The sequence below is a fragment of the Phascolarctos cinereus genome, unplaced genomic scaffold, assembly GCF_003287225.1.
Source record: "Phascolarctos cinereus isolate Bilbo 61053 unplaced genomic scaffold, phaCin_HiC Scaffold_1;HRSCAF=81, whole genome shotgun sequence".
Classification (NCBI taxonomy): domain Eukaryota; kingdom Metazoa; phylum Chordata; class Mammalia; order Diprotodontia; family Phascolarctidae; genus Phascolarctos; species Phascolarctos cinereus.
Genome location: NW_027555514.1, coordinates 124693235 through 124837413, shown reverse-complemented (window position 1 = coordinate 124837413; position 144179 = coordinate 124693235). Strand labels below are relative to the sequence as shown.

The window sequence follows — 144179 nt, the reverse complement described above, 5'->3', positions numbered from 1 at the left end:
TTTAACAAATTTCCCTACTTTATACCTCATTTTTATCCTTGTAATCAATCAGAAGGCCTCAAATATTCATACAAGTCTGATTTCATTAATGTGGCTGTTCTGGCTAATACTGCAGACTGCAATCATCCATGCTTCCTCTCATATCCTCCCATAAATTAACAACAGGGGTTCCACCTGAAGCATTGGGGCTTTCCTCACTTTCTCTTGACATTATACTGATATCACTGGAGTACAAAGGCTTTTCTCACCCCTAATATGTAACAAGCTCATCTTATTTTTCTATCTCACATTTTTTATGACATCTTTATTTGTGTTGTATCGGGTAGGCATGGTTCTTTATGGTTCCTTCTTTATGTGTTGTACAACCTTCAAATGCTATTTCATTAGCCTCTGATGCTAATTTTTAATTTTTTGGAGATTGTAGTGTTACATGACATGAACCCATAAACTATTAATATTAGTAAAATACTGCTGCTAAAAAGATGGCCTTTATTTCTGGGAGAAGTTTGGAGTCATTAAAGATTTGTAATTTGCCAAAATCAGTCCAGCCTGTTCTCTTCCTCCTGGTCCATTCTGGCCTCAAATCACTGTTCATTCTCATAGTTTGTCATGGATACATGGATACTGATGAATAAGCTCTACAGATTGTTCAACTATTTCATAATCCTGACAGCGGACATTTGTCATCCACTTGAGTGTTCATGGTTATAATTCTCTTTTTCTAGAAGGTTCTATAATGTTCCAAGTGTAAGAATAAGGGTCAACTTTGCCCCAAACACAGGATGCCAGGATTTCTTCATTCAATCAATCAGCCTCACCTTAACTAAACCAACATTACCAGATGAGTATGCCTCTTTAATCAATCATATGTATAAACCATTCCTAGTTTGTTAATCAAAGGCATAAAATTCTAAATCATGAAATGTTTCGAAGTTGGTTGAAAGAACTGGACACACCGTTGGGCCTAAGTATATAAGAGAAGATCCCAGCAGAAGAGTCCAGCTATACAGCTTTGAGAATTGTTTCAAAACAGTTTAAGGAGGCACACCCTTGCTCCTGTAACCAGAGTGCAGTAGAGGATGGAATCCTCCACCCAACCATTGACCATATAGTTGGAGAAACTAGACTAATAATAAATAACATATCCAGCTGGGAACTGAGAGAAGACAAACTAGACTAGAGGAAAGGGAACTTCACGAGGACTCAAAAAAGGACTTTTTGTCCAATCAGAAACTGTTAGCTCCTTGCACATGTGCTCTCTAAGCTTGAGCCCGCTTTGTCCTGGACTCTGTAAATACTTGTGGGATACTGTGTACCAAACTCTGGGTGGGAAATGTTGTCCTTAAAAAGTCTTTGCTGTTCCTTCTCAGAAAATATTGTTGTTTGGTCATTGTTCCACTTTTTGTAACTCCATCTGGGGTTTTCTTAATAGATACTGGAGTGGTTTACCTTTTCCTTCTTCAGCTCATTCCAGACGAGGAAACTGAGGCAAACAGAGTTAAGTGAAGTGCCCAGGGTCACATAGCCAGTAAATGCCTGGCCATGTTTGAACTCATGATGATGAGTCTTCCTTATTCCAAGTCTGGCGCTCTATCCACTGTGCCACCTAGCTGTCCTAAAAGAAACTGGAGTGGTTTTTGCCATTTCTACCTCCTGCTCATTTTATAGATGAGGAACTGAAACAAGCAGGGTTAAGTGGCTTACCCAGGTCACATAGCTAGTGTCTGAAGTCAGATTTGAATTCATGAAGATGATTCTTCCTGATTCCAAGCCCAGTATTATTCACTGTGTGACCTAGCTGCCCAGCTCAGTAAACTGTCCTTTTGTAAAAACTAAATTATGTTAATTGGTTAATTGATATTGGGAAGATATCAACTAGTTAAGTGAAGTTAGAAGTCACAACTGGTAGCAACCCATGAGCATTAGAAGTACACCCAACCCCTCATCATGACCACTAGAATCCTGTGGCACGAAGTAGTGGCAATCCGCTAGGTATCTAGTCATTGCTAGCGGTAGTTGGGATAAGGAGTCCAGAAACTATGCTTCATGAGTTTGATGCAACCACCATAGGGCCACCTGCAAACAGAAGCTTTGGGAAGAATTCACCATCTCTAAGGAATCCCTATTCAACTTGGAGTCTGTTCTGAATCTCTTCAATGATGGTGGCAAACATACAATGCCTTGTTTTATGCCCCACCTGATGCTATGATCAGAACTCTGGTGACCAAACCAGTGTATCTCTGCATGATTTTAGTGCACTAATGGGGGGAGGAAATCTTATTGAAAGAGAATCTCTACAGTGGGGTTTGCTTTACTGAATCAAGTACTTAAAAAAAATAGCAAAATATAAGTACAGTGGAATCTTGTATTTTTTTTACATCTTTTAATCAAGTATATGATATCTACCATGGAAAATAACATGAAATCCTGCCTTTTCCGGATACTCTTCTCTCCTCACCCCATGATGTCCTCCATGTGTGAACTTGCTAGATATGGCAAACGTTAAATAACATCACAAAGTGAACTTGACTATATTTTAACCTGTGGGAAACATAGGATAACACAGAAATTTGCTTATCAGGGAGAAGACAGGTGAGATCAATGAAAAGACTGAGAGACAGAGTTTTGAGGTAATTAATCAATTTTTTAATTAGGCTAGCTGATAATAAATTGATGGTCACTAGTTTCTCTTGGTAACCAAAGGAAAAACCATGAGATCACTGAGTGCTTAAATACCTTTGGAAAAGGGGTACCCCACAGGTGAAAATCAACCCTGACTGGTGAACAATTAATGAGGAGATAGACCTTCAAATAACGATGTGGGCTGAACGCCCTCAGGCCCTTCTGCTGAGAGAGCAGCTTGATCTCCAGACTAGGCTACTTCCAGCAATCTGGACAAAGGAATCCATCTCGACTCAGATTACTCTGATTGGTTTTCTCCTTCATGAGTAGGTTACCCTGAACTCCAGTTGAGGGGTCCAAGGGCATGAGCTTAATGCTTTAGGGCTGGAATTCACCTAGATTCGATTCTGTTTACACTCTAAACAAAGGTAAATTCTTCTAGTTGGGTGGGACCCAATCTTGTCTATCAGCAATGTCCTTCAGACATTGACTGACTTGCAGGGGCTGAAGCCTGAATGAGGAAATAGAAAAAGTCTTAATCTTAATTTAATAATCAGTTATTAATATACTAAAAAAATTTTCTCTCCCACATAAAAAAAAATGGGGGAGGAGGAGCTGGAGATATAACCCCACCTAATCCAGAATTGAGCAGATAGGGAAGAGTTATTTTGTAGGGCTCCCAACAAGCATGAGGGGTTATGAGAGAGCAGGGTAAGAGCAGTGAAGTGAAAATATAGGATCAGTGGGGGAGAAAACGGAATAAAACTCTTGCCTGAAATGGGGGAAGGAAGGGTTGCCAATAAAGAATATCCCCATGGAGTTTGGGAGGCATTTGTCAGTGGTGACACAAGAAATCCATGAACTCTCTTCTTGGTCTACGTGGGCAGTCATAGGTAGATTGCCTTGTGCTTCTCCTGCAGTTACCGTTTTCTGCTTCTAGACGGAGGTTGAGTAGAGATGAGAAATCTCTTCTCTCCGCCCCCCACCAATGTCCTCTAGACTAGAAGTCCAAGGGGGGAAAAATGTTTTATATGTTTTTAGAGACCAGGGCTAACTCTTCCAGGAATAATCTCTCCTCTGACTTTTAGTTACCAGTTATCATGAGGTATCTGTAGTTTCTGAGGACCAACCCAAGCATTTCCCTGTACCCTCTCAGCAAGATACTAAAGTGCCCATCTACCTCCATGGGATGTACCCTTCAAGTAAATGTCTTATGGTCTCAAGTTGATTGAGGAACTCATCAGATCAACTAGGAGATCCCCAGTCTCCCATATTATAAAAACAAAATCTTTTAAATATGCTGAGGTCTATTTTTACCTGAATTACTGGGGTAATTTTCTTCAGACTTTACCTCAGTTGGGATGCTTAAAATTAAAATATTTATTGAGAGGGCCATTTAGTTGACCTTCTCTGCAAAATTTGGCACAGTTATCCCCCTCCCCCCCAAAAAAAAATTCTAAACAATAATAGCATTTGTTATATTGCTATTCCATGAAGTTTGTGCTGGGGCTTCAACCTTGAACATATCTTAGAGTTCATCCAGTGTGACAGCCTCATTTGACATGCTAATGTGTGGCTAATTCTCCCATCTGTACCTGGGAATTAGCATTTATCAGAGAATTTTTTTTTTTGCCACAGTGGAAAAAAGAGAAACATAAAATGACACCTCTGGGAGTCCTGTGAGGTTATCAATAGCTGGGGGGGACATTCGCAAATATATGCATCAGAAACATTTAGATGAACCTCAGCAGAATTTTGAGGCAAGCAAAGTGGATTTCTTTCCTTCCCACCTGCTTTTCTATAACCCCCTCCCACCTCATACTATCCAGTCTTCCATATGCTAAAGATCTAGCCCTCATACAGTTTGACACAAATTCCTCACACTGGCATTTAATACCCTTCACAATCTGGGTCCCGTTTACCTTTAAAGACATTGTTTCAAAATACTCCGCCGAACACAAACTTACATTTCAGCCAAACCGGTCTATTCAATGTTTCTCACACAGACGCTGTATTTTCTCAACTTTTGGACTTTGTTCTCTAGGGTGGGTGAGGAGACACCTCCTCTCCTGTGCCTGGAATGCATTCTCTCCTCATCCCTGCCTCTTAGATTCTCTATAGTCCAGGGGTGGGGAACCTGCAGCCTGGAGGGGACATGTTGCCCTCTGGGTCCTTGGGCACAGCTTTTTGACTGAATCCAAACTTCACAGAACAAATTTTCTTAATAAAAGGATTTGTCCTGTAAAACTTGAACTTGGGCAAAAGGCCACACCCAAGGACCTAGAGGGCCATATGTGGCCCTTGAAGCCTCAGCTTCCCCACCCCTGCTATAGTCCCTTCAAAGATCACAATGCCACCATCTAAAAAAAAAAGTCTTTTATCATCACAGCTGTGAAGATTCTCACCTTTCTAAATTTAGCTTGTATTTTCTTCTCTGTGTACATGTTGTATCCCCACGGAGAAATATGAACTCCTTAAGGACGGAAACTATTTTAATTTTCTCTCTGGATTCTGAGCACCTTACATTACGCTTAATGGATATCTGTTGAATTATTTACTGCTCAAAGTCTCTTACTTGAGCATTCAAAATGGGATGCCTATCTACCTAAGTGCCCCATCTTCTAAAATTACCTGCTTTTTAGTTAATTTCTCTTTTGTCCTCTATAATTCCCAATTGTCCAAGGTCTCAAATAGTATTCCCCGAACAACTGAGCACAAATTCTTGGGAAGATCAAAATTCAAAGAAATAGAACCTAAGAATTAGAAGAGACTTTAAACTACCTTCTCTTACATAAAAGAAACCTGAGGCTCAATGCAGATATCAGAAATATTAGGAAGATCATTAGATTTAAATTGGAAGAGGTTTTCCTTAGGTCTTTCCTCACTCTAATCTAGCCTCCAGTAAACCACTGAGATGATTTTTCTAAAATGTCATATCACCTCCTTCCCAATGATCTTCAGTGGCTTCCAGTTATGTCCAGGATCACATATGAAGGCCTCTAACATCTAAATCTTTTTGTCTTCATTTTTGTCTTTTTTCCTATCCCCGAAGCTTAGTACAATGCCTGGCACTGTGCTAAACACTTCGCAAATACTATCTCATTTGATCCTCACAACAACCCAGGGAGGTAAATGCTATTATTATCATCCCCATTTTGCAGTTGAAGAAACTGAGGCAAATGGAGATTAAGTGACTTGCCCCAGATTATGCAGCATATTTAGTGAGAGGTGGGACCAGAGCTAGAACTCAAATATTCACTTCTATTGTCTTTTTTCAGTGTTTTGTTTATTTTGCTTTGTGTTTAAAAGTACAAAGTAAGGTATCCAATAAAGGAATTATCTGTATACATCTGATTGAAGCTATTCTCCCTGAAATATGCTGGTCAATGAAGCTGAGGTGCATGATTTCAATAACAGTATCTGTAGAATCAGCCTAGTATAGTGGGGACCTGGGTTCAAATTCTACCTCTGGCATTTAGGAGTTGTGTGACCCTGAGGGAGTCATTTAAGGTCTGTGTATCTCAGGCAGCTCCCTAGGATTTATTTACTTAGTCACTGATGGGTTATCTAACTTAACGCTTGATAATATATTTCAACCTAGGTCTGAGTTGAATTAAGTAGTGTTTTGACTATTATTTAAAATAAACTTTCCTTCCATGTGGAGTGAAAGACTGTATTCTTGCCTAAGTAATAAAATTAAAGCAGGACCTGCTAGTAAATACTACTAATAGTTATTATGCTTAGTTGTCTCCCTAAATGCTTTTATTAATAAAATCTTAGTAAGCCCCTACTGCGTGCAGTGCACTATGCAGGGTGCAGACCTAGTGAGAGAACCAAGATTTGGATGTTTTCTACCTTACAGCTCGTCTAGTAGGCTTTCACAGTCACCTGCTTACGTAGCACTGGAGCCTAGACTCCAATCCAAGGCTCCTAAATCCAATCCAGGGCTCTTTCCACTACTTTATTCTGTCTCTGACCCACATAGCATATTAACACCTCATAAAAAAAAATCCACAAAGCTCATTTTAAACCTGCCACTATCTTCTCAAAGAGTAAGGTGAAACCCAAGCCAGCTCACAAACCACCTTTGTCTGCATGCCCTTCAGCTGGTAGGTTGGGAAGGGCAGGTGGAAAAGAGGAGTCAACCAGAATCCAGACTGGGAGTGGAAGAAGTTTGTCATTTTCTGTCCTTTCTCCAAACTGTTCACACACAGTTCCCTCCCCCAGCCAGCTCACAGTGGGCACCCAGATCCTATTCCTCAGGATAAACACTTTTTTTTGCCATGTGCTCCCCACCATGTGATTCAGTTTTGCTTATATTTCATTTACTGCTTTATTACTGAGGGACTGGTGTTTCTCTGCTTTCTGTTCTTTCTCTGTGAGTTATTTTAAAACCTGAATTGGAAGCATGTAAATCCTTCAGGGCATAAAAGATATAGTTTGTTGTTCCATAAGTTTTTTTTTCCAGTGTGATCCCCTTGAATGAGGGCTATGGCTTTAAGAAATTCAATGGATTATGAATGATTGTAGCACAATACTACAGAAAAAATTCTGGATTTGTAGTACAAGGGGCTGAGTTCAAATACTTAAAAACTATGTCATTCATCTATTTGACTTTGAGCAAGGCACCTCAAACCTGGACTTTCATTTCCTTGCGTGAAAGTGATTGAATTAGATTGTGTGAGGTGATTGAATCTAAATGAATTTTGGGGTTCCTGTCAGATTTAAATCTGTGATCCTCTATAAACAAAGCTTGTGTCCTTTTTCTTAGAAGTCAAGGGTTGTAGAGGCAACTCATATTGAGGAGTAGATGTATAGTTGTTTTTGGATACCTCTTTGTTGGCTTGAAAATATTCTTTTAGAGGAAAGGAAGGAGGAAGGGAAGGAATAAGCATTTATTAAGTACCCACTGTGTGCTAGGCACTATGCTAAGTACTTTATAAGTATTACCTCATTTGAAAGTCATTATTAGAGTGTCACCCCAAGGTAATGATGGGTTTTGTGGAAGAATGTTTTCTTTCTCAGAGGTGGCTAGTTTGATGTGGAGGGGAGAGGGATAGCGTATGAGGAGAAGGGGCAAGAAGTCTAGGGGGCCTGGGACCTGATGTTTGACCCTGAGTCTTAAGACCTGGTCTCTTGGCCCCCCAATCTTTAACCCCTCCAATTTAATTCCACTTAATTTTCATTTTTGTACATCATCATTTTGTACATTTAAATTAGAAATTCCCACTAGGAACCATGTCTTTGTATATTGCATGCACTAGCTGCAGGATGGATTGAATTTGTTTTAAGCTTAGCACAAGATAGCAAGAGAAGACTATTTCAAACAGCCATGAAAGATGAAATGAGAATTAGATGACCGATATTAGGGTGTCAAGAATGACTGAACTTAAGTTCAGAATTGGACAATAGTATATTGTACTTTCCTCATAACTATTTCTTTAAGTGTTGCCAGAAAAATAACTGCCTAGAGGGAAATAGATCTCTGTGATAAGTATGTGTGTGTAAATCCTGACAGTACAAGAATAGTTCTGATAATGCTAGTTCAGTGAATATAAAATATCCCAAGACTTAATTTGATTTCAGGAAAATTCATCTATATTTTAAGCTACTATAAAGGCTGTAAGTCCTATGCACCTGGATAAATATATAAGCAAAAGCATAAAAAATAGGGTATTCTCCTTCGCCAGATAGTAACAGTTGTTTTAATGCTTTCCATTGGTTCCTGCTGACTCAAAGAAAGATCGCTGCTACTGATGGAGTCTGAATGAAGATTGAAGAATACCTTTTCTTTATTTTTCTTGGTTTTTTCTCTGTTTTCCTTCCCAACATGACTAACATATGTTAGAAATATGTTTTGTGTGACAGCACATATATAATCTATATCTGATTGCTTGTCTTCTCAATAAGGGGATGGGGAAAGGAGAGAATTTGGAACTCAAAAATTTTAGAAAACAAATGTTAAAAACTGTTTTTACATGCTATTGGGGGAAAAAATAAAATTTTAAATTAAAAAAAAGAAAAATCATTACTACTTTGCTCTAACCTTTTCCTAAGTACAAGAAGAAAATACAGTCCAAGAACACCACACCAAAGCTACTGGCTTTACACAGAGGAGTATATGTAAGGGATGTTAACACCTTATTTACTGATATCCAAGAAGGTTCTTCTTGGCAAGTACATGGCATGCCATAACAGGCAGTAGCATCTTTATTTCTTCTATTCCTGTCATTAGGTTTATGTGAAAGAGGAATGGGCTTAGATTAAATCAGAAAAGAAAAGTTAAACATAAGAAACAATACTAACAGTAAGAATTATCACTGAAGAACATTATTGAATCAGGGGCATAAGCAAGACTCAAATTGTCGTAAATGGCAGCATAGGCCAGATGGAGGAAAGTTACATCTGGGAATCAGTCATAACTAGGATATTATTGGGGGATTTGCCCCCAAGGAACTGAAGCTCAGAAAGTGCAAAAAATTTAAATAATGGTTTTAAAATACCAGATGGCTTACCTCCTCCTGCCACCCAAGACCACACACGAAATATAACCTTCTCCCCAGACTGGCCCTATGCCTCCTCCAGAAGCAGCAGCCTTCAAGCACTTCTCTGCTTGCAGTGTGCCAGAATCTGTCTCCCTCCTCATGTGTCTCAGTCCTAGAGTTTCCCCCAGAGAATGATCTCTCTAGACTACCACCCAATTGACTTGAGATTACATTGCTCCAGGCCCCAAAAAGACCAAATGGAGCTCTACTGGTAATTCAGGTAGAACTAAAGGGTAAGTGAAAGGTCTTAGTATGAAACCATGACTAAGGTTCTATTATCCTACAGATAGGATATGAGGCCAGAACGTAGATACACTAGAAAGAGATCACTGCAAGGTGGGAAAGGAATAGGAAGACACACAAACTGTTAGCCAAGCTCTAGGTGAAAATATAAGATCCAAGTCCTTAATCCAATTCAGGAATGGGAAGACAATTGTAACAGGGCCAAGAAGGGTAGTGGACAGACTGTTGAAAGGAAGACCATAGCTTGAATCCTTCTTTAGGAACTAGCTGTATGACTTAAGGAATACACTTACACTCTTAGAATCTCAGCAACATGAGGGGGTTGGACTTGGTGACCTCCAAGTTTCCTTCCAGCTCTAAACCAACGATCTTAAGTAGAAGGCAACCAATAAAAGGGAACTCCTAAAGTCAGCATCAGGAAAGTCTGGTACCAACTATTGGGAATCTAGCTTAAAGTTTACAGGGAGTTACTAAGAGACTGGTAAAGAACACAGCTGGGCAACTAGGTGATACAATGGAATCTGGAGTCAGGAAGACTCATGTCCCTCTGCTCAACTTTGCCCTCAGACACTTACTAGGTGTGTGATAGCCAATGCTTGCCTCAGTTTCCTCTTCCATCAAATGGGCTGGAGATGAAACAGCAAACCACTTCAGTGTCTCTGCTAAGAAAGTCTGAAATGGGGTCATGAATAGTCAGATACAACTGTAAAATGGCTTAACAACAATAATAATAAATACATCCAACTATAGCCCAGCCACAAGACCTGATGGATGCTGAACCTGTAAATAGTTGCCTTGTAGGTTTTTGTTTATTTTTTTAAATTTTCTCTCCCATAAACTGGAATTAATTCTAAAACCTAGAGTAGAGCTAAATCTATAAGTGGGGCTAGGTAGGTTTAGAAGCTCTGGTTATGGTGTTAGAGACTGGGTACATCTTGGCAACTTACTTGTAGAAACTCATTTCCTAGAAATTTTAAAGAACAAGTATTTTCTGTGTGGAATGACTTGTACACCATGAGGGATGGCTAGTGAAGGAAAAGATAGTTGCTACTATGCAGGTGATTTTCATCCCCTTCTTTTGTTGCATTCTCTGACTGTGGATGAGGCAGGATAACCAGTAAAGGATATATATTTCTGACTATACCAAGAGATATGGTAGGCTGGTTGATGGTGCTATAATATGAATTTCAAAGTTTTGCTGGGATGGAACTGATTTCTCCCATTGTTATCCCAGAGCTTGTGAGCTTCAGCCATAAAAAGGAGAATGCCAGAAAGAGGTGAAAGGTCTAGAAGGACATTTTAGTGTATACAAAGATAAAAGAAGATGAAAACGAAACAAAGGAGAAGATGGAAGGCTGTTGATACTTTCATCCCTTCTCCTCTTCCCTGTTCTCAGGTCAAATCCCAAATCTTACCAACAGGATCTGAGTAAAAGAAACAAATATGAAATGAACTCAGTCAAGTGAGTGAGTATAATGAAAAGTCCAAATGCGATTTAGGTTTGGTTTTATTTTCAAGTTTTGCCTGTTTAATTTTTCATTCTTTTAATAGGTAAATGACTAGTTTTTCACCATTGGGACTGATATGTTCTTATAGAAGAGGAATTCACCTGAACTAATCTAGAGTTGAAAGAGACTTTAGAGGTCATTTCCAGCAATCCCCTCATGTCACAGAGGAGGAAATGGAGATGCACCCAGGGCGTTGTGGTCCTTCCTACTCGAGGACCAAAATGACATCACAATGTGGAGGTCAATATGCAATGTGTCCAACTATGGCTGATTAAACTAATATGAGCTCAGAAGGCTCTAACGTAGGTCGGGCACAAATAGTCCATGTGAACATTTGGAGTGGAGATGCCTCTAAAGTTGGGCATCTTATTTCTTTTGATCTACTGCAATTCTGCTTTGCCCATAAAACACAGCACCTTCTTAATGTGGGCACATCATGCTGGGTGGTCTTGTACCAGCGTCTCAACCATTTCTCACAATCAATTCCAAAGTACTTCCGAGAGAATGGGAGAATGTCCGTGTATTGCTTCTTCTGAGTTCCCTGTGAGTGCCTGCCTTGTGTGAGTTCTCTTATTACACATGGGTAGCAAGGGGCAAAGGAAGGATTGGAATCTCAATCCTCTGCCTCCAAAACTAGCACTCTTTCCACCTCCCAAAAGCAGCTAACATTTACTCAGGCTTTAATGTTTGCAAAGGGCTTTACATGTAGTTTCATTTGCTTTATTCACAACAAAACAATGAGGTAAACACAAGTATTAAAATCCCTATTTTAAAATTTTTAGATTTGTTTTATTTTCAACTCACAAATGAGAGAACTGAGTCCTTAGAGAGCTTATGGCTTTCCAATAGTTTCATGACCAGGACGTTTTGGAATCAAAAGATTTGTCTTCATATCCTACCTCAAAGTCCAGTACTGCTTCCATTCGCTACACACACTGTCTAAGTTTGTTGCTAGGGAAGGAAAAAAAATGAAAGAAATCAGTTTTTACATACCTTATCCCAAAACTGACAACAGAAGTAGGGAGAAAAAAGCAATATAGATGTTAATGAGAATCTAAATAGAAAGAATCAAATGCAAAGAGAGGTCATAAAGTCCTTAAATTCATTTATTCATTCAGCACACACAGTTTAAATGTTTACCATGTGCAGAGCTTTGTCTTAGGGGCTAGATTTAGCTAGCACATAGTCCCTGCCTACAAAGCCCTTATAATTTTGTAGGGGATACAGTAAAGATATAGTACAACATACAATTTACCACATGATAAATAAATTAGAGTTGCAAAGCAAAGTCCTATGTGAGATGGCATGGGGCAGGTCAGGTACTGACTGAAGATAATGGGCTTTGTTTAAGAGGTAGCATTTGAGTTGAGCTTTAAAAGATAAGTAGGTGGGGGCAGCTAGGTGGCTAGGATAGAGCACCGGCCCTGAAGTCAGGAGGACCTGAGTTCCAATCCGGTCTCAGACCAAACACTTTACACTTACTAGCTGTGTTACCCTAGGCAAGTCACTTAACCCAATTGCCTAAAAAAAATAAGATAAAAGACAAAATAAAAGACAAGTAGGACACCAGCAGGTAGGTGATGCAGTGGATAGAGTGCTGGGTCTGGAGTCTTATCTTCATGAGTTCAGATCTGGCTTCTCAGACACAAGTTGTGTGATCCTGGGCAAGTCACTTAACACCATTTGCTTCAGTTTCCTCAGATGAGCTGGAGAAAGAAATGGCAAACCCCTCCAGTATCTTCACCAAGAAAACCCCAAATGGGATCCCGAAGAGCTGGACATGACTGAAAAATGACTGAGCAACACAAGGAGTTCAACAGGCAAAGAGGAGGAGGAGAAAAGAGGTCTTCACAGGAATAGGATAGAGATGAGTGCTCAGGATGCATTCAGAAGGCAGAATTTGACAGGATCATAGAGTATGGGGAGCACGGGAATATGAGACAAAGCTAAAAAGATAGAGTGGTACAAGATCAGAAGTAGGTGGCAGCAATCTGTTTATTAAATAATTGAGAATGGTCAGGGCAAAGTATCAGGCCAAAACCACTTACTTAGACAAAAGAGAGAGACAGAAGAGGGACAAGACTTGGAATTTGTGCATACAGGAAAGGCCCCTACCAATGCAGATCAGCTTCTTCTCAACAACTAGAGCCTTAGAGAATTGCCTAAAGCAATTTTCAAAGTGTGGCCTGCTTTCAGAGGGTCTGAACGATCAAGACTATGTTCATGATAATACTAAGATGTTTATTTTCCTATTAAAATACTTCTCCTTTTTCCAACTGCATTTCTGTGAGTGGCTGGATTTTCTGGATATTTCAACCAAAACATATCACAACTGACAGAATGAATGAGCAAATATGAGAGTTCAACAGTCTTCTATTAAGCCAGACATTAAAGAGATTAGCAAAAATATGTAAAGCAATACCATTCTTCTCACTAATTTTTCTTTTGTCTTGGAAATAGCTATTTTTTCATTAAAATGTTATAATAGGTGTGTTATTTTAAATGAATTAATCAATACATATTTTAAATGAATCATTTTTAATTTCTAATGTGGTTAATATTGATCAATATAATCAACATAAACAAATCTTTGGAGTCCTCAATTTTTAAGAGTGTTAAAGAGATTCTGAAACAAAAACATTTGAGAACTGCCAGCCTAGACCACTGAAAGGCTAAATGACTGTCCCAGGGTCACACAGCCAATATGTGTTTAAGAGTGGGACTTTGAACCCAGATCTTCCTGGCTCTGAGACCAGTTCTCTATTCATGAAAATTTAGAAAAAAAGAGTTGAGGAGAGGGAGAGAAGGACAATATAGATAACACTGAGAGAGGCCTTGAATAAGCCATAAATGTGACTTGTGAAGGGAGCTGTGTGTGAGTTATTTGAGGCTTTTATTTATGAATAGAAAATGAGTTCATTATTTTGAATGGTGCAGAAACATTTTGAATTTTGTATAGACATTATGGTGTAACAACTAGGGAAGCACCTCTCACAATACACAGATGTTATTTGCTGGGAGGACCAGCTTTGCTTGGCATGTTGTCTTTGTGATGTTCATACTATCTCTGCTTGGCATCTTATTTCCATTGGGCATTATGTTGTCTCTACTTGCCTTGTGTTTATCAAATTTCTTGCTGCTACAAGTTTCTGGTACTAATTTTTCTGGATCATGTGTTTACCATCTCAGGTGTCATCTGCTAAGGTACAGTGACTAGAAAGCTTTTTTCATAAAGACAGGCAGATAATTTTTTAATATATATGGTTAGAGTCCCTTGTAAGTCCTATTTAACCCCTCCCCCAGGGGGGAAAAAAGATATTTCAAGGAATCCTGGCAATGAAAATCCCATAAGAGCTTGTCTTGGCTGGAGCTACAAAGCCAACTTTGCTCCCAAGAGTCTCTCCAGATTGGCACACAAATGAATCCATGCAAAAAGAAAAAAAAGGATAAGAAAAAAAGATAAGCTCATTTTCCTTCATCCTGGTCTGGAGTCAAGAAGACACGAGTTTGAATCTTGCCTCATATGTATAATGTGTAACCTTGGGCAAATCCATTAACCTCTCTGTGTCTCCATTTCCTCTTCTGTGAATTGGGGATGAAGTAGACGGCAGAATGGATTAAAACCAGAATCCACCAATATGATGTTTACAACCTATGTCTTGAAACAGAAAGATGTGCACAGAGTTAAAGTAAGGAGATGGAACAGAATCTATTATGCTTCAGCTGAAGTAAAAAAGACAGGGGTAGCTATTATGATCTCAGACAAGCAAAAAATAGATCTAATTTAAAGAGACAAGCAGGGAAACTACATTTTGACAAAAGATGCCATAGACAATGAAGTAATATAAAAAAATTGTATAATGTTTCTCTAATAAAGGCCTCTTTTCTCAAATATATAGGGAACTGAGTCAAATTTATAAAAATAAGAGTTATTTCCTCAATTGATAAATTGTCAAGGGATATAATAAACAGGCAGTTTTCAGGAAAAGCTGTCTATAGTCATATGAAATGAATTAGATAAATACAAGTTAAACAACTCTCAGATACCACCTCACACCTATCAGAAATGATAAACACTGGAAAGGATGAGGGAAAATAATGAATTGTTGGGGAGTTGTGAACTGGTCCGATCATTCTGGAGAACAATTCAGAACTATGCCCAAAGGTATATAAAGCTGTGTGTACTCTTTGACCTAGTAATGCCTGTACTAGTTCTGTATCCCAAAGAGGTCCAAGAAAAAGGAAAAGGTCCTATATATGCAAAAATATTTGTAGCAGTTCTTTTTGTGGTGGCAAAGAACTGGAAATTGAAAGGATGCCCATCAACTGGAGAATGGCTGAACGAGTTATGGCATATGACTGTGATGGAATATTATTGTGATATAAGAAATGATGAGAGGGATGGTTTCAGAGAAACATGGGGAGGACTTTTATGACCTGATACAGTGTGAATGAACAGAACCAGGAGATCATTGTGCACAGTGGTAGTAGTGTTGTTATGTTGATCAACTGTGAAGACTTAGCTACTCTGAGCCATACAGTAATCAAAGGCAATTCTGAAGGACTCAATAGAAAAAAAATGCTATCCACTTCTAGAAAGAGAACTTATGAACTCTGAGAGCAAATTAAAGTACAATTTTCTCATTTTCTCTATTTTTCTTATTTTTTTATGATATGGCTAATGTGGAAATATGTCTTACACTATTGCGCATGTATAATTGTTATACTGCTTGCCTTGTCAGTGGATGGGGGAGGAATGGGAGAGAGAAAGAAAATTTGGAACTCAAAAAAAGATTTTAAATAGAATGTTAAAAATAAATAATATATATTTTAAAAAATAAAAAGGGGATAATAATGGCACCTATGTCAGAGTTATGAATATCAAATGAGTTAACATATTAACTGCTTTGCAAACCTTAAAGTGCTATATAAATGCTATTATTATTGTTATCCTTTCCCCACACATACATTCTATCCTTCATTGTGGATAGCTTACATGAGCACAGCAAAACAAAAGCTAGCTTCTGCTCCTACTTCTGACCATGACAAAGACCTCACTTTTTTCCCTACAATCCTGCCATCTCCTGGTTCTCGTCCTACCCACCTAGCTGTACCCTCCCAGTACCCATTGCTGATTTATCATCCTTGGTTTTCAACAAGACAGCGACCTGGGACTTTTTCTCTCCTCCTTCCTCTCCCTACCCTCTCTTCTTTGGTGATTTCATGCCCACCCACATGTTTAGTTATTACCCCCATAAATGATTCCAAAGTCTAAATTATCTAACCCTAACATTTTCCCAGATCTCTCTTCCTGCTCTTCCAACTACCCTCTGGACATCTCCACATGGGTATCACCACCTCAAATCCTATACTTTTAAAATAGAACTTGCTGTCTTCCTAAATCAGGGATTCTTAGGGAACTTGATTTTTAAATATTTTGATAAATGTATTTCAGCATGATTGGTATCCTTTATAATCCTTTGTACGTTATGTTATACATTTAAAAATATTATCCTTAAAAGAGATCCATAGAATTCACTTGATTTTCAAAGAGGTCCATGACACACAGACAAAAAAAGGTTAAAATCTCTTGCCCTAAATCTAGACTTCCCTCAAACTTTCCTATTTTTATTTGTTACAGCATCCTCCCAGTCTCCCAGGTTCTAAATCTCAGAGTCACATTCTACTCTTCACTCTCTCTCATCCCCTATCCTTCAATCCTCACATCTACCCCCTCCTCATCACAGACATGGGCACAAACCCTGGTTCAGTCCTTCATCACCTCTTGCCTAACTATCAAAAAAGCTTCTTAACTACTAGAACATTCTAGACATGTGGAACAGACAGTAGAAATGCTTAGAAGCAACAAAGGAAGTTTCTTGTTCAAGGAATATCAAACAGGCCAATGTCCCTGGATTGAAAAGTATGTGTATATGTGTGTGGGGAAATAGGGGTGGTAAAGTGTAAGAAGACTGGAAAGGTAGGAGGGAGCTAGGTTATAAAGGGCTTTGAGCACCAAACAGAGGATTTTATATCTGATCTTGAAGATGATAGGGAGCCACTGAAGATTACTGAGCAGGTAAAGTGACATGGTCACACCAGTGCTTTAGAAAGATCACTTTGACAGTTGAGTGGAAGATGGACTACAGTGGCTATTGCAGTAGTCTAGGCATGAGATGATGAAGGTCTGCACCAGGGTGGAAGTATCAGAGGACAGAAATAAATGTATACAATAGATGCTACATAGGGACAGCTAGGTGGTGTAGTGGATAGAGCACTGGCCTTGAAATCAGGAGGACCTGAGTTCAAATCTGTTCTTAGACACTTACTAGCTATGTGACCCTGGACAAGTCATTTAACCCTATTGTCTTTAAAAAAATGAATACTATAAAGTTAAAATCAACAGATTTTGACAAATGACTAGCTATAGAGCATGAGAGAGAACGAAGAGTAAAGGATGCCACTAAGTTGTAAGCCTGGATGAATAGGAAGATGGTGGTGCCCTTAGCAGTAATAGGGATGTTAAGAAGAGGGAAGATTTGGTTAGGAAGATAAGAAGTTCAGTTTTAGATATGTTGAGTTTAAGATGTCTGCAAGACATCTGGTTCAAGATGTCCAATAGGCAGTTGAAGATGTGAAACTGGAGGTCAAGAAGAGAAGTTAGGGATGGATAAATAGATTTGAGAATCATCAACAAAGAGGTGATAACTGAATCCTTGGGAGCCGATGAGATCACATGATGAAGTAGCATAGAAGCAGAAGAAAAGAGGATCTAGGACAGAGCCCTGAGGGACATCCATGGTTAGCTGGCCTGAACTGGATAAAGATTCAGTAAAAGAGACCGAGAAGTAGTTAGGTAGGAGGAGAACCAGGAAACAAGAATGTCACAAAAGAAGAGAGTATCAAGGAAGAAAAGATGATTGACAGTGTCAAAAGCCACAGAGGACTAGATGAATGAGTACTGAGACCATTAGATTTGGCGATTAAGATGTTGCTAATAACTGGAAAGAGCAGTTTTGGTTGAATGATGAAGTCAAAAGCCAGGTTGTAGAAAGCTGGGATGAGAGTGAGAGGAAAGGAAGTGGAGGTGCCTGACATAGACATCTTTCTCAAGGAATGCGGCCACAAAAGGGAGGAGAGCTATGAGACAATAGTTAGCAGGAATGGTGGGGTCAAGGGAGGGTTTTTGAAGACAGGAGATACATGGGCATGTTTATAAGCTGTAGGGAAGACAATGGTAGAAAGAGATTGAGGATAATTAAGAGGGAAAATATAAGAAGGGGAAATCCACTGGTGAAGATGAGATGGAATGGGACCACATGCAGGTAGAGGGGTTTGACTTGGCAAAGGAAAAAGGCCACCTCATGAGAAACAGGGGTGAAGGAAGAGATAATGGCAGAAGGCATCTGAGTGATATGAGATGAGAGGGGGAAGAGGGTGTTCTTAATGAATGGTATCAATTTTTTCAGTAAAAGATGAGACATATCTCGGCTAAGAGAGTGGGAGAAGGAGAACCAAGAAGAATGAGAGGTTTGGAAGAGTTGCTGTGGTAAGGTAATGAGCTAATTAGAGGGTGTAAAAGGATTGCTTTGCAATCACTTCACTATGGTGAAAGCCCAGTGGAGGTTATGTAACATCAATTTGAAATGAACCAAATCAGCACCGTTTCATGATTTTTTCCACCTCCATTCAACAGCACATGTGTAAGAATGATGGTAGCATATGGTGGGAGCAATCTACATCTGATGTTTGGCAGGACAAGACCAGCAATACAATATAGAGGCAAGAGACCCAAAAGAAGCCCATAGTGTAAAGCTAAATTGGGTCGCAAAGGGGGTCAAGATGGTGAAGGGAGGAGAATATGGATAGTACAGGGGTGATGGCCTGAGAGGGATTGAGGGATTGGAGATCAGTGGCAAGGAAATACTGGGTTTGAAGCCGTAAGGCAGAGGGAGAGGTAGAATGCCAGTAGTTTCTTATGAGATAAAGATTTCTGAGTGGATGAACATGGAAGTGGTGCATTTGTGGGTGATGGTAAGATCAAAAGTGTGATCATATTTGTGTGTGGCTGAAGTGAGGTGGAGAAGTAAGTCATGGGAAATGAGCAAGTTGAAGAACTGAAAGGATAGAGTGTTTTAGGGGGAGTATCAACATATATGTTGAAGTCCTCTAGTATGAGGGCAGGAGCTGGGAAGGAGAGAAAAAACTAGTCAAGCACTGAACACACAGCTGCCAAGATAATTGTCCTAAAAGGTCATCCCCTTCCTGAAAAATATTCAGTAACTGTTGGTTTCTTTTCTTTTCAGTTGTTTATTTGTTTCTGAGGCAAAGTTAAGTGGCTTGCCCAGGATCACATAGCTAGTAAATGTCTGAGGTCACATTTGAACTCAGGTCCTCCTGATTGCAAGGTCAGTGCTCTTAGCTGCTCCAGCTAGCTGCCTAGCTATTTTGAGCTATTTAAAAAGCTTATATGTTGGCTCTAATCTACAATCCATCCTTATTTCATATGGTTACATACTGCCCACCCTTCACCCCTTGCCATGGCCTCTGCCTTTCAACTACTAGTGTTCTCTGACCTCAACATGCCATCTTCTAGCTCTGATCATTTAGACAGGCCGTACTCCATGCCTGCTATTCACTGCCTTCTTTCAGTACCCTTAAAGAAAAATTTTCAAGATTCACTTCAGGTACCACTTCTTCCAGGAAGCTTTCCCTAATTCCCAACTGAAAGTATTTGACCACCTCCTCCCATTGACTTCTTAGGCAGGGTGGGATGCAACCCATCTTCTCATCCTCCTTTTGGCTGATCCACATTTCTTATAGTCATGCCACAGCTCCCCATAGTACTGTGACTCCTACTTTGGTGATCATTGGACTAGAAGATCAATTACAAACTCATTTACATATCATCCAAGATCTTCCACAAATGAATTCCAATATTTCCAGACTTTATTCCTATTCATGCACTGTATATTCAGTCAAATTGAGCTACTAGCCATCTCCCAGTCTTATCCTGCTTCAATGAATATGCTGAAGGTGTCACTATACTTCTCATATACACCCTTGGTATGCATGCCTTTTTAAATCCCTATTCCTCATGACACTAATCAAGTGCCACCTCTTCAACGGAACCTTTCTCCATTCCCCATTTGAAAGCATTCTTCCTCTCACATTTTTTAAAATGTCTAGATCTTTCTTTTTCCTTTGTTATAGTCCATCTTTTATTATAACTATTTGTGTGTATGTCTGATTCCCTGTCCCTACTCCATTAGCTCCTCGAAGGAAAGAGACTTGGTTTTTTTTTATCTTTGTATCCCCTGCACTAATAGCATATCTTATATGTTGTAGGAACATAGTAAATGTTTGTTGACTTGAATTATCTTTTTCATCATTTCTTACAGTACAAGAACAGTCCATCACAGTCATATATCACAACTTGTTCAGCTATTCTCCAGTTGATGGGGATCCCCTTGATTTTCAATTCTTTGCCACCTCAAAAAAGCTGTCATGAATATTTTTGTACAAACAGGTCCTTCTCCTTTTTCTTAGTTCTCTTTGCAATACAGACCTAGTAGAGTATTGCTGAGCCAAAGGGTATGCATAGTTTTGTAGCCCTCTGGGCATACTTCTAAATTGTTCTCCAGAAGGCTTAGAGCAGTTCACAACTCAGACAGCTGCAAATTAATTTTAGAGATTTACCTAAAGCATTGAGAAGCTAAATGATTTGCCTAGAGTCACAATGCCAGTATGTCAGAGGCAAGAGCTGAATTCAGGTTTTTCAGAGTAGAAGGCTTGTCCAATATCCAATGTTCCACATTGCCTCCCTTAATTTTTGTGAAGGAAGACAAACTCACATAATCTCAGGTTTGGAAGGGATTTTAGAGGCCAACCAATCCAGCCCAAACCTGAACACAACCTTTCTATAACATACCCAGTAAGTGGTTGTAGGACTATTTTTTTTAATAAGCCCTCCAGTAAGGTGGAACCATTGACATCTAGGGTAGCCCATCTCACTCCTGGATAGCTCTTCTGAGAAGGAAGTTTCTCCTAATAATAAGTATATTTTCTGTTGTGAAAATTCCACTCAATTCTTCTAGTATTGCCCTCTGGAGCCAAAAGGAATAAGCCTAATTCTGCTTGCATGTGACAGTTCATCAGATGTGTCCTCCTCTGTCAACCCCTGCCAAATCTTCTCTTCTCCAAGCAAAATAGCCCCATTTCTTTAAACTAGTCCTTATATGGCATGAACTCTAGGGCTTTTCTAGTAGGTACTTAATAAATGTTTTTTGAGCAGCCAAGAAAGACCTTGTGCTAAGTCTTGCAGAAGACAGGTAGATTCAGAGATATAAGAGGAAATGACAGAGCTAATTAAGTGAATAGGGAATAGAATTGAACTGGAAAAACATACACTGTTTTGAGGTCCCCGAAAAAATTAGACAGCATGCGGGGGCAGCTAAGTGGCACAGTGGATAGAGCACTGGCACTGGATTCAGGAGGACCTGAGTTCAAATCCGGCCTCAGACACATAACACTCACTAGCTGTGTGACCCTGGGCAAGTCACTTAACCCCAATTGCCTCACCAAAAAGCAAAAAAAAAAAAAGAAATTAGACAGCATGATTAGAAAACTGACCTCAAAGCAAGGATGACCTATATTCAATTCCCACTTCCTAGATGTACTGGCCATGTGGCCCTGAACAAGACCCTTACCCTCACGCTGCTTTTGGCCAATGATGGCAAATTCAAACACTAAACCACCCAGAAGGATCACCGTAGGCACATATTGACTTGGAAAAGCACATTTTGACATTATTTACATTTTATTGTATTTTTATTTATTTTGTACAATATTTCCCAATTACATTTTTATCTGATTGTACTCATACTCAGTGTTATAAACCCCAGGCTGGTTGCTGGGCCTGACTAGTTTGCTTCAACTGTAAGTTGAAGAGAAGGTGCCTACTTGCCTTATTTAACAGAGTTCTGTCACATGGAAATTCCTTATAATGATGAAATCACAAGTCCAGCCCTTATATTTAAAGAAATAAGTAACCTAAGAAAAAGAAAATATATCTAGGAAAGAGAAGAAAAAAGAAGAAAAGTCATACCAAAGAATCTTAAAGATGTAAAAAAAAAACAACTCTAAAAGTGTTTGAGCTATCAGGAAGAAGGAAAAAAAAAACCATGATAATCCAAGGTAGTAGTTGTGTTCTTTGGCCTCAAGTGCAATTTGGAATTTCACTCAGACATTTGTAATGTTTGGCTGAGTGCTCAAGCCATGCTGCAGAGCCAACTGGTATCCCCTTGATAGATTTAAGAATTTCTCAGTGATCTCAGGCCTTTGTCCCAGTGGCATTTGATTCCATTAATTGCTTTATTCATTCACTCAATATTTATCAAGCACCTGCTATGTTAATATCACCATGCTGTGCTTATGGAGAATAAATAAAATAATTTAACTTGCACTACACAAAATACTAGCATGCTATATAAAATGGTATGTTAACGATCTCTTTTCTATTTCCAACTTCCATGGAAAGTTGTGAGAGTAAAGAGCAGGTCTAGAATTGAATAAGAGGAAGCAAATCAGGTGACTTGTACCAGTCTGGACTAGTGGAATAGATTAGAGTTTGGATTTAAGGAAAAATATAACAAAATTTGAGAGAAGCATAGGAAAATTTGAAGGCAAAAAATCTCCAAGCCCAGATATTGATCTAAATTCTGCCTTCTAGTTGAAGGAAAAAGCAGGGTCAAAGACTTTTAAGGAGGAAATAAAGGGATAAAGGAGGATTAAGGTGTAGAATCTAAAGTAGTATTGTTGGGTGGGATAAATTGATGAAACAAATAAAAGGTTAAGTAAGGGTGTATATAGCACCTACTATGTGCCAGGTATGGTGCTAAGCAAGCTTTACAAATATAATTTCATTTGATCTTTACAACAACCCTGAGAGGGGTTATAACTGCTGTTGGTATCAAAATTTTATAGTCGAGGAAACTGAGGTAAACAGAGGTTAAGTGACCCACCCAGGATCACATAGCTAGAACACGTCTGAGGGCTTATTTGAATTCAAATCTTCCTTACCTAAGGCCCAGGACACTATCCCCACCTAGTCATCCCCCGAAGGGGAAGAGGGTATGTTCCTGGAGGGTGAGTGGTAGAGACAAAGGACAGAAATTTGAGCAGGGTGATCATATAATTAAGAGGTGATAATTAGCTACAAAAGTCTTTAGCCAAGTGTTTAGCTTAGAGTTGATGTGTTAACACCCACAAGTAGTTCAAAGAAACAATGCTGAAAATCTCAACCATTACTGAGAGTATGGGAAATAGTACAGAAACTTACTTCAAGCATATAATGTTTCTATTTCTGCCAAGTTACTAGTATCTGTGCTCCAAGTGTGGGCTGATCTCTGTCATGAAAGACATGAAAGAAATTAAAGAAGGCCTCTGTGAGTGTAAGGGAAAATGAAATATTCTCAAATTAAGTAGTGAGGCTTTAATGTGAGAGAAAGGGAGAGTTGACCCTTGTCAGGATGATAAAGAATGGAACAATGCAGCACAGAGAGAAGGAAGAGGACAGCAGCACAGTCAAGGCTTAAAAACAGATTTGAGGCTCTTCTGAAGAAGGAATTGCATGCTTTTAGGCAGGCAATAAACACTGAATAAGTGCCTACCTACTGCATGCCAGGCACCATGCTAAGCACAGGGGATACAAAGAAAGACCAAAGACAGTTCCTGCTGTAGAGGAGCTCTGGAAAGAAAGAAGTTGGATGTCCTCCAAAGAATAATACAATAAAGCCACTAAAATCATCATGCTAAGATGGAGCTCCAGAAGGAGCAAGAAAGTATTGCAAACAATAATGAAGTCTTGGGCAAGAAACTGAAAACGATAAGAATGGGAGTTACATTTTCCTCTCTGCTACCCTTTGAAGGAAATGGATGAAGAAAAGAACAACTTATTTGGGAAGTGAATAGCTGGCTAAGAAGATGGTGTCTGAGAATGAGATTTGGATTTCTGAACTATGGCTTATAATAAAGAGATGACAGATTCCTAGCCAGAGATGAAGCACAGCTAACAACAGCCACTAAATCATGTGAAGTCATAGTAATGCCAAGTGACTTAGCAAATCTACTCAAAAAAAGTTGTCAACTACAATGGTTGGAAAAGGGAGTAGACTATAGACATCCCCCCAAGTTAGCCACCCAAGAGAGTAGCCATAAAGAAGGAACAAGATTCAGCATATCAGCCAGACTAACCTCATTTCATTTTTTGAAAGAATTACTAGTTTGGTAGATGAGGAGAATGTTGTAGAGATAGTTTACCTATATTTTGGTTGTTTTCACTTGTCCTTTGTTCTCAAAGAGGACCATGACACCAGGAAGGTGACTTGCAAGTGAATTGGATTTAATAGAGGGAGGGCTGTGCAAGATCACCAACCTCACTTTCTCCTTCCGTGCCATCTGGGTCCAGTGGCAAGATACAAATCAGGATGACTGGAGGTGTTCCCAACTATATTTTAGCAAAACTTTTGATAAAGTATCTCATATTATTCTTGTGGAAAAGATGGAGGAATATGGATTCAAAGATATCTGATTGAGAACTGGTCTCACAGCAAGACTCAAAGAGTAGGTGTTAATGGTTCAGTGTCAATGTGACAGGTCTTCAGTGATTGGTCCTTCAGTATTTAACATTTTTTTCAGTGACTTGGATAAAGGCTTAAATGGTATACTGCTCAAATTTATGGGTGATGAGCTTATTGAATTTGCTCTCTGTTCTTCAGAAAAGTTTCAAGTCTGTTTTTAAGCTCTGAGTGTGCTGCTGTCCTCTTCCTTCTCTCTTTTTACACTGTTCATTTCTTTACCATGCTGACAAGGGTCAAGTCTCCCTTCCTCTATCTCAGGTTTGGAAGGAGTAGATATTGGGCTGAATTTAATAAGATAAAATTCAACAGGGATAAAGGTAAAGTCTTGTACTTGGGTGCCAAAAAAACCACAACAAAACTTCACATACATAAGATAGGGGAGGTATGGGTCATGTCCTTTGATTTGTGCATAAACTTGATTTAAGAGAAAGACAGAATTGCACAAAGTCATTGGTCTCATTCTCTTCTCCAGAGTCATCACAGTCCAGAATCAAGATGACTGGTGATGGCTTGGGATGCAGTGGACCACCTTGGCACCTTCAATGTCTAACCAAGCTTTAAGTGCTCCACAGTGCCTGCTTCAGTTGCCTTCATGGCTGTTGGAACAAATTGTTCTCATCCTCCCAATCCACCAGAGGAAGTCTTCATATGCTTGGGATAGACACCCCTCTAACTCACCAACAGGTTTGAGACCCCTTGGTTACCTTTGACCTGGTTTAGCCCATCTGCCGAAATGGTTTACTGGGGTGTGGCTACTGTGCGTGCTACAGCTTCTTGGAACCACAGGTGAGAATTGGGTGGAACAGGTGGGTCTCAAGGGTGGAAAGCAGCTCTGAAAAGGGCTCTGCAGCCTTTATACCAGAGGTAGTAGTCTTCACTGAACACATCCTACACCCCAAGGTAGGGGAGGAATAATTATATAAGTTGTTTTGAAAATACATGGCCTAGGGACTGACTGATTGATGGATTCTCCTTCCTTGGGTGTCTTCAAGTAGAGGTTAGATGACAGTTTATTGGGTGTTGTAGTGTGGATTCCTTTTACACATGAGTTAGAGTAGATGGACACTGAAGTCTCTTCCAGCTTTCAAATTCTTCAATTCTGTAGCTATCCTTAAGGAGCTTACAATTTAATAGAGGGATAAGATCAATGCAGGTAAAAAATCAAATAACAATGTAAGGTATACATAGATGTCAAATGTATTGCATAATTTTTAAAGACTATTAGATCACATGAGAAAAAAATATCACTGTGGATTGGAGTGACCAAAGATGACTTAATGGAAGAGAAAGGACTTGAAGTGGGCATTATATAGAAGGAACAGAAGGATGTATAGGAATAATGAATAGAGGAGGTTATTGAAGAAGTATCTAATAGACTGAGAAAAAGCTCAGAGCCAGGACTATACATGATAATTAAGTCAACAGAGAGTAGATAAGCCTTGCTAGAGCAGAGTATTTATGCTTAGAATTTGTTGTTTTTGTGGATTGGTGAGTGGATTTGTGATTTCATTGGAACAGAGGTACCACAAATAAGAAAATCCCCTTAACCAATGTAGATCAGCACTATGTCTGCAACTTAAAGTCTTAGATAGTTACTTGGATCACTGAGGGGTTGTGTAAATTGTCTGGGGTCAAACTCCTAGTATCAGTCAGCACTGGGATGTGAATCCAGGTTTTCCTGCTCTGCAGGCCAGCTCCTCTATATACTATGCCAGCAGATACTGAACTTTCTGTTCTCTTTACATCCTTTAAAAATTTTGAGAACAATTGTATACTCTTTTGTTTAAAATAATATTTTATTTTCCCCCAAATACATGTAACAACCACTTTTTAACATTTTTTTAAAGTTTTGATTTCCAAATTCTATCCCTTTCTCCCTCCCTCCCCTCATGCCTCTCTGAGACAGTAAGCAATCTAAGTTATATGTGTATGCAGTCGTATAAAATATTTCCATATTAGTCATTTTGTGCAAGAAGATTTGAACAAAAGAAAGTGAAAAATAGTATGCTTCAGTCTGTACTCAGACAGTTTTATACTCTTAAAAATTATTGAGAACCCTAAAGAACTTTTATTTATGGGAGTTATACCTATTTTACAATGTTCAAAATTTAGACATAAAAATGTAAAATAATTTGTTAGTTTATTTAAAAAAACAAACTCGTATATTAACAAAGCATATTTTGATGAAAATAACTATATTTTTTTAAAATGAGTGAATCATGGCTTTATCTGACAAATTTAATATCTGGATTAGTGGAAGACAGCTGGATTGTTATATTGATTTCTGTGGTTGACCTGTTGTAATTTTTTTTTTTTGGTTGAAGTATGTAAAGAAAATCTGATGTCACGTAAATATGCAGTTGGAAAATGGAGGAGTATTTTGGTAGTCAAACAACACATTGATATTATAATGAAAAGGGGCAGCTAGGTGGCACAGTGGATAGAGCACTGGGCTTGGAACTAGAAAAACTCCTCTTCTTGAGTTCAAATCTGGCCTCAGACATTCACTAGATATGTGACCATAGGCAATTCATTTAGCCCTGTTTGCCTCAGTCTCTCGTCTGGAAAATGAGCTGGAGAAGGAAGTGGCTAATGATTCTAGTATCTCTGCCTAAAAAAAATGGTGTCATGGAAAGCTGGACACGACTGAAAAGTGACTTAAATTATTATGAAAATAGTTTTGACCTTGCTGAGCCCCTGAAAGGGTATTGGGTAATTCTAGGAATCCATGGACCATATCTGAGAACTGAAGTGCCGTCTCTTATCTTTGTTGAAAGTCTTAGGAATAATGTAGGAAAGGCAGTTTTAGTAAGATTCATTTCAATTCAACAAACATGTATTAATCACCTACTATATCCCAGACACTGTGGAGGGGTTTGGATAACAGTCTAATGAGTTTGGACTTTATCTTGTTCTTACACTGCCTAGCTCTACACTGAAAGCTGACCTAACAGATTTGAGGACATAGTATTTTAGAAGATTTATCTTGAAATGGTATACAGGACATGTTGGAAAAGAGAAAATCATAAGGGGCCAGGAGTTCAGTTTGAAATCTATTACAATAACCTAGGCATGAGCTGAAAAGGGCGGAGACTACACTGTAGGTAATGGGAATGGCTTGTGCAAGAAATGTTGCAAAGAATGGATTGACAGGATTTGGTGACTTGGAAGCAGAGTTTCATTATTCAAACCTAAAGAAGTCGACTTTTTTTTTAAGTAAGGGAAGGACTATATTTCTATAATAGATTATTAAGGGGGGAAAGGAGAAGGAAAAGTTGGAGAAGAGAGACCATTTAAAAAAAGAGAAATGAAAGTCAAGAAAAGACTCTCAGATTCTTTACAGGTATACATAGAACACATAAAGGATACTTCATACTTCCTTTTTCTCTCTCCCTCTCTCCTCTTCATCCTCTTCCTTCTCCTTCTCTTCCCCCTCTTTCCCCTTCCCCCCTCAGTCCCCTCTCTTTCCTCTCTCTCTCTCTTGTTCTCCCTGTTTCTGTGTTTCTTTCTCTCTCTCTTCTTTCTCCTCCTCCCTCCCCTCTGTTCCTCTCTTCCTTCCCTCCCTTTCTCTTTTTTCTCTCCCCCTCCTTCTCAACACACACACACACACACACACACACACGTACACATATATACACATATACTTCTCTATCAACCTGTTCCCACACAACCAGGGGCCATCTCCAGTCATCATGATCTATGTCTTGCCACTGGACTCAGATGGCTCCCTAGAAGGAAGTGAGGCTGGTGACCTTGCCCAGCCCTTCCTCACTTAAATCTAATTCACTTGCAAGTCATAGCATCATCTTCCTGGTGCCATGGTCAAGGACCAACAACACCACTGCCCACGTCACCCTAGATCGGGCCCTTACAGCCTCTCTCCTAGACTACTGCAAGAGCCTCCCAATTACATTCCCTGCTTTCAGTCTTTTCATTCTCTAATTAATTGTATCCACAACTCAAACAATAATTTTCTTAAAGCAACGTCTGACCATGGCACTCCCCTATTAAAGACCTCAGTGGCTTTCTAGGATAAAATACCAACTTTTCACTTCAGCATTTAAAGTCCCTCACAGACTGACTCCAGATCACCTTTCAGGACTTTGCTCTCTGTTCTCTCCTTCACAAATTCTCCATTCCAGCCCAACTGACCTATTTGTAGTTCCTAAAACTTGGTATTTATCTCCCACCTCTGTGCCTTTATATAGGTATATAATCCCTAGAATATACTCCCTTCTCTGCATCTTAGAATCCTTAGCTTCCAATTAATGGGAGGGAGGGATCCCAGGGGCCAGGGGTACCAATGAAGTGTGAGTTGCAGGGCTGATGTGATCTTTCAGGAAGATGAAGTTCCTGGATGCATGATTAAGTCCAGAAGAGTGAAGCCAGCTAGAAAATGAATGGAAAAAAACCTATAATAATAGCATCTACCTCCCATTTCATTGTGAGGATCAAATGAACTAATAATTGTAAAGTGCTTGGCACAATGCCTGGCATATCATAAGCATTATAGAAAGATTACCTATTATTACAATGACAAAAAGTTACTATGAATTTGGTAACACAAATTTATGTTTTATTATTATGAAATTTTAAAAGGCAGCTAAGTGATAAAGTGGACAGAGCTTCTGGACCTGGAGTCAGGAAGAATTGAGTTCAAATCTGGCCTTAGACACATACAAGTATGATCTTGGGCAAATCACTTTAACTCTTGTTTGCCTCACTTTCCTCTTATGTAAAATGGGGCTAATCCTAGCATCTACCTCCCAAGGTTGTTGAGAAGATCAAATAAGATATTTGTAAAGTGCTTAGCACATAGTAGATGCTTAATAAATGTTCATTTCCTTCCTTTATTAATCACAACAGCAGGTATATTCAAAAAAAAGAGGGGTTTTTGTGTGTGTGTGTGTGTGTGTGTGTGTGTGCATGTACATGCACAAAACATTTTCAGTTCATAGAAACTATGTTTGCTTATTGTACTGAATCATTTAATGAGCTGGCTGGATCTGTCTCGTGGCTTTCAGAGATTTGAAACCTAGAGAAAGAAATGCAAATTTCTTAGATCTGGTACCACATCCAGCTTGCTTCAATGTTGAAATTTCTAAGCTACAAGCATAGAAATTCTACTTTCACCGACATATGTTGTTGGAAAAAGCCTCAGCTACCTCTCGGCTTGAGTTAGACAGCACAGGATACTTAGGACAAACGTGGCCGGAACTAAGCCAGGTACTTCTTGCATGAAGATTACTTTTAAATAACTTTAGCCCTATTAGGCATAAATGAAGCATCAATAATGGAAGTCCGTAGACACAAAATCCATTATTCACATTGCATGTACTCCTGTAGGTAAATTGATTTTAAAATGAAAATACTTGGTGTGGTTATAGATTTTTGAAACTGTTGCAACAACTCTGAAACTCCTGGCAACTGTAGCCCGTAGGTCGTGAAACAACATTCTTGGTTGGTAGTCTCCAAATTGTCAGGGGGTGGGAAGGAAAGTATGGCCTGAACCCAAGGGGGTCATCCAATGGGAAGGTGGGAAGGTGTGTTGAATCTCACCCTTTTCACAATATTTGATTTATCATAGAGCTTGACTCCAGCACAACTACACCTGTGCTTAAGTGAACCCTTACTCCTACTCAACTCTCTCATTAACTTTTTGAGGCCCTCTTCAAAATTCCTCACTGCCATCAGGACACTAGCATTCTTCCAGTCATCCAAATCTGCAACCTTGTTGTCATCTTCTATTCCTCAATCTCCCTTATCCTGCAAATCCTATCAGTTGTCAAATTTTGTTATTTCTACGTTTCCATCTCTCACATTTGTCCCTTTCTCACTGCTGGCACAGCCACCATATGTGTTCAGTACTTTATCATTTAGACTAATGCTATAGGTTCTTAATTGTTCTCCCTGCCTCGAGTTTCTCCCTTCTCTAATGAATCCTCCATATAGTTGCCAAAGTGAGTTTTCTAAAGGGAAAGTCTGACCATCCCTCTCCCTTTCTCAGTAGACTTCATTGGCTCCCTTGACTCTAGGGACAAATGTTATTTCATCTGTCTCATCCCTTTAAATATATTTATTTTAGTTTTCCTTTAATTACATGTAAAAACAATTTTTTACATTCGTTTAAAAAATTTTTTGAGTTCCAGATTCTCTCCCTCCCTCCTCGTTGAGAAGGCAAGTGATTTGATATAGATTATGCATGTACAGTCATACAAAGCATATGTCCATATTATGTTGTGAAAGAAAATACAGACTAAAAACCAAAACAAAACATGAAAAATATTCATTCAGATTCATTCATTCAGACTCCATCAGTTCTTTCTCTGGAGATGGATACCACTTTTCATCATAACTCCTTTGGGATTATCTTGGATCATTGTATTGCTGAGAATAGCTAAGTCACTCACAGTTGATCATTGCACAATATTGCTTTTACTGTATACAATGTTCTCTTTGCATCAGTTCATGTAAGTTTTTCCAGGTTTTTCTGAAAGCATCCTGCTCGTCATTTCTTATAGTACAACAGTATTCCATTATAATTATATACCACAACTTGTTCAGCCATTCCCCAGTTAATGGGCATCCCTTCAATTCCCAATTCTTTGCCACAACTAAAAGAGCTGCTATAAGTATTGGTGTACCTATAGGTCCTTTTCCTTTTTTTTTAATCTCTTTGGAATACAGATCATCTAGTAATACTATTGCTGGGTCAAAGGTTATTCATGATTTTATAGCCCTTTGGGCATAGTTACAAATTACTCTCCAGAATGGTTGAATCAGTTCACAACTCCACCAAGAATGCATTTGTTTCTAAATTTCCCACATCCCCTCCAACATTTGTCATTTTTCTTTCCTGTCATATTAGCCAGTCTGATAAGTGCAGAGTAGTACCCTAGAACTGTTTTATTTGCATTTCTCTAGTCAATAGTGAATTAGAGCAATTTTTCATATGATTATAGTTAGCTTTGATTACTTCAACTGAAAACTGTTCTGATCCTTTGATCATTTATCAACTGGGGAATGACTTGTATTCTAATAAATTTGACTCAGTTCTTTATATATTTGAGAAATGAGGCCTTTATCAGAGAAACTTGCTGTAAAATGTTTTCACAGTTATGATTGCTTCTAGTTTTCCTCCTGTTTATCCTATTTTCTCTCTCCTTTCACCATCTCCATTCTCAAGTGTTTTGCTTCTGACTACTGCCTCCTCCAAGATGCCCTCCCTTCTAAAGACCTTGCCCACTTCTCTTACCCTTTCCCCTCCTACTTTTCTGTAGGTAAGATAGACAGATTTCTATGCCCAATGAAGTGTAAGTTATTCCCTCGTTGAGCCAATTCAGATGAAAGTAATGTTCAAGCATCCCCCCCCCCCGACCAGCTCCTCTATTTTCCCTTCCACTGTAAATGTTCTTTCATTTCTCTTTTATGTGAGATAATTTACCCCATTCTACCTGTCCCTTTCCCCTTCTCCCAGTGCATTCTTCTTCATGCCCCTTAATTTTATTTTAAAAAATATCCCATCATATTTAGCTCACACCCATGCCCCCTCTGTCTATATATATACTCCTTCTAACTGCCCTAATAATGAGAAAGTTCTTAAAGTTACATGTTATCTATCATCTTTCCATGCAGGAATATAAATAGTTTAATCTTTTTGAATTCCACATGATTTCTCTTTCCCATTCACCTTTTTGTGCTTCTCTTGAGTCTTATTGTTGATAGCGAAATTCTCTATTCTGCCCCCTGGATGGACCAGGTAGATGGAGCACTGTCCTAAGCTTCAGGCCTTTTTTGCCACTGCTCTCAGAACTAGTTCTGGGTGTCTATACAGTTTTCAGTTCTTCCAAAATGTATGATCTGGGAAGATGTGTCCTTACTCCTCTCCTGGCCTGTGCTCTGATCTGTGAGTGATCACAAGCACTCTTTTCTGCCCTGGCACTATGACCAGGGTCCTTGCTCCCCTGTGGCCACAAGCTCTGGTGTGCTAGTGCTCCTCCATACCCTGGGAGTTTGACCCAGGACTTGGTGCCTGATCCACAAATGGTCAATACGACAGAGTCCTGCACCCAGTGCCAGCAAAGGGACTCCTGCAATCTCCTTCTGACCAGTTTTCTGACACCCCCTTCCCCTTACTCTCCGTGGGCTGAGAGCTCCAGAAGCTGCCTCTGCCATCACTGATTCAGTCAGCCCCAAGGCCTGCTGCAGGTTTACTGGAGCACAGGCAGTGCTGGAGTGTACCCCACTCCCATCTGGTGCAACAGACCTTGCCTGCCCACCTCCTTCCTAAGTTTTCTTCTTTTCCATACTTTTGTGAGTTTTATTCATTTTCAGGTATTATTTAAAGCTGTTGTTCAGAAAGGAATTTGAGAGGACTCAGGTGAGTCCCTGCCTTTTTTACACCATCATGGCTCTGCCCCCTCTGTCTCATCCCTTTAAAATATAATTGATTTCCTTTGAAAGCCTATATATTTTATTTTTTAAAAAAGCATGATTCTGAGAGTAGGTCTATAGGTTTCAACCAAACTGCCATAGAAATTCATGGCACAAAAAAAAGGTTAGATCCTCTAGACTAGAGGATCTTGGGGGGCAATTTAATCAACATTTTCAAAATGCTTATTATATATATAAGCACTCTGTCAGGTACTGGTGATACAAAGACAAAAAAAGACCAAGAATGAAATAGTTCTTCCCCTCAAGATTACATTCTACTGTAATGAAATGACAGGTATATGCATAAATATATTCAAGGCAGTATGAGGAGGGAATAACTACTAATAACTGAGGTGGGGGAGAAATCAGAAACATGTCATGAAGGAAGGTAGCACTTGATCTGAGACTTGAAGGATAAGTATTCTGAGAGGCATAGTACATTCAACAAGCATTTATTAGTTGGTCCTTATGAGTAAGGTATTATGCAAGGCATTGGAGATGTTACAAAAGCAGTCCCTATCCTCAGGTACATTCTCCTAGAGAGATACAGTGCAAAAACTGATGTGAAGAGATGTCTGCAGTCACTGTAAAAGGAATCCAGAAGACATTGCATTGGAGGCATAAGGGGATAACATGAATGTGGGAGATGGAGTGTCAAATATAAGCAACAGCTAGCAGCCTAGTTTGACTGGAATACAGAGGGCACAAAATCAAGTAATGAGGAATAAGGCTGGCAAAGTGTGTTGGGGTCAGACTGTGGAGGGCATTAGATGTCAGGATGAGAAATTGATTTATATTTATTTTCTATATTTTATTTTTATTTTATGTTTATTTGTATTAAGAGGCAATGGGGAGCCACTGTAAGGATTTGAGCAGTAAAATGATATGGTCAGACCTGTGCCACAGGCATTTTAAGCAGATATTTTGAGTAAGGGAGAAAGTAGAAGCAAACAAAACAAAATCAATTAGGAGGCTATCAACAATATTCCAGGAGAGAGAAGTAATGGGGGCCTGAATTAGGGCGCTGGCCCCATGGAGGTGGAGGAGTAGTTGAATCATAGGATTGTAGATTCAGAGCTGGAAGGGACCCTCTAGACTGACAAGTCTCACCTGCTCATTTTGCAGATGAGGAAACAGAAACTCAGAGGGTTTAAGCGACTTACTCAGAGCCACACAACTAGAAACTGAGGCAGGCAGGGTTTGAGTTCATCTTCCTCATTCCACTGCTCTAGCCCTAATACCTAGCAACCTTGAAGGAATTTGGGGTCAGGTCCCTTGAAACTCTGATTCTGTTATGTGTGTGATTCTGTTTGGGACACAGTTAAAGAGAAACAACGGGGGATGGCCTGTCCTGTCCAGCAACTCTTCTTTCCCAGCTGTTAGAACTCCATACTTTGAAACTCCCAGTTAGGATTGAAAGAGAAAATTCCTAGGGAACAAATGATAAGATTATAGCACCTAGAAGTTGCAGGTGCCTGCTCTTTGAGTTGGAGGTTTTAGCCCTTTTACCTCAGGTATCCTGAGTTTAGAAAGCAAGGAATAAATCTCTGCAGGCCTAATAATAAACAACTCAGAGGAAAATAAATGGTAACTGTGTTAAAAAAAAAAAAACATTTTCTTGAATTTTGATTCCTAAACTAGAAAGAAGTGATTCTAAACAGGGAAATTTAAATATATTGAATGCTGACTCACTCTTATTTATGAAACATTTCTCCCCCTTTTCCTGTGAATCTATAAAAAAATCTGTCACTTGATATTTTCATGGTTTAAGCATGTTTGTGTCTCAGCAATATTAGATTTATTTGAAACTTCAGTAATCAGCACTTCAGTTTGGAATCAATGAAAAACCACATGTAATATTTGTGTCTAGTCCTCTCTAGTTCTCCAGTAATCTCCAGAGCCATGGTTAACACTTTTAAAAAATTTTTTTGCAAAGTATCAAAACTGTGGACTTATTAAGCTTTATTGAATTGTTTGATCTCTAAAAATTCTGGCGGATCTATTACTTCAGGTTGTTACTGTTAGTGACCTTTAAAAAAATCTGCTGTAAAAGCTTTTTTTAAAATTAAATTAAGCTAATTTGTAAAACAAACAATATTTGATTCTAGGCTTTTGTTGTTGTTAAGTTGTTTCAGTAGTATCCGACTCTTCAAGAACCCATTTGGGGTTTTCTTGACAAAGATAATGGAGTGGCTTGCCATTTCCTTCTCCAGCTCATTTTCCAGATGAGGAAACTGAGACAAACAGGGTTAAGTGATTTGCCCGGGGTCACACAGTTAGTAAATGTATGAGACCAGATTTGAACTCAGGAAGATGAGTCTTCCTGACTCCTGACCTGGCATCCTATCCACTGCTCCACCCTTCTGCCCATGATTCTAAGCTACTAAGGTTGAATTCATGGGCCTTGTGAACCAGAAGGTATTTCAAGAAATCTGTAAATTATAACTAATTTAAAATGTTTACTATAGCTTTTTCTTTACCAGCCTAGGTCCAGGACTCTGCAAACCCCTTCTTACTTTGACCAACAGACAGGGTCATCAACTCTGCAGCCACACATGTAACAACACTCCTCCTCCTCAACCCCTAGCATACTTTCTGCATCTTTCAGAGACTGATAATCAAATCAGTGTTGATTTGCTACTGTGAATGGAATGACAACACTATCCCATGGCTTATATAGAATCCCGGTGATTTTGAGCTGTGGGCTGCTGAGACCAAAGTTCTCTTCCCTGACCACCCTTTTCTGCTCCCTCCTACTCACCTGTATCAGTTTCATCCCTTCCCAGTGTCCCTATCCTACCTTTCTTTATCTTTTTCCATTGTGATTTCTGGAACCTCTATCCTACTAACCAATTTCCCTTTGTTTTAGACCTGTGTTCGGCTCTTGGGAACTGCTTTCAGTACTCCATGTTTCTCCATCACCTCAATAATACACAAATTCCTTGAGGGCTGGGACTGATATCTTGTCTTTGTAGCCAAGTCTAGCACAATGTTTAGTGAATTAAATGCTTATCTGTGCTTAAATGCTTATCTGTGAATTTAAAACATTACAGACATTGATTGGTGTCTCTCTTGGCCTTGGCTTGGCACAGCTGCAAAGGATTAACAGAAGTTTGGGGCCGGTCTGCATATAAGTAAGGCATGCTGTCTCATTGTGAGGCAGAAAACATGCAATTAACTCCATGTCTGGGTTCCCATATGGCTTGTTTTCTTCATGTCTGAGCTCTCGGCTGCTATGCCCCAACTTCTTAGAAAGCTGGGTGATGATGCAGTAGGTAGAGTGCTGGGCTTGAGGTCAGGAATACTTGAGTTCAAATTCTGCCTCAGATATTCACTACCTGTGTGAGTCTGGGCAAGTTACTTAACTGGCATGTCTTCCTTTCCTCATCCGTAAAATGGAAGTAACAGCGCCTTACCTTACCTTACAGGATAGTTGTGAGGGTCAAATAATTAACATATGTAAAACATATGCAAACCTTAACTATATAACTATATAAATGTTACCTATTATCTCCTTTTTTGAAAAACGCTGTTATTGTTGTTATTCAGTCCTTTCACTCCTGTCTGACTCTTTGTGATCCCATTTGGGTTTTTCTTGGCAAAGATATTAGAGTGGTTTACCATTTCCTTCAGCTCATTTTACAGATGAAGAAACTGAGGCAAACAGGGTTAAGGAACTTGAACAGCGTCACACAGCCAGTAAGTGTCTGAGGCCACATTTGAACTCAGGTCTTCCAGATTCCAAGCTGGTGCTATTCTTGACTCGCCTACTTTTCCTCTGGGTGGTTCTTAAACTACTGAGACTGCATTCCTCTCCCAGTCCTCGGTGTGCACTTGGCTCCTCCTTTCTACTAAAGTTCATGGAGGGGTTATAATTTGCATCTATGGAGTACATACTCATTTTGAAGAAATCTTGGTGATTTCTTTTGGAATTTTGAGGAAGAAAAATAGAAATTTAAAAAATAACTGGAATATGAAAAGCATGAAAAGCTAAAATTTTAAAGGTAAGGTCAATTTAGTTTTCCTTGAGTTGTATGTCTTTTTTTAAAATGCAAGATTAATGAAAGTTATGCTTGAAAGTAGACATCTTTAAGTTCCTTTTGACCTTTTTTTAATAAAGGTGCACACTCTTAAAAGGTGCTCCTTAGGCCTTGGAAAAACTATCATTTTTCTCTCTATTGTACATTTTCTCCAAGATTTATTCCAACAAAATGCTAAGAATAGGGATATGGAAATTACCACTCTTTACAAAAGGTTTATTGAAACTTGTTTAATTTTCTTTCAAATATCCTATTAAACATAGTACACAAAATACAGTAAAATGCACTTTTCCCATTTCAAATAAATATATTCTAACTTTTGTAGAAATTTCATAATTTGTGTAACCCCAGTGTCTTAATTGAAGTAATATAGCAAAAAAAATCTCTAATCAAATAATATTTATTGAAATTATACCCCAGGCATGTCACTGGATAATAATAGTATATTCTACAGACTGTTTGAGGACAGAAATAAGTGTCTGAAAATGTGCTAGTTTCATATAGAACCACAGTTTGGAAAGGTATAGCTCTCAAGTCATATGGTATAAACTCAGTTAAGTGGAAACTGCCTTGTTAAAATTTTTCTACCGACAGGACCATAGTCTGAAAAATAATGATGCCTATTTATCACACTGGTGACTTTCCAAACCTAGTGATATTTAATAGTTATAGGGCAGAATTTTTAAAATCATCTTACAGGAAAGGCTAAAAATAAAGGTGCTGTGCAAAGGCAAAGTTGTCCTTTTCACAATTGTTTTTAACACTTACTAGATTGAAATCTACTAAAATATACAGACTTAACACACAAAAACAATCATTTACACAAATATCCCTGATCAGCTTTAAGACATTGGATTAGTTTTTTTTAAGTGGTAAAATCATTTTAGAAACTTTAAAGAAAGTCACATTTAATTGGTAACCAACGCAGAATTTTTTTCTGTAAAATCTTTCCAACACCTTCAAAATAATTCACCATCAAAGAGTATGGATCATTAGTACTGTCTATATTAGTAATTAATCAGTGCTTTTTGAACTAAATAGCCTGTGGATGTAAGTCAAATTTTACCATAGTTAACTCCCAAACACAACTACATCTACAAACAATATAAATCTTACATGATACAGTCTAAAAGGCCAATGTTAGTTCTGCCCCCCAACAAAGAGGTGTGTTTTTTTTTTCAAACTGCACGGGCAGTTGGTACTTCTAGGATGATGTGAAATCCTTTTCTCCTTGGTTTAGGAAGCAGAAAATCAAGTCTCTGAGTATTCTTTTGTGGAGATATTTCACAAACAGATGGACAAAGGATTGTATGCTCAAAAAACAAAAAAAAACACACACAAGTCCAATCTAAAAAATTTGTGGCCTCATCCTCTTGATTATCTACAGCTCCTCCATTTCAAAGTGTGTATTAAAGCTGTTTGCCATGGTTGAGTGTTCAAAGATCCTTGACAGACTTGGTTTCAGCAGCTCTACTGAATGACATGACAGGTGCTGTGAGGTGTCATTCTTCAAGGACATCATTTGATCTGTCCCAGGATCTCTTCTGTCATAATACAGAGCCCACAGCAGGGTAATAGTGAGAATCATTGCCAGAATTTGGGTAACTCCGATAGAGATACCCAAGAATCTTAGAACTTGTAGTTGTTTGGTTCCTCTCAAGAAGGTGTACATTTTTTTCCCACAACCCTGTAAAACAAATAGATGTGGTCAGTATCATTTGAGATCTGTCTCTTCTAACTCATGTCAAAGACAACATGAACTCTGCTTTAATTAACAATATCAAGTGATGTTTGCACATTCATATCTCTTAAGAAATTCATTTACTTTGCATGATGGGGAATGAGATAACCATTCTGGCCAGCTACCAATCAATTAACGAGTTATTTTTTAAGTAGGTACTATATACCAGCCAATCTGCTAGGCAATAATGATTCAACAAAAAAATAAAACACAGGCTTCAAAGAGAACACATTCATATTAACAACATGTACATAGGGGACAGCTAGGTGGTGCAGTGCATAGAGCACTGGCCCCGATTCAAGAACACCTGAATTCAAATCCAGCCTCAGACACATAATACTTATTAGCTGTGTGACCCTGGGCAGGTCACTTAACCCCATTGTCTAACCCAAAAAAAAAAAGTATACAAATAAGCATATACAAAATTTATAACTCCATTTTGTCCTATATTTTTTCACATGAAAAATCAGCTTTCTCACTTGAACTGATGGTGTGAAATGGAATAAGCATTTATTATGAGGCTGCTTAGTAGGGTAAATAGTCTTTTGCCACTATTCTCACACAGCTTTTCTTAACCTACTACTTAAGTGGCTACAAATGCATAGAGATCAAATCTGGGCTCTTGCAATTAGGCCATGTCCCTAGGAGGAGAGACTAAGGGATCTTGGAAAAAGGAACTATACTGACCATCAGCTGCTGCTTTGAGCAGTACAGACAGCTAAGAACAGAAGAATGGGACAATTCTACTCCTTAGTGTCTATTTGTACAAACCTGATCAAGAGCTACTGCTACACCATGCAATTCATGCGAATCCAAGGGTAGAATCCTTTTAAGTCTCAAAATGTCAACCAATGTGCTGCAATACGCTTTTTTTTTTAAATCAATATACATAGGCAGAATTACCTGTCTCCTCATAGGTCATTCCACACACTAACTTTTACAATAACCTTTGTTTACAGGTGACTGGAGAAACTCTTAAATAGGCACAAGGCAGGGAAAGAAGCATAAAAATATATCAAGCAATAGATCATACAAAAATCATTAATATGGCTTTAGCTTACAGTCAGTAGTATCTGCCCAGGTACACACCCAATGACTTCTTTTGTATTAAGCCTAACCTCCAGTCATATTCAGTCTTATCAGGAGCCCAGCCCAGCAACCACCTGGATTGGGAGGGAGAAGACTTAACTTACTGTCAATAATCTACTAATTAATAACCTATTTAACAGGTGTTTGCTGAAAGTATATTTATCTGTCCATACACTAAGACTTTAGGTTCTTATCTTTCTGTATCAAGGAATTAATTTTCATCTCTCCAAAGCAGTAGAGATAGGGGGCTATGAGGAGGACTGGCCTTCATCAATCCTTCTCTGCTGCCTGAAGGGGATCCTGACAGCCCAAGATGTTGTAGCAACCAGCTTGAAAATACAGAAGGTAAGGATTCAAGAGATCATCTACCTATTTCTCCAAAACAAGGGTCAGCACACATTTTGGTCCTAAATACCTTAAGTCAGAGGTACAACTTTAGACCATTTAAAAAAGGGTAATCAGATCAGCTGAAGTACAATTTGTTGTACAAAAAAAAAATATGTCTGCACTGATGTCTTTTCTTTTTTAATATCATCATAGTTTTCTCCAGTATCTCCCCCCCACCTCTCCAATAGCATACAACAAACATTTTTGAAGACAAAAAAGAAAAGTGGGAAAAATGAACACCAACTGAATTCACTGAAAAAGTTGAAAACATGTGCAATACACATGGAAAGGGAAGGGTAGGAGGTGTCCTCTCATATTACTTCATTCAAATTATGCTTGATCTTTACAATTTTGTTACATTTGTTTTGAATTTGAGTGTTGTTTTCTTGGCTACAGTGACTGCAATCTACATCAGCTTATGCTGATCTTTCCATGCTCCTCTGTGTTCATCATCCCTTATGGTGCAGTAAAATTCCATCATGTTCATTACACTATGAGGTGTTTAGCCATTTCCCAATCATTGGGTATTGACATTAACCAATTGGAAACAATGTCACAAAATTTCTTCTATAAATATTTTTATCAAGGGCTTCATTGGGAGACTCTCAGTCAAGAATACGTAACAGAATCTATTCAAGTATTTAGAATTTTAGTCACTTTGGTTGAATTAATGCCAAATTGTTTTAGAATTGTTCAAAAGTCGTGTTGTGTATTGGTGTGCCTAATTTCTTTCTCTTGTATAATCGCCTTTTGGTAGGGTTTACAGAATCATATCAAGTTACAGCTGCCAGGTAGGTGGTGCAAGGGATAGAGCATTGGGCCTGGAGTCAGGAAGATCTGATTTCAAATCTGGCCTTAGAAACTTACCGGTTATGTGACCCTGCGCAAGTGACTTAACTCTGCCTCAATTTCCCCATCTGTAAAATGATCTGGAAAAGGAAATGGCAAACTACTCCGGTATCTTTGCCAAGAAAACCCCAAATGCAGTCATGAAGGGGTCGGACATGACTGAACAACAGTCAAGTTATAGCGGGGGTAATGGGCATCCTTGCTTTATTCCTAAATTTACTGAAAGTTCTAGTGTATACCCACTGTATATGATATTTGCTTTTCGCTTTAATAGATGCTTTTTTTCAGGATATTAAAAAAGATGTCTCTATGCCTATACTTCGTAGGGTTAGAACATTAAAAATTGCTATTCCCTACCTCCCCCTAATTTGCAAGGAGTGGGGTGAAACATGAGTGATGTTTTGATTTCTTTTATTATTAGTGATTTAGAATAGCTGTACACATGTCTGTGAATACCTAGCAATTCTTCTTTTGAAGACTGTTCATATTCTTTCACCAAGTAGTTTCAAATATGTTGATTAATTGTTTTTATATCTTGGATACCAAATCCTACACAGGGATTTGTAAAAAAAAAAAAAAAAGATTTTTTCCCAATTCAACTGCTTCCCTTTCTATCATATGTGCATTAATTTTATCTGTGCATAAACTTTTAAGTTTGATAAAACCAGAGTTACCTATTTTACCTTTTATAAATGCCTCTTATTCTTGTTGGGTTATGACTACTCGTCCTACCTATAGCTTGTGATCTGCTTCTGTGCTCATATTTTTATGGTATGATTTAAATATTAAGTTCATGTATCCATATAGGATATAATAAGGCATTAGTCTAAGTCCACTTTCCCAGGGGTTCTTGTTAAATGTGGAGCTCTTTCCTAAGGAAGTTGTGTGTCTCATCTTGTCAAATATTCTGTCATTGAGCTCCATTGATCTAGCTCTCTTTTTTTTTTTAAAGCATTGCCAGATGGTTTTGATGACTGCTGCTTTATAATTTAAGGTTTTAGAAGTGCTATTCCCTTTTTATTCTTACCTCTTTTCATCATTTCTCTTGCTATTCAAGATATTTATTTTTTCCAAATGAATTTTGTTATTCTATCAAGTTCTTTGGTAGTTTTGTCATTTTTATTATATTGGCATGGCCCTGACATGAGCACTGAAAATTCTTCCAGTGATTTAAATTGTTCTGTATTTCTTTAAGGGGAACTTTGTAATTACATCTGCACAAGTCTTTAGGGTGCTTTGGTAGATCAATCCTTAAATATTTTATGTATCTAATAGTTATCTGCAATGGGATTTCCTTGCTATTATTTCTTGTGCTTTGTTGGTATTATATAGAAATGCTCTTGATTTTTGAGGATATATTTTGTAGCCTGTAATTTTGCTGAACCTATTAGCCCTCAAATGGTATTTTTGCTGATTCCTTGGGATTTTCCAAGTATATGACCATATTAACAAAGGAAGTTTTATTTCCTCTTTATATATATTTATACCTTTAATTTCTTTCTCTTATTTTATTGCTGTTGGTAACTTTTTTCTAGAATTATGTCAAGTAAAAGTAGGGAGATTCGGTATCCTTGTTTTACCCCTATTAGAAAAGGTTTTAGTGTATCCCCATTACAAATGTTTGCTTTTGGTCTTTGATAGATGCTTTTCATTTGATTAAAACAGTCCCTCTGTGCTTATACTTTGCAGGATTTTAGCATGAGTGTATGTTGCCAAAGGCTTTTTCTGCATCTATTAATCATTTTAAAAAATGAAACATCCCAAACCAAATAATTATGTTGAGTGTGGTTCCTAATGTTGAACCATCTTTGCATCTCTGCTACAAATCCCATTTGGTTATAATGAATGATTTCTAAGATAAATCATTGTAGTCTGATTGATGGGATTTTACTTTAAAATTCTGAGTCAATGTTCATTAGTTATATTGTCTTATAGTTTTCCTTCTTTGTTTTATCCTTCCCTGGTTTCTGTAAGGACTACCTTTGTCTCATAAAAGGATTCTGGTAGGGTACTTTCTCAATTTTTGAGAATAATTTTGCATGATATAGGTATTAATTACTTTTAGAATTTTGATAGAATTCTCCTATAAGTCAGTTTGCTTTGATTCACTCATTATTTAGAGTTTCATTGTTAAGTCTCCATTTGGGTTTGTCTAACTATCTTGTTGTTTTTGTTTTATGGTCTATAAAGGATTATTTACTATGTCTGCCTTTTAGTATTTAGTGGAATAACATAAAATGATCAGTTTTTCTAAAGGTTCCAGGTGGTGCTAAGAAATACATATATCTTTGATGGTCCCTCTTCAAAGACATACACAAGTCTTTCAGTTCTAGTTTAATAGCAGTTTGTTCCATTCCTTCTTTTCCCTTTTCTCTATCTTCTTGTTAGTCAAATCCAAAACTGGGGGAGGGACATTAAAATTCCTTGTCACTACTGTGTTGCTGTTTGTCTTCTTGTAGCTTTCTTAGTTTCCTTGTTTATTGCTATTTTAAAAAATTTTTACTTTTGTCAAATAGCATGACTTTTACTTTGGTGAATTCACTTAATTCATAGTAAACTTTTTTTCCATCTCCCAATTTTATTCTGTGTATGTCCTGGCAAAATATGTTTCTTGTAAGCAACAGATTGCAGGGCTGTGTTTTCTTATCTGGTCTGTCATTTTTTCCATTTTATTGAATTTTTTTAAAGTTATGATTTTTCATACAGTACTATGTCTCTTCAGTTATTTTAGCTTAATGTCTTTTTAGGGTTACTCTATTCCCACTGGCTTTCTTCCTTTCACTTCCAATTCTCCTGTTTATTAGTTAAAAAAATTTTTTTTGTGCCCTTTGCCACAGAAGGTACCTTGGAGACTTAATGATGAAACCCTAAATAACATATGTGTCAAAGAAAATGGATTCAGGAGAATTCCATCAAAATTTTTAAAGAACAATGAATACCCATACTAGGCAAATTATTCTCAAAAACTGAGAAAGAACCCTATTAGAATGCTTTTGAGACAAATGCAGAAAAGTATAAGACAATATCATTATTAATGCATTATTGACTCAAATTTTAAACAAAATCCTAAAGCAATTTATCTCACAAATCACTCATTATTATCAAGTGGGATTTATACTGAGATATAAGGATGGTTCCATATTAGGAACCACAATCAACACAATTAATCATATTAAAAGCCTAGACATCTAAAAGCAAATATCATATGCAATGGGGATACATTAGAACCTTTTTCAATTAACATGGGTTTTAAAGAAAGATGCCCACTGTTACTTGGTATTGTTCTTGGCAGCATTTCCTGAACTATAAGACAAGAGAAAGAAATTAAATACCTGGAAAATCCTAAGGAATAGGCAAAGATACTGAGACAACTGAGACCAAAGTTGCATGCTACAAAATTCATTTGGAAAAACAAAATATCTTGAATATCAAGGAAATGATGAAAAGAGATAAGCATAAAGGTAATAGCACATCTATACCTGAAACCGTATTGTCAATGTGCAGTTAAAAAATGGAAAGACAGGTCAATGGAACTCAATTAACATAGTATTTGATAAAGTAGATCATACATGTATGTGAGAGATGAACTCTCAGAGGTGAAGCCTCCTCAAAAGGTCAATAATTTTTTATTATTATTTTCAAAATCCTCCCCTGCTCAAACTCTGTTTTTAAGCACATAACAGAAAGAATAAGCCCTGCCCCACCCCCCAGTTAAGGGGGTAAGGGATTAGTGGTGGGCAGAGATTTGCTTTTATAAGGCAGCCCCTGTTATGCGGTGTGTGTCTCTCTCTCTCTCTCTTTCCACGTGTATCAAAGGAGCAGACAGCCATCTCCCCAAGATGGTAATAAAGGTAACCTTTGCTTTCCACCTTGAGAAGTCTCTGAGTTTAATTTGGGTTAGGGTCGCTGTCCCACACATACATCATCTAGGAAACAACTCCATTATTTGATAAGATAGCCTAGAAAAACTGGAAAGGAGCTTGGAAGAAAGAAGGCTTAGACCAACATCTTATATTATATGCTATGATATGTTCTAAATATATATACATGACTTAAGATTTAAGATCATACTATACAAAAAGTTAGAATAGAGGTTGATCATACACTTCTCATATCTATAGCTCAGATATGCTTAATGTATTAGTAACCCAACAAAAGGTGGAAACACTCATAAAAGTTAAAATTGATAACTTTGGCTACAATGAACTAAAAAGTTTACATACAGATAAAATTAATGCAGCCACGATAAAAAAAGGAAATAGTTGAATGGGAAAAAGAATCTTTGTATCAAATCTCTATGATTAGGGTTTGGTATCCAAGATATATAAACAATTAATAAACATATTTGAGACTATTAAGCATTCCATAATAGATGGTCAAAGGATATGAACAGTTTTCAAAAGAGAAAATTGCTAAGTATTCACAAGCATATGAAAGGATGCTTCAAATTTCTAACAATAGAAGTACAAACAAAGGTAACAAAAAATGGCAATATATCATGTTGGCAGAGGACAGGATAGCTAGCATATTGTTGGTGGAGCTGAGAATTGGTACAAGCAATTTGGAATTATGCAAATAAAGTAACAAATTTCTATTCCCTGTGACTCAGAGATTCTATTTGTTAGGTTTATATCCTAAAGAAATCACTGATATGAAAATCCCTATGGACCCCAAAACATTTCTAGCAGGACTTTTTGTAACAGCAAATAATTGGAAACAAACTAGATGCCCATTGATTGGGAATGGCTAAAAATATCATGGTATGTTATTTTAGTGAAATATGAGGGTATTGAAAGATCTAGATGAGCTGAAACAAAACCAAGAAACTGAAATACAAAATAATTAAAATGATGTAAATGGAAAGCACAACCACATAAAAAAAATTCAATGTATAAAGACCAAGCAAAACTCAAGAAAGGAGAGAATACCCCTTTATAAAGGTGTCAAGTCCATAGCTGTTCTATGTTTTTGGACTTTTTAAATGTATCAATCAGTTGTGCTGATTTTTTCCTCTTTTGTCTTTAAAAAATACTATTTGTTGTATGGGATGGATCTCTGGCAGGGGCAGAAGAAGGGATACTGGGAAAAATTATGTAAAAAACAAAGATCAATAAAAACTTACTTAAAAAATATTAAGGCCACATGTGTGTTTGTGGGTTGAAGAGGTAGGGCATAGTATGTAGTAGCGAAAAGACCTCTGAATTTGGATTCAGAGGACCTGGGTGTGAATTATGACTTTGTGCCTCTGGGTCTCCTCAGTCCTGTTATATGAAAAATTGGGGGGGAGGAGGCCTACATGATATCTAAGGTCCTTTCAATCTCTAAACCTATGATCCACAGCAGGAGAAAAGAACCTAAGCTCACAATACACATAAGCAAACTCAGTAAAAAGTCAAGGTTATGATTCCCCTTTCTTTAGGTACTAAATGACTCTTTTATTCAAGATAATGGTTTATCTTCAGCTAATTCCCTCCAGGAAAGCAGAATCTTCAAGAAAGCCTGGGGGCAAAGAACAGTGGGAGATTAATTCACTGGACTGCTTTATCCCGGAAAGAACAAAGTACTGGGAGTCAAAAGACCTAGACCAAGAGTCTTAGTTTTGTCATTAATTCACTGGGTGAAGGCAGAGCAACAGGAAGTATAGTAAGTTTCCCATTCTCCCTGACCCCCAGACCCCTCCTTCATACAGACCTAGAAAATGCACCAGACTGAATCCTGATGAGGAAACCCAAGAAAAAGTCAAAAGTGAGTCATTTTTTCCAGCCCATGTTTGTATAGGGAGACAGGTATATGGAAAATGGGAATGAGGTTATTGGACTACCTCAATGCTATGGTGGGGGGAGAGAGAGAATATCATCTCAAAAAATTTCAAAACTGCCCAGATCTTTTAGAACCAAAAGGCAAAAGGGAAATAGAAAAAATCCACCCATTACTTCCTAAAATAAAGCACAAAACAAAAACTTCTGGAAACATTATAACCAACATCCAGAGGTTTCAGGTCAAAGAAAAATTACTGAAAGCAGAAAGAAAGAATTCAAATACTGAGGAGTCACAGAATTGCACACAATTTAGCAGCTATTGCCATAAAGAAAGGAATTTGGAATATGATATTTCAGAAGGTAAAGGATAGTTGCTTATAGCCAAGAAAAACTGATAATAATTCTATAGTGGGGGGGGGAGAAGAGAGAATAGATCTTTAATGCAATAGGCTTCTAAGCATTCCTGATGAAAAGACCTGAGCTTCAGAAAAACTGAATTTTAAACACAGCAGTTAAAAGAAAAATAAAGGTAGACACAAATAATCATAAGAGATAAAACAAGGATGAGCTGCTTTTGATTAGAGATGATGTGTCCCCTCTGAACCCCATAGTCATCAGGAGTCATAGAGGGAGTCTAATTAGAGAAGGGCTGAGAGTGGTTCTGCTATCAATGATCTGAAGAGAAGAGAAAAGGGGAGAGCAATATACCAGGCGGAGGACAATGGGGAACAACAGCTAAAATGGACTTCACTTTCAGCTGATCAAAAGAAGAAAGAACATAGAGCTGGCTACAGTAATACATTTCACTCAACAAAAAAATACAGAAAGGGAAAAAGGAGGAAATGGAGAGAAGATTAAGAGAGGAAGCAGTCCTAGGCAAAACAAACTCTGAGGATGTACAGTAATATTAGAGCTCTTGTTGAATGCAAAATAATGAGAATCTGAAGGAGTGCCCATAAACTGAGGAATGTATTGCTAAACAAGTTATGGCATATGATTTTTTTTTTTGGTGAGGCAATCAGGGTTAAGTGACTTTCCCAGGGTCACACAGCTAGTAAGTGTCAAGTGTCTGAGGCTGGATTTAAAATCAAGTCCTCCTGAGTCCAAGACCTGAGTTGTATCCACTGCACCACCTAGCTGCCCCATGTGGCATATAATTGTAATGGAATACCATCATGCTATAAGAAATGGATGAAGGGGATGGTTTTTGAGAAATCTGGCAAGACTTGTATGAACTAATGCAGAGCCCATAGAAATCAGGAGAAGAATTTACAATGACAATATAGTAAAGACAAATACAACTGTGAAGGAATTAGGAACACTGATTAGTGTAATGACCTATGATACTTCTACAGGATTAAGGAAGAAACATGCTACCTACTTCCTGAGAAAGGACCCAAAATGCAGAATGAGACATGGTTTTTGGCAATGGTTAGTACAGAAGTTTGTTTTGTTTGACTGTACATGTTTGTGACAGGGGTCTTACTTTTCTTTTGTTCTCAACTGGAAGTGGGGTGGGAAGGAGAGTAGATGTTCGCTGACTGAAAAAATAAAATACAATTTTTTAAAATGTACTGTATGATCTTGAAAAAGATTCTTCAAATTCCAGAGCTTCAATGTCTTCATTGGTAAAATGAGAAGATTAATTTTGATAATTTAAATGATCCCTTCCAAAATTCTATGCTTCAATGCCTATGATTGATTCTGGCAAACACAAAGCACAAAAGAAAATTTTGAAAGAGAAAATAAGGGAGTACAAGAAAGGGAAAGACAAAGAAAGGTAGATGGAAAATAGGAAGAATATTAGCGTGCCATTGGCAATCGGCTGACATGCCCTCCACCTATGCCACAGCTGGCTTGCTATTGCAACAGTATGAGTCAGTCCTTGAAAGGGAAGTTATACACAACAATTTCATCTGTCCTCAAATTAGAAGGCCTTCTACTAGGGTGGTGCTAAATTATTCTTCTCAAGTTATAGTAGAAATCTCTAGAATGAATGATCTTAGTAAAAATAATTTAAAATACAGTTACTGTGAAGAATACTTTGTAGAACTAGGCAAAATCATAACAATTTATTTGGAGGAACAAAAAGGTCAAAAAATTCAAATAAAATATTGAGAAAATAAAGCAAGAATTTCAATCTATAGTATTCTATAACTTAGTCATATCAAACTAAATCATAAAAAGTAGTCATCAAAACTATTTGTAATGGAAAAAATCCCAAGTAAGATCACTAGAACAGGATAAATAAGCAAATAAACACAACAGCTCATGTACCACACAAAAATGTAAAATACTAGGAAAGCGTTGCTAAGAAATATGGAATACCAGTTCAATCCAATTTAGCAAACAGTTTTTGAGTATCTACCCTGTGCAAATTGCTGGGGGACAGAAAACCAAGCGAAGACCAGCCTCTGTACTCAAAGAACCTTACATTCTATCGGGGGACGGCCGGGCAAAGGAAGCTCATTTATTACACATAAAGAGTATCTGTGTCCATGATATTTTGAAGAGGAAAAGCAGAATATCATCAACAATGGGCATTAGGAAAAGCTTCTCATGTATTGTACCTGAGCTGAGCCTTGGAGGAAAGCAAAGATTCTAAGAGGTAGAGGGGGAGGACGGAATACATTCCAGGTGGGGGGGGAACACCCAGTGCAAAAGCACAAAGGCAAATGAAATGTCAGTCCATCAACAGGCATTTATTAATCCCCTACTACTATATGCTAGATATTGAGGACACAGATAGAATGAAACAATTCCTTTTTGCCAAGAGCTGAGATTCTAATTGGGAGAGACAACTATACATACGCAACATATGTATACAGTATATAAATGTAAAATGAATAAATACAAGTTAGTTTGGGAGGCAAGGCACTAGCAGTTGGCAAGACTAGGAAAGGCTTTATTCAGAAGATGGTACTTAAGCTGCATCTTAAAGCAAGAGAGGGTCTCTGAGTCTGAGGTAAGGAGGAAATAAACTGAATGAATATAAAGGGGAGGGAGAACCTGGGAGAATGGAAAGATTATACTGCCTTCAATAGAAACCAGAAACTTTGGAAGAAAGAAGTATGTAAGGGGAAATACAATGAGTTCTGTTTTGGACATTTTGATTTTAAGCTATTTCTGGGACATATAGTTCGAAATGTCCAATAAGCAAGTTCTGGGAACAACAAAGGTCCAGTTTGGTTGGAGTAGAAAATAAATTTAGGCGAGTAATGTAAAGCAAGTCCTTAAAAGATAGGTTGTATCCAGACTGTAAAGCTTTAAATGCCAAACTGAGGAGTGAATATTTTATCCTAAAAGTATCCAAGAGCCACTTAAAAGGTGTACTTAAGGAAGATTATTTAGGCTTTAGTGTGGAGGGCCAATCCAAGACAGGAGGGACTAGAAGCAAGAAGCTTAATTAGAAGACTACTGACATTGTCCAGGAGAAAAGTGCTGAGGGTCTGAGCTAAGATGATGGTGGTGTGAGCAGAGAGATGGAAGCAAATGTGAGATACAAGATGGAGGTAGAATTGATAAGACTTTGTAGCTTAAGGCACCATCATTCTCTGTGACCTAGGCCCACAGCCTGTTTTTCTTTCCTTTCCACTATCTCCACCCCTCATACCTAAACTCTTGCCAAATCCTTTTGATCCTACCTTTGTATTATCTCTTGTATATGCTCTCTTCTCTTCAATGACACTACTGAGACCCTAGTGCAGGTTTTTATTACCTCATGCCTGGACTATTGGAGTAGCCTTCTGGTGGGTCTATGCATCAAATCTCTCCCCACTCTGGTCCATCTTCCAGTTAGCTGTCAAATTGATCTTCGAGTACGAGTATGACCACGACACAGCCCTATTCAATAAACTTCAGTGGCTTCCTATTAGCTCCAGGATCAAATATAAAACCCTCTATTTGGATTTCAAAGTCCTTTATAACCTGGCCACTTGCTACCTTTCCTTCTTCCTTACTCTTTAAACTTTGTTCTACCATATAGTGTAGGATCCAGTTACATTGGTCTCCTTGCTATTCCTTATGTTAGATATCCTTGCTATTCCTTATGTTAGATATTCTATCTCCTGACCAAGCATTTTCATTTGCTGTCCCCTATGCCTGGAATGTTCTTCCTCCTAATCTCCATCTCCAGGGTCCTCTGTCTTCCTTCAAATCCAGATAAAACCCCTCCTTCTACCAGAAGCTTTTCCTGGTCCTGCTTAACACTAGTGCCTCCCCTTCTATTAATTATCCCTAATTGATCCTCTAAGCATCATGTTTACATAGTCATTTGCATTTTGAGCAGTACAGGATTGTTTTTGTTATCTTTGTAGCCCCAGCATTTGGCACAGTTCCTGATACATAGTAAGTACTTAATAAAGGCTTGCTGATTTGACTTCAATTAGCTTTAACAATGTAAACAAATTTCCATTTCCCTTTTTGTTGAATGTACCACCAATTACTGCACCAAAAAAGTCAGAATACTTGTTTAAAATGTACAGTGTACAATGCAATTCTGAGTTTTGAAGACTATACATTAAGGTTATATTAAAATGAAAATTTTGTTGTTGCTGTTGTTGTAGAAAAAAAAGCTTACCCAAGGAGATATTTCTGACTAGGAATTTAAATCCTGATTTAATCAAATGCATCCCCATTTTCTGTATAGCTTATCTTTCTTTTTACCTATTTTTATTAGACATTTCTAATCTTCACCAGATTAATTTTTTAATTAATTTAATTATTTTTTCCAGAACAGATATTACTGAAAACTAAAAAAATAGTTACCAATTATCTTTCCTAATATAAAAACAAAACAGGAATATGCCTCCCTAAATATCCTTTTGACTAGAGAACGATTTTGAATAATTACAACACCATTCTCTCCATATACATATGTGCGTATGCATACATAAACATACATACCCATATGTGTATACATAGATTATTTTTACTATATGCACACAATCACCATATCCAAGGAAGAAGTAAAAGAGAACCAACGCTGTTACAAGTCATGGTCCCATTGTGCCCCTTGGATCCCCAACTGTATGCTTGACAAATTTGGTGACATAAAAAATTTCAAATAACATCCCTATCACTCTGTAGTCCTACTCACCCATCCTTGTTGCTGCAACCATTCACCTACCAACCATTCAGATCATTCATAATTTTCTCAAGTATTTTAGCACTTGACTCTTGATCTTCCTCTCTATCTTATACCCTGCCATTATCCTTAGGAACATCAATATTTACATTCATGACCTCTCTAACAACCTGACCACAAATTCCTTGACTCCTTCAACACCAAAGACCCTTTCAATTCTACTTGGTTATGATTTAGATGTTATCTTCCCAATCTCTCATAATTGTCCCACCTCAAAGATGTGGAACTATGAAATTTTTCTCTCCAATGACAACTGCCAATCCTTTCACATCTCCTGTTAAATCACTCACCAAATCTAGTCTTTGTCCTTACTGGCCTTATCATGACTTCTATTTTAAATCACTCCCTTTTACTTCCTCCACATTCTAATGCAAATGGCTATTTTGGGGTTGCCCATACATGGCACTCCATTTCCTATGTCCATGCCTTTGTACAAGCCATCCCCAAACCTGGAACGATCCCTTCTCACTCCCAACTCACAGATTTCTTTCGTTCCTTCGAGACTCAGCTGAAGTGCCACCATCTATATGAAACCTTGTCCTGACCCCTGATCCCAACTGCTGGTACCCGTACACATCCTCTATAAAGTCTTATATTTATTTTGTATTTATTCTGTATCTTCTATATGTATGTGTTGTCTCCCCCAATAGAATGTAAATTCCATGAGAGAAGGGATGGTTTCATTTTTCTCTTTGCATCCCCCACATTGAACACAATGCCTGGCACATAATAAACACTTAATAGATGCTTTTTGATTGATTAGTAATCAAGTACCTTGACTAGTGACAATTCCATCAGTCTATCTCCCCTACCCAGCCTGACCTGGATCTACTTAACCTAGATTAGACTGAGAATTGCCTACAATTACTTGTCACTCTGACCTTCTGCTATTCCTATATTGCTAACTCCCATTCCTAGGAAAGATCCAATTTCTCTTCTCTTCCTAGTCTGTTGAATATCATTGGAGAAATCATTGAACTCATCTAAATTTACCTAAAAGCAAGTATATAAACTCAACTGGGCTCTATCACTTGGCAGCGAGGTGACACAGTGTATCCAGGCTGGGCCTGGAGTTAGGAAGTCTCATCTTCATAAGTTCAAATCTAGCCTCAGAGTCCTAAGGGCTATGTGACACTGGACAAGTCACTTACCCTGGTTTGCCTCAGTTTCCTCTGTAAAATGAGCTGGAGAAACAAATGGTAAAGCACTCCAGTATTCTTACCAAGAAAACCCCAACTGGAGTCATTTAAAGAGTCAGACACTACTGAAAACGACTGAACAACTCACAAGGACCCCCTATCTCAGGCCTGATAATCTGAGGCCAATGGGGCCACTTACAGCTTGCCAAAGGATTTCGGGAGGCCCACAAAAAACATAGAGGAAAACATCCTCTAGATTTTTCACGGGCCTCCTGAAATCTTTTGGGTGCCCAGGGGCCATAAGTGATTCACAGGTCGTGCAGGCCTGCCCTATATCCTTCATGACAACTGTTCCAAATTTTTAAAATTTTCCTTTGAACCCACCAATCATTATTCCCACTCCTCACATGTGAGACAAATGATTTAGTCTCCTAATGTCACTACATTACTACCCTCCACAATACCTCAGAGTTTTCAGCCTTACTGCCTATTCTGTCTTACTTTCCTCTGCTGACAGAAAAGAAGAAAACCTTATTCTTCCTGGATCTTAATCTTTCTCTGCTTATATCCTTGATTTAGTTCCATTTCCTCTTAGACCTTGCTCCAGCAACTATGAGTGCATTTTCTTTTTTTTAAAAAAAATTTGTTTTTATTGTGAATTTAACAAACATCAACAAACAAACTTTTCAACAAAGGTTGCTCTATTTTCAGTATCTATCTCCCACTTCTCTGTTCCTTTCTATCTCTCTACATGCTCAAATTCTCTACAATCCTAAAAAATTCCCTCCCTTTTGCTAGCCCAACCATCTACTTCTCCACTGGTGGACTTCTTGAAAAAGTTGCCAAATCTGGACACAACTATTTCAACACTCTTTCTTCAACTCCTAATCAGGATACCACCACTCTATTGAAACTGCTCTAAGGTCCCCAAGGATGTTCTAATCATCAAATGCAATGCCATTTTTTTCCCCAGTCTTCAATATTTGCTACTCTCTTCTTATAGAATACTCTTTCCTCCCTTGGCTTCAGAAAAAGTATTTTTTTTTCTGATTACCCTCCTACTTCTCTAACAGTTCCTTCTCTGTCTCCTTTGCTGACTTCTTATCCCTTCCCCAACTTCCTTCCTAGGATATTCAACAATGTCCTCTCCTCTCTATATAACTTTCCCAATGAACTTTCTCAATGATTGAGATTGCCAGTCTCAATAAATGACTGATTCAGCTACCAACTCTATGTAGAAAGTTTCAAAATCTGTACTTCTAGTCCTGACCTCTCCTCTTCTGAGCTCTTGAGCTTTATCTCTAGGCACCTAAAGAACACCTTGATCCTCATTAGCATCTCAAATCCAACATGTCTAAAATTGAACCCAATATCACTTAATCTCATCAGGTCTCAGTTTCACCTATAAAATGAAAAAGTTAAACCAGATGACCTCTCAAGTCCTGCCAACTCTAAATCAACCAACTACTCATGGAGGTCTGGTCTTGAGCACTCCTAATTTATATTCCTCCTTCTCCAGGTCTGATAAAGAAAAACAAAACAAAACCTTGGGTGGAACCATCAGGAGGCATCTTCCACCTTAATACTTTATTCTAAATTCCTGCTTTTATTTTGTGGCTGGCAACAAACTGTCCTGCCTATATATATATATATATATATATATATATATATAAAATCTCATTTATCTGATTGAACAAAGACTATGAAACTAGAATATTAAACTCTGGTAGATCATGTTAAGATGGAAAAGTTTTGAATATGGACCTAGGGATGAACTTGATGTCTATTGTCCAAGGACCAGTCCAGCTGTTTGAGAGGCCATTGACAGTTGCCAAGCCTTAGCAGTTCCATCTCCACATCGCTAGCACTCATCCCCTTTCTCTTCACTCACAAGGCCTAGGCTCCCCTTTATTGGTCTGTCTGCCCTTCTTCAATCCATACTCCACTCAGCTGCCAGAATGATTTTCCTAAAACATAGATTCAAACTATGTCATTTTCCTGCTTGATAATCTCTGCTAAATCCCTATTATTTCTAGGATCAAATACAAATTTATCTGACATTTAAAGCCATTCAAATCCTAGCTACAGATTGCCTTTATAGGTATGAAGAAGAATAATATGAAATAAAAATCTGTAATCAATAAAAAGGAATCAGTTCCTCATGGTAGAATGTTAGGCCCCTGTGGCAATTGTTTGTTAGAGAAATCTGAGTCAAAGTCCTTTTTCATGCCTCCTTACAATGTAACACAAAGGTGATTGTTTGTTCTACTTAACTGTAAGGTTGGCCTACCAGTTACTGACTACCTTTTTTTTCTCATTTATCATAGACAGTCAAAAGAATGCAAATTATGTGCAAAGTACTGATTTTTATAATAGAAATAATAACAGAATATGTAGAAATATATTCTATTACTGATAGAAAATATAATAGAAATCTGTCAGATTGGACAGAATTGAATGTTAACACTTTAAATGTAAACATAGGATTTTTCAGTTTGAGTCAATGATCAGGACCATTAGGTATAAGAGTTTATTTCTTGCTTTAATTTCTGGATAAAACTTGTTTGAAGAAGAAATGTTGGAGGAAGAAAGTAATTTTTTAGGGGCATCTAGGTGGATAGAGCCTTGACCCTGGAATCAGGAGGACCTGAGTTCAAATCTGACCTCGGACACATAACACTTACTAGCTGTGTGACCCTGGGTAAGTCACTTAACCCCACTTCCTATCCCCCCCCTGCAAAAAAAATGATTTTTACTGCTAGGTGACAGGACTTTACAACTGGAAGGGTCTTTAAGGGTCATCTAGTCCAATGTCATACTCGATGCAACAATCCTTTCTATAAGATCTGTGAAAGTTGGTCAACTGGCCTCTGCCTGAATATGTTTCATTACAAAGATAAATACTTAGTAAGGAAGCCAGTTCAATTACAAAGCTTTATTTGGAGAATTCTAACAGTCCCTTAAAAGTCCTTCTTTTATAATAAATTCAAATCTGAATTACTCTAAATTCTATCTGCAATTTCTAATTTTATCTTTGGGGGTAAAAAACAGGCAAAAGAACAGTTCTAATCCATCATTAATATGATACTCCTTCAAATTTTTAAAGATAGCTCATTCTTCCCTCTAGTCTTCACACATTTATAGGGTAAAACATACCAGGCTCTTAACTGGGCCTCATATTAGATAATTTCAGACTCCTCATCATCCTAGCTGTCCTTTGGAAGAGATGTAGACAACAAATAATAGTAGTTCACATTTATATAGCAATGTATAATTCACAAATTTCTATGTATTATCACACTCATCTTACATATGAAGAAACAAACATTCAAAATAGGGAAATGACTTCCCATGGGTCACATAACTACAAAATGTCAGAATAGGACCTTGAATGCAGGGCTTCTGACTCCAAGTCTGGTAAACACTCTTAACATGTGTTCACCAGGATTAAATCAGAATTATTTATCATACTTTAATTATTAATTTAATCTGTACTCTGAATTTTTAAAAATCTGTACATAAAATTACATATTCATATTAAATACTTATTATGTAGCAAATAAAAAAGTTGATTAATCTAATAAAAAAATTTACTTTTGTCAAATGTCTAATGGTATAATAAAACTCATATTAGATATGTATGCATATGTACATGTAATACATTATATGTGCAGATATACATACTACATTACACTATACACACACACACACACACACACACACACACACACACACACACCCTCTGCTTTAAGATTTACAAGCAGTTCTTCCATCACTACTACTGTCAGAATGAAATTACCCCCTGGACAACAGGAGCTGTCTCTGTCTCACTGGCACCTAGCACACAGAGTTCTTTATACTGGGTGGGGGGCGCCGGATGAGGGGTTATGAACCAATTTTTTTCTTTTTATCATTATTATTTTTTTAACTTTATTAATTTATTTTGATTTATCAAATATCACTTCCATAAGCTTTTGAGTTTTAAATTTTTCTTTCCCTCCCTCCCACCCTCCCTCCCCAAGGTGGCACACAGTCTGATATAGGCTATACACATACATTCCTATTAAACATTTTCACATTAATGATGTTGTAAGTAAGAATTAGGACCAATAGGAGGAACCAACAGAAAGAGGAAACAAAACACAACAGAAGAAAAAAAAACAGCAAATAGTATGTTTTGGTCTACATTCAAACTCTATAGTTCTTTCTTTGGATGTGGATAGCATTTTCCATTATGAGGCCTTTGGAGATGTATAAACCAATTTTTTCATCAGTGTGGGGGCCCCTAGTTTAGAAATTCCCTCCACTGATGAAAAACAGCAACTGGTATGTAATTTATATGCTTACAAAATTAATTGGGACACTTTAAGTAAATTGTCTTCTGTTCACAAAGTTAGTATATGTCTGACATATACTGGCCTCCCTGACTCCAAGGTTGGCCCCTATCCACAATGCCACACTGCTTCTTGCTTTGAACATAGCTGGCACTGAATAAACATTTACTTGAATAACTCAATCAGATACAGAGTACAAGCATCAGGCCAGTTTGCTGATGAGGAAACTGACATTTACAGAGCTCACAAGAGCCCAACATTAGCATAGAGATCTAAAGCAAGAAGGCACCTCAGAGACCTAGTCCAAGTCTTTGTTTTACATAGAACAGGCTAACTCACTTAGCAAATAGAAGCTCCAGGACTCAAATCCAGGTTACCCCTTGTTCTAACATACCAGCAGGTCTTAACTTTTTTTTGTTTGTTTCAGGACCTCTTTATACTCCTAAATTATTAGAGTCCCCCAAAAAGCTTTTATTTATGTGGGTTAAATCTATCAATATTTACAGTATTAGAAAGTCAAAACATCTGAGCATTATTAGGAAAATAGTTTGAATTTGTGGACCCTATGAAAGGGTCTCAGGGACTCCTAGAATTCTCCAGTTCATACTTTGAGAACAACTGTACTCTACCGTGCTGCCTCTTTATAATAGCACTTTACAGAGTTCTTTTTTTTGTTAAATTTTTTTTACATATAATATGTTATTTGATTACAACATAGATTAAATGAGGTATCGCATGAAAATATGCAATGGTGGAGTTTTTTTATCAATGCAGTTTATATTATACTTGCTGCCCCCACCCCCACCCCAACTCACCATTTTTATAATTGAAAAGGCCAGAATTCTGGACACTGTAAATCAGGCCTGTACAGCATACTGCCCACAGGCCGCTTACAGCCCGCCAAAAGATTTCAGGCAACCCACAAAAAATGTAGAGAATGTGAAAGTAAGAAAAGATGTAATAAGTGCTTTCTCCATGCTCCACTTAACCCGCCGCCTTCCACCAGTCACTACTGTGCCCATCATGTAACCTGATGGGAGAGCGCCATTGTGCACACTCTCCTGTTTGTCACATGACCTGTGGCAACCATCAGTCTGTCTCTAGTACAGGAGGAGCAAGTTGTACCTTTTCACTGTGTTTTCCATTGTTACAAAATGTAAACAGAAAGAAAACCTGAAGAATGTATTAAAACTTGTACCTCTTAGCAAAGTAATTTTTAACATTAATGTGATTTCATGATAAACAAAAATCTTAATAAGCGTAATTAATATTAATTGAAATTTCCCTTTTTAAAAATATGATTTGCTTGCAAAATAGTTTAATCATTAATTATACCTTTACTTGGAAAGTGAGTGGCTAAAAATCGATCTATGCTTCAAAGAAGTTTAGCCTCTTTTAATTTTGGCCTCTACTAACTGCCAAGTTGTGCAGGTCTGCTATAAACAGATATCACCGACTTGTCAACAGTAATCAGAAAACTGCTTTAAAAAATGGACCACACCTGTGATTTCATTGGTATAGGCAGCTCCCAAAGAAGAAAAATATGGCAGGTCAGGACATGCTCCTCAATTTACAATTTCAGGCAGCCGTGATAGGCATTGAGAGTTTACATCACTTGCTCAGGGTCAAAGAGCCAGAATGTGTCAAAAGCAGAGTAGTGGATCCCATGTCCTCCTAACTCTGAGGCCAAGTCTCTATCTCATATGCCACACTTAATGAATACTTTTAAAATTATAATGATTAATGCAAATGTCAGTGATATCAAGCAAACATAATCTGATAAAAATAAATCTTGAGACAGCCTTCAAAACAAGAAACGGAATTTCTGAAATGAAACTTAACAGCAAATTTGATTAAAACTATTTTAAAATAAAATAGGATAGGAAGGTGGTGCAGTAGATAGAGTGTCAGGAAGAACTGAGTTCAAAGCTAGCCTGAGATATTTACTAGCTGTCTGATCCTGGGCAAGCCACCAGACTCTATTTGCCTCAGTTTACTCATCTGTAAAATGAGCTGGAACAGGAAATGGCAAACTACTCCATCCAGTATCTTTGTCAAGAAAACCCCAAAAGAGATCAGGAAGAGTCAGATATAACTAAAAAAAAAAGGCTAAATAACAACAAAACTAAAATAAAGTGCTGACATAGTTGACCAAAATCTGTACATGACAAGAGTCTGTTAATTTTTGCCATTTTCATGATCAGTACTAATGGCCCCCAGTCAGATCAGTCAGTACTAATGCTAGAAGATGGTAGAAATAAATGGTTGTGTAAGCTATTCAGTCACTTTTCACACTGAGCTGCTATATTTTAAGAGCTAATACTACAAGAACTCCCAGTAAAGAAAAGCTTATTCACTGGGTTCTAATTATGCCTTTAATATCTACCTCAACTATCTCTTGGCTTACCTTAACTACTCAGTATAAAGTATTGAATTTCTACAAGTTTTGTTTGACTTTTACCTGCCTTGTCTTCTGCAGAAGCCAAGACTCAATTTTTTGTATTACATATGGATATATAATACATTTGATATATAAAACATATAATGTGTTGTTATAATATAACAATATTATATATTTGTATTATATATATGGACTATAAATTTGTTCAGTTGTTTCACTTGTGACCAACTCTTTGTGACCCCATTTGAGGTTTTCTTGGCAAAGACACTAGAGTACTTTACCATTTTCTTCTCCAGCTCATTTTACAGATGAGGAAACTAAGTCAGACAGGTTAAGTGACTTGTCTACACTCACACAGCTAGTAATTATCAGAGGCCATATTTGAAGACAGATCTTCCTGGCACTCTATCCATTGCTGCCCAGATTATAAATAATAGTTTCTTATTTAAAATATACATACATATCCTTCAGCATGGAAAGGATTCAACTGCTGAATATTCTAATGATCTTCCTTGCTGTATACAGAAAGTAGCCAATGAATATCCTTTTACACAGAATGCAAAATCCCTAAGCTCCTACATACTAAGGTCACAAACTTAAAAAATATGACCAAAAAGACCTAATTGCTAGTCTACCATGCTTTGTAAATCAAGTCAATTAATATTTATTAAGAAGTTACTATATGCCAAGACCAGTTTTAAGCATCTACAAAAGGCAACAAATAATAGTCCCTGTCCTCAAAGAGCCTACAGTCTAAGAGGAGTGAGAAGGAAGACAATATGTAATCAATTATGTACAAACAAGATACATGCAGGACAAACTGGATATAATTTTGTAAAGGAAGGCCCTAACATTAAGGGGAACTGAGAAAATCTACTTGCAGATGATAAGATTTTAGCTTTACATACCTTAATGATAGATAACAAGTAGCAGAGTACAGGGGGAAAAAAAGAGAGAACAAATAAGCTTTAAAGCATTTCCCTCTAAATAGTGCTTCACAGTATACTCATTTCTATTTGATTCAATAAACATTTATTAATTACCTAATAAGGACCAGATAGGAACTGTGCTAGGCAATGACAATAAGACAACAAAAATTCCACTAAATATAAAATCAAGATCAAGAATTAATAGTATTTCAATAAAATTCTAAAAAATTACAGAATGTTGAATCAGGAAGCAGACACTGTAGCTGGGTTCATTTTATAGATGAGGAAAATGAAGCCCAAAGAAGATCAATGATACAACCCAGGAGCAAACAGGAAGTTAGCAGAAGAGCTAAGACTAAGAGCCAGGTCAGCTGACTCTAAGAACTATTAATTTTCTAGTATACCATGCATAGACATAACTACAAAGTAATGTCCCTTGTTTGGGGGTGACCATAAAGCAATTCATAATCGAAATGAACATTGTTTCCTGCAAAATTGAGAAGCTATACACTTATTCTGGTGATTCTACCATTGCTTAAAATATTTAGGAATGCATTTTTTTTAGAATAGCTTTCACAGTCTGTGGCATATTGCTTTCAATGGTGGAAAATTTTTATCCTTTGAGGGTAGATTTGATTTCTGAAAACAGCCCAAAATCATTTAAAGCCACGTGTGAATAAGGTGAATAATGAAACCAGGCAATACAGCTGTTGTTAAAAAAAAATGTGGTATGACTATATAGTAATGACATGGAATTTCCTCTGTGTCTGGTAAACTGTCTCTGAAGACAATTCCAAAACATTATGAGTAATGGCAGTATTACTGGCCTAATGCATATCCTACTAATGTGGCTACTTCAAAGGACAGCACTTACTTTGAATTGTTAGGTTCTAACATGCATTTTTAAAAAATCATTTCTTAATATTCACATCTCATATTATATGAATTCTTGCATGAAAACTGTTCTTAACTTTAAACAAAAGGTTGGAACACTTCTGCTAATAAAAAAACCTGGAAGAATTAAGAAACACTGCATCTGAAAAACATATAATACAGACTGAGGATCTTAGTAAATTACATCCTAGAATATAGGGGTAAGGAATTAGAGCTGAAAGGGAATGTCAAGAGCATCTAGTTCAACCCCTTCATTTGGAGGAGGAAACTGATAGCCTTTATCATTGAATGTTTCTTGTCAATATATTCCCAGTCTAACTTCAAAAAATCCCCAGTTTTCTGGAGTTTGAATATTCTCATTTGTTGTGTGAAATAGATTCTAGGTGCTTCTTGCTCAACTCGTACCCCACTACTAAGCATCTAGTACTGTGTCTTCAACATGGCAGTCACTTACCAACACCTTACTGTCCTACCCCCCCCAAAAGATTTCTTAACTAAAAGAATAACTATATAAGGTTAATATCTTTAATCATTAGCCAGCAGGGGGAACTGAAGAGCAAATTTGACAGCTATTGTTTTTGTTTTTTGGTTTGTTTTTTTAAAAAGGATCAGAGGTTTCCAAACTTTCTATGCTTCTGTATGACTCCTTTGCTACGTGCTATTCTCAAATAACCCAACCCAATACAATATTAGTAGAGGCCAAACACAAGTTTATCATGTAAGTGTTTTTAAGAAAACTTTTTAAAATGCCACAAATACTCTGTGGTTCCAGAGGACAGAATCTGAAATCCATTTAATAAAACATTTACTTCTAGACAGGATCAACATTTTTTGTTGATATGTTTTAGACCCAAGCACAAGTTGTTTGTGTGTTTACATTTTAATGTTTATACATATGTATGCTTTCTTGAATGGTATTCTCCTCTACTCTGGCAAAGAAGAAATTTGGGGGTCTAGGGATAGAAAACATTTACAGCACCAACATGTTCCTGGCCCTATGCTAAGCACTTTTACAAATGTTATCTCATTTAATTTTTGGTTGCTTGGCAGATTTTTTAAAAAGCAATATCTTTAGAGTCAGTAGAAATATGTCTATATAAACATTCTTCAATTAAGTATTGATTTTCAAATATTCTTTTCATCACTGAAAAGTTAAAATCATGGAATACTTGCTATATGGCTTCTTTCCTTACCTCTTGAAAAAGGTCACTGAGGTCTTCACGATTAGCCTGTTTTGAACATCCTGGAAACTCCTTAACACAGCAAGAATCTGGAGGCCAGTCCATCTCTGTCATTTCTAACCAATCTGTGAAATACACCACTCCACAGCACTTAAACTGCAAAAAGAAGACCAGCCAGGATCAGGCAATACAGGAACATTTTCTTTGCTCAAAGGAGATAAGACAGTCACACTTCTTTTATGTCTATATCAACAGCCAAATCTATTTCTGCTCATTTATGATGTATATTCTGTATTAATAGTGGTAGTGTAGTCAATTACACCACCCGTATAGTTCTGAAAAAATAATTTGCATAATACACAAAAGTTGCCAATCAGGTTATCCCTTTTAATCCCTGAACTCTAAGAGGGATTATTTTTTTATAAAAATCTTACAGTAATGTCAATTTAGCAAAAACAATAGAAACAAGATGGAATTTGACCACTGTAATTTAATCTCTAACCACATTTACTTCCAAGTCACTAATTTAACTTCTGGCTAAGTTGAAAGGTTTCTTATGTCTATATTAACAGATTCTGTGATTTTGGTGGATAGATTCAAATCACATCCAAGTTTTCCATATTCTTTGAAATGTGGATATCTTTTCTACCAGCCACGTATATCTTTAACAGTATCCTTGAGCCTCCCTTTGAATTTGCTACTTCTATGTAACATGCTATGTGCTGGGGAGAAAAAGATAGCCAACTTTTCTTTTTTTAAAAGAATCTTATGTTAAATAAAACCAAGACAGCCTGAGTAAAGGCCTACTGAGCAAAGAGAACATGTGGAATGAGGGGATTGTCAGAAGACTGCTAGGTGAAGTAGGGAGAGTTAATTGCAATCTCCAATGAATGGAAGGGGTTGGAGAAAATGATCTCTAAAGTCCCTTTCGATTCTGCTCTGCGATTTTTGTGTAGGAAACTTGTGATAACTATTTCAAGATTTTTTTAAGTTTTTTTTTCTTGCTTTCTCTCTCTGTTTTTTTCCCCCTTTTTTAATTTCTTTTTTTTTAAATTTGGTGAGGCAATTGGGGTTAAGTGACTTATCCAGATTCACACAGCTAGTGAGTGTTACGTGTCTGAGCTGGATTTGAACTCAGGTCCTCCTGATTCCAGGGCCAGTGCTCTATCCACTGCACCACCTAGCTGCCCTTTTCTTGTGTTCTATAGGCTTGTTTAGGGGTTACAATGACAGGACCAGAAGACTGATATAAGTAGGGTTAGCATTTTAAACATCGCGTACCTTGGCAATTTGAATGAATAAATGCCCCCCCACAAGTAACTCCATTTATAACACTGGATGACATTTTGCATCTTCAATCATCAGGGAAAAAAAGTTTCATTTTGGGCTTCATTTTTGTCCCAGTGGGCTTTTCTTTTTGGCTTTACGGGGGGAGGGGTAAGACCTATTATTTCATAGTACTGTGAGCTTCCAGTTTCAGGAGACAGTTTTCTTCACAGACTGTAATGTTTTCATTAGTTTTCTTTATGTTCATTTTTAGTAAAAACACAAACTAAACAAATAAAATTAGAAAGTCTTCAAATAAATAGGAAATCTATGCTAGTATGAGCCTGAGTATTTCAACAAATTTAGCATAATGAGCCAGTTTTAGCCCTGAGCTAGGAGTAAGGAGTGCCTACTTATAAAAAGGAGAAGCATCTGAGTGTCTTTTGATCCCCATCTTGGAATCAAAAGACTCAGGTCTGAACCCCAGTTCTAATACTTACTAGTTATGGGAATATAAAAAACTCATCTAATCTGAGTCTCAATTTCTCAATATGTAAAATGGGATAACCTACATCACAGAGTTGTTAAAACAAAGATACTTCATAAACCTTTAAGTGCTTTATAAATATAAATTATCTTATATACCACCTCCCAGACTTTGTCTTTTACCTTTTCTTCTATAAAGAAAAGAATTACAGACAAAAAAATTTATGTCTACTATAAATTCTGCAATTACAGAAAGAGAGTCATAACTAGAGTAGGGCAACGGGGGCTTTACTCTAAAATTTAGAGTATGCTGACTGCACTTACAATCCTTCAGCAACATAGAAACAACTGAGTTTAGCACTTAGCAAGGATAATTAGTTAAAATAGGAAGCTACCAGACACTGACTTTCCTTCTTGGTCTGAGTCTGCCTTGCTCCCTTTATCTCCCACTTAGTTTGTCTTTAAGAAGGAGGACATATTTCATGCCATTTGCCCTGGATGCCAAAATTGCTAGTTATGGCTCTGGGAGAGGAGAAACAGAGTGACATAATGGATCGTGGGATTTAGATCTTACAGGTATTTTAGAGATCACCTAGTCCAACTTCTTCACTTTACAGATGAGGAAATAGCTAGTAGCCAAACAAGTAAGCCAGAATTTGAACCTACGTCCTCTGATTCCAAATCCAGAGCTTGTTCCAGTAGTATGCTGGTCATTAAAGAGAATGCATAGGGACTGGTTTGAACATTTAAGTTCTAAACCCCAGAGTGAGTCAGGTAATGTAGTAAGAAGAATTAAATATAAGCATGTTTATGTTCCCGCTTTAAGTCAGTCAAAAGTGATTTGAATATTCTTGAAAGAAAAACAATTTGTTATTGCTAATGACATTAAATATTTTTAAATAACTTACGTGAACAGAACCTGAATGTTTTTCAAGAATACCCTCTGCCCCTACCCCGAGAAGAATCCTGGCTGCAGTTCAGCAAAAGAGCTATGAGAAATTCTGAAAATACTAAAAATAATTCGTATGTAAGACAAAAAGGGGAAATGAGAAGGATGGAAAGTAGTTAGTATTTTCAGGAATTTGGGGTCTTTGTCAATGAAATAAAAACTTCCCTGATACCTGCTTCAGCTGTAATTGAACCATAGATTTAACTTTTCCACACAGACAGATAACAAAAAATTCATCCACCTTAAACACACACACACACACACAAAGTAAGGTCACTTACTCCTCACTCATTTATTTCAATAGAGTTCTTACCTCTCTCTGAAAGAAGTTCCAAGCATGAGTCAGCCACCGGTATCTAGGTAAGCCATAGTTTGTCATTCTTGCTTTCAAAGTGACCATATCTGACCACTGCACTGGGACCTAAATATCAAAAGCAAATAACAAAACCAAATTACATTCTGCTCTAAACACCCCAAACAAAATATGCATTTATTAGAAAAAGACAGTCTACAATTGGCATTTATTTAGTAACTGAATCATACACAGATTCACTGAGTGTCTATCTACCAGGGTTGGGGAAACTGAGGCCTTCTGTGGCCTTCTAGGTCCTTGGGTGCAGCCTTTTGACTGAGTCCAAGTTTTACAGAACAAATCCTTTTATTAAGGGGATTTGTTCTGTGAAGTTTGGATTCAAAGGGCCATACTTGAGGACCTAGAGGGCCACATGTGTCCTCAAAGGCCACAAGTTCCCCACCTCTGGATACTTCCAGCCAATTGTTGAACAGGGTATCCACTGAGTGTAGAACACTAGCTGCAGAAGGAAATGAAAACCACATTATAAACAGCTCCACTTCCATACTTATATTTTAATAGAAAAGACAGGAGAAATAACTACCTATATAATGGATAAAAGGAGGAGGGTTTTAGTTAACAAACTATATGCATGTGTATATAGGACACAGGAGTTTTAGTCAATCTTGAGGTGGTTATGGAAGTGATTGAAGTTAGGTGGGACTAGACTGAAAAGGAAACATGGAGAAGAAACCTTTGCTGACTTTAGAAGGGAGAAATACTGTATATTAGAAAGGAGACTGTTATATAGATCACACCAAGCTCAATATTTCATTGACCCAAAGTCATTTCACAAGGAAAGTGTTTGTAAGCAATAAGATGGAACTGATTAGTCTACTTATCACATATTTGTTATGTCATTTCCCTGATTAAAACAAAACAAAATCTGACTTCAATTGTTCCCTAGTTACTTGTAAGATAAAAGTCAAATTCCTTCGTGTAGCATGCAGAGCCTTCCATAACTAGGGTGTACTTCCTTTCCAGGTTTGTTTTCAACTACGCCTCTTTATAAACTTGAGGGTCGTCCCCTTCCAGTTTGATTTCTTTTTTATTAAAGGGGCCATCCTTGACTCATTTCTTAAAGAAGCCTATTCACTGAATGGGCATTACCTCACTCAAAGTGAGAACCTAAAAAGACCTTAGCTTAAAAGGGCCAGGGTCTCCCACTGCATCCTAGGCCATCTCCAGTCGACCTGATGAATAACTGGCCACTGGACCTAGATGGGTCAGGGGAGAAAGTGAGGCTGGTGACCCTGCACTGCCTTCCCTCACTCAAATCAAAGTCAATTGCAAGTCATGGTCATCATCTCCCTGATGTCATGGTCCTCTTCGAGAATGAAGGGCACAATACATTAGCCATGTCTGATGATAAAAACATATCTTCTCAACTACATTTCAATTCTTATTTCTAACTATTTTCCTAAATAAACCCTTTGTTCTAGCCAGACTAGTCTCATTATTTCTTAAATACATTATGCTGATTCCCACTTTTAAAGGTAATATAACTACAACTAAAGATAAAACTTTGTCTAATGGCCCCAGAAGCAATGAGTAAATTGATAACCACAGAATTTTTGGAAAAGGAAGGAAACTTAGAAATCATCTAGTCCAATTCTGATTTTACAACTGAAACAACTGATACCAACAAAGATTATGTGACTTGCCCAAGCTCAGACTACTAATGCAATGCTAAGAGTAGATACCAGGTCTAACTCCTAGGCTCTTACCAGTAAGTCATATTAACTCACAACTCCTATCTTAATTAAAGAAATTCTTTAATTAGCAAATGAGAGAATTTATATAAAGTGCTTTGCAAACTTTAAAATGTTATATAAATTATTATTATTACGTAACTCTACTTGAACCCTAGGAAATATGGAAACAGAAGGAAATACTCCAGTGAATATTAGGTTTATGCTACGTTTATCTTCCTGTTAAAGGCCCTGATCAATTACATACATATAAAATGCAAGCTCCTTTCTAATAACTATAGGGAAAGGTAAAAAGGTCTTAAATACATGTTCTCTATCTTTTGGCCAATGAGACAGTCCTAGCTAGGACTGGGAAAAATAAAACAACCCTAATAATCTAAGGAAGTCAGGAAAAAAAACTAATATCAAGAGGTTGATGAGCAGAAGAACAGAACACAGAGAATAAAATCTGAACTGGAATGAAATAAAAGACATGAAAAAATAGAATTTATAAGGGAAAAGGATATTTTGTTTTACAAAAGAACAAGGAATGTCCATAGGTTCTACCTAATTGTCAAGAGGGAAATTTCTTACTGGCACTAGAACAAAATGTTGTGGTCAATGAATCCAGCTGAGGAGTACTGAGACAAACCATGAATTAGGTAATATGACACAGTAGCCATTTTTAGCATAATTGCTCCAACTGAACAACCACAAAAAAAGGAAATAACAAGCCAAATTTATAGTATTTAAGGCTGAATCAACAAGATAAGAAGGCAGAAACAACACTCAAGATCAAAGCCTTGTGGAATAAAATCAGAGCTAAAATACTTACAAGGTTCCGCTCATCTTCCCCACAGGCAGGATACCTAGCATGCTAAGTGCAATTAATATAGGGAACCTCATAGGCTTTTATTCTGAGGTCTGGCTATGGTGGCTCCCAACAATTCTCCCCGCCCCCCCACACTGACTCGATCTGACCCCACAAAAGCTGGGAAAACACTGATTCTGGCCAGTCTTGGGAAAGAAAGGGAGTACGATTATTTGAGTGTATGTGCATGTGTTTGGGGGTAACAGTGGTAGTGAGCGAATGATGTGGTACTGCAGTGAGAGGCAATTCAATGATTAAGGGAAGAGGAAATAGAATCCTGCTTGTGATCATTTATCTGTCATGGAATTTATTATAGTCAGGGAAGAACAAAATACCAGACACCCAGTCTCAGGGTGGAGGGGGTCTGTGCAAAAGGAAAAGTGCATGCCAGAGCAATGGAAAAAGGAGGGCTTGAAAAGTGAGAAAGGAAGTCAAGATAAGCTGCCGGGAATATAAGGAAATAGCCAAGAGACAAAATTCAAGGAGAGAAAGCCTGGACGTAAACGTAGCTCCCGAGCAGACAACACCAACAACAAAACTCATCAAAATATAAGGAAAAATGAGTAAGAATCCCTACCCAAGGATATAACAATTAATACAGTCTGAAGAAAGTAATCTAAAAAGAGAACTGTACAGATTCCCCAAAGAAAATTCAAAGTGATTCAAAAGAGGAATAAAACTTTTTTTTTTGGTCAGTCAATAAACATTTATTGAGCACCTTCTAGGCACCAGTCATTGTGTTAAGGGCTGGGAGATCAAAACAAAACAAAACAAAAAAACAAGAACAAACCCGACCAGAGACAGTTTCTGCCCTCAAGGAGTTCATAATCTAACAGGGTAAGAAAACATAGAAAAGAAAGCTAAAAAGGGTGGTGGGAGGTGGTGAGCAGGAAGTAACCAATACAAAAAGGACCCTGGGCAGGAGCATGATGGTCATGAGTCAGAGAAGTTTCAAAGCACTGCAGCCATGTGGGAAGTGAGAAGATGGCTGTACTGGGCTCCCTCTTTTAAGGGAGATTTTGGAGTTCATGGTTCTGTCTCTCAATCAGAGGGGCAGAAGGCAGTGTAGAGCTTGACTACCAAGGCTGATTCCATTTCGTAGGATGGTGAGGTTCCTAGAGCATGGTGGAGAAATTAGAAAAAGAAGTAAGCCCTAGAGGAAGATACAAAGTCCTAAATGAAGAGTCATTGTCCTTTCAGTTCATCAACTGGATCAGGGAAATCTCTGGATCAAGGTTGAATTTGGTCCCTTTATTACAATCTCGTGAGATGGCTGTCTGCTCCTTCGATACACGTGGAGAGAGAGAGGAGGAATAAAACTTTTAAAAGATGAAGATTAAGTGAGAAATCAATGTTCTCAAAGAATAAGGAAAACATCAAAGTAGAAAAGCACATAATGGAGACTCCAAGACAGTAGCATCTTAAAAGGCAATGAAGGTTTGGAACTCAAAAATACAGAAGTGGACAAAAAATTGGCAAAAGACAACTTTGATATTAATTCTATACTATAAAGTCAAAGCAAATGATACTAAAGATGGGATTTGCAGAGTTAATTTAAGGATCATAGGCCTCCAGAAAACATGACATTAATATAAACCTTAAATACATTACAGGAAAAATATGAGATAACTACCCAGAAGTTGTGGACATAGACAGTAAAGTAATAATCAACTGACTGAATCCAAAGATCTGCCAGAGAAAAATCCCACTTCTGAAATGCAATGGCATATACTTGATAACTTTCAAAATTTCAACGTCAAAGACAAATTTTTTAAATTTGTGTGAAGAGGAGCCTCTATTTATGATGAAATGCCAATTCAAATATCCTAAGATCATTTCAGTTTCACTTTTTGGAAAAGGGCATCATGAAAATAATAATTAAGCTAAGAGATTGGTTTTAGGGAGGAGGAAAGGGAAGATTTTGAACCACATGCCTAACCACAGGACAAAGAGGAGGGTTAAAAGAGAATAAGGTAAAAGATAACTAATAAAAAGAAAGAAATTTTGGCAACTTAAGTAAATTTATGAAACTTGGGGTAGGACAATTGAATGGGAGATAATGGGGAGTCTGTGGGAATGGACTACCCTCAGATGCATTTGCAGTGCCAATCTCTACATACAGTAGAAGCTAGATATAAAATTGATCTATCTGCTTGCCTACATTTCATCAATATGGTTTTGGCATAATCTTAGATGATGAACACTAGAACTACCATTGGTATGACTTTTGTGAAGTTAGGTGTACTGACTACATTCAGTCTAATTCAGTGCAGAAAAGGAGACCAGACACAATGAATGAAATAGGTATGCAGGAGAATTAATTAGAAATGGTATGAAACACTGTGGATGAAATTAATAATTAAGTTTTTTAAGGAGATTAGGATTATGGCAGAGTTTTTAAAAATTCAGAGATGATGGTGCTGCTATGCAAATCACTCACTGATTCCCTTGTTTGATGGCTAACAGGTAATAAATGTTTTTGTTCATATCAACTCAAGAAGATAATGTGATACTAGACTGTAGAGAGACCACCTCACCCACACAAAAGAAAGCACAGATCTTTTGAAGTATTATGGTCTACCTCGATCTACTTTAAGTACCTATGACCTTATAAAAGTCCAACAAACAGTCACAAATTCATCCTAATTGCCAAGTGGATTAGTAATGCCCACATGCCCAAACACTTTAGGAGCTTGCCATCTAAAAACAGGCTATGCAGGCAAACAACTAAAGACAACATAACAAATAAGAACTAATTAAATTCAAAGCATAGATGTACCAGAGGGACACAGAGGACATCTGATTTCAGATCTCTTGCTTGCATCTTCAAAATACATCCTATTTCACTACATAAAGTCTTATCAACAAAATATACTTGTCATCTACATCACCACAATTATCCTGAGATCAGTTTTGGAAAGAAACACAATAAGCCATTGAGGATCTGATTTAAAATGTTGGGATTTAGCCAAATATTAGTGTATACTTTTATTAGTTTCCCACAGGGAACAGCAATCAACACAAAGTACATTTTAAGTGAAGTTTGGATTCTACAAAATTCGGCAGATGCTAGAGATCTATGGAACTTTCATTCTTAGTGCTATTAGTGTACAAGTTAAACACAAAAAAATAAAACTGGAAGTGGGAGAACTATGGAGAAACTTTGGTAGGGTCAGTAGATTCAGGATTATCATTCATCGTTCATAAATAATAAACCTACAGCTGGAAGGGCACTTAGAAACCACCAACTACAGTTCCTTCATTTTACAAATGAGGAAATTAAGGGGTTAAGTGGGGGCAGCATCCTGCCTCAGACACTTGAGGCAAGTCTAGGTCCTCTGATTCCAAATGCTCTTTTTGTTAAGGGGCAGGGGGAATTTTCTACACATTTTAATTACTAACCCTCCTTCCTAGTGAATAAATGTGGGAACAATACACAGGTATCATAATAAAACATTCATAAGTGCTTTAATAGAATTTTACAAATATATATCTATCTATTCCGGACCTTTATGAGGCAGTTAGCATCATCAAAAATGCCATGAGCTGCTACAGATGGAATTATATTGTTGTATTCTGAATTAGGTAAACTGAGGCACAAAGTTCTGAGCATGCTCAATTTGTCAGTAAAGTGTGAATTTACCAAAAAAATAGCATCTCAGCCTTCTCAGTAAAAGCTAAGACCCCAAGGTGGGGAATGGCTACCCTTTTTATAGTTTTTGAGGAAGTGCAAAACAAAGAACAGGACTTCATAGGAGAGGAACATAAACGGTGAAATCAACATGATTAGTTACAGAGATGAGGAGGCATGGGAGACAATATGATTAACTAGAAACTGGGAATAAGGAGCAAGAAACTACCCCCTTCCTCCTCTCTTTCAGCTTACAAGTGTCCATTGTTTGAGGCCACCTGCAAGGTTAGAGATAGTGGACCAGACTTCTATGGATAATAAGTCAGGCATCCTTGAAGGATAGCTTGGTGGTATAAAGATACTAAACCATACTCCCTGGTGTCCATCTCCATTCTTCAAGGGTAACAGATTTCCTTGACACAAGAACAGAATTGTGATTAACAAGAAGACTGGATTTCTAAACTTAACTCACTAAAGGCCAGCTGAATTCTGAACTCAGTTCAGAGACAAAGAACCAAGACTTAGGCAGTTACAAGACAAAATTAATTAATTGTAAATAGGATCAATTAAAAGATGATACTGAATCAATCTGATTGTTTCAATATAAAGATAAGGAGAGATCAGAGAGTGTCTAAACTGCAAACTGGCATTTAGTTCCACAAGGGGGTGTGCTTAATATAGTTGGGGTAAAAATATTTCCTTTGCAAATGTTTAATTTTTAATAATTCATCAGAGATTAGTAAAATCTCACTAAAATTATCCATATGTAACATTACATGTATAAATATTTACACAGCCAATGTACAATTTAACTTTAAAATCAAGAGGCAGTCAACTGTTTTTTAAATCCCTTGACTTTTAAAAACAGCATAAAGGGTACTATTCAAACGCTATTGCTAAGGACAAGGGAATTAAGTTATTTTGAGAATTGCTCTTCACTGCATGAACACTAAGTTGATAGATTTATTTTTGAGGCTGAGGACAATTTAAAAAGAGCATTGACTTTACCAGCTATGTACATAGTAGCAGTAGGATCAATTCTTAGAATCAACTGGCTTCATGTTACCCCTCAAGAGAGCTACTATCTGCACTTACAGTGAGAATGAGATTTTTTTTAACATAAAGTATACACCTATATTTTCTTTCAGTTTGGTAAACCAGTACAATTATATAACATTTCGTTTTTAAGAAACAGTTTATTATTTTACATTTAACAGTCTGCCCTAGCTTTTTAATTTCATGGATGGAAGAAATTAGTCATAAGTTCTTCTTTCAAGCTTAGAGCTGTCATAAATTGGAAGCATGCATATTTATACAGGGTCTCAGATTTGTATAGGTGCCAAAACATACTCTGCACATGCCATTTTAAATGCAAAAAAAAATCAGTTTCTGTAATTTTTCACTTAGTTTTCAAAGCTTTCTTACATCATGGTAGCAGATTCACCATCAAATCTCTAGTCAAAGAAATAATACTGCCCAAATATATGAATATGTAACTGCCAAAAATCCTTTGCTTCTGTATGAAAAGAACCAAATACCTCCTCTCCTTCTACCAGGAACATAATTGCTATGTGACACCTATGTTTTGGATGATAGGTTGAAAAGACTCATCTTTTGGATACAGTACGAAGGTCCAAAAAAGACTCCTTCTTCTCTTCAAAGATGTGAGTCACAGCAAAAACAAGATTATTCTTTTATTCAATCATTTATTTAACAAGCATGTATTAAAGACCTACTAAAAGCAAATCAATTCTCTGAGGTACATTAAATTGGAAAAGAAAATTATATAAAGGTCCCAGTCCTATTCTTTAAAAAGTATAAAGTACAAATTTCTATTATTAAATACTTTGCCAGAACTTAATAAAATCTGCATTTACTGGTTTTACTAATAAGTTGAAAAATTAAGTCATCAAAACAAAAGCCCTGAATAGCCTCTAGAGCTAGTCTATCAGTTCATGTGCATATTTTGAATAGACCCCCCCAGATGCACCACAAACTGGGTACACAGAATTAAAGAGGAGGAGCAGAACCAGCTGCATTGCATTTGGTAAAATGTGCAGCTTTTAATGACCTCAGACTTCTCTCTGAAACAAATACCCATCTCTTTAACGCTAATACTCTTTCAGGGATGCTTTGTGGCTATGGAGCATGGGATATAACAATCTCCAAAGAATAAAAGTTGCAGGTCACCCAAAGGACAATAGAAAGTCACATGGTGGTCATAAGATGCATTATATTACCAATGAAGAAGTACACAGTAAAATCAGATAATGCCAATATATGGATTTGTTTTGCTTGAATCCACGTATTTTCCTTAAAGGGGAGGGTTTTTGGGGCAGCTAGGTGGCACAGTGGATAGAGTACTGGCCTTGGAGTCAGGAGGACCCGAGTTCAAATCCAGCCTCAGACACATAACACTTACTAGCTGTGTGACTCTGGGCAAGTCACTTAATCCCAATTACCTCACCAAAAAAAAAAAAAAGAGGGTTTCTGTGGTGGGTAAAGGGTGAATTTGTAAGAAATTATAGAAGTAAAAAAATGGCAATATTAAAACATTATCAAAATACACAGAAGAAACAGAAGATGTACAGAAGGGAACACAAACAGCAATTTTCTTACTTTTTTGCTAATATAACATGTACTTGAAAAAAGCCACAAAATAGGTCTCTTTGTAGTCCTTTGCATATTGAAAGGTATTATTAAATTCAATATATATTTGAAAAAGCTACCAAGCAGAAGCATCTTTTTTGTTCTTTTAATATTGAAATATTTGTATTTACTAATTGTTGAATTCATTATTTTTTTCTATTTTTTAAAAGATTTACAAAGGAAAAGCAGCAAAAAAACATATTGTTGAAGAACTGCATGACCAGAAAAGGCAGTGGGCTAGTCATGAAGTGAGAACAAAGGATAACTTATTAAATTAGATAAATTCATGTACAGACCATGTGCTCCACTGGCACCCACACAATGCTAAGACACCTAAGGGAAAATCCCCAGAATGTCAAGTGTACCCTTGTAGAAAATTTATAATATGAGGGCACAGGCAAGTCACATGGGATGAGAAGGGATGGATGGGGAGTGAGAGGTACCCCCTGGAGATAATACCCATACTGAAATTAAGACATCTAAGAATGAACATATCAAAAAACCACTCTAAACCTCCCCTAAAAGTTAGTATACAACTTCATCATCCAAAACCTTCTATTAAAAAGTCTATTCATCTAAATGAATGGCTGACAAGCCATACAAGCTTAGGAACATGGTGAAGTGGATTAACAGTACTGCAGGACACTTTTTAAATGCTACTAGATTTAGTGTAACCACATAAGACTGAGTGATTCCAGCTTCAAGAGGAGGAGGTAAGAGAAAAGAAAAAAAACAGAAGTAAATTACCTGAGACTTTAAAGATACTAAAGCTACCCAGAAACTCTTACTTGAAGAGATGGTGCTTGGTGAAGATTTGAGGCCAAAGGGGATATGAAAAAAGGTGCTACCTGACAAATGCCACAGCAATGGCAGACAGAATGGTTATTACAAGTTTTGGAGCAAAAATCTCCCAGCATTGGTATTAGATACTCTTAACTAAGCTACCAAAAATTAGCCAGATTTTCATAAAGATGGTGTAAAAAAAATCATTATTTCAACATAAATTTTTAATTTGTAAATCTATAAAATTCTTAGCCCAGAAGGACAAATTGCAGCAAAGGCATAAAGGGCAAACATATTAAAGACTATATATTGTACCGAAATCTACTCAAGTACATTTTAACCTTATGCAGTTTTACCTGGATTTTTAAAAATTTAAGTTGAGAAATATATTTTGATTTTTAAAAATTCATTTCATAATCATACTATGTAAATTATGTAAATATCACTAATTTACTACCAAAATATGTGCTTGCAATGTGAATATGTCATGACATATATAAAAAACTAATAATCATTCAAAAAACAAGGCTAAGGCACTAAAAAGAAATGTTTTGTATTTAAAAATACATGTACACAAAAGGGAATAAAGAAAAGATATCTGCATAATATCAATAGCTCTGTAAATAAAGTATTGCATTACAAGTGTTTACAAATATAATGAATAAAGCTGTTTTTCTACAGTGGGAGTTATATCACTCCTAAATGAGTGCCCTTCCCCCCCAAATTAATAAGTATTTATTAAGTGTCTACAATGAGCAAGGAAAATGCCCTAAATTATTTATAATGTAAACTTTGGAAGTATATACACAGCAGAAAGGACCTCTTTTTCCAGAGGAGAAATAGATTTTTATCACATGTATTATAATTAGAGAAAATGTACCTTCAAACCAATGATACTGCCTTTGGAATCATGCATTTTTTGAAAGCTGGTTTAACTCAAATTTTAGAATATTTTAGTTTCCCCCTTTGAACTTACCATAACTTCCTGCTCATAGGTCCAAACACCACAGGCTAGCTCCACACAGAAAATCACAAGCAAACTTCCAAAGTACTACAGAAAAAGCATAGGATAAAAGTATATTAGTGGAGCATAATTAAACTATATTTCTGTTATCAAAACCAGGCTAAATATCTTCAGCACCATGTTTATCTAAAGGAAAAGAAAACAGTGTCACTCATTACCAAAACAGGGAGCCACACTCATCAACAGATGGGGGAGAATATCTTAACAATTTAAAGACATCTGCAAAGGACATTCATTCATACCAAAATAGGCTATTGTTTATTAATCACCTCTTGGGATAAATACCCTTGAGAAACTTCAGCACTTCATTAGATTAACATCTGAATTAGTTTGTTAAAGTCTAATACAACTATATACACTGAATCTAAATTGTGGATCAGAAAACCATACTTACATAAACCAAAACCTAGATCTAGTAAGGTTTCATCCAGACATTATGTTTGCCCCCCTCCTTATGGGTGGGGTTTACCCCCACCATTCCATTTAAGTGAAGATCTATCTATTCTTATAAGTTTACAAGCCACAGAAAAACCTAACTTAATCATATTCAATCAACAAATCATTATTAGGTGTGTCTGCTATGTGTGAAGCACACACACACACCTAATAATGATTTGTTAGTTGACTGAACATGATTAAGTTAGGGTTTTTTTTTTTGTGGCTTGTAAACTTCTGAGAAGTATAAAACACTGCAAAATAAATAACTGACTCAAATTATGAAACAGCTTTTCCTCCAGTCTGAGCCTTTTCTCAATTTTCTCCACTTTCTATACCTCTGTCATTTGACCCCAGCATCCAAAACAGTCTTTATTTCTTTCTGCTTCAATAATACTATATGCCACGTCAAGCTCCATGCCAGTTGCAGTGTTTGTAAGCCTTAATTTGAAGTCTTCAAAGTATGAGTTTGTAATCAGAAAAAAAAAACAACATTTTTGAACATAATAGGAAGTCACAATTTTTCTCCAAATCTTCTTTAACATTCTACTTATAACAGAATTCTGGCCAGAAAGCAATGTTTTAAAACGTAATTTATGTTATAATGAGATCAAAAGCCCAGGTCAAACAGCTTTCTTATGCAATCTATCCTGTAAAAACATTTCACAATTTGATTACTCTCACAAGGTAGGTCACACACCCAACCCTCTCCCCAAATCCTAATATTTTAAAATATGTCACATCTGAAAAGGAACAACAGATTAAGATGTCACATAATTGATTAAAACGAAAATCAAGGATGGCCAAAGGAATGGTGAGTAAAGGCAATTCCATTTCCTTTGCTAGGTGAACATGCAGAGTATTACAGGATGATTTTATGCAGAACTCCTTTCCTTAGTTTCCCTTCCCTCCCCGCTCCCCTTTAGTTAAGCCACCCCCTTGTCTAGTCCAGTAGTAGCCTCCTTGGGCCAATGGAAAGTTACCAGGTGCTTGGCTCCTAAGGCAGAAAGGGTCTCTCAAAAGCACAGGACTGCAGAGGTAGAATCAATGAGGTAACAGTGGAAGGCATAAATATGACAAACATATCTCCTTACACCAACTTAGACTGCTTTGGGTGTGCTTTGCATTTGGCTAGAAATAAAATATTTTTATTATTCATCCAAGTCTTTCTAAAATATTCCTTCAGTATAGATATAAAAATATGATGGATCCAATACAAAATTCTTTGTTACTTACAAATATATGACAGCTTCTGAAAGTTCTCACGTGATTCCATTTTCCAATTACCAAATGTTTAATTTTATGTGGTATTAGTTTATGATCACTATATCCTTATTAAGCTCAAACCCATCAGTATTTTATTTATTTGCATCAGTTTTGTCAACAATTTTATTGTTCTGGTTATAAGTCACATTTTCCAATTCAATTTCTAGAAAATTCACAAAATTCTGTACTTAAGGTCATCAGGCGGGTTTTTGTTGGAGTTTTTTGTGTGTTTTTCTAGAAGATAGATCTAGTCTACTAATTCCATGACAAGTTATAAAGCTCAGAGCCATCCTTCAAAAAGTACTCATAATACAATTAGCTATATTTACTTGTAAAAATGTTTTGCCTTCTCCACTATCCAGGAATCAGAGCCTGAGTCTCTCTAAGATTGCTTATCTTACTGAGAATGGCCCTGATAAAACATAATCTGTGTGCTTTTGTTTAGGCAGGTGCTGACTATGGCTTTACTTAATAGTATTATTTAATAATAATAGAGGCCTTTCTTTGGAGCCCCATCCTATCCCCCTTCCTTCAAGACTGAATGCAGGCAAATCAACCCTCTGAAGTGATTTGTATCTGGACAATAGAACTGTTTGTCATTAGCATCACTAGTCTGAGCTCCTGCTACATTTTAGGCCACTTCTCTAAACTGAGAGATAGGGAAGCCCTAAATAAAACACCAGCCAACTGTTTTGGCTGATCCATCAGATCCTAGCCATTAAGTCTCTCCATGGCAGCATGAGTTTCCTTTAATGTTTCAGATTTGACCTGTGTATATCACTTGACATATGCTATATAGTTGTCCAGGTTGATTTCTCAATACTCTGTAAAATTGTCACAAATGTCTTCATAAGTGGCCTCCTTATGGACACCAGTCACAAAGAAAATTTAGTCAATGACAGAGTGCTATAGGTCTGCTCTGTTACCTTCCTGCTCCACACAGTTATTTCTTTGCTTCTTTCTTTAGTTTATTGATACTTTGAGCCCTCTCTTCACTCATGTTGAAATCTTCCCTTTCAACTCCATGAAGCACTTTGTAATTTCATTTGTTCCTCACTACAACTCTTTGAGGTTAGTAATGCATTATTATCTCCATCGAATGGATTAGCAAACAGAATCAGGCTAAGTGATTTTATGCAAAGTCACCTGAATTGAAACTATCGACAATTTTTAATTACAAGGCCTTGTGAGCCTTGATATTCTATAACAAACGAGGCAATATAACACATCCTCACTCAATAGTTCGAAGTTTCTTTGTTCCTTTCCAGACACAAAATTAGGGCTCACATTAACCCATCTTTCTCACAAATCTCTCCTTTCCTGTTCATTACAAATATTATGACAACCATGGGATGGTATAGTTTGTACTGTACTCTGAGTCAGCCACATTACCTCCCCTTCCCTTTTGCTCCCATACATAGTGATTATGTTCATAACACAAATACTGTGACGTCTTTTCTCCCTTCCTCTTCGTTTGCCTCAACTACCCTGCCATCCATCTGTTTCCCTCTTTCAAGCCTTTGAGTTGCCTTGACACTTTGTCCTGCACATTCTGAACTTTCTCCTCCACCATTCACTTGGGCTTTTCTTGTCTGTTTCTTAACTGTATGCTCCATTTGTACAGAACCAAAATTCCCCAATCCATAAGCCTTACCAAATTTAATACAACTGAACTGGTAGACTCACAGAAATAGAATATACAGAACTTCCAACTCTTTACCAATTCCCTTTGACTCAGAAGGTAGCAGGGTCCCTGTCCTTGGAAGTCATCAAACAGAAGCTGGACAACTCCCTGCCAGGAATATATTAAGAAGGGATTAATGCTTCAGGGCACACAGATCATTAGATCTCCAAGTTCCCTTTAAACCCCAGTGGTTAGAGTGCTGGGCCCAGGGATAGTAAGACTTGAATTCAAATCCGGCATCCACACTTACTAATTGTGTAACCCTAAGCAAGTCACTTAACCTCCTTTTGCCTCAGTTTCCTCATTTGTAAAATGGGGGTAATAATAGTATTCACTTCCCAGGGTTGTTTTGGGGATCAAATGTGATATTTGTAAAGTGCTTAGCACGGTGCTTATAACACAGTAAGCTCTCTCTATATATGTTGACTATAGACATGTGATCAATTCTTTGTTGTCATGTAAGGCGGATTTTTTGTTGGTATTTTCTTTTTAACCTACCTTGTCAGTGTAGGAGCTGCCAGCAAGGAAATTCTATGCCAATAAAGATTTGCAAACTTTTTGCAATTTAGGGTCTCGTAAAATAGTCTGGAAGCGTGGAATAGTTAACTGAAAGCCAGTATATGTTTGATGTAGGAATTGAACCCCAGGTTACCTTGACTCCAAAGCTAATCCTCACTGCCACACTGCTACTCATTCATTCACACACACACACACACACACACACACACACACACACCCTTTATATTTTAAGGATGCCTGAATTTATTACTATGAAAACTCTTTACATCAATGTATAGTGCAATCCCTCCATGCCTCAACAGACAGTTCAGTAAGTTACTGCAGCCAAAAACATTCAACACTTCTGGTCATGAGCCTTTCCAAATATTGGTAGGTAGGTCATCACCAGGCCTATGATGAAAGCCAGAGGCTATGAATGGCTAGCGTAGCCTCCTAGAACCCAGGATCACCTCCATGCAGTGGTGAGTCCTTAGAATAAGACTTCAGTACAAGCCTATATCTAGAACTACCTAGATCTAAATACATACACACTCTCCCTATTTAAACAAATATGATATATGCACACATATGGGGATGTGAGAAGAGTAGGTCCAGACCTATGTTTCATCAGTGCGGCGAACTCTGAGTATGGAAACTCCCTCCACTGACACGCATCAGTAACTTATACTGTTACAGAGTTGACTAGGGCCACTGAGAGATTTAAAGACTTGCCTCTAGTCACGGTGTAGGTATGTTTTAGAGTCAAAGCTTAAACCCAAGATCGGCCCCATAACCCTAAGTTACACTGCCCCTCAACACACACACACACACACACACACACACACACACACACACACACACAGACACGCATGCCCCCCCACATCCCTTCAAAGTTTTCCTTTTGCACCCATTTGCCTACATCCTCCCTTATCAATGTTGATAATATTTATAACATGCTGTGCACACAGCTCCATATACTCTGCAATTCATATGACCTTCACCAGGGTGGTCACATCAGAGTCATCACCATCAATCAAAACCTGCTCCACCTCTGAAACCCTGAACTCTGAAATTCCTCTCTCACCCCAATCTCCTGTCTTACTATCTCTCCCACACAATAATCCACCCATTCTTAGTCTTTACTCTCATTGTTGTTCAGTCCTGTCTGACTCTTTGTGACCCCATTTGGGGTTTTCTTGGCAAAGATATTGGTGCAGTTTGATATTTTCTTATCCAGATTATTTTACAGTTGAGGAAACTGAGATAAACAGCATTCAGTGACTTGCCCAGGGTCATATGGTATCTGAGACTGGATTTGAACTCAGGTTCTCCTAACTCCAGGTCTGGTGCTCTATCCACTCCACTTCCTAGTTGCCCCTTTACTCTCATTAAATCAGTCCTTTGAGCCTTCCCTTTTCTCTCAACCTTGCAGTCTTTTCTGAACTCCCTGCTCTCTCTTTTAGCTTTTACTCTATAATCAGACACTGTGTTAAAATTTTATCTTGTTCTGGTTCCCCTGACCACCCTTCCCACTTCTAGTCAGTGTGGTAACTAAATTTATAAGCAGCTAGTATAAAGTAACAATGCAAGAAGTAAGATTGCAAAGGGGAAACAAGAAGTCACATATACACTGTCCCAAAGAACAAAGGAACATAACTTACAAACTGTATTAGATATTGACCAAAAATCGCATCCTGAGACTATGTGCTAAATTAGGGGAAGCCAATTAGGCCTTGCTGTCAGGACATTTTGGTCCTATATGTTAATCTCAGATAAATTCCAGAAATCTACAGTAAGACCAACAGAACAACAAATATTGCTGATAACTTTGAGATAATGTGGATATGTTAATGAACTAACCCTAAGGTGCCCCACTAAAACCCTATAAAGACAAGACCTCAAAATCTTGCCTTCCCCTACCCTACCCCCCAGCACTCTTCCATTTCCATCTGGGTCCATGGTGCCAAGTGGTCCCAACTCTAATCCAAGGTTAGGTAAGCTACTCACTGTGCCTCTCTCCCTCCCCATTTTCTTCCCTCTGCAGGCTGCCTTCCTCCACCACCCCATCCCCATTTCCATGCCAACTGCCTCTGTATTCCCCCCTTTTGTGCTACTTGTCTCTGTTCTTTTTGTGCCATGTGCCCTTATACCTTCTGTGCCTTATTAAAGTGTGATTGAAGCATTACTGCCACTACCATTGTGGTCTTTCCCTGCAAGTACCCAAAGAACTAGGTGTGCCTGCCCCCATTTCATAATTACATCTATTAATTAGCAATTCCATGACATTTTAATAATACCCTTTACTCCATCTTTGAATCCCTTGCCCATCTGACTGTCAACAATTCCCCTCCTAGTAACCCAAGAAATGGGGAAATTTTCACCATCTCTTTATTAAATTTCTACTGCTGTGTGGATTAATGCTCCTGAAGTAAATCAAGACATCATGCTCTGTGCATATGACTCTCAACTCTGTCCATCCAGAATCACTCCACTGAGCTTTAGTTCCACATCCCAACTTCCTGCTAGACATCACTTCTTAGATATCCAACAAGCACCTCAAACTCAACATTTCCAAAACTTGAACTCATTACTTTCCTCCACAAACCTGTTCCTCCTCCCATTTTCCTTATTCTCCCATCATACTCCCTGTCATCAAGTTCAAATCAGTTATCTTTAACTGTTCCCTTACCCCTACTTCCTCAATGTCTAGGCAATTTGCCAAGATATGTCCATTCTAACAGTATAATCTCTCACATCCTTTCCTCATATTCTCATCATCCTAGTTCAGACCCTTATCATCTCTTGTTTATTTAATAACCTCCTAACTCATCTCTCTGATTCCAGTCTCTTCCCTTTCCAATTTAATCTTCCCATAACTGCCAAAACTATCTTCCTAAGGCATAAGGTTGACTATATCATTGCCCTACTCAAAAACTTTCAGTGGCTCCCATAGAATAAAATACAAAAGAACTTAGCCGCCAAGCATTTAAGCTCATAATCTATCTGGCTCACTATAAGGCACACCTGTGTTAATGAGCAAGTTTTCTCAATGAAAAACTTCTTTGAAATAAGGAATTAATGCCAATAAATATGTTCAAACCTAATCACCTGAGAATACTAGTTTTTCTGTTCAGAAACAAGTATCTGGATCCATCTAAGCCAATATGTCAATAAAAATAAATTAACCAAAACACAGCCAACCTCATTTAGTTATGATAAAATTTCAGCTAACCAGAACCTCTCAAGTAATTCATTTTTTTTAAGGCCTAGAAAACCAAAACATTTAAATTTGAACACAAAAGTTTCTTAGAAGCTTCACCCCCCCAAATCCTCTCAGCTCCCACATACAACTTCAGAAGAGAGGCATGGTGTGGTGGAAAGAACATCATGGAAAAGAAAACAATTGTATGCCCTCATCACCTGGGTCTGAGTCCTTCCCTTGACACTAGCTGTGAGCCTGAGAACCTCTGAGCTTCTACCTCACAGGGCTTTTATAAAGAAGACATTTGTTTAAGAACCTTAAATGACTTACAGAAATATGAACTATTATTATGCCACTATGGAAAATGCTAAGTATGGTCATCACAGTCACTAGAAACCATTAAGCTTGGAGTTTTCAAACTTTGAACTCAGCCCTGTGAAGCAGAAGTCTAATTTGTTTAGTGATCTTGGTGGAGGATATTTTTTAAACTTACTTTTATTTTAGAAACAATTGCAGTCACAGCTTTCGCAAATGATTATCTTTTTATCATTTTAAATTGAAAAGAAAATCTAATTTCCTGCTTTGAAAATGGTGGGAGGGGGTAGATTGGATCTCATTTTGAAGCTTGCCCTGGTTAATTATCCCCATCCTGTGAGCTTTTAATAAAGAACTACTTGACAGAAAGGCAATGATAAGAAATGCAAATGAGAAACTTGTTCTTAGACTTGGTCACTGTGTTGATTTGCTTTGTAGAACTATACATATTTAATTCAAGGGAAAGCTGAGAGGAGGGAAGGAGAACAACTTAGTGAGTAGTGTTAGAAACAAAAAACAGCATCAATAAAATTTTTTAATGAACAAAAGAAAACAAAAATGCAGAAGAGGAGGGATACAAACAGCAATTTTTTAAAATCATACTGTAAAATTATATGTTATATATACATTTTTGCTTCTTAAAAAACAATTTATATAATAGTTTAGTTTCTTATACAAGTTTTTCTAGTTCCTGATGATTAAGTTCACAATAATAAAGATAATTTAATTAAACAAAGTTATTAAAATCCATTTTCATTGCAATGCATTTTTATAACTAGAATCCTCAAATAATTTAAAAAAATCTAACTAGATTTAATTCCTCTCAAAAAAACTGAGGTGTTATTTTTTAACTACGTTGAGGCTATATTATTTTTGTTCCCCCCAAGGTATCCTCATGTATATTTTATATATTTAAATATTTTCATTATCTTTTGTTTTCACAACACCTTAACATTTCTGAAAATATCCTTCTTCCTCCCCTACCCAGCAACAAAGAATAAAAAAAGAAAGGAAAAAGGATGGTTTAGCAAAATTAATCAACATCCATTGAATTATGTGCAATTTTCTCCACCTGCTGTCCTTAATCTCTGCAAAGAAAAGGGGGTAGTACATTTGTCATCTCTTTTCCAGGGCCACACTTAGTCATTATAATTACATAGTATTCAGAATTTTGAGATTTTGCCCTTTTTGTTTATATTGTTGCTATCACTGTATACATTGTTTTACTGGTTCTACTGACTTCATTCTGCATCATTTTGTAACTCTTCCAATGCTTCTCTGAATTCTTTATATTCATCATTCCTTATGGTATACATTTTTTATATTCATGTACCATAATTTGGTTAGCCGACCCCTAATCAATGGGTATCTACTTTGTTTTCAGGTTTTTTTTTTAACCACAAAAAGTGCTGCTGTGAACATTTATTTTGAATGTGAATATTTCTCTCTGTCTTTGACCTCAGTGGAGTATATACTAACCACTGGGACCTCTGGGTCAAAAAATTACTACTGTATTTTATCCATATTAATTAATAAATGAGAGTGCCACAGGGCCACCCCTGTCACTAGCCACAAAGTCATAAAGATGGTTGAAAAATAAAAGTGAATTATATTAGGGCCCAGAAGTACAGAATGACACCAAACAGGTCTAAAAAACTGCCAAAGCTCTAAGGCAGGGGTGAGGAAATACAAGGAGTAAAAAAGTTAAAAAAAAAAAAGTAAATATGGTTGGGAGTAGTAAGTAAGTACAATCCAAAATTGCTTTAAGTGCACTCATAATATTGTGGCCCTAGCTGTCAGCCCTACTCCCATCCCCCATAGCCTAGTCAGTCACAGCTGGAGGCTGTCCTAACAGGCATAAGGAAATTCTTGAGAAGTCAAAAGTCTTACATATACCTTAGAAGTGTAACTAGGACTTTTTTCACCTGGGCAAAAATGGTCAATAACTCCTCTCACAGAACACACCCCACCCAAGGAAAAAACAACCATTGTGTATAGCTGTTGGGCACGAGGACAGGAGTGCTGTAGCTACAGTGGTTGAGTTGGGGGGAGGGTATGGCAGGCAGGGGTAGGGGTGAGGAGGAGTAGATTTCAAGGTCCTGTCCTGGACCTTCAAACAGATTGCCCAAGAGAGAATGAACAGGAGATAACAATATAGGTAGGGCACTGCAAGGTCTACCTCGTCCAGGAAAAGGATTTGAGCTATTCTAGGGAGGATGGGGTATGCTTTTGCAGACTTCAATCCTAAAGGGGCCAGGCTTCTCTGAGTGGGCAGAATAACTCCTCTCCTTCAATGGTGTCTGAAGAAATAAAGTACTTTGATCCCACCTTCAGACCCTCTAGGAAATCTGGGGATGAGGCATTTAAGAAAGAAGAGAACCTTAAAAATCGGTCCACTAGAATGAGGTCCATGACGCACTGCATTTTCTACCCGCCATCAATGCCATCTGCTTGCCTCCCTGCTGTCCTCTTCCTGCTCCACTTCATTCTCTGCTGGTCTGCAACCCTTTTCCCTAGCACCCTCTTAGGACCTGCTTCCTCAACTTCTGTAGGGGCATAGTCAGGGTGAGGTGCTGGGACTGCAAGGAGTCCACTAAAGAAAGAAAGCACCATGCCAACAGAACTGTCCTCTCCTCCCCACATCAAGATGTTGGCACCCATAGTAAATATCATGTTCTTTTCCAGTGGAGTATTAACTTTCTTTCTCTGATAATACAGTAAAATGCCATGGGGCCTGTGGTCACTAAAATTGTAATTATACATCTAACTACTAATAAACTCAAATTATTGGATTGAATTTTTTTTTAATGAGTTAGAAATTTTTTATACTTCACTGCTCATAATAGGTTTGTATAACATTTTAAACAGAAGCTTAATATGAGTATTGATGATGAAAATATAACTGCATAGTTAATTCATCTGAAAAAATGTTTTTGAATTTTTCTAATTTAACAATTATTTTTTGCTTAACTCTTGCAAAACACAATACTAAACATTTACTGAGCTCCTACTCTGTGAAAATAGTTAATTAGTAAGCAACGATGAAACCAAAAGAAAAAATATTTAAATATTTAATAAAAGATTGAACCCTGTTTGGTTGATACATCTCAAATATTAATGTATCCCATATGTTTGAGACTTAATGGGTGTGTAGTCCTGTAAAATGTAGCACAACTAGAAAAATAATTTTTTCATTTATAAAGTTTTACAAATGTTGAGAGACAGGCAGCTTATCTTATAATTTGGTTTTTAAATAAATGTCAGCTTAAGTTTCTTCATGTAAAAATTTCCAGTTTCTTCATCCTGAAAGCCATAGGATTTTGCAGCTGAAAGGATCTTATACGTTATTTAGTTCAGACCTCATATATTACAAATGAGGAAAACGAGGACCATAACAATTAAATGATTTACCTGAAGTCATGAAGTTACTATCTGAATTGGGATTGAAATATAGGTCCTCTACCTCAAATCCAAAGCTCTTTCCACTACATTATCAGTGAATCTCTTTAATTTGGTTTCTATGCTAATTTGTACATTGTAGCCAAATAATCCCCCAAAGACAATAATAGTTCCTGTGATAGGACAGTAAGCCCTAAAAAAATCATAAAAGTTATTTTAACCTACTTCTAAATGGGTTTATGTCTGGAAATATGGCCTTTTCATTTAAAAACTAAAAATATGCTCTTTGCTACAACTTATTTAAAACCATGGGTACCAAGATAGGACCAGAGATTTAAAGTTGAATGCGACATCAGAAATCGTCCAATCCAACCCCTTTATTTTACAGATGAAGAAACGACTCATATTGAGGCAAATTATTCACTGAAGGTCACATAGGCAGGTAGTAGATAGCAGAGCTAGTGTTTGAATCACCATGTTCTGACTCCACATCTATCATGACACCACAGAAGCAGATTAATCTGCCCGGGAATTTGCTACCAGCTTGACTTCATCAACGGCAGTGTGGTACACTACACAGAATTCTGGGCTTGGAGTCAGGAAAATATGGATTCAAATCCTGCCTTCAACACTTACCATTTGGGGTGAAAGGGGACAAGCCACTTCAGCTCCATGTACCTTAGGCAATTTCCTAAGACTTATCTACATACAGGTAATCACCCCTTCACCCCTTCTTCAATTCAGCAGCCCATGTGCACACGCACCCATATACCCATGCGCCCACACACACATACCACATTCCAAAATATAATAAACTATATTAGGGATGTTTAATATCAAATAAATTGTGTGGCCCTTTCTAACTATACTTTAAATAGCTACATTTTAATAAACAAAAGGTTTGATTAAAGGCCTGGATTGCGAAAATGATTAATGATAAACTCCAGTCTCTATCCTGTCTAATGCTAAGCTTTACAGACTTTCAGTGTTAAGTAACTTTCTGTCAGTTGCTTATTTTTCTTATCCCCAAGACAGGAGATTTTAAAATATTACATTACTTGTAGTTAGTAAATAATAGAATTCCAGCGCCAAATATTTGTACAAGGTAATGGAACAGCTGTCATTTTGTTAAGAATCCACTGAGACTAGGATATACAGAATATTTTCATTACATTGGTACCTACTCCCTCAGAAAAAGCAAGAGAGATAAAAATCTCAGTTGTATCCTATGCTTAAAATGAAATTGCAAGGAAATTAAATCAGTTCTTTATAAGTGCAATCTGTAACAATGTTCAGCATTTCCAAAGGAAGAATAGTGTTCAATAACTTTTTCTGAATTGAATGAAATAGGAGTACCCTAAAACCTTAATAACTGGGAATAATTAAAGGGAGATTTGGTCTAATACTAAACATTTGAATTACAAAATATTTTCAAATAAATAAAACTTTGCTATTCTCAAGAACATGCTGTAATACCAATTTAGTAATCAAAGTGTTGCCAAGTATGAAGTTCTTCAGACTTACTTGTTTGAATGCACAGACTTTTTTTTTTGTCTGGCTGTAGTGCTACAAAGTGCTTAAATAATTTTCTGGTAAATAGGTCAACTATTCCCTCTGAGACTGTTTTATTCAGTTAATTTGCTTACCTTAACTTTCTCTACTCCTTCCCACTCCCATCCACTCCTACCCATGCCCCAAAGTACAAAGTCAAACCTTTATGTTAACCTTTTAACCAAGCCTTTATTTTAAGGATCCCACAAGTTATGAATTTCAATCAATCAAAAATCATTCATTATATGCCTGCTAGGTGCTGGGAACAAGTACAAATAATGAAATAATCCTTATTCACAAGGAGCTTGTATACTAATGCAATTCAAATTAATAAGGTCTTTCACAATTTAGCTCAAACTTTGCTTTCTATGTAACAAGATAAAAGGAAGGTGATATAATCTTTAGAGAGCCTGAAATCTTGAAAAAAAAATCCAAGAAAAAGTCTTGACCATTTCTTCAACTCAGTAATTCTCACTCTCCAGTACTTTAGCATATGATATCCAATATTACTTTGTAAATATTACTTCTTTATTTTAGCCTCATTTCTTATTAAATTTTATGCCTATTGTCAAAGAAGGTAGTGTCCAGAAAGTCTACAAAACAGCAGCAGGGATTTTAAAGACTGAAATGGAGAGTTCTCAACAGGAGCCACAATAGGCCTGCAGCAATAATTAATCAAATAACTTGTCTTGTGAATTCTGCTACCTTTTATCTTCTTAGGCCTGTCCTATTAGTTTTAAAGAGTCTCCAACAAATCACTCTGTGGGATACGTATTTTTACATGGACAGATAAGTGGAGGATGGGTAAAGAGAGATGAAAAGGAGACTACAGTTCTTGGTGGGGTGGCCTAGATTTGGAATCATAAGCTTCCTTCTCTATTACAGTCATCATCTAAGAGTTGAATAGGAACTATGGTCAAATGGACATTGACAAAATGGACCAAACAATAATCATTTTCACTGAAAACTGAGTTAGCAAAAAAAGTAATGCTGAGCTGATGGAACACATATTCTTGGTATCTTGGGGACCAGGATCCAAGCCAACTTTGCCCAAAATCTTCTAGTTGAGATTCTTTATCAGTAACATCATTCCAGATTCAAGGGAGAAAATAAGGCCTATTCTTTTATACATCTACCACATGTGATAGGTTAGGGGAAAAAATCCAAAATATGGAAAGAAACAATTTTGACCATTTCTTGAACTATTCAGTAACTCTGATTCTCTAGTGCTTCAGAATATGATATCCCATGTTATTTTGTAAATATTAACTTCTGCATTTTAGTCATTTTTCTTATTAAATTTTAAAATTATTGTCAAAGAACATACATTTACTTTAGTTTTATTCATATGTGTGATATATAGAAATGTATGTAAATATATCCTTAAACGTAATTAAATTCAGTTTTCTGAAATTATTTTTCAATAAAAGAAAAATGTATCCTTTTAATTTTGATAACTCTGTGATATTAAGAATGTTTACCCGAATTTAATAAGTGAGGCATTTCCCTCCCTATTCTTAAGAGTTCTTTCGTTGTAATGCTAAAGACTTCTCATTTTTAAAAATAATTTAATTCAGTTCAATATTTATTAAATATTTACAATGTGCAAGATATCATGCTAAGACATTGGTCATATAAAAATCCATTCCAAGTCCCCAGGGAGGACACTCTACAGGAAGGATGCAACACAGAGAAATAACTATGAGGGAGTTTGAAGTAGAAATTACCAATAACTGATGGGAAGAGAGAAGACTTCATGAAGGAAATGGTGCCTGAATGGCACACTGAAGGAAGATAGAAATTCTGAAAGGCAGAAGGATATTTCAGCCTTCTTTGAATGCACAGTGACAAAAAAGAGGCAGGCTGAGTACTGGGAAACAGCAAACAGAGTTTGGCTGAAACAGACAGTAAATATGAAGCAAGGTAATGAAAAAGAATACTGGAAAAATAAGTTTGAGCCAAACCATTTAAGACCTCTAATGCTAGGGTAAGGTGCCTACATTTTAGCTTATAAACAATATGGAACACCTTTTATCAAGGTATTTAATCAAACTTGTATTTTAAGAATATTATTTTGGCAACCATGTGAAGGATGGATAGAAGGAAGGAGAGATTAGTGGCAGGAAGATCACTTTAGGAAACTATTGAAACACACCAGGCAAGTAATGATAATTGCGACAGAGAAAAAATAAAGGAGTGGAAATGAGAGGCTATAGCGAAAAAACTGAAAGAACTTGGCAACTGATTGGATTTGAGAAGATGAGGAAGAAGTCAAAGATAATAACTCTGAGTTTATAAATTTGCATAAATGGAAGGATGGTGGTGCTCTTGAAAGAGACAGGCAAGTTCGGAAGAAGGGTAGATAATTCAATTTTGATATTTTCTTCTTGAGATACCTATGAGACATCCAGGTAGAAACGTCCATCAAGCAGATGGGGGAAAAAAAGACTGGAGTTAAAGAGAGAAATTCACTGGATATGGAGAATTGAGTGTTATCTATATGGAGATGATAATTAAAACCATGAGAACAGAGGAGATCATGAAGAGAGAGTTTAAAGGAATAAATGGATACAGGATGGCACTTCGGAGGATTCCCATGTTTAATGGGTGGGAGGTATATGATAATGATTCAGCAAAGGAGATTAGAGAGGCACTACCAGACAAGTAAGAGGAAAATTAGTCAATTTATGTCGTGGAAGTGAAGGTAGAAAAGAGGATCCAGAAAGAGTGGTTTTTCAGAGCCAGAATTTATAGAGAGGTTAATACAGATGTGGATTGAGAAAATACCATAAATTTAACAACTGAGATCTTTAAATTAGCAGCCAAAGAAAGGTTAGTTATAGGCTGATAGACTGAAGGAATAGCACAGTCAAGTAAAGAATGAAGGAGACTTGACCATATTAGTAGACAAAAGAAAAAGAGCAGGGAAATGTGGATAAACTGAAGATGAGAGAGAATGAATGATCAATGGGACAGTCTCTAGGATGAAGGCAAGAGAAACTGATGGAAATGAGAGTATGTAGAGGGAAAGTACAAAACCCATGTGCTGAGAGTTTGGGGAAAACATCTCTCCAGAAATAGTAGCTTTAAAATTCAAAGAAATGTAACCTGAAGGGATGTGTAGAGACAAGACCCTCAATCTGTATTCTGTTCTGATGCTCTCTCAAAGGGAGGTACCACTATCTTAAAAGTCCAGCTCCACCAGATTGTTATTAGCAATTGGGTAGTTCCTAAAAAAGATTGGGGTAGACCTGAGCATGACATGACTTCAAAAAGTAAAACTGTTCAGGAACAGCTAAAAAGGGTAATTATCTGATACAAATGAAGTATGAGAGGAGGAATCAACACAGAGGAATTAGATGTAGGAGGAGGGCTGGTAGTTCTGGAAACCTACTTTCATCAGAATGGGTTCAAAAGGGAACAATACATATATATCTAAAAATAAAACGCTAAGGGAATAGGGAGAGGGAAAAGACTAAAGGGGGGATCTCTAAGGGGAAACTGAGGGAAGAGGTTAAAGGGAGATATAGAAGGGTGTTTAGATTAATGGGAATGGGAAGATAAGGGGAGGGATCCTTGGGAAGATAAGGGAGGGATCTTTAGAGGGGAGGGTGAGCGAATAGGTTAAAGGGGCATATAAAAGGAAGTTTAGATTTATGGGAATGTGAGGATGAGGGAAGGATCTTGGGGGGGTAGGTTAAGTAATAGGAGGGCAAGGGAGCAGATAGAAGTAAAGTAGAGGAGTCAGGAGGGATAGGAAATAAGAGATATACACAAATATAAAAACAAAGATTAGAAGTAAAATCTGTTAGGGAAAATATATGTTTATATATGTATGTATGTGTATATATGTATGTATATATCTCTATATAAATATATCCACACTTAATTGAAGCCTGGGGGGAGGAAGTGGTTAAAAAAGAACAAAGTAAAAAGTGTACAGCAGGGAACAAAAGAAAACCTACAAAGAAGCAAAGAAAAGCTTTTAACACAACTTGCAATATTTAATATACAGGCTTTCTTGAAATGGAAATTTATTGCTACATTTTAAAATTCTCTCTCACATTCTGCTGTGCATGTGTTTCTTTTTTCTTATTTTATATTTGAGTTTTAATATTTAAGTTTATAATGTTTCTTTTTCTTTTGTTATTGTGCATTTAAGTTTTAGTATTCACATCTAAAATTTGGAAACATTAAAAAATAGACATGCCCATGATCACAGCAAGTATGTGTCAGAGATTAGACTGAAACTCATGTCTCTACTGACTACAAGTCCAACACTTTCTTCTGCCCCATGATGGCTCATGAGGTTTTACTCTGTGAATCTGAGGAATGTCGGATAGAACAAATGCCTTCTTCAACAATAAAAGTATTTCTACTAATTTGTGACTTCATAGCACGATGTGCTGAGTTTTCCTAACCACGGGGTATTCAAGCAGAGACCAGATTTGTTGAGAATACTGAAGAAGGGATTCATATTTCCAGTTCTAGGAATAAGTGCTACAATTTCTCTTTGAAATCACTATTAGTGCTTTACTAAAGCCAGTAAGTTGTGAAACTATTCTTTTTTTCCCCCCAAGACCATGCCTCCACTTAGAAAAATTAGGCTTATCAATTTGATGACTCCATTTATTCTTTTTACCCTGTTGTTGGTAGGCAGTTATTAAGCTATATTGCCTCATGTACAACAGGCCCCTTCAAGACCTTGCTTGCAGTTTTAAAATCCTTCAGCGTGCTAGCTTTGTGGGAAAGGCACTTTAAAAATAAATGCTTTTTCTACTTGACATAAAATATATTTTATACTTGAAATCATTAATTAACAAAGCCCCAGGAATGAAAAGAATGGCTAATGGAAAACAAAGTATTCTTCCCAAAATATTTTTACAACCTAAACAACTTTAAGGAAATTAAATATTAATAGAATTATTATTAAAATATTTTGGTTTTTTAAAAATAAACTATGAGAAAGAAGCATAGAAAACTCATACAAATGACAATCTCCTTCCCAAGTACATAAAAAATCCAATTTGTAGGATAACTCAATTCATTACCTATCAGAAATAAAGTAATTCAAGCGCACATGTACATATTTCAGCTGCCGGTTAAATTACTGCTATTATAATCCTAGAGCTACTACAAAACTTTATCCCTACTTTTGGATGACAAACAAAACTTACTGCTACCTCCTTCTGTTTAAGAGAAGAAAGAATCCCAATAATCAAGAATCGTGATTCATGATGTGACAAAGTTTTGAGAAAAAAAAGCATTACCTTAGTTATCAGTTTCTTTTGTAGCACCCTACATGCTAAAAACAATATGGGGGAGGGAGGAATACAGGGGAAGGAGGGAGTGAAAAAGGGGGGAGGGAGGAAGGAGAGAAGGAAGGAAGGAAGGAAAGAAGGAAAAAAGGAAGGGCTTAAAATATCCCAAGCATTGTGCTAAGTGCTGTGTATACAAATGCAGATCAAAGAAATAATAGTGCCTGCCTCCAAGGAATTTATATCTAACATTCTTTTTTTTCCCTTTTTGGTGAGGTAGTCAGGGTTAAGTGACTCGCCCAGGGTCACACAGCTAGTAAGTGTCAAGTATCTGAAGCCACATTTGAACTCAGGACCTCCTGACTCCAAAGCTGAAGCTCTATCCACTTTGCCTCCTAGCTGCCCCTATAGCTAACATTCTAACAGGAGAAGAGAACACACAAAAGGGAGCTGAAAAAGTCAGTGAAGTCGGGAAAAAAGTGAAGTCCTGAGCTGTAGGAATGCAGCCAGGAGAGGAGTAAAGGAATAAGTCCGGCTGACTAGGGCACTTCCTTAAGGAGGTTCTGAAGAAGAACGCACCAATCAGAGAAGTAAGCTACAGAAGAGCAAGTACCTTCTAGAGTGAAGAGGCCAAAGGAACAGCAGCTTAAACCTCTACAACATTTATTGGATTCTTTTCACGTTGGTTTAAGTTAATTATCTAATCTTCTCATTTTCTTATTAACTTTTATTTAAACTCTGAATACAAATAAGGATATAAAGCCAGAGTGACATAGCAGAGAGAGTGGAAAGAATTTCTACCCTAATAAAATCTAATTAGTATTAAGGACACACATAGCTTTTTCTAAGCTCTGCAGAAAATGATGTGATTACTTAAACAGACTCTGTTTTATGTTTGCCAGATGTAAACTATATGTTCATTTGGAACCAAGTTAGATGAAGAGTAAAAATTCTGTGTTCTTGGCTCAACTCAAAGTGATGAAACAGAAATCATATATACTAATAACATATATGATGCCAGAGAATTTCAATTAGACTTTGAGCATTATATACCCTAACAACATCCCCAATAAGATAAGGAAAGCCCTACACAGTTATCTTTTTTTCCATAATAGAATTTTTGCCAGCATGCAAATCAAAATTCTGCAGACTATTTTAATTTTTAAAAGTTCGAACTAGACTATTCTACAGCTCATAATGGTTGATGGTGTGACAGAAAATAAAATGCTAAACTAATTTTTAAATGTACAACATATCCTCACTGCCACAACTGAATTTGAGCCAGTTTTTGTTGTTGTTCAGTTGTTTCAGTCTCTTTGTGACCCCATTTGGGGTTTTCTTAGTAAAAATAATGCAATGGTTTACCATTTCCTTCTCCAACTCATTTTTCAGATGAGGTACTGAGGCAAACTGGTTCAAATGACTTGCCCAGGGTCACACAGCTAGTAAGTGTCTGAGGCCAGATTTGAATTCAAGAAGATGAGTCTTTCTGACTCTAGGCCCTGTACTCTACCCACTGTGCCACCTAGCTGCCCTTTGAGCCAGGTACTAGTTTGCAACTCTTCACTACTGAAAACTGATTAGGAGGGAAGATACCACTGTTTAAAAAGCCTATGCATATGAACTTGTGGAAACATATTCCTCTTCCCTTTCATAGTGGGTTTTAGACTCAAAGTCAAAAGAGATAATGCACTGCCAAAAGTATGACTTTTGATAAGTCTGTAGCATCAAATATTTGCCAGTATTTGCACTGATGTTTAATATGAGGTGAAAAAATATGCTGGATACATGTAATCATAACATTGTAACCAAAGCTACCTCAAATACATGCGTGTATATGTATATGTGTCTATACACACACATGCACGCACACATGCACACACACATATGTACACAAACATATATTTGTAGCCCTCTATAGATATGTGTATTATTTATGTATATGTAATATGTACACAAATATATACCTGTGCATGTGTATGTGTGCAGATATAGAGATAGCTATAGATATAGATGTAGATGTAGGTGAAGGCAGATGTTTTTTTTTTTGCTGCTCTGAGGTTTCATTAGTGTAAGAGTGCTGCTCTCTGTGAAGAATATCCTCTTCCAATGCAGATCATTGCTTCCTCTGTAACTTAATGTCTTAGAGGACATGGTGCATTGAAAGTAAAGTGACTTTCCTAGTGTCATTAACTAGTATGCGTCAGAGTAGGAGACACAGATCTGATTTTGCAAATCCACTACAAAATGATGTTTCTTGTGTTGTTCTATTTTTCTATCTGTCTATCTATCTATCTGGCTGGCTGTCTATCTAGAGGTGGACATATAAAATATTATTTTGTGTTTTGTACACACACACACAGAACAGATGAGAAATGTGTGGCAATAAAGATGATAGATAGAAGTGTGTGTGTGTGTGTGTGTGTGTGTGTGTGTGTGTGTGTATATAATATATATATATATATATATATATATATATATATATATATATACATACACTTTGATATAGTGATACTACTGGAAAATATGCTTAACACAACGCAATAGCCAAAAATCAGAATTCTGAAAACTTCAAAGCACTGAAATAGAGCCTAGCCCTAAATGCAGGAGAAAAGCCTCTGTAAGTACCCAAAACAGTCCTTACTAACAAAAAATAACTAGTCTTCTTTACTCTCATAAGCCTGATACCTTAAGCAAATAATAATTATTTCTTATTGGTATAGACCAGATTAGAGGCAGACTTGGAGTTGATGTTCAAAAATACAGGAGAATGAATAATACATTTTAGGAAGACACTCATCAATAATGCTTAAAGTAAATCCGTCAATTAAAGAGGTAAGATTATATCTGCATATTTGCTTTCACCAATAACTGTAAAGAACTGTGCCATTACTGTAACACCAAAATTTTGATTATAAAAATGGCTTACCTACCATCAATAGGATATTATAATTTTTCCAGTAAAAATAATATATTTGCCATGAGCTCATCACACTATTATGTACTCCCTATTTTGTGATATATTGCATGGTGCAGTGGAAAAGGTATTGATTTGGAATTGGAAGACCTGGGTTCAAAAATCACTTCTACCACTTTACTTATGTGTCCTTGGGCAAGTCATGTTGCCTCTATGGGTAAGTTACCTCAGTTTCTCTGTAAAATGGAGGGTTGGACCAGAAGACCGCTACTGCCCCTTCTAGCTCTACATCTATGATCACTGCAGCTACATCTGTAATATTGTGGATAGAGAATGAACTTGGAGATTCCAGGTGGGCAAAGAAGTTTTTCTTTATGCAAAAAAGCCATGATCATAATCTTACTAGATTTCAGAAAAGTTGTACTAAAGGATTGATGGTTTGCAACTACCATTGGGGAAGCAGAAAACTTCTCGCTTTTTGAAGGTATTTGAATGCTTTTAGAACACTAGTATACAATTTATTGTGCTAGTAAACTAATGAAAATTAATGTGTTTCCAAAAAGTAAACAATTTTTCTTCACCACTGATTTTAACGCCCAGTTTATGAAGCTCCTGTTTATGTAGGAAAACTGTGATCAAAGTTTTTTTTTCTTTTTTAGTAACAGCATTATTTGTAAATGACAAAAAGATGCAAGCAACCAAAATACCAAATGATAGAGAATGACCAAATAAGTTTTGGTGATTCATATAAAGAAATATTATAATACATGTAAGACCAAATATTTAACATCTAAAATGAAAAGATAAGAGGAATACAAAGAAATCTGTAAAAAAAAATCTTCATGAAATAATACAAAGAGAAAAAAGCAAAACCAGAAGAACAGAGTACATACTAAATTTAAAAAAAGAAAACTGATAGAGAATTAGAGGGAATAAGAAAATTATAGCATTTTGTATATCATAATTAATTTATTTAAATATAAATTGTTGCAAAAGCTACTTTAATTGACTATATTGACATTTAATTTTAAATGATGCTGCTGATTCTAAGTTTTTTCTTCACAATATGGATTTTAAAATATTTTACATCTTATAAGTCAGATTAATGTTGAATATTAAATGTTTCATATCTCCAAATATGATGAAAATTCTTATGACTCAAACCTATGTTGTGAAATTGTATTTCAGCAAAGATACATAATATCCTTGTAATATACCTGTGAAATGTATCTATAAAAGAGTAATATACCTATGAAAGTTAACTTGCAAGGATAGCTACAAACAAAAAAAAAAGAAAAAAGTCATGCAAAAATATTTTCATCATAGGGAAATAAAATAGATTTTTTCAAGCTTTAAATTCACATCTTAATGACATATGCCAAATAATATAATTCTGAAATGTATAACTCACGTTACCTACTCCTGAGAAGATCTTAATGGAGAACTGAAGGTCTTAATAAGGAATGAATCATCATGAAAATATACTCCAGCATTATAGTTTAAAATAAGAAGCATAAAATTAACTCTACTAACATTCATAATAACCTGACTTTCACTAATCAGCCAGTTCCATATACTGTTCTCTAAACTTCTGGATTAAAAAAAAAGCTAAAAACAGATTTTTTTTTTCAATAATTAAAAATATGTAAAAACCCTAGAAGAGTCAAAATGAAAAATTTTATCTCCTAGTTAAGTGTAATAGGCTAATCTAAAATGTTTACAGATTCCTAAAACTTTGTTTCAGGTCTATATTTTATCACTCAAAGTTTGCCTGCAACTGAATACACATAAAGTATCACAAAATGACAAAGGATGATTTCCTGATGGTTACATTTAGCTGCTCCTGAACAGGGTAAACATGTCAGTTCAATTTATTTACATCCCCACTGAGCTGGCAAAGCTTTCAAAATACTTGTTTTAATGGTAAGGTAGAATTGCAATAACAAATGAATTCAATGATTGTCTATAGAGTTAAAAGCTTTTGGTAGTACCAATATGCTGCTTTCATTTCTAAGACAAAAATAATTTCCACTTAGCTTCAATTTCTCTTTTGAAAAAAGAAGTAGTGCTAGTGAAATTACTATTTAAAAAAATAGTTCATTCTACGTTATTTTTCTAATTGCATTTTTGGCTTTAATTCTAATTATGTTAGAGAAACTATGATTTCTTTTCCCTCAACGTTTCACTGATAAACTTATATTTTGAAATATTCTGCCTCTGTTTGGTAACTTCATATTTATTAAACGAAAATGCAATTAATTAAGGTTTTTCAGTTACTTAAACCTTTATTTCAACAAAAGGGTAAAATCAATTACTATAGTTCACTAGTAACATTTTATGAGAGTCTACCTCTTACATCTGCCTTTATCTGTCAGCTCCATTAATTTCTTACTTTTTCCACTGGTGTTATGGACAACATTTCGACTTTGCTTGAACATCATGACAGCTCAGTTGGAGTTCCTTCTTAATAGTTAGTCAAGGAGTGTACCAAAATCCATGGATAGTTGTTGGTTTGTTTCTTTAATCAGTTTGCTCAGATGGTTTCCCAGTTTCAAAAATGAAATTGCCATAGAGAAGTATTTCTGACTTTATGTGTTCAAATTGGCAGGCAAGAACTTTCTAAAAGTAATATCAGTTTATGTAGAATAGAGCATTTGATTTATCTCAGATAAGAAGATATGCCTTCCCTCAAAAGGATTAGTAAGATACTAATGTAAAACTTCACACGGCACCCTTTTGAGGACCCTCAAAGAGAGCTTCCAAATTTTTACCAATCAACTATCTGTCTATCTTTTATATAATTTCAGCTTATAAAATTGAGTTTTTAGAGCTAGAAGAAACTTCTGAAGCCATCTATTTTAAACCTTTAACTGAAATCTAAATAGATAGCTTGCCCATGGTAGTGAAGCTGGTTAGTGGCAGAACCAAAGCTAAATCCCCACTGACTTCTTTCCATTCCAGACTTCTGTCTACATCACATTGATATATTTGAATATTTGGGTGTTTGTTTAAAGAATCTGGTGAGTAATATGACTTAAAGACAATTTCTTGAGGCTCCTCTTACTTCTTGGATCTCAGGCCTTATAGGGCCTATTTGGGTGGTAACATGGCCTCTGAAAATAAAACAAAACCTCTACTCCAAATCGAACCTATAACACAGAGCCCGAGAGATACTGTTCGCATTTCTACAACTCCTCAAATGAACACGGGATTGTAAATAGAGTAATTTCAGTCATATCTCTCAGGAAAAGAATGTGTTCTTTCCCACAGCATGTTTGGCAAACACCACATGGAATCACATTGCTATCACAGATCCCTAGGCATTTTTCTTGTGACAGAGATTAAAAAACAACTCAACACATTACTATTTTGTCTTTTTAAGGGTGAAATGAAGGAAGATGTAAGAACCATACCCATGCAAGAAGCAGCAAATTTCTTTTGACTGTTCCACAGTATCCTAACATCCCCACGATGATAAGGAAACAGCAGACAGCAATCATGATGGGATGAACCACAGGAAAATAAGTTAAGATGACAGCCTCCTCTACCCTGAAAAGAAACAAAAAAATAGAAATATATCATGAAAAAGAAAGAAAAGATAAAGTTTTTATATCACAAGAAAAAAGTCACTATATTTTCATTAATAACTTTAAGTCACCACGTGTTAATGTAATGCTATTTTCAGCTACTTTTTTTTCTATCAAATGAGATAATCTCTCCTTCAGCTTATTTTGAACACATTCTTAGGCAAAGATCTTTTTTAAGTGACAGACAGGAATCTAGAGGAAAACCCTGAAGACTTGCTAGCAGAACTCCAAGATGGCTGCCCTTAGCATGATGCTTTCTTCACAGTTCAATGGGAATTCCACATGGAAAGGAACTAAAGGAAGATTAGGTCAGTAAAATATACCCTCCACTACTTATTATTCTTACCTTAGCCTCTCTTCTACCCTCACCAATGAATCCAAGGTATTCAAGATATTATAAACTGGTCTAGGTAGAGGCCAAGAATATCAGGAAGAACAGAAGTAGTAGATTTTTATACTGTTTAGGGAAAAAAAACCACCAGTAAATATGTAGTCCCTCATATACAAAGATGAAACTACTGATCCAGCATCAGCAAGTCAGCTTTCCAGAAGTGATGATAGCCTGATTGATCCTTAAATATATGCATTCATCTGGTCCTCTCTGTGACAAATTGGTTTGTAAAATGGCTAGAATGAGCAAGGGGCCAGTGATGACATGGGGAAGAAAAGTGGTAAGGACACACATAAACAGGTAAAGCTGATGAAAGAGACAACGTGCCAACAAGTTCCAAAGTAGGGGAGAAGGAAAAATCTTTCATGTGTGATCTAAATGGTCAACAGTGTGTTGTACCTAAGAGATTATTAAGATTATCATTTGAAAAATAGCATAGCCAGTAACACTAAAATATATTACGGCATAATTATAAATCCTACCTTGTTTCTGCAGTTAAAGTCAGAACATTATTTAGATAATCCCTCATCCAGGCAGAAACTGCCAACACGCTGATGGACATCAACTGGGGAAAAAAACACATTTCTTATTAAGTATCTAATATAATGATACTGCTGGAGCAATTATAAAACACATGATTTAATCAGAACGTGTTATTATCCATAATAATCATTTATTATTTACTGAACCACAATATTATTTATTGAATATTACTACTGTAATACATAGAAAGAATCACAAAATTGGGTTTTTTTGTACTAAAAATATTTAATAAACATCATGGCTGGAAAGAAATTGAGATCAACAGTTAAAAATCAAAGTCCAAAAAAGAGGTTTCCTTAGGTTAGTGGGGGTACTGAGTTGGCTCCCAAGGCTTTTCATCATCAGAGAGCCCCTGAGTTCCACTGCCATGGGGAGAAACTTAGTTTCCAATGGGGGGTCTTCCTGGGATGAACTACAGATCAGAGCTAGAGAGGAGACCAGTCACATCTCCCCAGGACACCAGTACTCATGGAAGACCTCCAGGTTCCTCCTCCCTCCCCAGCTAGAAGGGGCCTAAGAGGTCATCTAGTTCATTGGTTACCAATTATTTCAAGCATTCCTTTTTATATCACAAAACTCATGGGATTCTCACATGATAGATTTAATATATGGCATAGACACTCACTGCTACATGGTAATACTTTTATTCTCTATTGACTGACTGATAGATGAAACAGCTATCACAGTAGCTATTTCAAACCTTTTTCAGTACCAGTTCCAACCTCCCCCTTCTTAGAAAATGACATTCATCTACTTTCCTATGAAAATCAAAGACCATCAGTTATTAGCTCACTCATCTCTCCTACTCCACAAATCAAAACCCTTCTATACATCTTCACCCACCCTCTTCCACTGGTTCATTCTCTGAGGAAAAAGGATCTGTTTCTCCTTGCCAAGGCTAACACCTCAACTGGTAACATACCCTTTATTGTATCCCCTTTCATGTTCTCTGGCAGTTTCCCTTCCTCACTTCCTTTCTCCCATCTTTAATCCCTCCACCATCATGAGCTGGAAGAACTGGGAAAGGCCTCCTAAAGAAACAAGTGACCATTTATCCTCTGTTTAAAGACTTCTAATGAAGGAGAACTCAATGTTTCCTGAGGCTGTCCATTTGACTTCGGGTTAGCTTCTCTACTAGCTCCTTTATTGCCACCTATCTTCCCTCTCTATATCACTGAGTATAGCATTGCTCTCATCTGTCTCTTTTTTTAGCTAGGAAATTATCTACTCCTCGCCATCCTCATAGCCATTGCTTCTAAATACTACTACAGACACCATCACTACTAATCTTCACAGTTCTCTTCCCACTTTTCTCCACTTTCCTTCTTGTTCTTTTCATTCCTTTGGTTTCCCATTATTTTTGGCTTTCATGCAAAATAGCTAATCTTCTATAGAAGTCAGGAGCCAATCTAAGAGATGTCTTATCTTTCATTGTTCAGTCATTCGGTCATGTCCAACTCTTTGTGACTCCATCTATGTCTGTGGGGTTTTCTTGGCAGATATTGGAATGGTTTGCCATTTCCTTCTCCAGTGTGTTCCTGTTTTACACATGAGGAACTGAGGCAAATAGGAGTTAAGTACTTGCCCAGGGCACCCAGCTAGTAAGTATCTGAAGCCAGATTTTTAACTCAGATCTTCCTGACTCCAGACACAAGGCTCTGGACCTCGAAGCCTCACAGTAGTAAGTAATCAATCAAGGTGAAGTACAATCATTGGGCTGGTTGGTGTTCAATAGCTGCTTCTTCACTGACCATTTTTTTTCTTTTGTGTATATATTTTTGCCAATTACTTCTAGGTCCTAAGCTAAAACCATAGTTTTGTTGTTAGATAGATACTGTTAGATTTTAAACTACAAATACCTCTATTATAATTCTTGAATAAACATAATGCCCTTCAAAAATCAGTTCCAGCCACTCATTTCTAACACATTGAGAGACAGTGTAGTGAGGCAGAAAGAGGCAAGGGCTTGAAGACTGGAGCCCTGTCTCCACATGTACTATCTGTTTGCATGGACAACTCACTATCTATGAACCTCAGCTTCCTCCTCTGTAAAATAGGGATACCTCACCAGGTTTTTGTGAGGAAAATACTTTCTAAACCTTAAATCACTATATTAATGTCAGTTAGAGATAGGGATAGGGACTACACATGTAATTTCATTGGTACAGATTAACCCCTGGATATGGAAATTCTCTCTATTAATGGAGGTCAACAACTTTGCTGCAATTTATAGTTTTTGAGAGTTACCTTCATCACTAAAAGACTGACTTGCCCAGAGCAAAAAAGCCAGTGTGTGACAGAAACATTATTTGAACCCAGGCTTTTCTAGCTTTGAGGCTAATTCTCTAAACACTATGTCACGCTAAATGTAAGTTATTATTATATATTATTTTAGCACTATATCTGCTTCCCTGTAGTATTAGGTATAAGGAAGTTAAATGATTTGGATTGAATTCAAATCCATTAAATTCCTATCTCCTCTGAGCCCAAGCTTTGATTGTTTTGTTTAACTGCCACTTAAGCAATGAAAATTAAAATCTTGGGAAAAAACCTAGATGTCAATAAATTAATACAGTAAAAAAGATTTGAGATCTAAATCTGTCCCCCATGTTCACATGAAGTCTAAGCAGAGATATTAACGTCCACCCTTCTGCAAGGTGATTTTTGTTTAGCCTTCTTTAAAAACGTGTTCTGAACCACATTGTAATAGATAGAACACTGGACTTGGCATCCAGAACACCTGTATTTAAATCCCACCTTGGACACTTGACTAGCTGTGGCGATATGCACTAGTCACTCTTCTAGTCTCAGGAATCTCTCTAAGAATATAATCACATATGAGGTGTACTCTTTCCTAAAGGAAGAACTTCTCACATTAATGCTACTAATGTTTTAAAAGTCAACATGTGAATTTCCCATTTCATCCCATTAAACGCCAAATTCAAATCCTCCTTAACATCCTCCTTCTAACTCTTTCGTTCCTGAGCTTCCAAGAGTCTTCTCTCTTAGTACCCTTTTTATTTAACTGCTTTGCTGTTTCCTCGTCGTCTTTAAGACTGATGTTACCCCACATCTCTCTCTTCTTCCCTCCCTTCCTCCTTCCCTCTTATTGTTAATACAATTTATTTCCATAGCTTCACCCATCCCCTATCACCTTACACAGATGAATTCCAAATCTATATCTATAGCCCTCCTCTCTTTCCTCCACCTGAGTCTCACAACTACCTCAAACGCAGCAGGTCCCAAAGCAAGCTTCTCTTTACAAGTAAACCTGACTGCTTGTGACAACACCTTCACTTGACTGCCCATACTGAACCCTTGAAATTATCTTGTTCCTTTCTCTCTCCTACCCCTTATCAATTACTAAGTTTTGGCATATTTATCTCAAAAGGTTTCTGTCTTATCCTCTTCAACTACCAAAACTCAAATATGAGACTGCACTAATACCACCTAAACTATTAAAATACCTTCTAACTAGTATTCCTGCCTCTGCTCTCTCTCTCTCTCTCCTTCTAATCGTTCCAGCAGCAGCAGCAGCAGCTTTATATGTGGGGGGGGGGCCTCAGGTGGGATGGAGAGATGGACATACAGGAGAAGGTATCACAGAAGTGTCATTTGAATTTGACTTTAAAGAATGGGCAGAAATTAAGTAAATGAAGATGGAAAGTGCTTTATAAAGCACTTTAAAGATTGCAAAGCATTTTACAAACATCTCCTTTGACCCTCAAAACAACTCTGGAAGTGGGTGCTATTATTAGCCCCCTTTTACAGATGAGAAAACTGAGTCAGACAGGTTAAGTGACTTACCCAGGGTCACACACATATCTTATTAGGTTCAAAAAATTTAATAATTTATTTGCCTAATTAATAAAATCCAGATTCCTACATCTGAGATTCAGGGTCCTCCACAAGATGATACCACCCTACCTCTCAACCTTTCACATAAATCCCATTTACTCTCATTGTTGTTGCTGAATTGTTTCAGTCCACTCTGACTCTTTGTGACCCTATTTGGAGTTTTCTTGGCAAAGATACTGGAGTGGTTTGCTATTTCCTTCTCCAGCTCATTTTACAGATGAGGAAACTGAGGCAGAGTGGAGTGATTTGCCCAGGGTCACCCAGTTAGTGTCAAAGGCCAAATCTGAACTCAGGTCTCCCTGACTCCAGGCCCAGCACTCTAATCACTTCACCACCTAGTTGCCCCCATTTACAGATAGCCAAAATGGAGTACTACATTTCCTGATCACAGGATCATATGTTTAAAGGCAGAAGGGAACTTAGAGGTCCCAACCCCTTCAATTTACAGGTACAAAAACTGAAACCTGGAGAGGTTAAGTGATTTGTAAGCAAGTAAACGGCAGAGCTGGGATTCAAACCTAGGTTCTCTGACCCTAAGTGTGGTCCACATTTTCTGGTCTATGCCTTCTCAAATCTATGTCTTTGAATGTCTTCTCTTTCCATCTTTATTTACTTAATTTCTGCCCATTCTTTAAAGCCAAATACAAATGACACTTCTGTGATACCTTCCCCTGTATGTCCATCTGTCCATCCCGTCTGAGGTCCCCTCCCTCCCCCCCCCTCCACACACTAGGGAATTTCTCTTCTCTCATCTTGGACCTCATACAACACTTTGTTTTCCACCTCTGTCACAGTGACCATGAAGTTTTTTATATTGTTGCAACATCCTTCTACTAAACAAGAAGCTCTTCGAGGACAGGGGCCCTTTTCATCTATACTTTATATCTTCCCTAGGACCTAACCCACTATTCTACACTCAGTAGACATGTTAAAAATTCTTGTTATATAAATTGTATCCAGATCTATAAATGTGTTACTGGAAGAATCAAGTGAGAACAGCAATAGTTCTGTCCTATTACTAATTACTAGCATATAGGTGCTTCTAATATATGGACACAAGGACCTAGAGATGACTGCTAGGGCAAATCTGATGGCTTTTCTCCAGTATGTGAAGGGTTGTCCAACGGAAGAGGTATTACAAGTTATCACATGTTGGTCAGAGGAAAGAAGTAAGATCAATTTGCATGAGTCTCTCCCCTTCCCAACCCCAATTTAGACTATAAACTTCTACAAAACAAGGAATTAAGTCTTTTTTATCTTTGTCAGAGCCAAGTATAATGCTTTGCACATAGTAGACACTTAAAAATGTATACTGAATCAACAGTTACAGGGAAGAAGATTTTAGCTCAACATAAGGAAAAAATTAACAAGCACAGATGTCCAAAACTGTAATATGCTTCCCTGAAAAGTAGTGAACTCCTCATCATTGGAAATGTTTAAACAGAGGGCAGATAGTTATTAGAAATATTGTAAAACTACTGAGTATATGGGTGGATTTGATGACCTCTGTGATTCTTTTCAATTGTACTATCTTTGGGAGTCAGCATTTCATAGTAGAATAAGCACTGTCCTAAGTCATAAGAACAGGATTCAAAGCCTAGCTCTGTCATTTACAAGGTATGACTTTGAGTCAGTCTCTTTTAGCCTTAGTATCCAACCTGCAAAATGGGAATAACTATATTTGCGCTTATCTATCTTCTACAGAAAGCCTTTCCCAGTCCTTAATTCTTGTGCTTTCCTTCAGTGCATTATTATTTCCAATTTATCCTGTAGATAACTAATTTGTAAATAGTTTGCATGTTGTCTCTCCATTTGAATATGAGATCCTCAAGGACAGAGCCTAGCTTCTGCCTTTTTTTTTTGTACCCTTAGTGTTAGCAGTGTCTGGTGCTTACGTAGTAGGTGCTTAATAAATGCTTATTGACTGACTGACCTATCTCACAAAACTGTGGAAAAGACCAAATTAAAAAAAAAACATGCACAAAGCACTTTGTAACCATAAAGTACTAAATAAATGTGAGTTATTAGTTTAACTGGGTCACAGGAACTCTATAGAAGTCCTGCAACTACACAAAACAATATTAAAAATAAGCATTGTAAACAATAATCTTAACCCCATAGTAAATAAGAAGCTGTCAGAGAGAGAGTAGACTCATCGCTCCTATGAAGTCAGTTAAATGCCTTGAAAAAGAACCATTTAATTCCCATTGATCTAGAGTAAGAATAACAATAATACATGTCTAAAACAAAGAACTAAAAAATGACAGACCGCTACTTCAATAACAAACCATGAAAGGAATTACTAGATACTATTAAATCCAGAGGTCCAGTTTATTTGGTAATTTCTGAACTTTTTACAATAAACCAACTTCTAGTATGCCTTCCAACTTAGTGATTAAAAATAATAATTCAACTGTGATCTGAGTTTACTGAACTAAAACACTGTTACAATCCTATTTACCTAGGATTATGGCTTCTTACGCTTTCCAAATACTGTAAAAAAACAATTTTTGCACTCCATCTCAGAACATTATTTGGAAATGATGCATGGAATATGTGTTAGCAATATCTTTCAATGGCCTACTCTAAAGAGTTTAACTTTGTCTTTTGTAGACAACACAGGAAAATGTATTTGTTGAGTAAATTAATGAATGACTCTAGATGAACTTTCAGCAACATGTAATTTGCTACATTGAGGACAAGATTTAGTTTTGAGACTAATAACATGGAATTAACATTGGATTAAGGTGTTTACTAATTTGAGATAATAATCTTATGCATATTTCTTGAATTTGCTAATAAAATTAACTTATACTTAGAGATTGAAAAAGAGAATGGTCAATTTCCAAGCCATTTAAGTGTACAAGTACACGAGATAAACAGTAGGCAATAAAGGAAGCACACAAGTAAGACAATAGTGTTACCTGCTAACATTTAAGATTTAGAGGAGACATGATAGTTGTATTCAAATATGTGAGGGTCTGTCACATGGCAAAAAGATTGGACAAGGACCTACAATAGAAAAACCAGCAATAACAGCTAGAAGTTGGGAATAGGTAAATTTAGGCTTGATGCAAGGGAAAACTTTCTAAATTTTAGAAATGGAACTGATTTCTTTGGGAAGTAAAGGATTCATCTTAACTTCAAAAAAAGGTTGGACCATCTTTTGTCTTGTATACAATAACAGAGGATTTTTTTTTCAGGTCCAGGTTGGGAAAAAAAGCCTTTGACGTTCCCTCTACTTCTGAGAATATGAGACTTTTTGGTTTTCTATAAAGGAATGATGGAGAAGATGACTAGATTTGACCAGAGGCAGCATAATATAATGGGAAAAGTCCTTTGTTTCCAGGCTGTCACCCTTACTGTGTGACCTCGGATAAATGACAACTTCTTTGAGCTTCATTTTCCCTACCTGTAATATGGGGATAAAACTATTTGCACTAACCAATACATAGGGCTGTTGTGAGGAAGTAACAACATTTCATGAGGAGCCCCAGCCATGCACACTTCACTCCTGGCTTAACTTACCCAAACTTCCCCACCTTGTAACAGTCATGTATCCATGGGAGTACCAGTTCTTCTTTATAAGCTGTCTTCTCTTACTATAATGGAAGCTCCTTCAGGGTGCTTGCTGGCATGTAGGAGGTGCTTAAATAAATATTTTATCTAATTACCATATCAACTGTGTAAATTATAAAATATGGCATAAAAATGTAAATTTTTATTAAGATAGCTAGAATCAGATTTGAGACTCATATGAGGCTTTCTTTAAATCATTAACACAAATGGCACAGATTTAGAGGTGGAAGGAAACTCAGAGACCACCTAATTCAACCCCCTCATTTTATAACTGAGGAAACTGAGGTCCAAGGAAGTTAAAAGATTTGCTCAAGATCACACAGGTTGTAAGTAGCAAAGAAGGGATGTTAACCCACGTCCTCTAACTCCAGAATGTATATTTTCGCTGTATTACATGCCTGCTAATCATGAGCTGGCTTAAACTTAAATAGTGCTTTATAGCTAAAGAACCCTTTCACATCATTCTCAGATCTCATTTCCTCCTTATAATAATTCTATTAAGTAGGTAGTACATATATTAACCCCATTTCACAAATGAGGAAATGGAGGTTAAAAAGATTTGCCCAAGGTTACAAAGTCAAGTAAGTGATAGAGCAAGTATTCCAATCTACATCTTATCCACTCCCATCAAATTTAGAATGCTTTCCAGTATACTAAATTACCCTACAGGTGTAAGGGGGAGGGGTATGAAGAAAAGAGGAGCAGCAGCAGGTTGGAGAAGGGAAAGGCAAGAAGTCTCAGCAGCAAAATAGTAGATTTAAATAATCCTCTGAACTCTTCCAAAAATTCCTCTTATGAAGCTGACTGTGGTTCACATAAGCTACTCCACTGTGAGCTATGCAACATTTTATTAAAGAAGTAGCCAGCTTAGGCATGGAAAATTAGGGAATAAAACATTACTTGAAGTAATTGAGTGATATCATTACTCTAGGGAATGTGAAATGAATTTTAATGGGCTAGTAGTAATGGTAACATTAGTTAGAGGACTCTGCATTAGCTTACAGTTTGATTCCTTAGATGCAAAATAAAAGTCTTATACTATCTATATTTAAAAATTTGAAGAATATCAAGCATTTTTGCATAAGTATATGAATCAAATGTCCATGCAAATTCTGATTTATCTAAGATTATTGAGATCTCCAGTCCTCCAAATCAATAATGATTATAGAAATGAAACTGGAAGAAATTCTGATGTCCCACCTAACATCCACCAGATTGGCAAAGATAATGAAAAAAGAAAATGATAAATATTGGAAAGACTATGGGAAAATAGGAACACTGATATACTATTGGTGGACCTGTGAACATACACAACCATTCTGAAAATACACAAAATGTTCCTGAACAGCATAATAAATGCCCTTTCACTCAGTTATACCACTTAAGGTCCTGTAAGTCAGAAAAATCAAAGAAAGAGGAAAAGATCTTATACATATAAAAATGTTTATGTAGCTCTTTTTGTGGTGGCAGAGAACTGGAAACCATGGAGATGTCCAACAACTGGGAAAGGACTAAATAAATCGTAATATGCGAATATAATGAAATACTACTGTGCTATATAAGATGTGGATAGATTATTTCAAGAAGACACAGAAAGACTATATGAACCGATGCATTGTGAAGTAAATAGAAAGAGAACAATTCATACTACAACAACAGTATTATAAAAATGAACAATTTTGAAGACTTAAGCCAGAACAATTTATACAGTGACAACTTTATGAAGACAAACAACTTTGAAAGCTACAAGAACTCTGATCAATGCAATAACCATCCATAATTGTAGAGGACCAAAGATAAAGCCTGTTTATCCATCTCCTGATAAGGGGTGATGGATTCAAGGTGCAGAATAAGACATATTTTTTAAAAAAAATACAATCAATGGGGGAATTTGTTTTGCTTGACTATTAATATTTGTTATAAAAATTGTTTTTCTTTTTTTAATGGGTTGGAGGATGGGAGGAAAAGAGATTTCTTTTCATTAAAAAATAAAATTTAATTTAAAAAAGAACACCAAGCTCTAACTCTTTGTTGTCTGTGGCAATTGGAGGACTGAAGTATGGATGAATGGACAGTAACAGAAAACTAAGTCTACAAGGAGAGAAAAAGTTTGCTTGGATTTACTGTGTTCCACACTTCTAGCCTAATTTCATTGTGCAATAAGTCAGGCCTTAACTCTACCCTACTATTGTACGCTCCAACAAACATGCTATGATAGCTCTAGCCAAAATGTGTGTGAAACGCAGGCTTTAACAAAACTGTGGAGAAACTATTATACTTTTTTTTAAACAGAAACAATTACACAAGAAATGTTAAGTGCTATCAATTTTCAGGCATTTTCAAAGGGAAAGAAAAAGGAGAACCTTACTTCTAATTTTGCCCATGTTGGTAGTAGCAGAAAATTACCATCTGAAAGCTATTTGATAATCTGTAAAATGAGTAGATAATTCTAGGACTATTGAGCAGATAAATACTCACATCACAAAGCCACCAGTTTTAGCCCTAAACTTGGAAGATAGTTAAGAAATTCAAAGAATACCACCATGTACATTGGAAGTGTTCCACAAATGTTAACTGATAGTGACAGGAATAGGAAGAATTTTCACGTGCCCATTAACTCTGCCCAACATCTTTTGATCAGAATGAAGGTGCCTCTAAGGTCTTGATTCCCTGTTTGACTCTGCTTTTACTCCCCATTGTGAGCAAACTGAAAATAGGAACACTAAGAGGTATCTATGGCAGAATTCTACTTCCTTGCACCAGGTTCTATGTACACCTCTCAGAACAGCCACACAGTGCTAATCACAGACCCAGATGTGGTTCAGGACTTTGGCCAATTACTGGCCCCTCCACCCCCACCACTTACATCCTTTGCCAATCCCACGTCAGCAGCCCTGAGCTCATGTTTCCCCATGCCTTGGGAAAGCACACTGAATACATGAAAAATCAAGTAAAGCAAAGTAATTAACTCAAAAAAGAAAGAGAATAGTACAATTCTAAGCTTGAAGGATAAAGACTGTTTCCCCCTTGGGCCTATCTCTCATACATAAAGAACACAGAATGATCAGGAAATCAGGTTTTCTCTTTGAATGCAAAGGTGTTTCCACTGCCTCCCTACTCTTCCCCTAATAACTCAACAGACCACATTCTAGACATCTACAAAAATAAAACAACGCATTATTGAACTCAAGCTTTTGCAGAAGAAGACCTACTTTGCACTACCCATAATTCTTGGGGGGGTAAAATAGCTGACATTACAGTCACTGATGGGATTGGGGTGGGACTACTGTAAAGGTGCTTGAGCCAAGAGGAAGGGGTGTGCCTCCAACTGTGAACCACAAGGCCAGATTCCCTGGTTGGAGAATACATCCTGAAGAGCCAGAAAAAGGAAAACCCTCCTTCCTCTGCCCCACACTCAGCATGTGATGTCTGGTTCAAGTAGAAATCAGTTAAGCTGTAGCTGTCAAATTACCACACTGGCCAGCTATGACATTTCCCATGCCTAAGAGATATAAAAGAAAGTGCTGAAGCAGTTATTCAAGGCCATGGCTCCAACCCCAGAAAATGACCAGAAGCCCTTACAAACTCTGCTGAAACACAAAGATCTCACACACACACACACACACACACACACACACACACACACACACACAACACACACACACACACACGGAAACTACTCCATTCCTGCATTGGGTATTTCCTATATTCTCCTATTTGCCCCTACTGAGAAACTAGAAATGAACAAATGTAAAAATATAATCAAATGTCTCTCCGTGGTTGAGAAGAATTATTACAAATGAAGGAACTTCAAGTTGAGAGAAATATTTAGAATTAATTAGGACACTGCTTGTCATATTTTAGTACTACAATAATTACGTGTTGCTTTGGGAATTCCCCTTTTCAGTGTGATATAAAGGAGCAAAGAATCTGAAAAGAATTTTCAGTATTTTATTAGTATTAAAAATAAGTATTTTATACTTATCACCCCTTTGTGGAAAAATTCATATATATTCCTTTTCATAGTGAATAAGTTTCATAGTCAACAATGGTGATAAAATTGAAAGATAATGTGCCAAGAACAGGACTCTATGTATTAGCTGAGCAGTAAGCAGTGGAGAAAAATTTATGTAATTTGCAAGAAATATAAATTTTAAAAAATAAGAAGTTTTAGTATATGTTTTAAAATGAATTTAACCACTTACTACTTCAATTCTTGTGAAAGAAATTTCCTAAGGCTTTCTTGATAAACATTCAACTTAGTCACTTCATGAAGGCTTCATTATCGAAATCACATCTAGATTTATCTAGGACATTTATCTTACCTAAACTTATCTAAGAGATTACCTTCTATTGGAAGGTAAAGCACCACAGCGCAGAGGAGAAAACATGTGTGAAAACACTCTGAAAAACCATAAAGTGTTGTGGAATGCAGGTTATATTATTGCTATTATTTCTTAAGTTCCATTTTCTTACAAAAGATTATAGAACACAAATTACCAAGAACCCATAACAAAAGACATCCAACAGAGACTACTTTTTCTGCAGAGCAGCCACTGGTCTCTATTTGAACAGGTTTCACTGACAGTTTTTATATTTTGTCACTGATTTTTAAAAACAGTATTATGATGACGAAATGTACTTCATGAAACTCATGGCAGAGCACAGCCTCAAAAAAAAATCTAGCACAGGGGAAATTAAATTTATCTTCGGCTCATTAAATTTTCTGTTGTTTATTTTGTTAAACAGCATGTGGCATTTTATACATACATTTGAAAATGTCTTAAATTTTCTCTTACATGGAATGACTACATGAAAGCTATTTTTTTGAGTTGATTCCCAGCCCCCAGAAAAGTCTTCCTAAATAACATACCCATCTAAACTTTTTATAAGATACTGTATGTAGAAAGTATATATGTAGAAAAAATTTGCATTAAACAGTAAGACTTTTTTGTAGCCAGAAATTACATGTTTAAATTGACTAAAATAATTTATGGGTTGCACAGTTATCTGTAACTCATGAAAGTTCCTTCAGCAGTATGTCACAATTTTCTTATCTGTAGCTACAGGCACATGTATTTATTTATAACCCTAGATTAACTTCAAACCTAATTTACTGCAAGGGTGTATAGTGATTTTGTTTTAATTATCGAATGGAACCTGAGGTGGCTCAAACTTACTAAGAAGGGCAACCTTTACAAGTCTGGAAAATAGAGGGAATAATCCCATGTAATTAATTAATGCTTAGCTGGGCCCTTTGGTGCATTATCTGGTGACTAGTTGTAACTTGAGTCCAGATAGTGCCACCTGTTTAGAGAAGTACTTACCCAAAAGAGCAGATTAAGGGCATAGAGAAGACAGCGTAGGCACTTGACAGAATCTTCTCTAGCCATTGTGAGCACTCCACTGGAGAAACCCCATCCTCTTACCACATCCTCTGCCACCAATCAAGGCAACAGCAATCTGCAATGGGTACAAGACAGGAAGACAGGAAAAAGGAATCAGACCATTGTCTTTTCTTAATTCCACCCACAGACATCCTCTCACTGGCCTCAGAGTAGGATGTCTTGTCTGACCAATGGGACACAGTCACTTCCCCTCCTCAACAAAAAACATTTGCTAAGCACATGGAGTTGGAGGATAACCTAAATTACACAAAAGTCCAAACTGGGCCCAGATTACACCAGCTGGAAAGGGAAAATATTTGCTCTGTTAACAAATGGGTGCAGAGCATACTATTATCTTGGGATTGTTTGTTTTGGGTTGCTGTTTTTTACCTCCAGCATGTTTTAATGAGATGCTTTTAAAAACTCATTCAACTCACTTCTCCTTTGGGACTGCCACTTCTTGGAACAGTCCTAAAGGCTAGAAACCGTAAGTCCTCGACATGTAAAGGGAATTAGAGTAAGTAGCTGATGTATGGAAGGGAGTGAATGCCCCTTCTCATTAGGGAAATTACATTTCTTTAAATCACTGTTCTCACTCAACCACCTATCACAAAATGTCATGTGTGAAAGTGTCTGGAAAGGGGGAGGGGAGAAGAGAGTTAGCTGTAATTCCGCTCTGCGACTTGGGTTTCTTTGAGAGAATGTGAGAAATGATGTTTTCTGCCCTGGAATGATGGATTATAAATGGGGAGGGGAGGCACATAGGAATTAAGTCCAAGGCAGCTGTGCAGACACCAAGTTTCACACACAGTCTGTCTCTCTCTCTCTCTCTCTCTCTCTCTCTCTCTCTCTTCCCACCCTTTCTCCACCTCCCCCAGTCCCCCGCCCCAGCCCCACTGTTACTCTAAACAGATTACAGCTGCCAACAAAGCTAAAACTCCCCACTACTCCCAATCCACCACCAAATGCCCACTCCTAATGCCTACTCCAAGGACCTAGGAAGAGGCAAAGGAGAAAAGAGCCCAGGAGGAGGGCAGCACAATCTAGGAGGAAAACGAAATCCCATCTTTAAGTAGTTTAGCTAGCTATTCGGAAGGCTTCCAATACCTCCCGGGAGGCAGGAGCTGCAGACTAGCCGGTGGCGAGGGTGTGGAGAAGAGGGAGAGGATACAAGGAGGTGGGAGAGAAGAAAGACGCCGTCACTCACCGGGGGCGCTGGGCTCCGTACCCCACTCCCGCCCAGGGACTGTCGGGGACACACTGCGGGGACTCATCGGGGCAGCAACGCGCCACGGGGAGCCCAGCAGCGTAGCATTGGCTGGAGGACGAGACGCTTCCTCCTCTTCCTTCCCCCTCCTAGCCGCCGCCTGGGCGGGGGGGGGGGGGGAGGGAAGCGCTGGGCAGCAGTTGCTGGAAAGTCTCGGCAGCTCAGCCGCCTCCCAGAGCCGCTGTCCCTCCCCAGCCCTAGCCAACTCTCCAAGTCCTGGACAGACTAGACGACAAGGCAGCCGCTGCAACAGCGGTGGCCAGCTGCACAAAGTCTGCAGCGCATGCTCCGGGCCAGCTGCTGCTCCTGGTTGGGTCCTAGTGGGCGTTCTTCTACTTGCCCCTTTCCTGGGAGCAAGTATCCCTAGGACACACTTTCTCCCAGCAGGGGCAGCCTCCAGAAAAAAAAAAAGGGGGGGGCACTGGGAGGCTTGGGGAAAACCAGTCTAGTGGTACCTCTTTGGAAAGCTGGTCTTGGGGAACAGAATACCTGTATCATACCCTAACTTTGTGACAGAGGGCTTCTACTTGTAGGTAGTTGTGTGTGGAGATGCAAAAACATATTTGTTGATCCCTAAAACCTGCGAATTGTTCCTGTAGGTGTGATCCCTCTTTTGTCCTTGATTTTTTTTTTCAGGCATTTCAAAAGATTTTAGAACTATGCCTGGAAAGAGGCCATCTAATTCAACTCTTTCGATTTAAACATGGGAAACTGAGGCCCAGGAAGGCCTAATGACTTGCCTAAGGTCACTGCAGTAGTAAATGTGCATTAATAACATTTACATTAATAAGAGCTGGTATTGTTTTGTCTTTGTATGCCTCACATTCCTGGCAAGTGGTAGGTACTTAGTAAGTGCTTATTGAATGACTGATTGTTGAGGTCTTTAACACCAAATAGGGCAAATCCTTTTTATTCCTTCAAATAAGCAACATCAAAATTCACCCCCCCTGAAAAAAAAACCTCAGATTCTCACAATAAATTATATTTGGTTCTAAATTTATGCTGCTATATTATTTGAAGTTTGTACCCTGTGACTGATCATTGGAAATTTGAATTATTTCAAAACTAGAGGCATAATTTATTAATATAATATTAATACAAGACACTACCTCCAAAACATACTGTGTATTTTTTTTGGAAGCAAAAAGAAATTGTGTCTACACTTCAAAAGAACCGCTGTTCCAAATTATCTCCTTAAATAGCTGAAGATTTGACTATTAAGAGGTCATACTGCAGATAGAACTCCCAGCCTGGAGTCAGAAAGACCCAAGTTAAAATCTGGCCTCAGACATTCACTCACTAGCTGTGACCCTGGGTAAGCCACTTAACCTTGTTTGCTTCAGTTTCCTCATCTGTAAAATGAACTGGAGAAGGAAATGGCAAACCACTCCAGTATCCTTGCTAAGAAAACCCCAAATGGGGTCAACTAAGAGTTGGTCACAGTGACTGGACTGAACAACAAATCGTTCTTATGGCAAGTTTCTTCAATTGGGTCTATCTTATTAACTTTCATAAAAAGTCCAATTCTCTGAGGCACAGGTGGAAAATAAAAATTCTGTTAAACATTTAAAGAAAAGCCCTCTGGTATTCTGCCTAATCCCCCCCCCACCCAAACAACAACAATAATGATGACAAAAAACACCTCACTAGATTCAAAAATCCCTTCAACCTATAGCCTCCCTTTCGTAGTCAACTCCTAGAAAATGTTCACTTCCTCACTTCCCATGAACATTTCAACTCTTTCCTGTTTGGAATCCAAACTCAACTGAAACTCCTCACTCCAAAGTTAGTGAAAATTTCTTAATTGCCAAATCTGATGGCCTTTTCTCAGTCTATGTTTCTTGACCTCTGTGCAACATCTGACACCACTGACTACTTTCCTCCTGGATAATTTTTGTTCTCTGGGTTTTTGTGATATTATTCTCTCTTGGTTCTCCTTCTACCTGTCTGTCTGACCACTCTTTCTCAATCTCCTTTGCTGGTTCACTATCCACATAATGCCTCCTAAACTGTGGCAGCTTCCAGACTCTAATCTGAGCCTTCCCTTCTCTCTCAATGCTCTCTTACTCAGTGACCTCCAACTCAACATATTCAAAATGGAAATTTCCCCCCTCCCCCAGACCAAACCCACCCCTCTTCTGAACTTCCCTTCCTACCACTATCCTTCTAGTGATCCTAGGTTTACAACCTACATGTTATCCTTTGATCCCCCATCTCTTACTCTACATGTCCAGTAGGTTGCCAAATACTGTTGTGTCTACTTCCACACCATCTCTCACATCTGTATCCTCTCTACAAATAGGGCCCCTCCAACCCCCACTTCAAATCCAAACCACCTTTCCCCTGAACTATCACAATTGTTGTTACTGTTGTTGTTCAGATATTTTTCAGTCATGTCTATTTCTTCCTGACCCCATTTGGGGTTTTCTTGGCAAAGATACTGGAGTGGTTTACCATTTCCTTCTCCAGTTCATTTTACAAATGAGGAAACTGAAGCAAACAAGGTTAAGTGGCTTACCCAGGGTCACAGCTAGTGAATGGATGTCTGAGGCCAGATTTTAACTTGGGTCTTTCTGACTCCAGGCTAGGAGTTCTATCCAGTGTACCACCTCTTAATAGTTAAATATTCAGCTATTTAAAGGAGATAATTTGGAACAGTGGTTTTTTTTTGAAGTGTAGACAGAATTTCTTTTTGCTTCCAAAAAAAATACACAGTATGTTTTGGAGGTAGTGTCTTGTATTAATATTATATTAATAAATTATGCCTCTAGTTTTGAAATAATTCAAATTTCCAATGATCAGTCACAGGGTAGAAACTTCAGATAATGGCAACCCCCTAGCTGCCCCCATTTAGTCTATACAGATAGTCAAAATGGAGTACTACATTTCCTGATCACAGGATCATATATTTAAAGGCAGAAGGGAACTTAGAGGTCCCAACGCCTTCAATTTACAGGTACAAAAACTGAAACCTAGAGAAGTTAAGTGATTTGTAAGCAAGTCAGTGGCAGAGCTGGGATTCAAACCTAGGTTCTCTGACCCTAAGTGTGGCCCACATTTTCTCAAATCTATGTCTTTGAATGTCTTCTCTTTCCATCTTCATTTACTTAATTTCTGCCCATTCTTTAAAGCCAAATGCAAATGACACTTCTGTGATACCTTCCCCGGTATATCCATCTCTCCATCCCACCTGAGGCCTCCCCTACACACACACACACATACAGAGTACAGAATTTCTCCCCTGTCATCTTGGACCTCATACAACACTTTGTTTTCCAGCTCTATCACAGTGACCATGTAGTTTTTTATATTGTTGCAATATCCTCCTACTAAACAGGAAGCCCCAAGAGGGCAGGGGCCCTTTTTCATCTATAGTTTATATCTTTCCTAGGACCTAACCCAGTATTCTACAATTCATTTTACAGATGAGGAACTGAGGCCAATAGGGTTAAGTGACTTGCCCAGGGTCACACAGCTAGCAAGCGTCTGAGGTTAGATTTGAACTCAGGTTTTCCTGACTACAAGCCCAGCATTCTATTCCACTTAGCCACCTAACTGCCCCAAAACTATTGCAATAGCTTCCTACTTAATCTCCCTGCCAAAAGTCTGTCTTTTCTACAATCCATTCTCCACACTGGCTGCTAAAATGATTTTTCCAAAAGCATGGGTCTGATAATCTCAGTGACTTTATTTGATAAATTCCAGTGGCTCCTTATTGCTTCTAAAATAAAATATAAATTTCTTTGTTTAGAATTTAAATTCCTTCACAACCAGACACCCATCTACCTTTCCAGCCCTAATATCATTATTCCTCTGCCCACACTCCACAGTCAGTCAACAAATATTTATTAGAAAGTTGCATGTACTAGTCAATGCTCTAAAAACCAGGGATACAAAAAAAGGCAAAAATACATTGAATGCTAAAGGAGTTCACATTCTAATCGGGGAGAAAACATGCAAATGACTATAGCAGATAAATATGGACTAGATGGAAGGTCATTTTGGAGGGAAGGTGCTATCAGTATGAGGGAGCAAAGTGAGAAGATCAGGATGTGAGTTTTTAGCTGAGGTATAAAGGAAGCCAGGGTACTCAAGAGGAGGAGGTGATGAGAGAGAACAGTCCAGGGAGGAGGGTGGTCAGGAGATGGAGGGTCCTATATTAGAACAACAAGAACATAGCTGTGGTTGGATCAGAACGTTCAAGGTCTAAAGTCTAAGACTAGAAAGACTTTCACCAAAGCAAAAGATTGGAAAGGGACAAGTTTGTCTAAGGTTTTTAATGCCAAACCAATTGTTTCATATTTGATTCTGGAGGTAATAGTCACTGACCTTTTAATGAGCAGGGTGGATGACCTGTTCTGACCTGTACTTTATTAAAATCACTTTAGCAGGCCAGTCAGACTAGTCCCTCTTGCTATTCCTCAAACATGACATATCTCCCATCTCTATACCTGTGCACTAACTATTCCTCATGCTTGGAATGTACTTGCTCCTCACTTCTGCCTCTAAGAATCCTTATTTTCTGTCAAAACTCAGCTTAAGTGCTACCTTCTACACAAACTTTTTCTGATCTAATCTCTGCTCCTCTTCCAAATTACATCATGTTTAATTTGTATAATGTATGCATGTATGTGTGTATACAAACATATATGTTGTCTCCACTAATAGAATGCAATCTTCTTGAAAATAAGCACTGTCAAAATAAGCACTGTCCTTCATTTTTTTTTAACAAACAGAGCCAAGCACAGCACCTACCACATAGTATAAATTTGCTTGTTGATTGACAATTGATTCCCTGCTTTTGTGGAGACTACCACCATCCTTCCAGTTGCCAGGCTTAAAGCCTCAGTCATCCTCTACTCTTTACACTTTCTCATTCCCTATATCCAATCAGTTGCCAGATCTTATTGATTCTACTACCATGACATCTCTTCTCATATACTCCATGATCCCATCAGTCAGCCCTACTTGCTCTTCCATATATATGACGTTACATCTCCTGTCTCCATGGTTCTGCACAAGCTCTCTGTCCCTCATGCTTGGACTGTTTTCTCCCTCCTCTGAAAGATCCCTATCTCCCTTCAAGGCTCATCACTGAGTGTCTAATACTGGCTTTCTAACCTTCTTACAGAAGGCCTCTAAAAAGACATCTCTTTACACGTGTGTGTATGTATATATAAATACGGACAAAGATATATCACTGGTTATTAGGCCTTTCCACTCCCCCCCAAAATAGCTTGAATTTATTTTATATGTTTTCTAGACTTACTTATCTACATACAAGGTGTGCCTCTCCACTAGAATCCAGAGTCTGAGGGCAGGATCTTTTTCTTTATTTTCTTTTTTCTTATTTATTATTGTATGCACCAAAAAGCAAAGAGTTTTTTATTTTTGTCTTTTTATTCCCAGCTGCTAGCACAGTGCCTTGAACACAGGCTTGCTGAGGGGCAGCTAGGTAGTGCAATGGATAGAGCACCAGCCCTGAATTCAGGACACATAACACTTACTAGCTGTGTGCCTCTGGGCAAGTCACTTAACCCTATTGCCTAGCCAAAAATAATAATAAAAAAAATGCTTGCTGAATTGAATTGCTCACATTGAGCTTTAAAGTTGAGTTAAGCTGAAAATCACTTTAAAAAAAAGAGAGAGAAAAAAAAAACCCAGAGGCAATAATGTGTGTTTGTTGCTGGTTCTACTGCCTCCTTCTAAAAGTTACTTCTGAAAGTGTCATAAAGAGGAGATATGCACAGTCAGTAAAAACCATCAAGAGTGCCAGATGGAAGCATATGTTCCTTGTGCTATCTGCACATAGTTTCTTCAGTCTTAAGGGAATAATTAGATATGCTCTTCTTTACAGGCACAAACCTTTAGCAACCTAGTTAATCAACATAGATATAATCTTAGAGCTCGAGAGGACTTTAGCAATCATCTCCTTCAGATACCTCTTTGTACAGGAAACTGAGAGCCTATGTAATCCAGTGATTTTGTATGACTTTCCCATGGTCACACAAATAACAAATGACAAAGTCACAACTCTAACCCAGTTAGAGTTTTCTACCAGCCCAGCATCTTTCTCAATATGACACAGATCCCTCAAAACTTCTGTCTCTGAGATTTTGAAACAAGTCCTTCAAAGTGAAAAAAAAAAGCAGCACATTAATGACAAAGTTAGGAAAAGAGAACACAGATCTCCTGATTCCAAGTCCTAAGCAGAATGCTCAAGATCCTCTGCCTCTCTGTCCTGTTAAAATGTGTTACTATGTAGCATCAATACATTTTACATGTTCAGTTATGGAAAGTTGGGCAGTGCTCACCAATGAATTCTTGGAAAGCCCTAGAATGCTATAAATATATTTCAGATTTTATTTAACTTGGCTTCAATATGCAATACCAAATTATGCTATTCCTACTACAAACGAAAAGATGTGAACTCTGGGAAATAGTTATTGCTTCTGGCAAAAGAAGCAGGGGCTTTTCAAGTGACACTGTGTGCTTAACAAAGCTAGACATTATATAATTCTTAGGTTTTCTGCCATTTATGAATGGATGTGAGTGACAAAATTCCCATAAATTTAGGTGAATAATGCAGCCTAATAAAATCAGCCTCATCAATATACATTGCTGTGATCTAGGTGACCTTTCAGATGATTCTATCTGTACACAAGGAAAATGACATACAGAATTGCCGCATTTTCTGACTATTCAAGACCTACCAAAGAAAAAGAAAAACACATGCCATACCTATCTGAATCAGTCCGTGACATTTTTGTGACTTACATTATCTCTCTAATTATCTCAATTTTGTACTTCATTTTGTGTGTGATAATCTAGCTTTTGAATTCTTTGAGTGGCTAACACAGTCCTATTTTGGACTGGATGACATGAAAGATATGATACTATTTTTGGTTACAGGATTTTAGATTTAAAGCTGAAAGAGACCTTATTTATCTAGTCCTCTTTCCACAGTCAAGGAAACAAAGAGAAAGTGACTTGTCTACAGAGAGTCAGGATTTGAACCCAGTTCTCCTGATTTCAAATCCAGCATTCTTTCCACTACAGCAAAAATTTCCTTCTTTTCTAAATCAGGGAAGATATGTTATCTCTTTTCTTTGAAAATCAGCTCCCATGGATTGAATTATCAACTCTTTGCAATTGACTCTCAAATTTGTATATACAACCCTAGTGTCTCTCCTGAGCTCTAGGCTTGAATCACAAACTATCTGTTGAATACCGAAAACTGGATGTCACTTAGTCCTTTAGGCATCTCAATCTCAACACATCCAAAAGAGAACTCATTATCTCTCCTCCAACTCCCAAACCTACCTCTCTTCTGAATTTCAATATTCCTACTGAAGGCACTACTTCAACTGGTCACCCAGTTCACCAGTTTCTTCTTCAACTCCTCACTCTCACTCACCTTAAATATTCAACAGTTGCCAAATCTTGTTCCAACTTTCAAAATATCACTCATATGCATCTTTCTCTCCACTCACACATATATCACTCTAGTTCTGGTCCTCATCACCAGGCTTGCACTAACAGAATAACCTCCCAACTCATTTCATAGCTTCAAGTCTCTCCCCATTCCAATTCATCCACCACCGTCATCAAAGTTATGTACCTAAAGTGCAGGTCTGACCAACCCACTCTCCTGATCAAGAAACTCAAGTGGCTCTAGGATGAAATATAAACTTCTGTTTGACAGTTAAAGCTCCTTATCACCTAATCCATGCTTATCTTTCTGATCCATTAATCCCCTCAATTTGGTATATGACTTAGCAATCCTGGACTAATTGTTTTTCTCACATACTACACTCTATCACCCTTCTCCATTCCTTTGCCCTGGGTGTCCAGGAATGTTCTCTGTCCTCACTTCTGCCTCTTGGAGTCCATAGTTTCTTTCGAGTCTAAGCTCAATCACCATTTTCTGTAGGAGGCTTGTCCTAGTTTACTCAACTGCTAGTGTCTCCTCCTCTAAGATTCCTTTGAATATATTTGGGATATATTATGTATATACCTATATATGTACATATTATCTCCTCCGTTAGGATGTAAACTTTTTGGAATGTTTTTGAATATTCTATTTTTTCCAATACCTGTAAAAGTTTTTAATATTCATATTTTTAAATTCGGAGTACCAAATTTCTCTCCCTCTCTCTACACCTCTTTCCCCGAGATGGCAAGCAATTTGACATAGATTATACATGTACAATCATGCAAAACATATTTCCATATCAGTCATGTTGTGAAAGAAAACATAAACCAAAAAAATAAAAATAAAGGGAAAAAATATGTTTCAAACTGCATTCAGACTCCATCAGTTCTTTCTCTGGAGATGGATAGCATTTTTCATCATAGTGCCTTTGGAACTATCTTGGATCATTATATTACTGAGAAAAGCTAAGTCATTCATAGTTAATCATCGTATAATATTGTTTTTACACTGTATAATGTTCTCCTAGTTCTGCTCAATTTGCTTTGCATAAGTTCATATAAGTCTTTCCAGATTTTTCTGAAAGCATCCTACTAATCATTTCTTATAGCACAAGAGTATTCTATCACAATCATATATCACAACTTGTTTAGCCATTCCCCAATTGATGGGCATCCCCTCAGTTTCCTTTGCCACAACAAAAAGAGCTACTGTAAATATTTTTATACACATAATTCTTTTCCTTTTTAAAAAATCTCTTTTGGATACAGAACTAGTAGTGCTATTGTTGGGCGAAAAGGTATACACAATTTTAAAGTCTTTTGGGCATAGTTCCAAATTGCTCTCCAGAATGGTTGGATCAGTTCACAACTCCACCAATGGTTCATTAGTGTCCTAATTTTCCCACATCCCCTCCAACATTTGTCATTTTCCTTTTCTGTCATATTAGTCAATTTGATAGGTGGTACTTCAGGGTTGTTTTAATTTGCATTTTTCTAATCAATAGTGACTTAGAGCATTTTTCATATGACTATCATAGATAGTTTTTATTTCTTTGTCTGAAAACTGCACGTTCATATCCTTTGACCATTTATCAATTGGGGAACGATTTGTATCTGTATTAATTTGACTCAGTTCTCTACATATTTGAGAATGTAAACTCTTGTGGGGCAGAGACTTTTTTTCTTTTTATCCCCAGCCCTTCTTACTGTGCCTGGCACATAGTAAGTGCTCATTAAATGTTTGTTGATTAGTAGATGAGTTGGTGTGTAAAACAGATACCTATCAGTTTAGTCTTAACGAACCATACCAGCCTTATTTTCAATTGTTCCCTTATTCAGATCCTCTACTTCAGGCAAACTGGTATATTTAACAATTTCTTGCACATAATAGCCACTTAATAAATGTTCATTAAATGGAATTGTCCTGCCTCCTCTAAAATTTAGTTTACATTTTTCCCTAACACCTGAAATGGTTTCATTAATCTCTGATTCTTCTTGGAGATGCACAGTTCTTTTGTAGCTTTTAATACAGTGCTTTCTCTTCATCTGCTGCTGTTCAATAAAGATTTTTGATTGATAGATTTGAATTCAAATGATCACAGGATCATTTGCTTTATGTTGAGAAGAATGATTCTGTTAATATGCATGAATTAAGCCTGGCCCACTATATGCTGGGTACTTTGCTATATACTGGAGATAGAAAAATAAAAATAAATCATTCTGTGACCTGATGGAAGTTATAATTAAGTGAGGCATATAATATATAACAGTACTGGAACTCTGTAGTATTGTATATAACAAATTGTATATATTGTATATAACAAGTGTATATCAATACATCAAAGACTTGTCATTTATTGGTATGAGAATTCTCTCCATCTCCTTATGAAAACGTTACCCATCCTTAGAGAGTTTCCTGAGGTTATAACTTTTCGAAGAGAGGCAGCTAAACTGGTTCAGAGGATAGAGTATTAGGAACGAAGTGGAGAACATCTGAGTTCAAATCCTGGCTCAGGCACTTCCTAATTGTGTGGTCCTGGATAATTTACTTAACCTCTTTCAGACTCAGTTTTCTTATTTGGAAAATGAAGGGCTTAGTAAAATGAAAGTCACTTCCAACTCTAAATCTATAATCCTCAAGGTCAAAGTAGGGATTTGAACATCTGTTTTTCTGACTACAACTCCAGACTTCTATCCACTACAAAGCAGACTCTTTTTAAATAGCTGTAATGCTGAGAAAAAAGGAATTGAATCATGGAATACTACAATCTTTGAAATGACCAAAAGAACAATAGAGAACAGGTATGTATGGTGGACATAAGTAGGATATTTTCAACTTGTCCTCTGGTTCTAAAACTGCTCGGAAATTTTCTTTCATGATTTTGAAATATGATGGGTGAATTCATTTTTGGTTATGGATTTCATGTTCTTAAATTCAATGGTTCTTAAATTATCCTTCTATGATATGTTTACCAAGTCAGCTTTTTATATGAGATATTTTACATTTTGTTCTATTTTTCAAACTTGTGGATTTGTTTTAATATTTTTTTGTTTTCTTATAGGTCATTAACTTCTATTTGGTCCATTCTATTTTTCATGGAGTCTGTTATTAGGATACAGTTTCATATCTCTTGTGCTAAGTTGTTAATTCTCTTTCCAAGTTTCTCCTCCATAGGTGTTATTTATTTTCTCATGTCTCAATTCCTCTCATTTCACTTATATAATTTTAACTGTTTCTTAACACATCTTTTTTCTGGGAATTTTAATTACTGTAACAAGTAAGCTATGTTTTTCTTTGAATTTTTGTTTGTATGATTTTGGAGTTATTCTCCTCTTCTAGATTTGTCTCTCAGACATCCCTTGTCTCATAATATTTCTTTCTTTTTTGGTTAGTCATTCTTCCAATAATCTGCTCTGACCTAGCTAGGAGCTCTAAGCTCTGAATCCATGATACCAGTCTACCCATATTCTACAGTTTTTGACATGTTCACTTATCTGTAGGCTAATTTTTTTTGCTTGGTGGGGAAAGATGATCCACTGTAGTTTTTCCTTCAATTTCCCAATCACTAAGTGGCCAGTTATTCTTTGATCTCTGATGTCATAGTTGTGGGGGAAAACTGGGCTATACTGCTTCTTCTCCTCTGCCACATTTATCACTCACCCCTATGTTTTTTTCACATAAACTGTTTATCAAGACATCTCTCCCAATAATATATTTATGTAGCAAATCCAGCTACTCTAATAAACCTCAGCAAACAGCTACTATAATAAAAAGATTCCCTTTCTATACAGAAAAGCCATATCAAACAGAGTTGTCTTGTTCCAAGGGTGATAACATTATCATTAGAATTGGACTGGCATCTGTAAAAAGGACAATGGCTTTAGGGACCTGAAAGCTACAGATGAACACGAAATTTATGAGCATGGTGGATAGACTAGAACAATCTCTGGTCTATGGGAAGGACAGAGATTTCCATTTCCCCCCACCCTGGATAACCGGAGGCTACCATAACTGCATTGCAGTGGAAAGAACAGGGATAGATGTCTCTTGTATCAGGAATTCAGGTTGTAACTCAGAATTTACATTACTATAGAAATAATATTTTAAATAGTAGTTACATTTTAAGGCTGTCCCAAAATAGTCTATCCAATCCATAATAGAACTGCAAACATCGAATATATATGTACATATACATATTTATAACATACTACTGAAAACAGATACACACATACATATGTATGTGCATGTTCATATATCTATACATATATACATATACATACACACACACAAACACACACACACACAAAATATTGTGGTTGTTGTCCTTAGTTCTCAAGAGAATGCTGCATCTCGGCCTCAGAGGCTGCATTGAGTGCACAATCATCTATGAACAAAAAGTCATGCCCCAATTCTCCCTCTACTTTAGCCTTAATTTGTAGTCTTCAAGTTTAATAATTTATCATCCATGCAGCATCTGACCTTGATGCTATTTTTGTCCTCATTGAAGGTGTCAAAAACATCCTGTCTGTTGCTTCTCCTTATGATGACATAGTCTATTAAATACCAATGTTTGCTGAGAGGGTGCATCCGCGAAGTTTTATTATTTATTATTCCATTTAGGTAAATGGAAGTGCTGCTAATGAGGTCATGAGACATACAAATCTTCAGTAGTAAGTGACCATTGCTATTACCATTTCTATTTTATTCCTTCCAAGCACTCCTTGCCATGTCTAATAGTCTATGCCTACAATGCCCCATGCATTAAAGTCACCCAGAATTATAAGCTTGTCCTGTTTTGGCACATTAATGATGAGGGTCTCCAGGTCTTCATAAAATTTTTCTTTGGGGGCAGCTAGGTGGTGCAGTGGATAGAGCACCGGCCCTGGATTCAGGAGGACCTAAGTTCAAATCAGGCCTCAGACACATAACACTTACTAGCTGTGTAACCCTGAGCAAGTCACTTATCCCCATTGCCTGGCCAAAAAAAATTTTTTTTTCTTTGACCTCTTCAGGGTTCATCATGGTGAGATTATGGGCCTTGATGATGGTGGTATGGCATTTTCCTGCAAGTGGTAATCACATTGTTATAAGCCTGTCGTTTGCTCCTTTTGGCAGGCATACAAACTTGTTGACTAGATTAGTTTTGATTATGCCTAAAAGCAAATAAATAAATAAAATAGATCAGTTTTGATTACAAAACATATGCCAATTTGATGGTGCTCCCCTTCACTGTGGCTACTCCAGAAAAATGTGTATCCAGCTCCTTTTTGGTAAGGTGGCCTTTATTTGCCAGCCTTGCTTCACTCAGGGTTGCTATTTGGATGCTATACCTGTTGAATTCTCTTGCAACAAGAGCAGTTCATCTTTCAGGTCTACTGGATTTTGTGCTGTCTATAAGTGTGCACATATTCCATGTACCGATGGTGAGTGGAATCACTTTGCTGAAGTTTTTGTACATTTTTTGTACGTGTTTCAACCGCAGGGTAGGATCCCTCTCTGCTTCAGTAAACAGGCCACAGTTGGGTAAGCAATTTTTAGGGCACCTTTTCTAGCTCCTTCCTCATACTAGGAAGTGAGCAGTGTGGTCCTTTAGAAGCTACTCAGTCACTTAGGGGGCTGCCTAGCCCCACTGCTTCTTTAGTCTAGTGAGAAGACCCCATGGCCTGGGCTACCTGTGTATCTGCACCTACTGCTTCATCACTTGCTTGTTACCACAAGACTTTGAGGTAGGTAAAAATGGTAAAGTGGTATAGGTGATGCCTTTTGACTTGCACATACATTGGATTTAAATGAAGCAGAGTTGTGTGAAGTTGCCAGCCTCACCCTCTCTTCCAGAGCCACTGGAGTTCAGTGGCAGGACAAAAGTCAAGACAACTGGTGATGGCTTGGGATGCAAACTGTTCTCATCTCCCCATTCCACCAGGGGAGGTCTTCACATGCTTGGGGTAGACACTCCTCTAACTCACTGATAGGTCTGAGACTCCTTGGTTAGCCTCAACCTCGTTTGGCCTGTCTGCTGAAATGATTTACTGGGGTTTGGCCACCGAGCATGCTACAGTTTCTTGGAACCACAGGTAAGAGTTGGGTGAATCAGGTGCATACCAAAGGTGGAAAGCAGTCCTGAAAAGGGCTAAGCAGCCCTCACAGCAGATGTACTAATCTTCCCTGAACACTCTACACCCCACATATAATATGTGCATAAATATACATGTATATATGTGTGTACACACACAGAGGGAGGAAGGGAAAGAGACAGAGAAAAAGAGAAAGAGAGGGAGAGAGAACGTGAGACCCAAAAATTTTAGTGCTGTTTTAAATTATAATATCTTCAAATGTGCCAAGACTTTGTGGACCCTCTGTCTATGCTGGCAGTCTGGTACATGCACAGATTCCATCAGTTTGCCTGCCTAGTGCATCTCTTTACGTGGAAGATGCTAGGGAGCTTGCTTCTAAGAGAACTACGATAATGTTCAAGGGAAATATCTTGGAGAGACTGTGGAGCATGTGTAGACATTTTGCAACTGATTCAGGCTGGCTAACTACTTGGTGAATGAAAGCCTCTTTGGTTGCCTACGGAAGAACCTAAAATATTTATTCAGCTTCTGCCATTTCTGTTTATCTCACTTTGTGACCCCTTCGCCTATGGCATCTAGTGAAAGGAGTAAAGTATCATAAACTGAGTTCAAAATCTAAGATTCTCAAATCTACCTATCCAGCACTACTCTTTCTTCTGGCCTCCAGTCTTGCATCTCCAAAAGCCTAATAAATATCTCAAACTGGATGTCCTGTAGACATTTTAAACTTAGCATGATCAAAACTGAACTAATCTTTTCCCCCACACACTCCTCCCTTCCAAACTTCCCTATTATACTGTCAAGGGTACCAGCAATCCTTGCAATCAATGAGGTTTATGTGTCATTTAAAAAGGTTTGAGAAACAATTTCTGGGTAATGTAATCATTTTATTAATAATATTAATAATAAAGGGATGGTTATTTCGCCATCTTAGACCAAAGATCCTCATGGTGGCAGGCTCACACTTTTTATGCCCTTCGAAGAGTAGATGCTCTCCAGGCTGATAATGAACTTTGATTGGCTAACAAGTAATGAGAGGTGGACTTTACAAAGAGAAATGGGTTTACTCCAATGAGGAGCTGAGAGTGACATCATGTCACCCTTGGACAGAGATACTATCTCTATACCTAGACTACCCCGGTCTTGGGGAATTTAGACAAAAGGGTTTGTCTCTACCCAAGCTAGATTGAATGGAATTTACTTTAGGCTAGAGATTCCTTGTAAGGTTGGGTGGGGTTGGATAAAGAAGGTTAGCTCAACCTTCAGAGACTGAAGTCTTGAAATGAGGATAGAGAAAAGGGGGAAACTCTGTATCTCCTCAAATCATTAGTTATTAATAATCATTTCTCTCACTTGCAACCTAAGCGTCATCCTCAACTCCTCACTTTCTCAGCCCCCATATCCAATCTGTTGCCTAGGCTTTGTAACATCTTTTGCATATGTCTTCTTCTCTCCTCTGACACTGCCACCATCCTTATGCAGGTCCTTATCACCACATGCATGGATTATTGCAATAGCCTGCTGGTGGGGCTCCCTATTTCAGTCCCTCCTTTACTCAGCTGACAAACTGATCTTCCTAGAGCATAGGTCTGACCATGCTACTCCCCCATTCAATAAACTCCAGTGTCTCCCTATCACCTCCGCTACCAAATATAAAATTCTGTGTCAGGTGTTCAAAGCACTTCATAACTCCCCCCTCTCACCTTTCTAGTCTTCTTACACCTTACACTCACATACATAACTTCCTAGTCCTCACATGACATTCCATCTCCTAAATGGGCATTTTCACTGCCTGTTTCCCATGCCTAGAATGCTATCCATCCTCATCTGTACCTCTTGGCTTCCTTGGCTTCCTTAAAGTCCCAGCTAAAATCCGATGTACTACAGATATTTATATGCCCAGCACTTAGTGAACTTAATAAATGTTTATTAACTGATACACTCAAGTCTCCTAGAGATATGGAGGAAATATTCATCTGTAACATCTATTTATAAAACCTATATAGGCTTCCAAGACTCAGTTCTATGTTATCCCATATTACATACATTCTTACACACATTCATGCATGTATGCATAGTTAAATGGATGACCAGTATTGTTATTTCATTTTTTTGTAAATGGAGAGTACTGAGGCATGATGATGTTACAACATCTTCATTGTCATTCGATGGACTATATTTTCTCTTTTGGCAGTAAATTGAACAGATTTGGGGGCATCAAAGAATGATGGAACATCCTATCTGTAAATAATCCTTTGCATAGGAAAATATCATAGCAGAAAAGAGCAGTTTGTACTGTTTAAACACAGCTTAAAAAACAAGAAAAAAAGGTATATACCCTTTTGCTGCTTAAGATCACATGACCAGCAGGAAAATTCCTAGTGTGCTATAGGTGAAAGCTTCTCAGAGGCCTATCCCAGGTCTCAGTTTATTTCTCATCTATTCACGGAACACATAAATTCCCCACTATATAAAGGGGCATTAATTACTTTTATCTTTATGACAATCTATCCCCCTAAAGAACAGAGAGGGAATTAAGGAGAAGTGTTTCCTATTTAAAGTTTCTCTTCTTTATTTTTTGCAAATCAAACTTCTAAGCCTAGTCAGAGATTCAGATGCATTCCATATTTTGACATTAGTGCCAATAATTCTATTCAATTAAGCTCAATTTAAATATTTCTTGAGGGCTACTATCATTCACTATCATGCTAGATAGTGTTAGAGGTACAAAATCAGTATATAACACGGTTCCAATCCTTAAAACTGCTAAGCTTAAAACACCTATGCTTATTTTCATAAAAAAAACCAGAAACTCTTCAAATAGAGAAAAGAGGTACCACTTAAAATAGCTACTTAGACCTTTTCCAAAGAGTGGTGTCCCAAAGAACATTCTATTTACCACTTGAGAAAAGACTGTATATACATATATGTGTATGTGTGCATATGTGTGTATTTCCTGTGTATATTAGACAGTCCTCCCAATGCCCATGCTTCCATCAGTCCCAGGCTCCTGCTTTTAATCTTTAGGTTATTTCTGATTGGACAAAAACTGCATAAAATAACATCTGTATAAATTATTGGGACAGCTCTAATTACTAGGAAATTTTATTTCCTTAAAATAAGCTGAAACATGCTTCTCTGAAACTTCTACCCATTGATTTTAGTTCTTCCCTCATCTTGTCCCTACCTCTTAAGTATAAGTGTTTCACCTGTTGTCCTAGGTCATTTTCTCTATTCTCCCTATACCTTCTCCTTTATCCATCTAATAATTTCACAGGGTTTCAATAATTTCCTTTATGCAAAGATTCCCAAGTCTATATTCCATCCGCCTCTCTTCAGAGTTAAATTTTCATATTATCAACTACTTCTAGATATTCACCTGGATGTATGACGCGAACTCAAATGTATAAAACCTAACCCATCAACTTCCCCCCCTTCTTTCCTTAACTTCCTTGTTTCCATTGATGACAGCATCATTCTCCCAAGATCCCAGTCTTAAAAACAAGGAAACTGTTTTTTTACTTTTTTTTCTCCTTCATCCCACACATCCAATCAAATCCTGTCATTTCTGCCTTCACAATATCTCTCATCTCAAATCCTTCTCCATTCCAGTGTTCCACTAGTTCAAGGCTCTGTCTCTTCTTGTCCAGGCTATTAAAAGACCTTCATCTCTCCAATTTCTCCTTCACATTGTTGCCAAATAATCTCCCAAAGGCACTGATCATATCTATCTGCTCAAAAACTTTCAGTGGCCTCCAATTGCTTCCCAAATAAAGTATAAACCCCTGGCTCTGGCATTCAAGGTCCTTTATGAACTGACTTCCATTCAAAGGTTTTTTCTTAGTGCTAAATCAAACTATGTTCTCATAAACAAAATAATGTTACATTCTACTAAGCACAAGATGCAATATGAAAGCTGTAAACCATATCATAGCTATTTAAGCCATCATGGTTTTTTTTCCAGTTAAAATCTTGTGGATTTAATGTGCATACATACTTGAAATATATAATGTTGTTCTTTTCTGCAAGTACTAATTGATACAAATTATGTTCTTGTATTCGACAGAATGCCTATTTCCTAATGTTAATGTGTTTCTTTAGAGAGAGAGAGAGAGAGAAATAAAGAAGGACGGAGGAAAGGAAAGAGGAAGGAAGGGAGGGAGGGAGAGAGAGTGAGCTCTTAGTGTTGTTTGTTCTTTAAAAAATTCTGGGGGTGGATTCAAGATGGTGGAGTAAAGGCAGGGGCTCACCAGAGCTCTCCCTCAAACCCTACCAAATACCTTTAAATAATGATTGTAAACAAATTCTAAAGCACAGAATCCACAAAAAATATGGAGTGAAACAACTTTCCAGCTCAAGACAACTTAAGAAGGTGGGCAAGAAAGGTCTGTTGCACCAGGGTGAGAGAGGAGCACAGTCTAGCACCAGTATAGACATGGACCCAGCAAACTAGAGAAGACCTTGGGAGCCACTGAATCAGCAGTGGCAGCTGCTGTTTCCAGAGCTCTCAGTCCACAGACAGTAAAGGGGTTGAACACCTAATCAGGAGATTACAGGGGTCTCCTAGCTAGACTGGGGGCAGAACTCTGTTGTTTTGCCCATACTTGGATCTATGCTGAAGTCCTGGGTTACAATCCCAGGGCAAGGAGGAGCACTAGCATATCACACTTTTCAGTTATAGTGGAGCAGGAGCCCTCCACACAGTTCCAGGGCAGAAAAGAACACTTGTTGTCACTCAAAGTCCAAAGCACAGGCCACTAGAGTAGGGAACACACCTCTCTTTAGATCGTACCTTGGAAGAACTGAAAACTTACAGGCCCCTAGAAGTATCTCTGAAAAACTGCTACAAAAAACCCCTGAAGCTTGGGACAGCACACTCTCCACCCTGGAAGCACAGCCCTACTTTAATAAAGAGTTGAAAGTCAAGTAACAGGCTGAGAAAATGAGCAAAGAACAAAAAAAAATAAATTCTGACCATAGAAAGTTACTATGGTGACAAGGAAGATCAAAACACGCACTCAGGCAAAGACAACAAAGTGAAAGCTCCTACATCCAAAGCCTCCAAGAAAAATAGAAATTGGTCTCAGGTGATCCAAAAGGTCAAAAAGGATTTTTTAAATCGAGTAAGAGAGGTAAAGGGAAAATTGGGAAGAGAAATGAGAGTGATGCAAGAAAATCATGAAAAAAGAGTCAACAGCTGAATACTAAAGAAAATAAAAATACTGAAGAAATACTAAAGAAAACACCTTAAAAACAGACTAGGCCAAATAGTGAAAGAGGTACAAAAAGCCAATGAGAAGAAGAATGCCTTAAAAAGTAGAACTGGCCAAATGGAAAAGGGGATACAAAAGTTCAGTGAAGAAAATAATTTCTTAAAAATTAAAATGGAACAAATAGAAGCTAATGTCTTTATGAGAAATCAAGAAAGAATAGAACAAAACCAAAAAAAAATTTAAAAATAGAAGACAGTGTGAAATATCTCATTGAAAAACAACTGACATGGAAAATAGATCCAGGAGAGATAATTTTTTAAATTATTGGACTACCTGAAAGCCATAATCAAAAAAAGAGCCTAGATATCATCTTTCAAGAAATTACCAAGGAAAACTGTTCTGTTATTCTAGAATCAGAAAGTAAAACAGAAATAGAAAGAATCCACCAATCATCTCCCGAAAGAGATCCCAAAATGAAAACTCCCAGGAATATTATAGCCAAATTCAGAGCTCCCAGGTCAAGGAGAAAATATTGAAAGCAGCCGGAAAGAAACAATTCAAGTATCATGAAGCCACAGTCAGGCTAACACAAGATTTAGCAGCTTCTACATTAAAGAATCGGAGGGCTTAGAATGTGATATTCTGGGGGTCAAAGGAGCTAGGATTACAACCAAGAATCACCTATCCAGCAAAAATGAGTACAATCCTTCAGGGGAAAAATGGAAATTCAATAAAATAGAGGACTTTCAAGTTCTTGATGAAAAGACCACAGCTGAATAGAAAATTTGACTTTCAAATACAAGACTCAAAAGAAGCATAAACAGGTAAACAGGAAAGGAAAGCATAAGGGACTTAATAAGGCTAAACTGTTTACATTCCTATATGGGAAGATTATTCTTGTAACTTACAAGAACCTTCTCATTATTAGGGTAGTTAGAAGGAGTATATATAGACAGAAGGCACAGGTGTGAGTTGAATATAAAGGGATGATACCTAAAAAAATAAAATTAAGAGGTAAGAGAGGAATGCAATGGGAGAAAGGGAAAGGGAGAGGTAGAATGGGGTCAATTATCTCACAATAAAAGAGTCAGGAAAAAGCTTTTATAGTGGATGGGAATGCTGGGGGAGCTGAGGGGAAGTGAGTGAACCTTACTGTCATCAGAATTGGCTCCAAGAGGGAATAACATACGCACTCAATTGAGTATAGAAATCTATCTTACCCTACAAGAAAGTAGGAGGGGAAGAGGATAAGAGAAGAGGGGGGTGATAGAAGTCAAGGCAGATTAGGGGTGGAGGTAGTCAGAAGCAACACACTTTTGAGGACACACAGGTTGAAAGGAGAGAGAGAATAGAATAAATGGGGGGTAACAGGATGGAAGAAAATACAGTTAGCAATAGTAGCTGTGAAAAAAATTGTGAAGCAAGTTTCTCTGATAAAGGAAGGCCTCATTTCTCAAATATACAGAGAACTGAATCAAATTTATAAAAATAAGAGCCATTTCCCAATTGATAAATGATCAAAAGATATGAAGTTTTCAGATGAAATAACCAAAGCTACCTAAAGCCATAGGAAAAAAATCCTCTAACTCACTGTTGTTTGGAGAAATGCAAATCAAAACAATTCTGAGGTACTACCTCATACCTATTAGATTGGCTAATAGGACAGAAAAGAAAAAGACCAATGTTGGAGGGGATGTGGGAAAAATGAGACATTAATGCACTGTTTGTGGAATTGTAATTTGATGCAGCCATTCTGTAGAACAATTTGGAACTATGCTCAAAGGGATATGAAACCATATACCCTTTGACCTAGCAATACCACTGTATCCCAAGAGAGATAAAAAAAGGAAAAGAACCTATATGTGCAAAAATATTTATAGCAGCTCTTTTCTGGTGGCAAAGAACTGGAAATTGAGAGGCTGCCCATCAATTGGGAAATGGCTGAACCAATTGTGCTATGTGATTATGATGGAATATTATTGTGCTATAAGAAATGATGAGCAGGATGCTACTAGAAAAACCTGGAAAGACTTGCATGAGATGATCCAAAGTGAAATGTACTGTGCACAAAGTAACAGTAATATTGTGTCATGATCAGCTGTAAATGACTTATTCTCAGCAATACAATGATCCACAAGAATTCTGAAGGATTTATGAAAAATGCTATCCAGACCCACAGAAAGAATTGATGGTGTCTGAATACAGATCGAAACATACTTTTTTTAACTTTATTTTTCTTGAGATTTTTTTTGTCTGTTTTCTTTCACAACATGACTATTATGGAAATGTTTTGCATGACTACACATGTATAATGTACATCAAATTGCTTGTTTTCTCAATAAGCAGGTGGGGTGGGGAAGGAGGGAGGGAGAAAATTTGGAATTAGGAAGTCTTAAAAACGAATGTTATATATTGTTTTTACATGTAACGGGGGAAAATAAAATACTAAATAAATTATTTTTAAAGGAATAATTAAAAAAATTCTCCAGGTGAACTGGCTCGCCATTTCTTAAGTAAACCAAAAATATTTAAATCTTCCATGTATATTTTAGATATTTTGATAGGTACTAAGAGATGACTTTCTTTCTGTCTTGGAGAGCTATATAAATTGGAATATTCTATAGTGTTAGGTGTGTACAAGTCCAGTGTTAGTACTCTGTTTTGTTATATTAAAACACCTCACCATATGTAAAAAATATTAATTCATTGTGACTACCTCTAGTGATCTTTATTCATTGGGTTCTTTTTTATAATTTTGAATCTTATTTGCATTGTGCCTCTTGGTGCCTTTGGTCTGATATCCTTTCATGCGCAGAAGCAAGATAATACTTTACACATTTTTTCAACTGAAACTTATCACAGAATGATCCCTAAACCAATATTCAGTGATACATGAGTATATGTGCTTTGGATGGGCCATTTTCAAACAAAAGTTTCATTATTCATACAGAATCTGATAGAAAAAATTTGTGATTTAGGTTAATAATCCATTAACAACTGGAGTGGAAATGACAAGTTCATTTATATTGGTTCATTCTCAAATACAGAAAGGCATTGCCCTTTCTTTATCTCTACGCCCATACCCCAAAAGAAGCATTTACATGCAACAAAAAAACGCAACAATTATAAGGGAATCATTAGTTCATCAGAATGCATTAGAATAGATATCCAAACAGCTAATTAGATTCACATTATAATTACCCTTCATTATAGAAATGATCTTAATGTGAAAATGATAAAACAAATCATGAGCATTTGCTTAGTTTAATTAGCTAACAGTACTAATGTGGGTTTGGTTCAAATTAATTTATATATCCTGCTGTATTTCTTTCCTTAATTTCCTATTTTCTTGACTAATGGAGATAGAACTTTTCACATTTTTTACCTGATTAACTATATGACTGCTACACAAACTTTCCTTTTCTCCTTCCTGACCCTCACTCCCACTTGACAAATAATACCTTGGGTTAGCCATTGCAAGAGCCAAATGTTTTGGAGTGGTGAGTCAAATTGGAGCAGACATAGAGAGAGGGATTTGAAAAGGTAGCAGGGAGCAAAATGAGACAAAATGAAGACAGAGAAAAGAGCAGGAACATAGAAAATGAGAAAAATAATATGAGGTGAAACTCCAGATGAATAGTATTCATACTTTCATGTACCTCTATTGCTCCCAAGTTATCAAGAAATTCTCTATTATATTACTGATAACAATATATTTTGTATGAATGAATCAAGAAATCCACAAACACAGACATTCTGAAAAAAAGACAGGTATAGGAGCATAAATTCATATATTCCCAAAGGGAAGCAAAAATGATATAATCTATCCATGTTTCTGGGAAAGAATATTTAAGACAGTTGCCCATATTTTCCAAAAGTTATCAAGGATAGGTGATTACAGAACTTTCCCTGGCAACTTTTATCTTCCCTCAGGGACCTAGCATACCTTGTACTACCCATATTGTTTTATATTTGTTCTTGCTAATGAGGTCAAGTCATGGGTTCATGCTCTGAATGAGCCCAGCAATTTCCCATTACCAAAGATTCCATGAAACCCAAAGTCTAGCCAACTATACTAATACTAATAATGTATATGTTATTATACTTTACATTTTAAGGCTTAAAGTTTAAGAAACCTTAACTTTAAGATTTTCAAAGCACTCTATAAATATCATTTCATTTTATACTCATAGCAACCCTGGGAGATAGAGGCACTATTATTTTCCCCATTTTATAGATAAAGAGAATAAGGCAAATAGCAGATAAGTGACAACTAGTACATATCTGAGGCTAGATTTGAACACAGGTCTTCCTGACTCAGGGTCCAGCACTCTATCCAGTGCACTATCTTGAAAATGTATGCTATTAGAGGTGAGGTACTGTGGTGATGGAATACGTATATGATGTTCGGTTCTGTTGTGTTAGGTGGTTTTACTTAAATTTTTACTTATTTTTAACTATTTTACCTATTTTATAAAATTTTCTGTTTCATTATTTTAAAATTTTCTTTTTTGAAGAGAGATGGAGTAGGGACATATCAGTAATAATAAGTGATATTAATGTATTTTTTAAAAATATGTTCTTGGTCACCAAGGAGGATACTGAAAGAGTCTTAATAGACCTCAAACATTAATTAGAAAGTCTTGTATCAAGGGCAAATTCAGTTGGCATTGTAGCCTATGATTTTATTGGTATAGGTAGCTTCCTATGAGAAAATTCCCTCTACTAATTGAGATTATAAATATTCTTTACATACAAGTCTTAGAGAGTTAGCGAGAATATTGAGAAATCATATGATTTGCCCAGAGTCATAGTACAGTATATATTAGAGATGAAACTTTAACCCAAGTCATTTTCATTTCCATACTGTCCTTTATCCGCTATTCTATAACACCTTTATAAATGATGCCTTATTACAGTTTATTTTATTAAAGACCAAAATTCTAGCCTGTCATGATCTTATTTCTACACTCTGCTTTGTCAGTGTCATTCAGTGTGTTAAATAGCCCTCCTCTTCTTTTGCAGGTTTGATAAGTCTTTATCCAAGTTAGTGATAAAAACGCTGAATAGCACAGATCCCTTGGACATTCTACTAAGGACTTTTTTAAAGCTGACATGAAACCATTAATGACTACTCTTTAAATTTGGTAATTCAACCAGCTCCAAATCTATTTAATTTTACTATCATCTGTTCCAAATGTCTGGGGCAGCTAGGTGGCACAGCAAATAGAGTGTCAGGCCTAGAGTCCAGAAGACTCATCTTTCTGAGTTCAAATCTGGCCTGAGACATTTCCTAGCTGTGTGACCCTGGGCTAGTCACTTAACCTTGTTTGCATATATTTTACATGTTTACATATGTTCCTCATTTGTAAAATGGGCTGGAGAAGGAAATGGTGAACCACTCCACTATCCTTCCCAAGAAAACCCCAAAATGGGGTCATGAGACATCTGATACTACTGAAATGACTGAACAACAACAAAAGCCCACATCTCTACCTTTTCTGATAAGATAATTATCAAATGCTTTGCTAAAATCTAGACAAACTATAGCTACAACACTCATCTCATCTACAAGGTCAATAATCTTATCAAAAAAGAAAATAAAGCTACTCTATCATGTTCAATTTTTTTCTTAATGAAGCCATCTTGGTTCCTTTGTAATCACTGGTTCCTCTCCTAATGGAGTCAACTACTAGTCAACTGTTTTGTTTTGCTTTTTTGTTTTTTGGTGAGGTGATTGGGGTTAAGTGACTTGCCCAGAGTCACACAGCTAGTATGTGTTAAGTGCCTGAGGCTGGATTTGAGCGCAGGTCCTCCTGACTCCAAGGCCAGAGCTCTATTCACTGAGTCACCTAGCTGCCCCTTGGTCAACTCTTAATAACACACTCAGGAATTTTCCTAGGAATTGAAGTCAAGTTCAGTGACATAATTTATAGACTTTATGCTCTTTTCTTTTCTTTGAAACTTGGGTTAACATTGTTCCTACTCCAATCTCGTGGTACCCTTGCCCATTCACTATGATGTTCCAGATATCATTGAGAATGACTCAGCACTCATATCTTCTGATTCTTTCAGTATCTGAGGATGGAGTTCATCTGGGTCAGGTGGTTTGAAGCCACCAAGGATGGCTAGTTGCTCTATTACTATCTCCTTATTCATATTAGGTATCAATTCCCTCTTAGTCATTTTAGTCCTGTTCTTTCTCAGCCAAAGGTCATATTCCTTGACAGAGAAAAGAGAAGCAAAATGAGAACTGAGCAACTCTGTTTTCTCTGTGCTGTAAGTTATCATCATTTCATCCAACCTGAGAAGCAATCCCTCTTCTCTGAAGCTCTTCTTTGCCCCAAATAGTTTAAAAAGCAAACCCTTCTTGTTGTCCTAAGGTTTCCTCACCATTCTTATCTCTTTCCAAGCTTTAGCATTTCTGACACTATTCCTTCAGGACTGTGACACATTTTGTATTCATTTTCTGTTAACTGCCCTTGCTTCTGTCTTCTATAATACATATATCTTTTCTGAAATCTAAGTTGAGTGGAGAATTCTCTGTGTATACATACTGGTACCTCCAGAAAATTCCCATTTTCCCTTCTCATCAGAATTCAGTTTGTAACTTGTTTTTGGTAGGTCATTATTGTCTTTTTCAATATGTGAAGGACAGTATATAGATTCAATTTTCAACAAATTGCTATTGCTAGGATCATGAAGCAATTTGGCTTAAAGATCAATGCTTCAAATGATCTGGTTTTATGGGGTTTTTTTTCTCAAATAAAAGGCAGGTCTGGGACAACTTGGGAATGAGGAAGAAATACATACATACATATACATATATGTATACATACATACATAGGCAGCAGAACTAGACACACTTCAGTCATTTTTACTAATCATTTTTATAATTTTCTGACTGTGTTTTGATAAATTTATTTGAGATTTTATCTGCTTAAAAGTTACATTAGGAAAGGATATACAAGTCTATTTACTCTAGAACAAGTTCTTTACCTAGGGTCCACAGATGCTCAAGGAGTCCAAGGAGAGATTCATGGGTTCATGAAGTTGGATAGAAAAAATACATTTATTTTTATTTTCACTAATCTGTAATGGAAATTTAGTGTTTCCTTCTATTATAAAAGCATTATTCTGAGAAGGGGTTCATAGGCTTCACTAGACCACCAAAGGTATCTGTATCTATATATGACATCATCTCTAAAATATTTCATCCTTCATGTTACAAAAATATTAAGCTATACTGTAATTTTATTCATATGAAATGATAAACAACCTCTTTAAAATTTGTTTTATAACCTTCGCAATTATTTTGAAATTACTCTAACTTGTATATGTATTTGAGTTATAGAGAAAACTAAAATAAATATATCTATAAAATTTTCTCATCATAGAAGTTATTAATAAACTAAATTGCAAAAGGATGGTCAAAAAAATCTACTCAAATTAATTCAGACAACCAATTCCTAAAAAATATGTTGCACATCACTGACTAAGTTTATGTGTCACTGGTAATATTTTCTAAAGCATAAAAACTGTTTTGGAAGCAATTTGCCTGAGCGTATTTTCTTCCTAAGGGAAATACATTCTTTCTATTTAAGACACATAATAATTTTATCCTGCTTACAAAAATTATGTGAATATATGAAATTATGAGTTGAAATACTTCTTTGAATGGCATCTTTCTTAATTCGTGTAATTTTATATTCTACATGAAATAATTTCAGAAATAGGCTTTTATTATCTTCTTGTATCTTTTGTAAAATTGTATGTGTTACTGATTGACACTTACTGAAATGCACCACATTGTTGCTCCTCAATGTCCATTTTAAAGACTTCATGAAAGGACTGACATGATGGATCACTGATGTGCTGTTACATGAAACTTTCCCTTTTCCTCTCAGCTTTAAGGAAAACATTTGCTTTCCACTTACCTAACAAGTCTTTTCTTTGAAACTTGTTGAACTTGTTTTTTAACTTAGTAATTTAACAATGCTGACCAGGGATGCTTAGATTTTCATCTCTTTTACCCAGAGTAGGAAAGGAAACCCTTAGGCTTTTATTCAAGAAGAGTAAGAAGCCTAAACAATTTCCTATATTGAACTAAAAATTATTACTATTACATTCATATCATTATCTCTGATTACTGTTTAGTAATGTGCTAACTAAAAACAATTTTATTTTAGTTTACTGTTAATAGTACATGTGCCTCTTCTATGCAAAGCTATGTAGGCATAATAGACTAATGAGTTTTTTAGATATGCTACACTTAACTACTAGTTATTCAGTCACTAAGTATTTGTTAGGTACCTACTATGTGTCAGGCATTGTGCTAAGTGATGGGGATATAAAGAAGGGCAAAAGATATCTCTGTTTTCAAGAAGCTCACAGTGTAATGGGAGAAATAACTAGTTAACAACCTGGAAGAATGTGACTCTTGGAACAACAAAGATATTTTCTCACTTTGCTGAAAGACACAACCAGTGTTAATAATAGTAACTCATTTTTATATGAAGCTTTAAGGTTTACAAATCAGTTTGCCATGAAAGTAAGCAGTATAGAATTTTTTATCCCAATTTTATAGATGAGGCTGAGGGAGGCTAAATAGCTTGTTCATATCCACATAGCTAGTAAGCACTGGATCCAGAATTGAAACCCAGATAACTCCTGACTCTAAGTCTGTTACTCTTTCTTCTATATCATGACATTTCTCATTAACAAGTATATGGTGCTAGCTGAGGAAGAGAGGGAGAAAAATAATTTCCATGTCTGTGATGTTTAAAATGCATGTCTTATTCTCCATCATGAGTCTATCACCTTTCTTTGAAGAGGTGAGGAACACATTTTATTGTAAGTGTTCTAGAACCGCAGCTTGTCATTGCATGGGTCAATAGCATGTGCTAAATCAACCACCACAACCTTGACCATTTCCCCTTAAACCTCAAATGGAAGAATTGTAAGACTCTGAACCAAGGTGCCTTAATAAACCTACTTTCCAAACCACTAGACTTGCTTCCAGTTCCACCTCCATAGCCATCGTTTGGGGGAGAAATCACTGTGGAGAAGGGGGTTCACCTTTCTCATCACCACCAGCAACACTAGCTGACTGGCTGCTACCAACGGGCATATAAGCATAGGAACTCTGGGAGTGGCGGTAATCCTCAGACCATCTGCCCGATTTCTACCCCAGCCTTCACAGCCATCATTCATGAATTCCACCCCTATAGAGAAGGGGTGGACCATTCCCGCCAATTATAAACCAATTGCTATTCACAGGGCAAGAAAGCCAGCCTTGCTGTAGCAGCAAGGCTTCCTGCAGGAGAGACAGAAGGTAACAAGCACCAAACATATCAAACCACCACCACTATCACCTTGACCTTTATCTCTCTTCAGATCCTGATGGGGACTTTCCTCGACTCTTAACACAAAAGCCTTGGGGGTAGCAATGGATTTAGCTATTCACCTACAGTGAACTCAGCCATTATCCTGAGAAGCAACCTTTGTTGGAGATTCAGTCTGGTAACTGCTCCTGCAGATGCTCCAGCCACATCAATTGAAGACCTAGAAAATAAAGTTCTTGTCACCAAAGTCCTTGGCACAGTCAAATGGTTCAATATTAGAAACGGGTATAATTTTAATAGTATAAATAACATTAAAGAAGAGGCATTACCATTGGCTTTGCCACTACATCCAAAGGACCATGGGATCTTTCCATCTGACTTACAGCTCAAATAT

The 144179-nt window shown here is 37.2% G+C and overlaps 1 protein-coding gene across 1 annotated transcript; it reads right to left on the bottom strand.

The window, feature by feature from the left end:
• Window positions 1-37413: 37413 nt before the first annotated feature.
• On the bottom strand, window positions 37414-115829 carry TSPAN12 (tetraspanin 12). Its single transcript, XM_020966350.2, has 8 exons — window positions 115660-115829; window positions 114393-114528; window positions 101568-101650; window positions 100521-100656; window positions 76535-76609; window positions 65895-66002; window positions 62893-63036; window positions 37414-38718 (listed from the first exon to the last, which is right to left on the bottom strand). Exons 2-8 carry the CDS (start codon window positions 114456-114458, stop codon window positions 38413-38415), a joined length of 918 nt encoding a protein of 305 aa, XP_020822009.1. The 5' UTR covers window positions 114459-114528; window positions 115660-115829; the 3' UTR covers window positions 37414-38412.
• Between the last annotated feature and the right edge of the window lie 28350 nt (window positions 115830-144179).

Bases quoted from the DNA above. Each gene is read 5' to 3' on its own strand.
- TSPAN12 (XM_020966350.2), bottom strand. From the start codon at position 114,458: ATGGCTAGAGAAGATTCTGTCAAGTGCCTACGCTGTCTTCTCTATGCC. The intron at 66,003-76,534 runs GTAAGTTCAAAG...TTTGATATTTAG, and splicing joins CCTATGAGCAGGAAGTTATG to GTCCCAGTGCAGTGGTCAGA. The intron at 63,037-65,894 runs GTAAGAACTCTA...TTCTTTTTGCAG, and splicing joins GGAACTTCTTTCAGAGAGAG to TTTAAGTGCTGTGGAGTGGT.